General features: G+C 37.9%; 1 protein-coding gene across 1 annotated transcript; it reads left to right on the top strand.

The window, feature by feature from the left end:
* The first annotated feature begins 30,207 nt into the window (after positions 1-30,207).
* On the top strand, positions 30,208-30,606 carry LOC149192516 (uncharacterized). Its single transcript, XM_089406969.1, has one exon. The coding sequence runs from the start codon at positions 30,208-30,210 to the stop codon at positions 30,604-30,606; it is 399 nt and encodes a 132-aa protein (XP_089263095.1).
* Positions 30,607-144,179: the final 113,573 nt, after the last annotated feature.

Below are 144,179 nucleotides of genomic sequence, written 5' to 3'. Positions count from 1 at the left end.
GGTGAAATGCTTTGTTAGGAGGATCCGAAGTTCTTTCAATGCTGGGAGGAGACCTGTAATAAGATACAATACAATACATTATCTTCATACTATTTTCATGATCTAGCTGAGGCGGGAATTCCCATGCTCAGCTTTATAAATTCATTTTCATGTACATAGGACAGACACTCGTCTGATGGTAGACTGATGATTCTGATAGAGCCATCATCCTTTTGGTAGGATGATTATCTGTGCTGCAATGCTGTACATTTCAATGTCTTTATTTTCCTGAATATATATCACAGCCCGGATGGATGAAACTAGATCCGGGGTCTTCAATCTCATCCGATCTTCACTCGAAGTACAAGTCGATCCATGTGAGAAATGTTTTGAAGTCGAACATGGAAAGACATTGCTTGATTACCAGTCAATGATGTAAACTGTTAACAAGCGCGAGAGGAATCGCCGATAATGATAATGACCCTCAAGGTACTGCAGTACAATTCACGTGGTGTGAATAAAGGACTTGGCGTCGAACACCACGCAAAATCTTTCGGTCAAAGGTCATTGATGTAAACCTGTCGCCGGAAGTGAGAAACTTGCCATTGAGGCATGCAAGCTTCAAAGTACTGAATGGGGTGTTCCTAGATCAACTTCTTGGATAATGAGCTGATGTCGACAAGAAGTGATCCGTCACAGGAGGTCCTTAATGAATCCCACATCAATGACACGGAACAGAGCAAATGATTTTGATGGAGGTGAAAACAATCTGATGATATATGGTTCAGGGTGGCGGTCATGAAAGAATGGAGTATAATGTATGGTAGTGGGTGGGACACAGGTGGCCTTTCTGGATGACTTCTCTTGAACATGTCGGCGACACTTATGTGATGGATTGGTAGCATTAACCCCAAATGTGGATGGTATGGTGAGACCATGGCGATGTGACCGGTGAATGAAACAACCCGACCCGACTCGAGCACGGAGCGGAAGTGTCATGTTCAAGAGCGACTTGCTACCAATAAAGATTTCTTTGAGTTTTCTTCCCAATTTTTCCCCAATCATTGCTGACCAGTACCTCTTTATTTTTGTCAAGCTTGAGGAGGATAACATATGCTTGTTCTATAATTTTCCCTTCGGGCAAACCCATCGCTATGTTTTAACGAGCCTAGCGATAGTGAAACTCGTTCTCGTCTAAAGACAAGTTTGTCACTATTAATCTTTTTAACGAGTCTAACGACAAAGATAACTCGGTCCTTTTCATTTTTAGAGAGTCTGAAAAGGTACGTAAAGGTAACTCCAAAATTCCTTTTTCGTCACCTAATCCCTTAAGTCCAAAAAAGTATAAAACAATACAGAAGGGATGAATTTTCGATTAGCTTTAACGAGCCGAAAAAAACAAGCGCTCGATCTTTTTGTGCAATAATCCCTCAGGTCCAAAAAGATTAAAATCTAGAGGAAGGATAGCACTTCCTGTCGCTTTAATGAGCTGGAAGGCTAGAACTCGGCAATCTTTTCATATTTTACGAGTCAGAAAAGAGCTTAAAGAAGACTCGTCTTTTGAGGAACGAGTGATAAAATGGGTAGCAGCTGATTCCAGGTAAGGTTTGGAATTTCCCAATCACGGCAATGTCACAAGGATGGCTAGTGAAATCACTCTTCGCAGCTGTTCCTCAAAATGGGTAAATAATCAAATGGAGGTGAATGATCGGCCAATGGAAAAGTGGAGGTGACGGTGCAAACACGACCAAGGCTTTAATGGCTGAAATGCTACATTCACGGTGGTTATTTACCAGGGGATAGTTCATTTTTTAACGAGCTTAAACGCGGGTGGAAACATTTGCTCAGTGCGGGTTTATTTTTTAACGAGCTTGAACCTTGCGGTAACACTGCTCGAGGCGGGTTTATTTTTTAACGAGCTTGAACCCTGCAGTAACACTGCTCGAGGCGGGTTTATTTTTTAACGAGCTTGAACCCTGCAGTAACACTGCTCGTGATAAGTTTGCATGCCCCCAGCATAATAATGCAAATCGAGGTGCATGCCCCCCAAGCTTCATTGCATTCAACTCAGTGGTTGGAATGAAGGTTTACCTTTGAGATTTGGAAAGGGGATTTGTTTCATTTTTTAATGAGGTTGACACAGTAAAAGAACTATCCTCATGACTCCTTGTTTCATTTTTTAACGAGGTTGACACGAGATAAGAACCGTCCTCGGAATCCAAATCCATTAGATATAGAAGATTTCATATTCCACTGTGGCCACTTCCGCCAGATTACTCGGAGGCGGTAGGGCAAAAGTACCCATTAAGGCAGGGTCTTTTAGGAGACCTACTCCGATATTTTGGAGCGAATGATTGCTTCCATGGATCATTGGAATGCTTCCCGTAACTTGTGAACTGTTGGGGAGAAATGTTTGTTGGTCGACGATTGTAATTCCTCCTTGGAAGGGAAATGCAATCTTCCTGAAGTAGGTCGACACAACTGCGGCCATGGCATATATCCAGGGCCTTCCCAGTAGGATGTTGTAATCAAGGTTTCCGTCGATTACTTCAACATCAATTTCTACTATTTTCCCTCCTAGTTCAACTTTCAAGTTACTTAGGATACCATATGGGGTATATGTCCTTCCGTCGAATGCTTTTAATGTCGTCGAAGATCGCGACAAGGTTGGAGATCCTAAAGTTTTCCAGCAACTCATCGACATAATGCATGTAGATGCTCCCTCATCAATAATTGTTCGGTGAACGGTTTTGTTGAGGGCTTTCACTTGAATAAGGAAAGCTAGTTGAGCTGGTAACTGAGGGTCATATCCTTTATGATCAAAGGCCACAAGATTGGAATCCATTGGGTCAATCCCACCTATTGCTGATAATAAAGCTTGCTCTTGGGAGAGGCAATTTTGCGGTACCTCGAGTGTCGACATAGCGGACGGCGATTGGGCCAGGTCCTCTATTATATTATAATTCTGTGCTATTTTTGCATGAGGATTAAATGTCGATTTGTGTACTACTCCCTTTGGCGATTTTATCATTTGTTCAGGAATGATGGGTGGCACAACTTCGGTCAAAGTTGTCGTCGAACTACTAGTTTGTTCATTAGCCTTGTTATTCGACAGCTGTGGATTCCCGTAATCTTTATTCCTTGTCAAAGCATCATTTTGCTGCTTTGAGATAGACAACATAAGCACTTGGGATCGGGAAGCATTTTGACTAGCAACCAGTTTGGTTCCCGGGTTTGGAAACGGATCAGTCAATACTGCTGAGGTTTTTGAACTCTTAAAGAGTTTCTTAACTTCAGCTTTATGTGGACAATCCCTCGTCCAATGATCCTCATCGCATATGTGACACCCTGTAGGGGGTTTCCTTTGCCCAGAAGGGTTTGTAGAAGGTTTTTCAGGAGATGACTCATCCTGCTTTTTTCTCCCTTTCTTTCTCTTCTTGCCCCCTGGTTGTTTCAGTTGTTTGCCCTTGTTGGTCGACACGGCATTTACTTCCAAGGCAAGAAGTTCCTCATTTGCATTTTGACTAGAAATCTTACGGGCCTTTTCAGATGTAGCCTTTGTCGATTTCGTGTCTGTTGTGCCAATCACGCCATCGCCGGCATGAGAGTCATTGTTTGATTTAGGAGGAGGAGGAATTGAGAATTCCGGTCTAGGGGCGTCAGGTATTTTGTCGTAGAGCGTGCCGGACTGAGTGTAAATCAAGTCCAGATATTGTGCACGAGCGATAACTTGCTCTTCTGTTACGACTCCCCCCTTTGCCACATCTTCCGTGATGGAAGGTAGTAATGACTTGATAAACCATTCAGCTAAGAGCTGATCGAGGACGTACGTTTTTACCATCATACGACGATGTCGCCACTCATGTATATGATCAGATATGTGAGTGGCCGTTGTCTGTTTGAAGTTGGTAAGAAGTTCTGTTCCGTTTCGTACCTTATCGGTAATTGAAAATGGGTTAAAAAGGTTGTGGCTAAGGTACTGAAGTTGTCGAACGAAGCTCTAGGAAATTCAATGTACCATTTTGCCGCCGGACCTGTTAACGTCCTCTGAAAGAGGCGAAGTCTTATCGAATCATCATTTAGGGTGTTTGATGAACACCACAGATGAAAGGTCATCACATGATTCGATGGATCTTCACCCAGATTTCCATTAAATTTAGGAATATCTGACGGAAGTTTATGCGGAATCGCTGGCCACCAAGGGGCATAAGCAATTGGATCATTCGTCAGCCGGTTTAGATCTGGTAATTCTAGAGTTGCTACAAAAGGCAACTGTTGATTCAGGTTAGGCGAAGCATACCCAGGATAAGATGGAATCGCCTGAGCAGTGGGTCTTTGCATACCAGCATAATGTATTTGATGCTGGCAATTTTGACAAGGTTGATGGGCATAACCGTTATGATATGGTTGTTGATAACCGCTTTGGGAATGCGGTTGCCCATTACTTACAAAGACTTGTTGCTCAGGTCCTTGATATGATTGCTGGAATGGCGGTTGTTGAGATTGAATCAGCCATGGTTGTTGGACCATTTGCTGTTGCCCAATACTGGATGATTGACCAAGATGAGAAGTCATAGTACTTGTTTGAGCCTGAGTCACTCCAGATAAGGAGGCACTACCCTGAGGTTGTGATTGAGTCGTTGAGACAAGAGGCTGTTGTATTGCAACCTGAGAAACTTGGGGTCGACATACAACAGGTAGCGCTTGTACTTGCGACGCAGTCACCATAGCAGGTATAGTGGGAATATTCGACACAGGGTGGACTGGTTGCGTTGAATATATAACCCTTGGTTGTTGAGGCAGTATTGGTACCCAACCGCTGGATGTAATTCCAGTTTGACCTGAACTTTGTTGTAAACTCTCATATGGTTGTTCTCTGGGAGGGAACAATGAAAAGGCATATTGCCCTCCATATGGTGGAAATCCAGTACTTAAAGGGTAGATTGGCCTTTGAAGACACATTGGATCAATTTGTTGAGTTTCAACATAAGAAATACCAGATGATAATCTGGATGAAGAAATAGGAACTAACCATGTTGTCGTCCCTGATTGGACTCCGGCTTGTTGTTGATAACTTGCCGGGACAGATGGTATACCGGCGAACATTGTTGGAGTAGCAGCAGGAGGTTCTGCTGCTGCTGTGTCGAATGACACAGTCCTAGATGTCGACGGTTGTTCAGACATATCTAGTCTATCCAAAAGATTTCTTAACGATTCTACAAGAATTTGTGATGAAGGGAGACTAACTTCGAAGATCAACGAGGGAAAGGTGATGATTATTTCGTTTAAAAATAAATTTTAACACGCTTTGACACAACTTGTTTTTTTAGTTTTTAAGAGTCGAGAAAAAACAAAAGATGACTCTAGTCTCCTTCGATTTTTAATGAGCCTGAAGTGACAAGTGCTCAGATGGACCTTTTCCATTAAAGAGTCTGAAAAGGAACGAAAGGGATTGCTCTGGAGGTCTAGGTAGAGGGAGTACCAAACCAATCGCAAAACTGCAGAATACTTTTTACGGTACGGCAGTCAATCTTCCCGAATGCTGTGTTCGGTGCATTGTGATCAGTAGGGCGGCCGACACGGCTTCCTATGGATAAAAGGTTTTAAGCCTATAGGGGTCTCCCAATATATACTCGACGGTACGTGGGAGCACAAGTCCATACTGGCACTTATCGTCTCAAAGTGGAGGAATCACCCAACCATCAGTGAGGACAACAGTTACCAGGCTTTACGACGCCGGAATACGTCTCTAGCCTAGACCTCTAAATGTTGTGCGTTAAGTTCCAAAGAGTTGTTAGGTTCATTGAATTTATTTTAAGTTGATCTTTCTTATGAAGTTTGCCTTTTGGGTTCACCACGAGATGTAGATGTAATTCCTAAAATAAAATCTAAAGATGATAAACAAACTTTTATCTCTTTTCAGCAATGAAAATCCTAGCTACTAGGGGAAAAGAAAGACACAATCTTTTCGCAAAGAGAAAAGAGCACACTGTAAATGCACTTTCCTAAATCAAGCCAAACAGACTGTCAATATGCAAATGCACATGCATGTATTTGTTTTTCACTTTTTTAATATTGATGCCTAAAAAGAAAGTTGTTGTACAAATCTGAATTTGCTTTCAAGCGACAAACACAAACAAGCTTCTTTTCGAAATCAAAAGGTAGAGATGATTACGACACTTTATGATTTTGAAATAAATACTCGTTTCGACACTAGAAAGTCACAAATTCAAACAAAAGGAAAAAGTAAAAACATAATCGACTATCGACAGCAAATAAACTCTTTCCTATGATCAAAGTCGACACTTGCGACAGATCTAAATCAAAGGACGACAGTACGACTATTCTACTTTTGTAATGGAAAACTGTAAACGACTCAACAAACACATAAAAACATCTACAACTCTTTTATACAAATGAGGTGGAATATCAGTAAGGAAAAGGGGTCTGAAACAGTCATATACTGATCACAGGCTGCAAAAATCAGAGACAAAACTGGAAAGAATGAAGCAAAGAACCTCAGCTGCACAAGGCTAGGCTGATCAGCGCACCTGTTACACAGAGAAACTGCATTGCAGCGTAGGTAGCCCTCTTGGGAAGTGTGTTGAAATGCAGAACCTCTTCACAGAGCCTGCGCTGGGGCAGAAACGAGAATTCTATCTGGGTTCTGGGTCACGGTTTGCAGTTTAATATTTGGTTTTTGGCCGAGTAAAAGCAATCAGTAATGCACAATCAAAGATAGATCTAAGGGGGGGTCTAAGAGCTATCACAAGGGTAATCAGTTAGTCTATGAATCAGCTGTTCAAATCATAAACAGATCCAGTGAATGGATTGAAGTAGCAGATGTCTACTTTGCATTTGTTAATGGCAAACGCAGTTCGATTGCTACTTATGAGTTTATGAAATAAACAACAAGAGAAACACAAACAAACTAATTAGACATGATCCCCAACGGAGTCGCCATTTTGTTATCGGGAAAAGTGTCTATTTAGAACTACTCTATCCCACTAAGGTGTGACAGCTACCTTAGAAACAAATAGAGAAAACTACTTTTGTATTCTTCTTTATGAACTATAAACAAAGAGGAATAGGATGAACCAACCTGTGTCTTGCGCTAGTCCTTCGATCCAATATCTCTCCCCTTCGATAGCTTCCAGCTACCTGCTCCCTTACTTGCCAAGCTTCACCAAGTACCTGTAAGATCACAGAAGAGGGAAACTATACAAAGACATGGATTTATATTCATAAATAACTTAGGATCAGGTTTAAGTTAACCATACAAATGTAACAAGCATCAATGATACAAAAGCATGGAGAAGAAACTCAAATAGTTTTTATTGATATACAAGAAGATCCAGGAGGAGTTACAACCGATGATTCCTGACCCAGCATCAACCTCTCAGCAAAGAAGTCCTTCTTCAACCCCAACAAAGCATAGATCACCCAATTCTCTGATATGTATCTCAAAACCAACAACAATTCCTTACAATGTGCAAAATTCCAGCCTCTGGATCTCTGGGATGAGGGATCCATATATAGATGTATGCAAGGAGGATGAGTCAGCTCATGATTTGATTAGTGGCTTCTCTCTGTCAGTTCTTGCTTCCACTTGGAGACTGAAAGCCTCTTACTCATCCTTGGTCGAATTCAGTGAGGCAAGTGTCATTGGGAAAGATTCTGGAAGCTTCCATTGTCTCTCCACCTCGCGGAATGACACTGCCATTTGTCATTTCCCACTCAACGCACCCTGGTAGTGCATTTAGGTGCGTTGCAACGCACCTAGCTAGTGGACTTAGGTGCTATGCAATGCACTTGGCTAGTGGAGCAGCTGAAATGATCCTGATTTGACTTATTCTGAGCAGTTTCTGGTGGAGAACTTCTGGGAGAAGCTGTAATTTGTTGACCTTGTTCCTTTAGGGGTTGGAACAACACTTTTAGGGACTTAGGAGCCCTTGGTTTATGGACATTTCATGCTTAGAGCTGTAAGGCACAAAATTGTCTATAACAGACAAGCACCATCAGAAAATCCAATGTATGTTTGGAGAGGCAATGACATTTGCAATATCAAGAGTAACACCAAGATAAGTAGGAATAATGACGGAAAAACACTCTCTAAGCTAAGCACACTTTTTAAACTAAAACACACTAGCTAGAAAGAAAAAATAATCTAACTAAAAAATCTCCATACCCATTATTTTAAGCATAATACCTCTTCAGGTAAAGACCATTTCTGGGTTTACCTAAAGAGTCCCCGTCAAAGTCTACCAATTCATAGGCCCCTTTTGCTAGCTTTCGCTTGGAAATATAGGGACCATGCCACATAGGAACGAATTTTCCAGCGCCTAATTTATCATTGGCTTGATCATATAATAACACTAGGTCTCCTTCCAAAAAATTTCGAGGGGTCACATCTCGATCATACTGAGCTTTCATACATTTTGCGTGAGTCTCGAACGCCAATGCAGCATCACGTCGATTCTCATCTAATTTAGCTAAGTATAACAAACGCTTTTCCTCTTCGGAAGTGGCTGGAAGTAACTCGATGGCCATTTGCAGTGACGGGATTTCGCATTCAATGGGTAACACAGCTTCCAAACCATAGACTAGTTGGAAAGGAGTGAACCCTGTTGATGTTTTTACTGAAGTTCGGTACGCCCAAAGTGCTAAAAATAGCATGTTGTGCCAATTCGACCGATGAATCCCAATGATTCGTCGAATCATGATAACTAAAACTTTGTTGATGGATTCAACCAGACCATTCGCTTGTGGATAATAAGGGGTTGAACTATCGTGACGTAAACCAAGCTGGCCTGTAAGTTCGGTCATCATAACGTTTCGAAAATGACGCCCATGATCAGTGATTATCGCTTGTGGGACACCAAACCTAGCAATTATATGATTGAACACAAAAATTGCAGTTGTTTTGCCGTCTACCTCGAATGTAGGCATCGCCTCGGCCCACTTAGTAAAATAATCTACCGCAAGGATGATATACGCATGCCCCCCGGCCGAGTGAGGGTTACATGTAATAAAATCGATACCCCATTTGGCAAAAGGACCAATGGCAATTATAGGGTGGAGAGGAGCAGGTGGAGCGCGCATCCTACGATCAAAAATCTGGCAGTTGTGGCATTTTCGGATCGCCGTAATACAATCTTTAAACAAGGATGGCCAGAAATAGCCAGCGCACAATATCTTTTGGGCTGTGGCATACCCAGACATATGACCGCCACACGCTCCAGAGTGACAGTCATTTAGAACCCTTTTAGCCTCTTCGTGAGTTAAGCAACGTCGAAAAATAGAGTTCGCCCCACGGCGATAAAGAGTATCTTCAATAATTTTGAATTGTTGGGACTGGAATCGAATTTTCCGACGTTCCGACCTTGAAATTTCTGGCCGAAAGGATTGGGTCTGGAGATAGATGATGATATCCCCATACCACGGATCTAAAGTGCTGATTAGAAACAAAGATTCGTCCATAATGGGCTCCTATGCCACAGTTTCCGTGTCAGCACACGAGAAGTCACACATTAACTCCGCAAAAACTAAAGATTTTTTAGACTTAGATTTCTCAAACTCCAAGTCGAACTCCTACAGGATAACGATCCATTTAGAGTACTTGCCCCCTAGCAATTGTTTGTTCAAAATATAGATCATAGGGTTGCAATCTGAAATTACCGTAGTTTTACGTATTAAAATGTAGTGACGAAAACGTTGGACAGCTTGAACGGCTGCCAATGCCAATTTCTCCACATGTGAGTATTTTAGCTCAGTTGGATTTAACGTTCGACTAAGATAATATATCACATGTTCCGTTTCGAATTCATCTTCCTGAACTAAGACCATTCCAATGGTGGAATGGGAGGCGGCGAGATACAAGAAGTAATCCCGGTTGTAGTTGGGAGGATGCAACAACGGTGCATGGGTCAACGCGTGTTTGAGTGCATCAAAATATTTCTGAGCTATCTCATCCCAATAGAATTGAGTGTTTTGCTTCAACAACCGGGTAAAACCCTTTGTAACCTCGGTGTAGTTAGGAATGAATCGTCGTAAAAAGTTTGCTTTCCCCTGCAAACTTTGGAGTTGGCGAAGACTCGAAGGAGGAGGCAATTTGATGATAGCTTCGACCTTTGAGGGATCGACGCGAATGCTGGCTTTCGAAACTACAAATCCCAGCAATCGACCCGTTTCTATACAAAAGACACATTTGTGTGGGTTCAACCGAATACGATAATGCCTACACCTCATAAAGATTGCTCGTAAATGGACAAGGTGATCAGCTCGATGTAAAGAGTGAGCAGGCAAATCATCGAGATACGGTTGCACAATGTGTTTGATGTCATGAAACGCATAAGACATCGCCCTTTGAAAAGTTGCTCTGGCATTCTTAAGCCCAAAAGGCAATTTGCAATAAGCAAATGTCCCCCATGGACAAATGAAAGACGTTTTTGGTTGATCGGCAGGTAGAATGTTTATTTGATTGTTTCCGGAAAAACCATCCATAAAGGAAAATATTTCGTTGCCGGCACAATCATCAATGATTTGATCGATATAGGGAGTTGGGTATTTGTCCTTTGGACAGGCTCGATTAATGTCCCTATAATTGATGCATATTCTTATTGTTCCCTGCTTTTTGTTAACCGGAACAATATTCGATACCCAATCCGTTAACGGGATCGGATAAATGAAATCTGCTTTCAACAGTTTTTCAACTTCTGCTTTAATTGCAGTAGCTTTTCGTGGGTGAATCTGACGCAAATGTTGCCGGACGGGTTTAGCGTCCGGGTAAGTCTTGATCTCATGAACAACAATCGTGGGATCAATTCCTGGCATTTTCTCATAGGACCAGGCAAACACGTCGCGGAATTCTTGAAATAGGGCCTTATATAATTGAATTTCGTCATCTGTACACGAGGCACCTATATGAATGTTTTCAACAATTCCGGGCTTAACTGAAATGTCAATAGGAATAGTTCGAGAGATGTTTCCCAAATTTAACTCTGAATCGGGATGTTTCATTGGATTCTGAGGTTCCTTGACATATTCAGTTTTAAAAATTGATGAGAAATCATTTTCAAAACGATCATCCTCAGGTAAAAATGAAGATCTGTGATGGAGATCTTCCCATGGTAAATCATCTACACATAGGATTTCACGAATTTGCTCATCAGAGTGAACAAGTTCAGAAAACGTATTTAAATCCGAGGTTGATGTGAAAAGTGATTCCTCACGGACCACATTCACTAAGTCAATTTCGGTTGAACCCAGGTCGGCAAAAGACTGCACGACTTCATAGGCAATTTCATATGGACTCAAAGGCATGGAATTACCAAATGAGTCTATCTCAGATTCAGAAGGGATGATCCAAGGATCATCATAAATAATGGTGTCTGATGTAATCATATGAATAGTTGCAAATGAAGATGATGCGTTGATTGGAGGAAAAGGAAAAGTTCCCAGTAAACCGGCATCTTTAACTAATCCTACTCCAACATCCTTATATGGGATAGTCGTTTTACCAACATGCTGAATACTCTCCGAAGAGGCTGGGTCGGATGAAAAGTAAGCCAACTGGTCTGTTGTTACGATCTTTCCATTATGTGGAAACTTTATTATTCGAAAGACCGATGAAACGACTGCTGTCATAGTGTAAGACCAACTTCGACCCAAGAGAAGGTTGTAGTCTAGAGGGGCATCAACCACCTCCACATCTAGACTAACGGTTTTTCCTTCAACCCCTATAGGCAAATCCTGTAGAATGCCGAAAGGATGAAACCCACGGCCATCAAAGGCCTTAAGAATTGTTGGGGATTGATTTAGTGAAGGAGAACCAAGCGATCTCCAACACTGTATCGACATAATACACGTTGAGGCTCCCTCATCAATTACAGTCCGATGAATAGGCCTGTTTTTGACTATCACTGGGATCTGGAAAGCCATTTGATGAGGGAGACGCGGTGTACTATTTTCTAGATCGAAAATTATTAGGTTCGGGTCCTGAACGTCAACAGCTCCTATAGCCGACAAAAGTAATTTACGCTGTGCTGGACATGATTGCAGCACTTCCAAAACCGACATTGCTGAGGGTGAAATAGCTAAATCCTCAACAATGTTATAGTTCTGAGCCGCTCTCGCATGTGGATTGAAAGCTGACTTTCGAAGTATACCCTTGGCAGGCGGTTTGATTACCAAGTCCGGGTTAGGTTTCTCGATCTGTAGTGGATCGGAACCGGGAGCTGAGGTTGATGGGTTAGAATGAGAAGATTCTGCTTCTTTACCATCAACAAGACTTTTACTACCATAATCTTGCGATCGAGTCGCAATCCTAACATGGGACATCATTAATATGGGTTCTTCATTGGCACTCGAGGAAGAACCTATCATCTTGCTGTCTTGACTTGGAAATTGATCCTTCAAAACAGCGGGAGTTTGGGAACCTTTGACGATCTTCGCAACCTCTGCACGATGAGGGAAGTCTCTTGTAAAATGTTCATCATCACAAATGAGACATGGATAACAAGGTTTGCGCTTTTCATCATTAGATTCCGCCTTTTCAGGTTTCTCCTTTGAACTTTTGTCCGTTTTATTCTTCTTCTTTCCTTTCTTCTTCCCACTGGATTTTGATTTAGTTGTAGATGACTCTACAACGTGAATATCGGCGGAAATCTCTGCAGAAGAATCTCCTGTTGGGGAATCAGGCAAGGTTATAATAGGAGAAGAATTCTTGGAGGATTTCTTCTTACCTTTAGTGTTAACCGTACCAATCATACCATCAGCAGCATGAGATCCCGAAGGAGCTGCAGCGATTTGATTTGACTTGGGAAGATCGGGGATCTTTTCGTGTAATGTACCTGACTGAGTATAAACCAAGTCAAGGTACTGTGCTTGAGCAATGACTTGCTCCTCAGTAACCACTCCGGCTTTAGCAACATCTTCAGTGATCTTTGGCAACAAAGATTTTACAAACCACTCAGCCAAGATTTGATCCAGAATAAATACCTTCACTAAACGACGTCGATGTCTCCACTCATGAATATGATCTGAAATGTACGTGGATGTCGACTGTTTTAGCGAAGTTAACAATTCCGTGCCATTGTCATATCGGACTGGCAACTGGAAATGAGTTAAAAATGAGGTAGCTAACTGACTAAAATTATAAAAAGTGTCTCGCGGTAACTCAATGTACCACTTGGCCGCGAGACCAATTAGAGTGCGCTGGAAAAGTCTAAGACGGATCGAATCATCTGTGATGGAGTTAGACGCACACCAGAGGCGGTAAGTCATCACATGGTTCGACGGGTCCTCTCTTGATTTACCTTCGAACTTGGGAATGTCACTGGGCAACTTATTCAGCATTGGCGGCCAAAACGGAAGATAACTAATGGGATCGTTCGTTAGGCGCGACAAGTCTGGTAAGTCCAAAGTTTCGATAAACGGTAACTGCCGATTAGGATCCCTAAAACTCTGGGTCATGAGACTAGCCCCAAGAGGAGGATATCCGGGATAACTAGGAATAGGAATCGCGTTCGGGATATTGTATCCTCCCAGAAAACCAGGATTAACCGGACCGTACTGGGGTTGTTGAGGTTGTTGATAAGTGTACCCAGGATACGGTTCATACTGATAAACTGGCTGCTGGACAGCAGGACCGAATTGGTACTGTCCCTGGTACGGTTGATAGGCGAATTGTGGTTGACTTGTGACAACCGCACTTAAACCAGGTTGTCTAGGCACCTAAACCGTAGTTTGAATCGTGGATCCAGATGGTGGTAAAGATGTCTGAGGAGTAGATACAGGAACAGTAGAAACCGGAGCTATCGATACTCCAGAAGTAGGTGGGGTAGATTGAACAGATGTTGCAGCAGTTGCAGCAGTCGTTTGAGATGGAGTACGAGGCGCAGTAGGCCCAGACTGAGAAACTACCGAAGGTACAGAAGTTTGAATGTTAGACTGGACTGGTTTCTGGGGTGTACCAGAAACTAAGGGTTGTCCAATTTGAGATGACAACTGTACACTTGGCTGCAACACATGTTGGGTTTGCGATGGATCCCACACTATGTTCATTCCGAGGTACTGACCCATAACAGGTTGAGAATATTGAGGACCATAATCCGGTTGAGGGCAGGATTGATAATTGAAAGGTATGTTTCCCGTTCCTTGAACATAAGATTGACCTTGGGGTGGTTGGAAACCTTGGTTCGAGTACTGACCCTGGGGTAGATACCCTTGAGGCACGTACTGATACTGGGGTTGACCTTGAGGTATAAATTGATACTGGGGTTGACCTTGGGGTACATATTGAGTCTGGGGTTGACCTTGAGGAATGTACTGTACTGTAGGTACGTACTGTCCTTGAGGTTGCCCCCCAGATGCAAATTGTGTACCTTGAGGTTGCCCCCCAGGCGTTAATTGAGGCTGCCCCCCAGGCGGTAACTGGCCACCCTGAGGATGAGAATTGGGAATAGAACCTGACATCATAAGAATTTCCTCTACGCTCAACAGCTTTGTACCATTGTTTCCAGTTAATAACCCTTGCTCAATGGGTTGAGGAGATGCTTCCGAAAAAGTACCAGAAAGTGACTGATACCAAGAGGGAACAGAAGGACCGCCGTACAAAAAAGATTCAGGCGATTGAGTAAACATGGACGACTGACCTGACATATTTACGGGAGTATAAAAACCTCTAGGATGATAAGGAGCACGAGGTGGTGAAAAACTTAACCCTGGGTTTTCCAAATAATTAGTGAAAGAAAGATACCAAGTAGTACTCCTAGGCGGACTGTAAAAAATTGATTCACGCTCCCTTAGATCAAGAACAGGTTGATTTTCAGGGATAGGGATGCCTACTTCTTCTTCCGGAGCAAGTTCTTCAATAGCAATAAGTCCAGAAGGAAGATCTTGGGTAATTACTCTTTCTACCCTAGGTGAATCAGGACCACTAGAAGTTGGAGAGACAAACCCCGATGTTGGAGTAACAGGTTCAGATATCTCAGGTTCTTCACCTATATCACTAGTAGATGAAAAGCTACCAGCAAGTTCGGAAACTGAAATCGATTGCGGATCGTAACCTGTTACTAGAGTTTGGTAATCAGGATGTACAACCAATGAAGACTCTCCTTCTTCAGGTGACCCAACTTTACTACCACTAGGAGTTACGAGGACTTTCAAGCCTTCAAGCTGGCTCGGGACTTCTTCAGGAGGTTGGCCCCGAAGTCTATGGGACTTCCTCAATAAATCAGCCACGGTTACAAACTCAGGAGACTGGCCCCGAAGTCTATGGGACTGTCTTGGTAATTCAGCCACAGTTAAAAACTTTTAACTACTTCACACGCAAACAAAGTAAAATCTCAATGAAAAAGACCTAAAGCCTCTAAAGAACCAAACAAATTTAAATCACACGCCTAAAGAATCTAGAGATCAAACACACACAAACAGTAACTTTCCGGACCGAAAACACTAGTTGGTGATGAAATCCAACGTCACAGAATTCAATACAGAAATGGCGGTTGGAACAGTTACCCCAGCAACCTGCTTAATGAATAGACTGGACCAAGTTCCTCCACTTAACCGTCTCCAGTGAAGTGAACCCCCCAGAAAATCCAAGTGAGTCTAGCTGACGTCTGCTCCAGGTACAGTGGGATCTTCCCACCACTGTCACCTTAGGAAGAATCCTAAAGAATATGGCCACTAAGGTTACCAACTGAGACAAATACACCTGGGGGAACAGTCTACGATCCGATACAGACGCAAGGGCAGAGTAGCAAGCTCAATCCCCTTGAAGGCTCCTTGACATAATCCAAGGTTTACCAACAAGTGACCCCAGGTTCCTCGATAATGGTTAATCCGAGGTTTACCGTTATTAATACGTGAATATCTGGCGTCGTTCCCAATGAGGAAGGATTGATTCCCACACTGGTTCGGACACGATCTCGTGCTTCTCCTTTAAGAGGAGCTTTCCCAGAGCATAAATGCAACAATTAGATTTCTTCCTACCACAAGATACAACTACTTGTTTGTTTTTACTGTCTTGGAGAGTTAATTACTCTCCTACTCCAAGACACTAGCCTAAGCTCAGTTGGTGTATCAGAGCCCTAGAAATAAAATGTTACTAGGTGAATTTTACTTTAAGCGTTAATTTTAGTGGTTGTTGTTTAAGTCAGGAGATGGCGGAGATGAAACTCATGGTGTAAAGACTTGACTCGAAATCACTAAAAAGATGCACCTAAGATGATTTAAACAATCTTTTCTCTTCGATGAACTTCTAAACTAAGAAAGAGTTTGAGAATGCAAATACTTTGTAAACACAAATCTTTCTCAATTAAACAAATTAAAAGAAGAGCTTTTTCCTTTCCAAAGCACTCAAAACGAGACAACTAGTTATTTCACAAAAATTTCCCTTTTCTTTTCAAAGCACTCAACCACTACAAAAACAAACTTTTTCCAAAAGAGATTTTTTTTTTATATTTTTCATAAGACACTCAAAACTATGAAAATGACTAATCTTGAGTTCTACAAACTAGAAAAACCTATTTGAAGTCAAAGCTTACAAAGTGTCTTTTTGAGGATGTTTTACTTAGCTAAATGTGAGCTAAGGACTAATTTATGCAGAATCACAATTAGTCAAAAAACAACCAATCTTTCGTTTTCTTTTTTTAAAAATGAAAATCCAAACTCTCAAACACAAGTTTTTCGAAGTTTTGAAATGAGAAAATACAAAGCGGATTCCTCAACAAGGGGAGATTTCATAAATGGTCAGACTCCTAAGAAGGCTGGTAGACACCAAGGTAATCTGAGGTCCCTACAGCTTCTAAGCTCAGAGCCACTACAGAACCAAAAATGAAAAACAAGCCCAACAAGCAAAACTCCTAGGAATTCCACCTAAAACCCTAACACTAATGAAATTAAACCAAGGAAAGTTTTTGACAGGGAACAAGCAGGTCTGGGCAATGGCTAAAACCTATAAACAAATTCTAAACTGATAAAAAAGAGAAAAATTTAAAATTTCTCAAATTTTTGACAGGGTACGCAGGCAGCCTGTTTACACAGGTGCGTTCACGCTCTGTGTACAAAGAAAAAGTGCGTACAGGTACGCACTGTGCTTAACTCAGAGGGTGCGTACTTCTCCCAAAACTATGAAAAATAAAAACTGACTCAAAATTAACTAAATTCACCCAATCCCACAATCATCAAGTCAAAAACAGAAACAGAAATACAGTTTCTCAGGTCAAAGTATAAACAAGGAAAACAATCAAGTCCCCAGTATGGTCGCCATTTTGTCGCACGGAATAAGTCGATCTTGCGGACAAGATAGACCTTCCTAGAATCTAAAGAAGACCTAATGACAAGCAAACCAACCAGACACTATCTTTCTCTAAATATGCTTTAATAAACAATAGCAAACAAGTGTTTTTAGGGCCTACCTTTGGTCCAATGCAAGCTTGTGGATGCCCTCGCTCCTTTGATTCCAATGAGCTCCTTTTCGGGAATCTGCAAAGACAAACAAGGCAAACAAATTAAATAGCACCTGAAAAACCAATTGCATAAAACATATTTAACATGAAAGTCAAGGAGTTCATGAAACAAATAATATAAGATACTTGTTGAGAAAAATGAGTTTGATTGTATTAATTCAAAAGAAGAAGAACTTTACAACCTTCGCCTTGACGCTGTACAAGCTCCTCCCAAGGTCCAACAAGAAGTCTCCTCTACTTTGACAAGTTTCACTCACTCCCCAATGAAGCCAAAAAGGTATGTGATCTCTTATCTTAAGCTCAACTAGGAAGTCTTAATTTCACCAGCATTTACCCTCAAAATGTTCAGCTTCTAACCTCCTTAGTCCTCACCCCAATGCCTGTATTTATAGTGCAATGGAGGGAAGTTACTAGGTCCTCCTTCAAAGGGATAAAGCCCTCCTTCAAAGGGATAACTCTTTTAGTCAAGGGATTAGCTCCTTCTCTTTTGGGATGCATGAACCACCTCAGAGTGAACAATCCACGTCAAAATTCCTTCTAGAAAACTCTAGAATTAACCCAAAGTGAGTTTTTTAAGATAAAACTTGCGCCTTTTGACTTTCACAGGGGTCCGCACCTACACCGTTAGGGACAGAGCGGGTAGGTACGCAGCTTTTGTACACATAAGGTGCGGTACTGCAGGTGACCATGAGAGAAAGTGCGGAACCAAAGTTACATTGATTTTTAATGTCTTTCTCCCATTTCCAAAGCTTGATTTGAAGAGCTGAGGTCTTAGACTTGCTTAGGAGGACAGTACAAGTGATGATAGACCCATACTGACTGTAAATAATCATAGTGACGATATTTTTGTGTAACAGCGTCCAAAACCATGTGTGAAAAATCATGCACAAAAACTTAGGTAGGTCCGCCGAACCTAATATAGGGTCCAAAAACAAAATTTTCTGGGGCACTGCCCCAGAGCCCATAGAGTAGAGTTCCCTACACCCCTCAAACCCATTGTGACCCCCCCACTATGCAATCAGTGCAACGCAGGGGGGCTCCACCTCCCTTCTAACCCCCTAGTTAACTACGTGGGCTAGTCGTGGAAAGAATATAATACAACCCAAAATTCTCCCACTTGTTGTTTTCTTTCCACAGTGGGCCACAAGAGAGTTTAGTCATTTATCTAGCCCTGCAACACCCATTGTTTCTCTACACCAAGAGAACTTATTAGAGCTCACAGATTTTGTCAATGCATCTGCAATATTCTTCAAAGTGTCCACCTTTACCAGCAACACCTTTTTGTCTTCTATCATATCCCTCAGAAAGTGATACTGAACATCAGTGTGCTTTGTCTTTGAATGGTAAGCAGGGTTCTTTGCCAAGAAAATTTCACTTTGGCTATCACAGTCTATCCTTATAGCTCCTTGTACTAACCCCATACTTGAACACAATCTTTGCAACCAAACTGCTTCCGTGCTTGCATGAGTGGCTGCCATGTATTTTGCCTCTATAGTTGATAGTGCCACTATAGATTGTTTCTTACTCATCCAATTGACTGTACCTCCAAATAGGTTAAACACATACCCACTTGTAGATCTTCTTTGATCCAGATATCCAACCCAATCTACATTAACAAAGCCACGAATATCTAACACTCTATCCAATCGTGGTCTTCCTTGGTAGCACAAACCATAATCGCTAGTGCCACGCAAATACCTGAAAACCCACTTCACTGTTGTCCAGTGCTCCTTCCCTAGTTTTGACCATCGCATACATTAGGCTACCGACTACACTTGCATATGGAACACGGGACATGTCCTCTTCCTCTTCTTATGTCTTGGGACACTTTTCAACAGATAACTTTACACCTACAGGAATAGGAACCTTCACCGATTTACTATCCTTCGTATTAAACCTCTGCAATATTGTCTCGACATACTTCCTTTCGTTTAACCAGAGCTTCCTCTTTGTTCGATCTCTTTTAATTTCCATGCCCAAAATATAGTTTGTAGCAGCAAGATCCTTCATGTCGAATTTGGAGGACAAATGGGTCTTCAAATCCTAGATAATTTCTTTGTCATTTCCAACCAGCAACATATCATCCACATACAAGACCAGATAAATAACACAGTCATCAATTAATTTAAAATACACACATTGATCTTCTTTGCTTCTGTTGAAGCAAAGTCCCCATATAAACGTATCAAATTTCTAATACCACATCCTTGGTGACTGTTTTAACCAATACAGAGACTTCTTTAACTTGCATACCAGTTCTTTCTTACCCTTCACTGCAAAACCTTCAAGTTGCTTCATGTAGATCTCCTCTTCTAGATCCCTGTGAAGAAATGTTGTCTTCACATCCATCTGTTCTACCTCAAAATCAAAAGAAGCAGCAACAGATAAAAGTAATCTAAGAGAAGTTACCTTGGCAACAGGAGAAAAAATATCACCAAAATAAATTTCTGGCACCTGGGAATAACCTTTTGCTACCAACCTAACTTTTTATTTCTCCACCTTTCCTTTTGCATTGTCTTCTTCTTGAACACCCATTTGCTGCCAATGGGTTTCCTTCCAGCTAGCAACTCCACGAGATCCCAACTCTCATTTTTTTGCATTGATGCCATTTCATCAACCATGGCCTCTTTCCAGATTTTTCCATCCTCTGAATCTACTGCTTCCTTCATAGTTCTAGGATCATCGTCAGTAACACATAAAGCAAAATTTGAATAAAAAGAAGAAGGACTATACCTTTGTGGCTGCCTCCTTTCTCGAACTGATCTTCTCACACCCGAATTTTGTGGCTTTTCATCTTCTGATTCCTCCTCTGTTGTAGAGTCTTATTCTTCCTCCTTTAGCTCAAACTATATCTTCTCAGGTTCCTTTGGTTGGACTTCATGTTTAATAACATATTTCACCTCTCTGAACACCACATCTCGACTATACACAACCTTCCTTGTTATTGGGTTCCAAATTTTATAACCCTTTAAACCATCCTTATACCCAATAAAGATGCACTTTTTAGATTTACTATCCAACTTGGTTCTTTTCTCCTTTGGAACATGTACATATGCATCACATCCAAATACCCTCAGATGTGAAAGAGAAGGTTTCTTACCAGTCCATACCTCTTGTGGGGTCTTATCTTCCAATGCTGATGAAGGTGATTTTTTGACCAATTAACATGCAGTCTCCACCGCCTCTACCCAGAATTCTTGTCCTAACCCGACACCACTAAGCATTCTTCTTGCCTTTTCCATGAACGTCTTGTTCATTCTTTCTACAACTCCATTTTGCTGAGGTGTATATGGAGTAGTCTTCTGCCATGCTATACAACACTTCTTACAGAATTTTTCAATTTCCTTACTGCAAAACTCTCCACCATTATCTGTTCTCAACACCTTTATCTTCTTCTTTGTCTGGTTTTCCACCAGAGCCTTAAATTCTTTAAACTTGTCAAAGACTTAAGATTTCTTCTTAAGGAAATATATCCATGTATTCCTTGAGAGGTCATCTATAAATGATACATAGTACACAGACTTACCCAGTGATGGAACCTTCACAAGTCCAAACACATCATTGTGCACAAGCTCTAATATATTTTTTTCCCTCTTACCACCGGAGGGGAAACTCACTTGATTTTTCTTCCCATATACACAATTTTCACATAAATCAAAATCCAGAGAGTTATTACTCATACCTTTACCATGAAGTATTCGAAGGCCCTTCTCTCCAATATGTCCAAGCCTTTGATGCCACAACACGGTATTCTCTCCAGAGACCACTATATTTTCTACTCCACTTTCAGGAACCAAAGAACTGTTGCACCCATCAATAACATTGCTACCTTACGTCTTGTATAGAGTTCCAGTCCAAACTCCCTGCATCAATACTAGTGCTCCTTGAACAATTTTGCAGGTATCCTTCTCGAACACTATTTTTACACCTGTATCATCCATCTTGGTTACAAAAATCATATTTCTGGCCAATGTAGGAATATGCAGAACACCTGAAAGTGTTCTAACCCTTCCAACTTGCAACTCTAACTTTACTTTTCCGTGACCAATGATTCTAGCCTTCCTGTCATCCCCCAAGAAGAAATCACCATCATCATATTTCTCATAGTCGCAGAACCACTCTCTATGGGGAGTGAAGTGAAAGGATGCACCTGAGTCAATCAACCATGCCTCATGATCTACATGTGTACTTGAAGAAGCCAAGGACACATCCCCACCTTCATCTGAGCTGGTTTTTGCCTCTACAGAAGGAGCATCATAAGATCCATATCCTTTGTCATGAGCTTTAGATTTACAATCCCTTTTGTAGTGCCCTTCCTTTCCCCATTTCTAGCACACCACCTTTATAGGTTTTCCTAGATATTTAGATCTCCCACTCGATGACTTATTTTTGTTTCTGTTCCAGGACTGTCCTCGTACAGACAAGGAATCACCATTCTGGCTCTCCATATTTTTCCATCTCACCTCCTCCATCAACAAGGATGAGACTATTACATAAAACTACAAGGCAGTTGTAATGCTACCTATTGCAATAACCAAACTATCCCACGAATCTGGTAGAGAACACAATAAACTGATGCACTTATCTTCATATGAAATTTTAATATCAACTGATAATAACTGACTTACCACAATATTAAATGCATTCAGATGCTCTGTCACTGAGTCTCCATCTTTCATCCTTAGGTTACATAGCTTTTTCCGCAAGAACATATCATTCACTAGAGACTTAGATTGGTACAAAGTCCCTAACTTGTCCCACAAAGCCTTCGTCGTAGTTTCCCTTGATACATTCAGCAATACTGAATCTAAGACACACAATCGTATTATGCTCTTTTCCTTCTGATCCAACTTCTTCCATTCTTCATTGGACACTCCCATTGGTTTAGCACCTGGATCTGCCACAATCCACTGATCTTTATCCACCAATAGATCCTCCATCTTGAGTTTCCACAACTCAAAACTTTGACCATTAAATTTCTCGATATCTATCTTTCCACTGCTTGCCATCTTCTTTCACCACCAGAATTGATCTTATAGATCTCCCACTGAACAGGTTCTACCACAGGCCTGAGAAAAACTCCTCAATAACAAAGGCGTCCCCTTGAAGCCAAAATAGGTCTGATACCAAATGTAGGTTTTAACCCCATAAAAAAATTACCTGCATATGAATTCTAAAACACAAAAAATAAATAATACGAGAGCATAACACATAAAACACATATACATAGAGATTTTTCCCTGGATCCCAAAACTGGGACTACCAGCTTGATTTTTCATTATGTTCCTTTCATTGTTACAATACATATTTATACATGCTGAAGCATCCAATACCATGGACCAAAAACCATCGCGTTCAAAACCATGGATTGAAAACCATCGCGTCCAAAACCATGTGCAAAAAATCATGCACAAAACCATAGGTAGGTCCACCAACCTAATATAGGGTCCAAAAACAAAATTTTCTGGACCCCATAGAGTGGGATTACCTGCACCCCTCAAACCCCTTATGACCCCCCGCTACGCAATCAACGGAATGAAGGGGGGGCTTCGCCCCCCTTCTAACCCCCCAGTTAACTATGTGGACTAGTCGTGGAAAGAATATAACAAAACCCAACACCCCATTCCTTGGCCTGCACCTAATGTTCAATGTGCACCTCCTTCAGCCATACTTTCTACCATTGCTAGATACATTAGACATTGCAGAACAACGAACACCAACATGTATCATCCAACATTACATGGAACAAACCGCAACTAATCATATTATGGACACATAGAACAAGACCACTCAGCGACACAAGATCCAACTGTATCGGGTTATCAAATATGGACAACTCTTGTACCAAGACAAGTGGCTCACCAGGGACCAAGTTCAATAGATGTTTCCCATCTCATGGAGGTAGTCAACGCAATGGGGAGCATTTCTTCCTAAGGGCGGAGGACTAATCTAGGTGGATATTGGTGTCCACCCACCTATTCCACTTGGATCCCCACCATTGTTTCTTTAAGTTTCCTTAATTGCAGCAAAACTTACTATTTTGGGCATTTTTTCAGGTCCTAAACTTCTAAAGTTGTTTTAAGGGCCTAAAAGAATTTTTGTTGGGAAATCAAAGAGACTGGAAAAGTGTTGGAAATTATTACTAGTTTGGTTTTACTCCTCTTGAAGTTCTTTGAAATTAGGTATTATGATAGTCAAACAAAGATCGTGTTATCACCAAAACAAGAGTTTACTTTTTGCTTTTGCATGGTCTTAGATGAGTGTGTTAAGTCATCTTATGCTTGGTGGGTAGGTTAGGTTAGTGTGTTTAGTTTTTCTTTTGCATCCAAATAAAGTTTAACACCCCTTTTTGATGTTACATGAGTCCCAAAACCCTTTCTAGAAACTCATAGCTCAAGGCAAATTTGAAAATCTTGTGCGCTACAAAAACACTGCTCTTTTCTTAGTGCTTTCTGTAGCGTGCTATGAAAGTGCAGATTCGTAAAGACAGTCTTGTCAAATATTAGCCTGGTAAAAACTTGTTAGAATTTTCATGATTAGGTGCCAATCACAAGTCAGTCCACGAGCATGCCACCACTCCAAACTCATCCTTTTGAATTTAGGGGTCATTATGTATCATAATTTCAAAATTTGAAGAAACTGGCCAGCCTCATCTTCTTAAGTTGCATGCAAGCCCTGAAACTAAGTTGTATTTCGACAATAAACTTTGGGAATCATTCACCTAGGTTTTTCCTCATCCATCATTCAGGCAAGGCTGATCATTATTCAAGCAAGGCCGATCAATTGACTTACAAGACAAACTACTTTTGTTACCGGGACTTAGAAGAAAGGATGAGGGAGGAAAAGAAGTGCCACAATTCTGGACAATGTTTGAGAACCAAGCCAGAAAATACCGAGGTCCTAAGTAGAGACAAAGCGGTTGTGGAGGCTTTGAAGAGAGTAGGGTTCTGGAAGTTTTGTAAAAGATTGCAAGGTGGGCATACCCAAGTAACCAAGGAGTTTGTACATCATTTTGATGGTTTAAAGACAAACGTCAGAATGCTTGATATGTAGGTTTCTCCAGCGGTTATAGCGTTGGTCACCGAAATTCGTAGGGGACAAGAGGCTTGGTTCAAGAATTTTAGATTCAATATGGAACAATGCAAGGTGTTCTTGAAGCCACAGTTTTCAGAAACTGACTTAACCAAAGCAGTTCCCAAAGATTACATCAAGGACAGCTACACCAACCTGCTCTTCAACATCCAGCATTATTTCACCTGTGAAGGCAGATATCAGAAGGTCTATTCATATCATTTCAAACTTCTTTTACATTTTACTGGTATGATTTCTCTAGATTTGCCTTACTTCTTATTTCAAAGTATAGATAAGATGGAAAAAAAAATTCAGCTAAAGTCCCAAGGGTGTGAGACTTCCCTGTTTCATCATGGCCTAATTAAGTTGATAGTGTTAAATGAACTCAAAAGGGTCAAAAAAGATTGGTCCTCGTTTTTGTTTGTATGTGACTTTGGAACAGAAAAGCAAGGTGAAGGTACTAGCTCTGGGGTCAAAGAAGCTTCATCAGCTGAAGCTAGCAGGTCTGCAATGACCAGGGAAAAAAGGTTTGCCAAGTTAAAGCCAAGGAAGCAGGTGAAGGAAAAAGCAAGCAAAACCTCAGTAGTAAACAGTCCAGCAGTCATTCTTGAAACTCCTAAGTCTGCTAAGGGAAAGATGTCTGAGCTTAAAGGAGAAACACCAGAATAGCCATCCAGCAAACCAGTTCAAAGAAGACTTACTAGAAGCCAGATTGCAAAGGAAAAAGGGAAAACAGTGATTTCAGAAGAAGGTTCAAGCTTGAAGGGTAACTTAAGTGACATCTTAAGGGCAATTGACATTACGGAATCCCCTTTGGTGTAGGCAGATGTAACAAAGGTTGATCAAAGGAAGTCGAAGAAGGTGAAGTCCTCCAGAAAACTAGAATTCAAGGATGAGGTTGCAGCTTTTGTGTTCAAACCCAGAAAACCCTTAACCCGGCAGTCCAAGAAATTGCAGGAATCCAATGTTGAATTGGAGAGAACAGAAGAGCCCTTTTTTGTTGTGCAAAAAGAGTTAGAATTACCATCTTCAAGACCTCAAGGAGACAAAAACACGGTTCCTGCTACTCAAATGAAAAAGGCCAGTTATGAAGTCATGGAAACAAGGTTAGAAGCTGCAAACAATGAGATTGCTAAGCTAAGGGCGAGAGAAAGAGAACATGCAGCTGAAAAGACAAACTTCAAAAGGATGAAGGCTCTCTGGGAGGTTGAAAGAGTACCCAAACCAGAAATAGTTAGCAGTGAGCAGCAATTCTTTACCTGCGCTGTCCCTGCAATCAAAGAAGACAAATTTGTGAGAAAAATTAATAATTAGATTAGAGCTACAAACAAGGGTTTGAGGAGAAAAATTGAATATCTAGAAATGCAACTAACCACTCTAGAAAAGAGGTCTACAATAGTGATGAAACAAGGTGTTGAAGAAAGGTAATGAAGGTGAGGTATTGAAATAGTTTTGGCACATAAAAGAATTTTGGCATAGAAAGGAAGAGTAGCTACAAAGAAGAACATCTATGAAGGGATTTCATTTTGATTTTTGGTTAATACATTAGTCTTCTAAAATTTTTGGAAAAAGCTCCCAAACCATTGATTTTTTGCAGGCCGTGTTGAAAAGAACACACATAGCAATTTCATAGCACGCTATGAAACTGTTGAAGGTGATCATTTGGCTCTTATAGATGCATTGTGGAGGAAATTCTAGATTAGTTCCAAGTTTTGAAGTGTTTAATGGATAAAAGTTCATGTGCGAACTCTCACATGTTAGGGATGCAGGTAGCAAAGCTTCAAGGAGTACCTCATAGAAAAAATGAAGACTGTGCTACAAAAACAGAGTATTTTGGTAAGCATGGTCATTTTTTTATCCATATGCTTGAGTTCCTTTTTTTGCACAGATGGAAAACAATGTTTCAACAAATCATTAATGCTTGACACCTGTACACCAGTAGAGAACCATTTGAAGATAAGAACAAAGGGTTAAGGGCCTAAAAAAGAGGAACCCTGTTTCCTGATTTTTAGGGCAATTAAGGCGTTTTGTAGCAGGTTTTTGCAACAACATCATGGTCATCACCAAACTTGAGGATAGGGATGGAAACTGTCAAACAGTGTATTAAAGACTCAGATAAGGGCGTTGAAGACTTGTTTTAGGAGTTCTAGTCCTATTTGTATTAGGAATCTTAAAAGACAGCTAACTGTCAAGTTGTAATTAAATAGTTTGTTTTCTAAATAGATAGGTGTCTAAGTTAGGAATTCGAATTCCTTCAAAGGTGGATGATAGTATCCAATGATGTAAAGTTCTATATTAAGCTTGAAAATTGAATTCCTCGGGGTTGGAAATTTCATTAGTAAAGGAAAGATTGTGTTATCGTAAAGGTTGTGTTTTCCTCATACTTAATACAGTGATTAACTCCTCAAGATTCACAAATAGTTTATATGTTTGATGTTCTTATGGCTTTATAGAATTACTTGTTTGCAGTGGTATGAGCTTGTGATACTCAGAATTCATTGGAAAAATGCTCTAACGTCCTTCACATGCTTGTAAACTGTGTTGTTTCACTATATTACTATTTTCTTCATAAACCTAAACTCTAAGTGCCTTGACTTCCATATCTTGTTGATCATGTTGTTTTGTTGAAGACCATTTTGACTCCATAGCCTAATAGATGTTTTCTAATCATAGTTTCAACCAATCAACAAGTTATACTTCCATTCATTTTGTTCCTAGAGTTAGCCATCTAATCATTAATCAAAACCCTAAACCTAGTGAGAGAGCCCTCTCAGGTTGAGGAGGCTAAGCCTCAACTAAAAGATTGGTTTGAAAGAGTTACTCAGAGTTTTCTTGATCAGTAGCCTATCAAGATCAGATTTTGTGATAACATTTTGGTGCATCTACCGGGAACCTGAAGATTACTCATTCCCAAAATCAAGAAGTTGAACTTTTGAAGGTAGCAAGAGCTCATATAACTTTTCGAGGCTACAATCTACCTTGGTGACTCCATATATTTTCAAAGTTTTAAAGGTGGCTTCGAGAAGGAGATACACATGGAGCAATCCTAATCCCAATCCACCTACCATTGGAGACAACCCTAACACTGCTTCACGAGCCAGTCAAAGATTTTCAGAAATATCAGGTACTCCATCTCATTCAAAATCTTTGCTCTTTGAATTCTCAAGAAGTCCTAAAGACAAAAAAGTTGATGATAAAATTCATGAAGTATTTTTTAGATCAGAAAATGAAGAAGAACTCATTGGTATTATCTTAGACTTGAAAAGAATAGGAATTGATACCTCAGCCCTAGTATCACAAGAAGACAAAGAAGAATTTTGGGAAGTTGTTACCTCTGAGCTACTGTTAGAGAGGGAAGCTTTAGATAAACTGAAAGAACTTGATCCTTTTGAAGTCCTGCTGAAATCTAAAGCTGGTTTACCTCTTCCAAATTGGAGTTCATTTGTTAGTGGTTTACAGAGGCCAAGTAGTCCTCCTCATATCAGTTCCTCATCTTCTATTTCTGCTATTCCTAGTGGCTTTCAGAAACCAAGCAGCCCTCCTCATATTAGTTCTTCATCCTCTGTCCCTTTAATTCTTGTAACTATTGTTCCTCCTTTAATCATGGCTGCACCTGCCAGGTAAGCTCCACTTGTGCTCCCTGCTGTTTTGCATGACTTGCATGGTAAATATGCTTCTAGGATCCCTACTTGGGGTAGTGATGAAAAAATTACAGTCGAGGAACATGTAGATAGGTTCAATGACTTTGTTGACAGAGAAGAAGTCGATGATGAGGATGTGAAATTAAGACTATTTCCACATAGCTTCATTGGTGAAGCTAGAAAATGGTTTAAAGCTCTTACACTAGGAAGCATTCGAAATTGGGTAGGATTTGAAGATAGTTTTCTAAGGAAATGGGGAAATAGAACTAATCCAGTTCAAGCACTTACTGAATATAACAACCTTAGAAGAGCATCCATGAAATTGTCCAAAACTTTTTAAAAATATGCAATAAAGTGTTTAACTCAATTCTGACTCATTTGAAACCTCTAGAGGCCTTAACACAAATGAGATATGTTGAAGCATTTGATTATGAATTTTCTCTTTTGCTAAGAGAAGAGAATATCCTACACTTGTTGATATGCAGAATGATGCAATAAAGGTAGAGGTAAAAATGATAGATGCCAAAAAATCAAAAATGGGAAAAGCTAAATTGAAAGATGAAGAGAAACCTTCCTCTTCAACTCCTGAAGATAAATTAGACTCAATGTTGAAAACCATGGAGAAGTTGATGGATAGGTTAGCTCTTGGAAACACCTCTGCTCCCCCTGTGCAAGAGGAACCTCAATTTAGAAACCCTCAACTTAGGAGACCTCAAAACCAACAAAGACCAAGAGGAAATAGAAATCAACAACCTGATCCTCCAGTAAGACCTCCTTTTTAGCAAAATTTGGTTGATGAAGAAGATGATCCTGAAATTCCTGAAGAATCTATCCATTGTTTGGATGAAGATGTGTCAGGAATTTTCTTAACTGAGGAAGAACATGATGAGTCAGGTTTAACCAATCAAGGGGAAGAACCTTCATATTATTTTAAAGGGTATCAACATGTTATATTTGAGATGCAAAAACAATACAATATTAGAAACAAAAATGTGTCGATTATTGCAAATAAAGCACAGCCCAAGAAATATGCTTCAAAGGTTGCTGAAGCCAAGAAAGATACCACAAAGGTCACTGAAGGCAAGGAAGACTCTCCACTTGGTAAAAAGGACACTCAACTTCCTCCTCCTACCAAAGAAGCTAAATTTGTTTTTTTTGTTTTCAACCTTGAGAATGAAATTTCAAAGATTAAAATATTAGTCCCCTTTAGTGAGATTCTCAAGGTAAATAAATATAGAAGGAAGATTGTAGAGATGTTGAATTCACAACCAGGAGCTAATTATATTTTAAATGTCCAAGAAGATAAGCCTACTATATATTTGGGTCCAAGGTTAGAAGATGATCAAAATGAGGAGTTTCCTCCTTTCTATGTAAGCATTAGTATTCATGATATGACTTTACATAATGCTATGTTGGATTCGGGGGCTTCTCATAATATCATGCCCAAAGTGATTATGGAGAGGTTAGGATTACAAGTAACAAGACCATATAAGGATTTATTCTCTTTTGATTCAAAAAGAGTCCAATGTATTGGTTTAATCAAAGATGTTCTTGTTGGTCTAACACAAATCCCACCAAAGACAATTGTTATGGACATTGTTGTGGATGATATTCTACCAAAGTTTGGGATATTGCTATCAAGATCATGGGCAACAAAAATCAAGGGCACAATGAAGATGGACCTCACTTATGCCACCATTCCTGTTTTTGATGAACAAAGGAGATTGTATCGGGAGACTAGAATGGCTTATATGGTAAGCAGCAAAGATAAACCTTAGAACTTTCCGATTTATTCATTCGATATTGAACTTGGATCTGCCATTATTTTTAATGAGTCAGTTGATAGTGGACCGGAAGAAATGAAAATAGTAAATTAGCACTCAGAAAATTAGCAAGAAAATGATAAAGAAATGAAGGAATGGTGGTCTTTGTACTTTGATGGATCAGCAGGGAAAGAAGGGGCAGGAGCTAGAATTTGGATCACAAGTCCAAGTGATAAGAGTAAGTTTTACTCTTACAAACTGAATTTTGATTGCAAAAATAATATGGCTGAATATGAATCTTTGATTTTGGGTCTAAAAGTTTTGATAAGAATGAAGCCTCAGAATATTTTTGTTTTTGGAGATTCTGAATTGGTTATTAGACAAGTTGAGGGTGTCTATCAAACCAAGGATGTAAGAATGAGAGCATACAAAAATCTAGTTTTAGATATGTTGAAAAATTTTCAAGCATATTCTTTCACTATCAAAACAAGAGACCAAAATTCTATTGCTGTTTCTCTTGCCGTTTCAGCAAGTCTGTTTGTCATTCCTATTCATTCTCCTAAGAAATATGAGATTGAAGTTCGTCATAGACCAGCTATACCAGATAGTATCACCAATTGGCAAGTTTTTGAAGATGATCATCAGGTAAAGAATTTTATTGAGCTGAAAGAAGAAAATTAAAGTACTCAAGTAGATCAAAAAAACATGCTTGTTGAGTCTAAAGAAAATTCTGAAGTCTTGCAATTAAATAATAATTCAATACCAAAGGGTATTATTCCTCTTGAAAATCTTTTTGATCAGAATGATGTGTTCAAATCGCCAAAGATACAAGCTAATGAAGAGGAAATAGAAAGATGCAACTTGGATACATCAACTTTACCTAAGATGATCAAAATTTCAAAGTTTCTTTCAGTTGATATGAAATTCAAGTATATTGAGATGATGAATAGGTTTGTTGATGTTTTTTCCTGGAGTTATGCTGACTTAAAATAGTATGATCCTTCCATTATTCAACATACTATTCCTATTAAAAAAAATGAGAAACCATTCAAACAAAAGTTGAGAAGAATTAATCCTCTTCTCATGCCATTGATTGAAAAGGAGATTAAGAAACACTTTGATGCTAAAATCATTGTCCCAATCAGATTCTCAAATTGGCTTGCAAATTTGGTTCCAGATAGAAAGAAGAGTGGAGAAATTAGAATTTGTATTGATTTCATAAATTTGAATAAGGCTTCATTAAAGGACAACTATCCTCTTCCCAGGATGGATTGAATTTTGCAAAATATTGTTGGTTCATAATGAATTTCTATGTTTGATGGTTTCACAGGGTACAATCATATTCTTGTGCATCCGAATGATCAGGAGAAAACAACCTTCACAACACGATGGGGCACATTCATGTACATCAAGATGCCTTTTGGCCTCCTGAATGCGGGAGATACTTTTCAAAGAGCAATGGGCATTGCTTTTTCTGAAGAAACGGACAAGACAGTTGTTGTTTATCTTGATGACATCACAGTCTTTTCAAAGAAAGAAGAGGATCACCTGAAGCACCTAGAAAAAATTCTGCTGAAATGTAGAAGGTTTGGTATCTCTCTTAATCGTACTAAAAGCATCTTTGCTTTAACTACAGGAAAATTACTTGGTCATATAATTTTTGAATATGGAATTAGGATTGATCCTAATAGAGTTAATTCCATTCAAAGGATAGATTTTCCAAGAAGTAGGAAAGAAATTCAATCATTTCTTGGAAAAGTGAATTTTGTTAGGCGGTTCATTCCTAACTTTGTTGAGATTGTCAAAGATATAACAAGAATGTTAAAGAAAGGAGTTGATATTAAATGGACAACTGAGGCAAGGAATTCTTTTGAACAAATTAAGAAGGCACTCACACAAGCACCAGTACTCATCAGTCTAGATTTCTCAAAGGAATTTCTGGTTTTTACATTTGCCTCCGAAGACACCATTGCTAGAGTTTTGCTTCAAAAGGGAAAACAAGGGACTGAACATCCTATCTCTTTGTTCAGTAGAACATTAGCTAATGCTAAGATGAAATATAATATTCTAGAAAAACAAGCTGTTATGAAACTAGCTCAGAAAAAGATAGAATGGATAGATCAGCGCCTTAGAATTCAACCTCTTTAAGGGGCAACCTCCTTTACATTACATAAATGAACAATTCTTGGATGATTCAAATGACAAAACTTCCTTTCTATATATAGGAGTCTAAGGAGTCACAATATAACCTAGCAGACCTAACAATAATAATATAAAGCCACAAAGATAACAATAGAGGGATTCTATGGGGCACAGTAATAACAATATGGGGACAATAGGGGCACATCAATATTAATAAGAGATACAACTACAATAGTAATGGGGTAATCACTAGTATTATAGGGACCTAACATGACCCTCTCCTTCAAAAAAGTGTTGTCCTCAACGCTTGAGTAGTTCTGGATGCTTCTGTATAAAATTTTCATCCTCCCATGTGGAATCTTCAGCAGATAAGTTCTTCCACTTCATAATATACTCTGAAATTGATCGATTTCGTAGCCGTCGATTTCTTGTTTCTATGATTGCTTCTGGTTCCAATATAATTTTTCCTTCCTCGTCAAGTTCTGGCAATATTGTTTGAACTTGGAGCTTGTCACCTATAACCTTCTTTAAACATGAAACATGGAAAACTGGGTGCAATCGAGAAGTTGCAGGAAACTCCTTCTTAGCTTGCTTGAGGGACATTTGCTTATATGGTTGTAGCTATAGGAAAAACCAATCATCTACATCAAAACTTCTTCGCTGCGATGTTGATCTACCTATTGTCTCATTCTATTATGTTCCAACACGAGGTTATCCCTTTAAGAGTTGGAGGACTTGTTGTTGATGTTCGATGTGATGTTCCACTGCTTGAACCTTAGAATTTTCTCTTAAATATGATGTGATGGATGGTGGCTAATATCCATAAAGTGCCATAAATGGGGTCATTTTTGTTGTTGTATGGAAGGAAGTGTTATACCACCATTCAGCCAGAGGCAACCATTTGACCCATTGCGTTTGTTTATCAGATACAAAGCAAGGAATACATCCTTCCAAACATTTGTTTACTATCTCAGTTTGCCCATCAGATTGAGGACGATAAGATGAGTTATGATCTAACTGAGTACCAAGACAAGAAAATAATTATGTCCAAAAATTTCCAGTGAAAATGGGATCTCTCTCACTTACAATAATCTTTGGGTTTCCATGTAGCTTTTGAATTGTTTCCATAAATGCAGTAGATACTGTACTGGATTTAAATGGATGTGATAATGCACAAAAGTGTGCATACTTGGTAAGTCTGTTAACTACCACCATGATGACACTCTTTCACTCAGACTTGGGTAAACCTGTGATAAAATCCATTGAAACCTCCTCCCAACGTTGGCTTGGAATGGATAAAGGTTGTAATAGACCCAGTGTCTTAATTGTTTCAACTTTATTTTGTTGGCAAACCAAACATTCTGCCACAAACTTTTGAATATCTAATTTAAGGCCATCCCAAAAAAACTCCTTCTTAACCCTATGGTAAGTTTTTAAAAATCCTGAGTGCCCTCCTAAGGGAGAAGTGTGCAATTCCATAAGAATCTTTTGTCTTAGTTGGGAATTCTTATAGAGGTATAAGTGATCTTTGTACTATAACGAATCATTTTTCCAGCTAAATGTATCAGATGTACTGGAATCTTGTTGTAACTTTCGAATAAGTGCCCACACTTATTCATCATTCTTCCATTCCTCCCTTGCTTCGCTTATCCAATCTAGTTGGATAATAGAAATGGCGCACAACAATGCTTCCACATCCTCATCCTTTCTTGAGAGTGCATCTGCCACCACATTTTGCTTCCCTTTTTTGTAGATGATTTCAAAGTCATTACCCAACATCTTTGTGACCCACTTTTGTTTCTCTTTAGAGGATAATCTTTGTTCTAAAAAGTGTTTAAGGCTATCGTGATTCATTTTTACCTTGAAGTGTCTTCCCATTAGGTAGGGTCACCATTTCTTAAGTGCATGGAGTATTGCCAACATTTCCTTCTCATAAATAGCTTTGTGTAAAAACTTTCCGTTGATTGGATGACTTTCAAAAGCAATTGGTCTTTCATCTTGCATTAAAATAGCACCAATTCCATTTCCTGAAGCATCACATTCCACAATAAAGGTTTTTTTGAAGTCCGGTGTAGCTAAGACCGGTGCTTGGCACATTTCCTCTTTAAGATGTTCGAAGGCCTTTGTTTCTTCTAGAGTCCATGAAAATGCATCTTTCTTCAATAATGTTGTTAGAGGTGCTGCTATTCTCCCATAATTCTTAACAAACTTCCGATAATACCCTGTCAACCCGAGAAATCCTCACAAATGCTTTATGGATGTGGGGATTTTCCATTCCTTAATGGCTTTAATTTTGCTAGGGTCTACCTTAACTCCTTCATGAGATACAATATGACCCAGATATTCCACCTCTTGTACTCCAAAGAAGCATTTGGATCTTTTTGCATATAATTGTTTCTCCTCCAATAGTTGTAGCACCTTGTCAACATGTTCAACACGATCCTTCTCAGCACACTTATGACCTTTAGTGTATTTGCTATCACAACTGTAACAAAGCCCTTTTGCTCTTTTTTCTTCCAGTTGTTGTGGTGTCAACCTTATAGGTTGTGGAAGACTAGGGGCAACAACATTTCTATCTTTATAGTTGTGAGTGGTATGCTTCCTGGTTGCCATAATTTTTCTTTCCATTTTTCTTACTAACTTGAATGCCTTCTATAATGAATCAGGTTCCCAAAGGTGAAGATCATGTTGGATATTATCCTTTAAAGTCCCTATGAACACATCAATCCTATGCTCCTCTGGAATAATTTTTACCCTTACGTCCAATTTTTGGAACTCCTCAATGTGCTCCATTATTGAACCCTTTTGTTTAAGACTTATCAATTGGCTAAAAAAAGTGTTGCTTTTCATATCCTCATAAGGTGCTATCAATTCTTCTATAAAAATTACCCGAGTGATAATTTGTTTACGAGAGCAAAGCCATTGATACCATACAAACTGATTTGGTTCCAAATATAAAGTTATAATACGTACCTTTTGTGTGTTTTGCACATTATTGAGATCGAAAAATTGCTCCATTTGTAATATCCATGTTGTGGGATCTTTGCCATAAAACTTCCTCATGTTGATTTTTGGAATATGGTGGGTCTTCGGTCCAACATTAGAGTCTATGAAATCATGATTAACATTTCTTTTGTTCTCATCATGAGTTTCCTTTACTACCCTTTCACCATTAGTAAGCATTTCTTGTAGAAAATTTGTTAAATCTGTCTTCAAATCTGTTTTCAAATATTCCATGCCTGTCTTCAAATGTATCTTCAAATCATCCATATTAGCTTCCATGCCATTCATCTTAGTTTCCATGCCCTTTATCTTAGATTCCACACCATTTATCTTAGCTTATGTTAGCTTTTGTGAGAGTGACATTTGTTGCACTTGGTCTTGTAATTTTGATATATCATGTAGCATTTCTTCCTCTTCTTCATGAGTGATGCTAGGGATTTTAGGTTGCTTACTAGATGTTTGAATTTTCTTTCCTTGGGGCATCAGTTATTGATAATAAATCTCTACTATGCCCTTTGAATTTTTCAAAATAATTTTTCAAACCAAGCTTAAGAAATTTTTTTAAAAAAATCTACATACCTTTTTTCACTTTGTAGGAGCTCGATATTGCCACTAATGTATTTTTGTAATTTCAGATCATCCAGTTCTGAAATTGTGACCTGCAGTATTCCTTTGTGTCCTCTTTCCAATGCCACTATTCTGATCCAAATTGGATTCTCCAAGGAAGAGTTATGCCAAATCTCCCACAGTGACCTGATTATAGACTAGTTCAGTAGAGTTAACTTGTACGATGTTCCACAAGACATTGTTTCGATGTTTTTCTCTGAAAAATATATATAAGAAACTACAGTCTATCCTCTTTCTATACCTTCTTATGAAATTTTAATCCGATGCTCGGAGTGAAAGTTATGACAATTTTCCCCAACTCACCTGTTTTGAATGTAATTTAGGAGTCTACAAAAAGACCAACTTCTTCAGATCATATCTTGGCAAATATCGAAAAGCTCTGAAATGTGGACCCGAAGTTTAGTGCGATTTCTTCTCAAATGGTTTTTTTTTAGCTTTTGAAAAGCTGTAGAAAAAAATTTATAGAAAAAATGCCACGATCACATATTTGGAGCAGCGAAACCCTAGAATCCAAAGCTCTGATACCAAATGTTATGAAACCAGCTCAAAAAAAGATAGAATGGATAGATCAACACCTTAGAATTCAGCCTCTTCGAGGGGGAAACCTCCTTTACATTACATAAATGAACAATTCTTGGATAATTCAAATGACAAAATGTCCTTTCTATATATAGGAGTCTAAGGAGTCACAATATAACCCAGCTGACCTAACAATAATAATATAAAGCCACAAAAATAACAATAGGGGGATTCTATGGGGCACAGTAATAACAATATGGGGACAATAGGGGCACAACAATATTAATAAGGGATACAACTACAATAATGATTGGTAATCACTAGTATTATAGGGACCTAACACAAGCTTATGCTTTGGTGAAGGCTATTAAAGACTTCAGAATTTACATTCTGCATTCTCACATTGTGGCATATGTTCCAAGTACTATGGTGAAAGATATTTTAACTCAGGTAGATCATGATGGAAGAAAGGTTAAATGGATTGTAAAATTGCTGGAATATGATATAGATATCAAACCAACCAAATTGGTGAAGGGACAAGGATTGGCAAAGTTAATGACTCAGTCAAACTTGGATTGTCTTGACATAAATCTGAATGCAGAAATATTAGAAATTTCTAATGATGAGGAAGATATGGTTCAAATTGATGAGAAATATCTTGTTTCAGATTGGTACAAAGATGTGGTATTTGTTTTACAACATCACAAATCTCCCGCTGATGTAACAAAATCTGAAGCAAGGTTTGTTAAGCTGATATCTTTGAGATATTTTATATTTGACAGAAATTTGTTTTGGAAAGATACAGGAGGAATTTTGCTGAATTGTTTACTTGAGGAAGAGGTTGAAAGGGTCACTAAAGAATTCTATAAGGGTGATTGTGGAGTACATCATTATTGGAAGGCTACAATAAATAAAATCCTAAGAGTGGGATATTTTTGGCCAACAATGTTTAGAGACATTTACAAAAGAGTTGTTGCATGTCATGAATGTCAAAGTTTTGAAGGAAGAAGAAAACTTATGCCTATACCTTTGGTTCCTATCTATGTGGAAGCACCTTTTCAGTAGTGGGGGTTAGATTTTATTAGAGAAATACATCCATCATCATCAGAACAGCATCAATGGATTCTCACAGCAACAGACTACTTCACCAAATGGATAGAGGCAATTCCAACAAGGCAAGCTAATGATTTTGTAATTATTTCTTTCCTAGAAAATAATATATTGTCTTGATTCAGCTGCCCCATGAAGATTATGACAGATAATGCTCAAGCTTTCAAGTCTAAGAAAATTATTAATTTCTGTCATCAATATCACATTACTCTTGGACACTCTACAGCCTACTATCCGCAAGGAAATGGTCTTGCTAAATCATCAAACAAGAGCATTGTTAGAATCATCAAAAAGGTATTGCAGGAGAACAAGAAAGCTTGGCACTTAAAGCTGAAGTATGCCTTATGGGCTGACAGGATATGCACAAAGAGGTCAATTGGGACTTCACCGTATGAGTTAGTTTATGGTGCCGAAGCTGTTTTTCCAACATCACTGGGGGTACCAGTCATGAAGTTAATTCAAGGACTTGAAGAAGAGCCAAATGCCATTTAGAGGAGGATAAACCAGTTGATAGCCTTGGAGGAGAAAAGGAATGAAGTCTATGACAATCATCAACATGCTCAAAACAGAATTAAAAGAACATTTGACAGGAAGATTAAAGAAGACAGTTTCCAAATACAAGACAAAGTGCTGAAGTGGGAGGCCAAAATTGAGGAAAAGGGCAAGCATGGTAAGTTTGAGAATTTATGGAAAGGTCCTTTTAAGATTGCTGGTTTTCATGGAAACAACACTTATATATTGCAGGAAATTGATGGAGGATCATATGCTGGAGGGCCTGTCAATGGCAGGTTCTTAAAGCATTATACTTGCTGAAGTTTCATCAGTTACCCATGACATTGTATATATTCCATTTTTATCAGTTTTTATTGCTAATAATGACAAGCTGAAATAGAGAGCTTAAGCCCGGTTGAAGGGCTAATAGTTTGAATAAGATGCTTGTGAAGTGAAATAAAAGTTTTCCTATTTTACCAAAAATGAATAGCACTGGATCTACGAGTTCTTAGTGTGCCACAGGCGTACACTATCCCAAGTGGAGTCACTGTTATCACCAAAATAGGAGTTTACTTTTTGTTTTTCCATGGTCTTAGATGAGTGTGTCAAGTCATCTTATGATTGGTAGGTAGGTGTTAGGTTAGTGTGTTTAGTTTTTCTTTTGTGTCCAAATAAAGTTTAACACCCCTTTTTGATGTTACATGAGTCCCAAAATCCTGTCTAGAAACTCATATCTCAAGGCAAATTTGAAAATCTTGTGCACTATGAAAACACTGCTCTTTTCGTAGCGCTTTCCATAGTGTGCTACGAAAGCGCAGATTTGTAAAGACAATCTTGTCAAATATCAGTCCGGTAAAAACCCGTTAGAATTTTCATGATTAGGTGTCGGTCACAAGTTAGTCCACGAGCATGCCGCCACTCCAAACTCATCATTTTAAATTTAGGAGTCATTATGTATCATAATTTCAAAATTTGAAGATGCTGGTGTTATAGACATTTTTGGGCACTGCAACCCCAATCATAAATGTCCATAAACCAAGGGCTCTTAAGTCCCGAAAAGTGTTGTTGCAACCTCTAAAAGAACAAGGTCAACTGATTACATCTTCTCCCAGAAGTTCTCCATGAAAAACTGCTCAGAACTGGTCAAAACTGGACCATCTCACCTGCTCCATGGTCAAAGTGCACTGCATCCCACCTAAGTACACACAGTAGGTGCGATGCTTCTTGAAAAGCCCTTCTATGGGGTGCGATGGGCGAGAGTGGACAAATGGCAGGGTCAATCTGCAAGGTGGAGGATCATGGAATCTTCTAGAAACTTCTCCTGTGACACTTGCCTCTCTGCATTCGCCCAGGGATGAGTAAGATATCATAAATCTCCAAGTGGAATCAAGAACTATCAGAGAGAGGACACTAATCAACTCTCAAAAGATGACTCACCCCCCTTGCAAACATCTATATATGGATCCCTCATCCCAGAGATTCAAGAGGTTGGAATTTTGTATCTTGTAAGGAAGTGCTGTTGGTTTCTTGGTGCAATATCATAGTGTTGGGTGATCTAAGCTTTTCATGAGGTGAAGAAGGGCTTTCTTGCTGAGAGGATGATGCTGGGTCAGAACAATTGGCTGTAATCCTCTTTGCTCTTTCTTGATCATCAATAAAGCTATTCAAGTTTTCCTCCACATTATTGTATGGTTATATGCATTTGTGCGGTCAATATATATCTGGTCCTATATTGTTTATGATAATAGATCTATGTTCTTGGATAGTGTTATGTTGCTTTGATTCTACAGGTGCTCTTTGAAGCTGGGTATGCAAGGAAGCGAGTAGCAAAGATCTATCAGAAGGGAGAGGAATCGAGCAAGGAACCAAGCGCAAGACAGAGGTTGGTCTCCTTATTCCCCTCTTATCTATTTCTCATAGAGGAAAATGAAAGTAGTTTTAGTTTGTTTGTTTATAAGGTAGCTACCAGCCTTAGTGGGACTAGCAGCTCTGCATAGACACTAGTTTTCCCGATAACAAAATGGCGACTCCACTGGGGAGCGAATAGGTTGTTTTTTTATCTGCATTTTTTACTTTATAAACTTACAGACGGAGCTTGAAGTTAAGCTAGCTAGCCTTTGAACTGCATTTTCTATGCAAGTGCAAAGTAGATCAATGCTACTTCAGTCTATCTCTGGGTTTTGTTTATGAACTGAACAATTGATTTACAAGCTCTCTAATTTCCCTTGTGGTGGCTCTAGTAACCTCTTTAGATCTACCCCTGTGATTGATTTACTGATTACCACTTGCTCGGCCTAAATCCCTGAACTGAGCTGCAAACTATGACCCGGAACCTAGTTAAAGTCTCGTCCCTGGTCCAGCGCACTGTCTCTTCTGTGAATTCTAGATGCATCGCACTTCCTGAGTGTAGTAGGTGCGCTGCATCTCTGGTTCACTGTGTTACAGGTGCGCTGATCAGACAAGGCCTTTCCTGCTCCTAGATTTGGTTTCTGTGTTCACTCTTTTTAGCTCTATTCAAGAGTTTTGCTGCTTGTAGTCAGTACATCTCTGTTGAAACCCCCTTCCTTGCCATTATTCTGCCTCCATTGTGCAAAGGACTGTAAATTTTTTTATGTATTTTGAGCCATTTTCAGTTCTCTTTTACAAAGAAGTAGCGTAATTGTACTGTCGTTTCTTGATTTGAAAGTGTCGCAAGTGTCGTTTTCAGTCATAGAAGGGAATCCGATTGTTCTTGATAGTCAATTACACTGTTACTCTTGTATTTGATTTGAATTAGTAGTTTTTCAAGTGTCGAAAGCAAGTTTTCATTTCCAAATTGCAAAGTGTCGTCATTGTCCTCGTTTTGTCTTGAAAAGAAACTTGTTAGTAACGTCGATTTGAAAAATAATTCAGATTTGTGCTTAGCTTTGTTTTTACCATTCACACATTAAGAAGGCTAAAAACAAATACATGCACGTGCATTTTGCATTTAGACTGTTTGTTGGTTTGATTTAGGACAATGCATATAGTGTGTGCTCTCTACTCTATGTTGAAAGAACGCCATCTCTCTTTCCTTAGTAGCTAGTATTTTCATTGCAAAAAGAAGATTAAATGACTGTTTATCATCTTAGATTGAATTTTAGGAATTGTACATCTACATCATGCGGTGAACCTGAAAGGCAAATTTCTTAAGCAAGATCAACTGTAAAATAAATTTAATGAATATAAAAATGCTTTGGAACCTAACGCACAACATCTAGAAGTCTAAGCTAGAGACGTATTCCGGCGTCGTAAAGCCTGGTAACTGTTGTTTTCATTGTTGGTTGGGTGATTCCTCCACTTTGAGACGATAAGTGCCAGTACGGACTTGTGCTCCCATGTACCGTCGAGTATATATTGGGAGACCACAATAGGATTTATCCTTTATCCATAAGAAGTCGTGTCTGCCGCCCTATCGATCGCAATGCACTGAACACAGCATTCGGGAAGATTGACTGTCGTACCGTAAAAATTATTCTGCAGTTTTGCGATTGGTTTGGTAATCCCTCTGTCTAGATTTCTAGAGCAGTCTCTTTCGTTCCTTTTCAGACTCCTTAAAGGAAAAGTTCCGTCTGAGCACCTGTCACTTCAGGCTCATTAAAAATTGAAGGCGACTAGAGTCATCTTTTGTTTTTTCTCGACTCTTAAAAATTGAAAAAACAAGTTGTGTCAAAGCGTCTAAAATTTATTTTAATCAGAATAAATATCACCTTTCCTACATTGGTCTTAGGTTGAGAAAAATGGAGCCCACCAACCAAGGAGTTCCCCTTCGGGGAAATCCTAGTCCCTTCTCCTCTTGGGGAGATGTTGGTGCGCCCCATATGGCCACATTGTCGCTTCCAGGATTGACAATTGACTTGCCCGTATGGATCTTCTCAACCTCTGTCGTTCAAAACCCCATGATTCCTGAACAATCGAGTCAGCAACTAAACGATACCAAAGCTACCCCCCAACCCTCTACTTCGTCCAATTCTTCCTCTCCTCCTTCCTCTTTGCTTGATGAAGCTGGTAAAGCCAAAAATCAAGTAACCGAGAAGAAGAAGGAGAAGAAGAAGAAGGAGAAGAAGAAGAAAGAGAAGAAGAAGAAGGAGCCAAAGACAAAAAGGGGCAACCAGGCATCGTCTAGCGAAAATCCACACACTGCACCATCCAGGCCTAAATTGCCATGTGTCATTTGCAAAGGAGACCACTATCATCGAGATTGTCCTTGCATTGCTCGGATCTTAAGGGACTGGTCTCCTCGTTTGCACAATCCAATGTCATCAACCTCTGATGGTCATGTTGAAAGTACACCGTCAACTAGTGAAAGTGAATCCCGTGGAAAAAAAGGAAGATGTAAATTTCCTTGTAAATTGTGTGAAGGTGATCACGCCGTCCACTGTTGTCCCTTCTTAGACAAGGCTAAAAGAGTTTTGGATGACCGTCCGGTTTCACAATTACGACTTCCTCCTGGATATAAGAGACTCTTGCCAAGTCCGTCACTAGTTGAAAATCCGGCTGACACGCCCTTGTGGTCATCCGAAGCATCTATCATTCAAGATAAATAATCTGAATCCACACCAAACAAAATTCAAAAGGTCGAGGCAGCAGTTGACACGGTCTTGCCTTCAGAGGATCCATCTTCAGATGATACAGTCACCGAAGAGAACAAGGATGACACTGTCCAAATTCGTTTCGTACGCACAGACTCCGATGAACATGGGGTCAGTTTACCCGTTCCTTTACCGCAGGAAGGAAGTTCGTTAGAGTCATATCCGACCGTCTATTCGGTCCCACCTCCAAGCAACCTAGTTGTTTCCTTCGATTGGAATCTACTAGGCAGACCCCGCTTACCAGCTAGTGTATCATTTCGAATCATTGCTCAAAGATATAGAATGGTCATGGCCAGTACCATCACAGATGAAGGGGCTTCTGTGAGTATCCTTTCCTCAACTGCTTGGAAAGCGCTTGGTTCACCATCGCTTTTGCCTGAGATGAGAAATCTAACAGGCTTTGACAAAGGAACCAGTCGACCATTAGGGATCCTTCCCAATGTGTCGATAACATTGAGAAGGAAAACCGTTCACATGAACGTAATGGTAGTCCAAGGACCCCTGGATTATAATCTAATCCTTGGACGAGACTATATTTATTGCATGGGAGCCATTGTATCCTCACTCTTTAGAGTAATTTGTTCTCCGCACGAAGGAAGAGTGGTCAAGCTCGTAGACCAGCTTTCATTCCCCGGTTCACACATAGCAAATATTCATATACCAACCATGAATGGTCTTTTCTCGCAAGGAATGTCTCATCAATCCCCAGTCCATCCTCCTGATGAGCGCGAGTGATTTGGAGGATATGACTGAAACCCAGGGGGCATGCACCCTGGCCTGTTTCGACAGGAAAACCTTGGGTATAGGGTGGGTTTCCGCGGAGAGTATATGACTGGCCTGACACACCCGTCCATTTTGGAAAATGGGATTAGACCGGAATAAGATACCTCTGTTAAGGTAGGCCTTTCCCAATAAAACAAATGTTTTGTCTGCAAATTGAGGGGTAACCTGAAAAGGTAGGCCTTTCCCGATAAAACAAATGTTTTGTCTACAAATTGAGGGGTAACCTGGAAACTCTACTTCGTTATACCTGGGGGCATGCAAACCTTTTGGCGTGCAAGCGAAGAGAGACCATTTATTTTTTAAATTTATAGGTCCTCTAACCCTTTAAACTCGTAGGATTGGTCGTTTCCTAACTTGCATAAAGAAGGGATGCGGGGCAAAGCTTTGAAAAAATGCCGTTTTATATGATACATCCTTATTATACGACTGGATCGAGCAGTTTTAACGCGGAATTCAAGCTCGATAAAAAATAAACATAAGCAATGAGAAAATGTTCCCCCAGAGTTTAAGCTCATTAAAAAATGAACCATTCTCCGGTAAATAACCATTGTGAATGTATTACCATCAGCCTTTGAAGCCTTGGTCGTGTTATCATCATCACCTCCACTTTAATTTGGCCGATCATTCACCTCCATTTGATTGTTTACCCTTTTGAGGAACAGCTACGAAGAGTGATCCTGTTAGCCATCCTTGTGACACTGCCGTGATTGGAAAATTCCAAACCTTACCTGGAATCAGCTGCTACCCGTATTTATCACTCATTCCTCAAAAAACGATTCTCCTTTAAGCTCTTTTCAACTAACTCGTAAAATATGAAAAGATTGCCGAGCCATTGGCCTCTCCAGCTTGTTAAAGGGATCGGAAGTGCTATCCCTCCTCTAGATTTTAATCTTTTTGGACTTGAGGGATTATTACACAAAATGATCGAGTGCTTGTTTTGTTCGGCTCGTTAAAAGTACCGAAAATTCATCCCTTTTGTATTGTTTTATACCTTTTCAGACTCAAGGGATTATATGACGAAAAAGGATTATTGGAGTTTCCTTTACATCCCTTTCTTAGACTCTCTAAAATTGAAAAGGACCGAGTTATCCTTGTCGTTAAACTCGTTAAAACCGAATAGCGACAAACTTGTCCATACAGACAAGAACGAGTTTCGCTATCGCTAGGCTTGTTAAAACATAGCGATGGGTTTGCTCGAAGGGAAAATTATAGAACATGCATATGTTATCCTCCTCAAGCTTGACAAAAATAAAGAGGTACTGGTTAGCAATGACTAGGGAAAAATTGGGAAGAAAACTTGAAGAAACTTTATCGGTAGCAAGTCGCTCTTGAACATGACACTTTCGCTTCGCATCCGAGTTGGGTTGGGTTGTTCCATTCACTGGTCACATCACCATGGTTCCGCCACACCATCCATATTTGGGGTTAATGCTACCAATTCATCATGTCAGTGTCGCCGATATGTTCAAGAGAAGTCGCTCAGAGAATTCACCTGTGTCTCACCCACTGCAATACATTCACGCTCCATTCTTTCATGACCGCCACCCTAAACCTTATATCACCAGATCGTTTTCACCTCCATTAAAATCATTTGCTCCATTCCGTGTCATTGATGTGGGATTCACTAAGGCCCTCCTATGACGGATCGCTTCTTGTCGACATTAGCTCATTATCCAAAAAGTCGATCTAGGAACAACCCTTTCAGTACTTTGAAGCTTGCATGCCTCAATGGCAAGTTTCTCACTTCCGGTGATAGGTTTACATCAATGGCCTTTGACTGAAAGATTTTGCGTGGTGTTCAATGCCAAGTCTCTTATTCACACCATGTGAATTGTACTGCAGTACCTTGAGGGTCATCATCATTATCGGTGATTCCTCTCGCACCTGTTAACAGCTTACATCATTGGCTGGTAATCAGGCGATGTCTTTCCATGTTCGACTCCAGAACATCTCTCACATGGATCGACTTGTACTTTGAGTGAAGATCGAATGAGATTGAAGACCCCGGATCTAGTTTCATCCATCCAGGCTGTGATATATATTCAGGAAAATAAAGACATCAAATGTACATCATTACTGCACAGATAATCATCCAACCTAAGGGATGATGGCTCTACGAGAATCATCAGTCTACACTCAGACGATTGTCTGTCTTATGTACATGAGAATGAATTTATAAAGCTGAGCATGGGAATGCCTGCCTCAGCTAGATCATGAAAATATTATGAAGATAATGTATTGTATTGTATCTTATTACAGGTCACCTTCTAGCTTGAAAGAACTTCAGATCCTCATGATAAAGCATTTCACCCGACATCCACAGATTAACGACCTCATGCTTTAGGGGGCAACTGTTATAGAGATTTTTGGGCACTACAACCCCAATCATAAATGCCCATAAACCAAGGGATCTTAAGTCCCTAAAAGTTTTGTTCCAACCTCTAAAAGAACAAGGTCAACTGATTACATCTTCTCCCAGAAGTTCTCCATGAAAAACTGCTCAGAACTGGTCAAAACTGGACCATCTCACCTGCTCCATGGTCAAAGTGCGCTGCATCCCACCTAAGTACACACAGTAGGTGCGATGCATCTTGAAAATCCCTTCTATGGGGTGCGATGGGCAAGAGTGGACAAATGGCAGGGTCAATCTGCAAGGTGGAGGATCATGGAATCTTCTAGAAACTTCTCCTGTGACACTTGCCTCTCTGCATTCGCCCAGGGATGAGTAAGAGATCATCAATATCCAAGTGGAATCAAGAACTATTAGAGAGAGGACACTAATCAACTCTCAAAAGCTGACTCACTCCCCTTGCAAACATCTATATATGGATCCCTCATCCCAGAGATCCAAGAGGCTGGGATTTTGTATCTTGTAAGGAAGTGTTGTTGGTTTCTTGGTGCAATATCTTAGTGTTGGGTGATATAAGATTTTCATGAGGTGAAGAAGGGCTTTCTTGTTGACAGGATGATTATGGGTCAGAACAATTGGTTGTAATCCTCTTTGCTCTTTCTTGATTATCAATAAAGCTATTCAAGATTTCCTCCACATTCTTGTATGGTTATATGCATTTGTGTGGTCAATATATATCTGGTCCTATATTGTTTATGATAATAGATCTATGTTCTTGGATAATGTTATGCTGCTTTGATTCTACAGGTGCTCTTTGAAGCTGGGTATGCAAGGAAGCGAGTAGCAAAGATCTATCAGAAGGGAGAGGAATCGAGCAAGGAACCAAGCGCAAGACAGAGGTTGGTCTCCTTATTCCCCTCTTATCTATTTCTCATAAAGGAAAACGAAAGTAGTTTTAGTTTGTTTGTTTCTAAGGTAGCTACCAGCCTTAGTGGGACTAGCAGCTCTGCATAGACACTAGTTTTCCCGATAATAGCTGGCCAGCCTCATCTTCTTAAGTTGCATGCAAGCCCTGAAACCGAGTTGTATTTCGACAGTAAAATTTGGGAATCATTCACCTAGGTTTTTCCACATCCATCATTCAAGTGAAGCTGATCATTATTCAAGTGAGGCTGATTAATTGAATTACAAGACAAGGTTTTGTTACAGGGACTTAGAAGAAAGGATGACGGAGGAAAAGAAGCACCACAGATCTGGACATTGTTTGAGAACCAAACCAGAAAATACTGAGGTCCTAAGCAGAGACAAAGCGGTTGTGGAGGCCTTCAAGAAAGTAGGGTGCTGGAAGTTTTGTAAAAAATTGCAAGGAGGGCATACCCAAGTAACCAAGGATATTTCACTCCATTTTGATGGTTTAAATACAAAGGTCTGAATGCTTGATATGAAGGTTTCTCCAGAGGTTATAGAGTTGGTCACCGAAATTCCTAGAGGACAAGAGGCCTGGTTCAAGAATTTTAGATTCAATATGGAACCCTACAAGGTGTTCTTGAAGCCACAGTTTTCAGAAACTGACTTAACCAAAGCAGTTCCCAAATATTACATCAAGGACAACTACACCAATCTTCTCTTCAACATCCAGCGTTATTTCACCTGTGAAGGTAGATATGAGAAGGTCTGTTCATATCATTTAAAACTTCTTTTACATTTTACTGGTATACTTTCTCTAGATTTGCCTTACTTCTTATTTCGAAGTATAGCTAAGATGGCAGACAAAATTCAGCTAAAGTCCCAAGGGTGTGAGACTTCCCTATTTCATCATGGCCTAATTAAGTTGATAGTGTTAAACGAACTCAAAAGGGTCAAAAAATATTGGTCCTCATTTTAGTTTGTATGTGACTTTGGAACAGAAAAGCAAGGTGAAGGTACTAGCTCTGGGGTCAAAGAAGCTTCATTAGCTGAAGCTAGCAGGTCTGCAATGACCAGGGCAAAAAGGTTTGCCAAGTTAAAGCCAAGGAAGCAGGTGAAGGAAAAAGCAAGCAAAACCTCAGCAGTAAACAATCCAGCAGTCATTCTTGAAACTCCTAAGTATGCTAAGGGAAAGATGTCTGAGCTTAAAGGAGAAACACCAGAACAGCCATCCAGCAAACCAGTTCAAATAAGACTTACTAGAAGCCAGATTGCGAAGAAAAAAGGGAAAACAGTGATTTCATAAGAAGGTTCAAGCTTGAAGGGTAACATAAGTGACATCTTAAGGGCAATTGACATTACAGAATCCCCTTTGGTGCAGGTAGATGTAACAGAGGTTGATCAAAGGAAGTCGAAGAAGGTGAAGTCCTCCAGAAAACTAGAATTCAAGGATGAGGTTGCAACTTTTATGTTTAAACCCAGAAAACCCTTAACCCAGTAGTCCAAGAAATGACAGGAATCCAATGTTGAATTTGAGGGAACAGAAGAGCCCTTTGTTGTTGTGCAAAAAGAGTTAGAATTACCATATTCAAGACCTCAAGGAGACAAAAACACGGTTCCTTCTACTCAAACGAAAAAGGCCAGTTATGAACTCATGGAAACAAGGTTAGAAGCTGCAAACAATGAGATTGCTAAGCTAAGGGTGAGAGAAAGAGAACATGCAGCTGAAAAGACAAACTTCAAAAGGATGAAGGCTCTCTGGGAGGTTGAAAGAGTATCCAAACTAGAAATAGTTAGCAGTGAGCAACAATTCTTTACCTGGACTGTCCCTGCAATCAAAGAAGCCAAATTTGTGAGAAAAATTAATAATCAGCTTAGAGCTACAAACAAGGGTTTGAGGAGGAAAATTGAAGATCTGGAAATGCAACTAACCACTCTGGAAAAGAGGTCTACAACAGTGATGAAACAAGGTGTTGAAGAAAGGCAGTGAAGGAGAGGTATTGAAATAGTTTTGGCACATAAAAGAATTTTGGCATAGAAAGGAAGAGCAGCTGCAAAGAAGAACATCTATGAAGGGATGTCATTTTGATTTTTGGTTAATACATTAGTCTTCTCAAAATTTTGGAAAAATCTCCCAAACCATTGATTTTTTGCAGGCTGTGTTGAAAAGAACACACACAGCAGTTTCGTAGCGCACTACGAAACTGCTGAAGGTGATCATTTGGCTCTTATAGATGCATTGTGGAGGAAATGCTAGATTAGTTCCAAGTTTTGAAGTGTTTAATGGATAAAAGTTCATGTGTGAACTCTCACATGTCAAGGATGCAGGTAGCAAAGCTTCAAGGAGTACTTCATAGACAAAATGAAGACTGTGCTATGAAAACAGAGTATTTTCGTAAGCACAGTCATGTTTTCATCCACATGCTTGAGTTCCCTTTTTTGCACAGATGGAAAACAATGTTTCAACAAATAATTAATGCTTGACACCTATACACCAGCAGAGAACTGTTTGAAGATAAGAACAAAGGGTTAAGGGCCTAAAAAAGAGGAACCCTGTTTCCTGATTTTTAGGGCAGTTAAGGCATTTTGTAGCAGGTTTTTGCAACAGCATCATGGTCATCACCAAACTCGAGGACAGGGATGGAAACTGATCAAACAGTGTATTAAAGACTCAGATAAGGGTGTTGAAGACTTGTTTTAGGAGTTCTAGTCCTATTTGTATTAGGACTCTTAAAAGACAGCTAGCTGTCAAGTTGTAATTAAATAGTTTGTTTTCTAAATAGATAGGTGTCTAAGTTAGGAATTTGAATTCCTTCAAAGGTGGATGATAGTATCCAATGATGTAAAGTTCTATATTAAGCTTGAAAATTGAATTCCTCAGGGTTGGAAATTTCATTAGTAAAGGAAAGATTGTGTTATTGTAAAGACTGTGTTTTTCTCATACTTAATACAGTGATCAGTTTGACTACTCAAGATTCACAAAGAGTTTATATGTTTGATGTTCTTATGGCTTTATAGAATTACTTATTTGTAGTGGTATGAGCTTGTGATACTTAGAATTCATTGGAGAAATGCTCTAACTTCCTTCACATGCTTGTAAACTATGTTGTTTCACTGTGTTACTGTTTTCTTCATAAACCTAAACTCTAAGTGCCTTGACTTCCATATCTTGCTGATCATGTTGTTTTGTTGAAGGCCATTTTGACTCCATCGCCCAATAGATGTTTTCTAATCATAGTTTCAACCAATCAACAAATTATACTTCTATTCATTTTGTTCCTAGAGTTAGCCATCTGATCATTAATCAAAACACTAAACCTAGTGAGAGAGCCCTCTCAGGTTGAGGAGGTTAAGCTTCAACTAAAAGATTGGTTTGAAAGAGTTACTCAGAGTTTGATTGATCAACAGCCTATTGAGATCAAATTTTGTGATAACAGATCGTATGCCAAAGTTACGGCCCTAGGAAGTTGACATTCAAACTAACCCCGAATGGGCCCCACACATTTTTGGCGCTTCATCGCCTATGGTTAGGGTTTTGGATGTTTAGATTTTTCCATGTTTCTTAGTGATAAAAGGGCGTCTAAGCCTAATTATAACATAGTTCGTAAGTGATCTAAAATCTTGGGAAAACTTGTTAATGCTATACAAGCTCCCTCGTCAATTAAAATATGTTTAGGGTCATATCATTTACCAAGTTATGCAAGAGGTTTATGTGTCAAGTTATATGTCTTTTATGTGTCATGTGTGAAAAAAATTATGAATTAATTAGCTGCTTAAATAACATGGACAACAAATGAATGCAGAAAAATATACACACCAAAATCATAAGACAAATCTGATCAAGGAGTTCACCCTCCAGTGTTGGGCTACATCTCCTAGGACCTCCTTCAATGCCTAGTGTTATAGCACCATTTACCACTCTTGGTATTTGTGATGCTTTGTTTATGGCCTAGGGAAATCCCTCCTTCCAAAATTGGTCCAAATGTATAAAAAACAATGTTTTATTCCCTGTATGCTACTTTGCCTTGAGCTAAAATCACGTACACGTGGGTCAGTCAATACCTAACTCACGTATATGTATTAAAACACTTAAAAATATTAAATTTCCTTAATTATGGGCAGAGTTTATGGGTTTTACATGTTGATTACCTCCTATTGCCCATGGCCCAACTGTTTTCCAACTAAAAAACTAATTGGGAGAGGTATAAATAGACCTCTATGAGAAGGCCTTAAGGAGGAGAAGAGATAGAGTTATTATACTGAGATTATCCTTGATTGAGTCTGATGAATTCCTGTGCCTCATGCACTTCCCCAAGCTTCACGAAACCCTTATTTCCTTGATTATATATATCCTTCCTTTTGCTTTAGATATCATGGTGTTGGTGATGGAAGAAGATTGTTGAAGGCTGGGATAGGACGAACCCGAAGGACGGTTCTACTTAGAGCCAGAAAAAGACTCAGGTGAATTCTCTCCATGTTATTTATAGCTTACTACAATAAAACAAATGTTTTCTTATTTCCAAGATTAACTATGTTTATGCATCAATTATGTTTTAATTCATATATGAATGTCGTTTTAATGTATGATCAATCATTTGTTTACATGATATAAAGTCAATTTCATGAATATGCTTTACTTCTATACTTCTATGTATGTTTGAATTGAATGAATTTCGGGTTTGAAGAACATCGGGAGTTATAGAGGGTCTGAACCCTGCAGGACCTACTCAAACGAAGGAAATCCGGGTACGGTAACTCTTACGTAGTTTGTTAATATAAAAATATTGCTTGAACTGTATGAGTATTTCTTGTTGTAGTTTGTTTTTGCTCTGTTGGGGTTCTAACCCAAAACCCTAGGTGCTTCTGACCGAAATAGAATTGGCAACTATGTTGGGGATAACAATCTTGTTATTCTTGTTTTGGGTTGTTCATTATCAATTAGGGCTCAGTCTTTGGTTTTCTTGTTGTTATAGTCTTATTTGGTCTACTAGAGTCCTAGGCCTTAAGTCTCATCTTTTGGATCAGACTTTGCTTTTTACTTTTTTTTCTTGCAAAGCTTTGTATACACTCTTTACTTTGTTTACAATAGCATATACATGCTTGTTTCTATAAAGTGAACTTGTGTATACACGAGTTTCCTGTGTCATAAGAATGTGTGCACACTTCTACGTTTGAGCACAGTCACATATACAAATTTTTGCATTGTTTTTTCAAATATTTCATCCCAGATTGATTTGTTTCCTGGTCTTTTCAGTCTCTATGTGGTCAATTGTTGTCTGAAGAATTTAATTATTCTGCAAGCTTATTGTTTCGAATTGAAAAGATTTGGCCTAGGTTTGCTTCTTTAGCGAGTTTCTAGTTTGTGTTTTGGCACACAAGACTTCGTCCTGAAGTTCTTGATTGTTTTGGTCCTCCAGAACATGAGATTGTTTTCAGTTTCAGTGTGAAGCTCAGATTTCAAATCTACTTGCTTTGCTTGCCTTTGTTTTGCGGCCTCATAAATTTTTTTGCTTTTTGAAAGTCTTTTTGACAAATTTGAAAGTATTTCTTTCTTGGCTTCTTGGTCAGTTTGTCAAGCTCTTTACTGCTATTTGGGTTGTTTTGTAGAAGTTGAAGCCTTTTTGCTAAATTTTTCGTTCATTTTTGAGTTTGTAACTTGCAAAGATTATTTGTGCTCCTTTTCGTGATATTTTGAGTTTTAGTAGCATTTTGGTGATTTCAAAAAGTTGTTTTGGTTACTTCTTTTAAAAATAAAATATCTCAAAAAAAATTGTTTTTGTTTTTCGTTTGCCAATTTTGGTTTTTGGTTTCTTTTTATTCTTGAAAGTGGATTGTGATATTTTACAATTTGTCCTTCTTGTTTGGAGAGAATTTTGTGTTCAAAATTTGTATCCTCTTCAGTACTTGAGTTGGCTCATTGTTATTTATAAACAATTGCTTTTTCTTTTTGAGTGATTTAGGATCTTGCATCTCCATTATACCTTGCATTAGGGTAGTTTGCATTGTTAAAGCATTCATAGTCTTTTATTTTTTGGGTGTGTGAAGTGCGTTTCAAGAAAAGAAGAGAAAAAGTACTTTGCTTTGTAGAAGTTACGTAGAACGCATATAGAGATATCTTTTCATCGAAGAAAAAACGATTACATTCATGTAATTAGTTTTTCATTGATTTTTGTTGTGTCATACAAACATCATTGGTTTCACTCCCATCTATACTCTTGACTTAAAGAACAACCATTAAAATCAAGTGAGTAATTAAAATAAACTAGAACTTTTATGTTGTTATTAGAATACACCAACAAGTTTAGGTTTATTAGAGCCTTGGATTAGGTGAGAGGAGAGTTAACTCTCCAAGGCTACTCAAAATTACAAAACATAGAAGTTTAATTAATGAGAAAAATCCAATAGCATTAGGGAGACCGAGAAAGATCTGTAACTGGGACTAAAGCACGAGGGAGAGTGAAGATAAGGACTAGAGATAGCCCCTCTCTTGCTTGTCGGATCCTACCTCACGACTGTTCTTCCTGGCTTCTAATACAAATTGGTGACCATAGTTGCCTATCCTAGGGACCACACAGGTGGCTACGGAAGGGAATCCCATGGCACTTGAGGTTGACATTATATCACGTTTAGTAGTACTTCTGGAGGGCACCCTTGTGAAGCTTGGGGGCTTGCACCGACAAAGATTGTTGTCTGGCGGTCAGCGTAACTACCTCTGATACCTAGTAGGCCTGGGGCGTAATTACCCCAATCCATTTTCAGAAGACCCTTATTATTAACTTTCTTGTATTTTGGTGTCCGATCCTAATCACCCGGAGTGGAAATACTCAAGAGTTGTTTGATTGTTGATATCTTTAGGGACTTTTCAGTGAGTGTTCTTTGCTCCTAATCGACCTAGCATTATAATTTTTTGAGTCTTTAAGTAGATCTTTTAAATAATTCAAAGTGGTTGACTGACCATCTCGATGGTCTAGGCGACTTCGTGGGTTATCACCTATGAGTCCTTAGCCTTCTCCTAGAAGGCGTAGCAGCGATTCTTCCAGTGGTTTTCAACCAGTGGCAGCAAGCACAACAAGGATTGATCCTCCAGTTGGGGTCATTAATTCACAAGATAGACCTAGCACCAGTAGAGAGTTAGAGAGGAACACACCAGTTCTTTCTCAAGTACTTTTTCAGTTGGAAGATAATATCAAAGTTGAAGAGCTTTCAGAGTCAGTTGTGGCTTCGAATTCTCCTCTTCCTCTTGATCATCTAGACATTCTATTATACGTTGGAACTCCAAATCATAGGCCTTCGAGCCCAGGTTTACATTAATTTATTCCTTCGATGACCACTGCTGGAAGCATCGCATCTACGACGAGTGTCATGAGCATGCAAACTCCCATATCTATACAAGGAGGAGGAACTATTTCCATCCCTTCTATTACTCCCAGCATGACTATATTTGGGTTTGCTTCCATTCCATAAATGAGTGGAAGTTCTCAGGCTACCACGTCTGGTTTTGGATTTATCCCTTTTGGAATGCCATCTCACGGGATTCCTTCAATTTCTTGGAACATACCATCGACCGCCTCCACATCCATGATGATTGGATCAGCTTATTTTAAGGGTTTCCCATTTAGAAATGGTCATATACCACACTCAAATCTAATAGTAGGGTCAACGCCTTTTTCTTTTACAGGTAAAGGTAATAACCCATTCCAGAGTTGGACAAACCCTGTGGTTAGTGGGATAGGAGCTGGGAATCAATTTTTCAGCCAACAAGGAAATGTGTTGTATTCTTCAGTATATTTGTTTCAGAATTTTCCATCCTTTGCTAATGCATGGAATCTTTATCTGGGGTTATCAGCTCCTTTCAACACTTCATTATAGGGTAACTTCACTGGTTATGGAGGATTTTCGGTAGGACTTGGTCAAACTCTGAATTTTGCTGGACCACAAGGAGCACCTTTTGTTTCAGTAGGCTCTACGAATTACTTTAGGCAACCTGGTGTTTTTCAAAATCCAGGTCATTCTTTTTAGACCTTTGGGAACCCCACCCGCACTAGATGGAATTCCCAAGGTCCGCCACGACTCCATTTTCTGGCCACGTTGAACTTGCTAGACTTAACTAAATTGAAAAATGATCCAATTCGATACAATCCATCGTGTCCTTTGGTCCTCACTAAACTTCCCTCAGATATCCCAAAATTTGAAGGGAAGAGTGGTGAAGATCCGAGAGACCACGTAACCACTTTTCACTTATGGTGCTCATCCAACTCCCTGATAGATGATTCGATCAGGTTGAGGTTATTTTAGCGCACCCTAACCAAAAATGTGGCCAAATTGTATATAGATTTGCCATGGGGCACCTTTACTTCTTTCTATGATTTGAATAATTTCTTTTTGAACCATTTTTAGTTACCTTTCTGATATGAAGCCGGAACTAAACTTCTATCTAACTTTGAGCAAGACACCGCAACTCACATTTTGGATCACATCTAGGAATGGAGGAGGAGGAAAAGGCTTATCAAAGCTGCAATCGCACTAGAGTTCCTTCTCAAATGGTTTCTAAAATCATTACAACCTGAGATCTCAAAGGATGTATCTCTTTCCGGCGTTTATTCGGAATAGCGGGCTATTTTCCGAGCCCAGCAATTGGAACTGATATATTCTCAGTCTGGGACTCTTTAGAAAATTCTACCTGATGCTCCTAGATATAGGGTCGATTTAGCCACACCGAAACTAGGTCCCCACACTAATGGTATAGTCAGATCAATTGATATTAATGCGGTGAACCTATTGAATCAATTACAACAGTTGTCTCTACAAACTACTTCTTCTACCCATGCAGCACCGTCTCTACCTACACCTTCCCAACATACCTCTATAAACGTCGTCCAGACCTCTAACCCCAAAGGAAATCAACAATCTAATGGGAAGAGGAAGGGACAAGGTAAGAAGAATAACTAGGAAGGGAAAGGCAATGTAAACAAACCCGACAATGGTGCCAGAGAGGGTAGGAAAGAGTTCAAGAAAAAGGTAAAATTTCCGTGCAAGTTATGCAATGGAGATCACCTGACACACCTCTGCCGCAAGATGCAAGATGCTCAGCACTTGTTAGTACATCAAGGGTCATCTAGCTCTCAAGCTATTCTGACTAAACCTTTTCCCTAAGGGCAGCAATTACTTGCTGGCATGAATTCGAATGCTGGTACCTTCACGGGGGGCAACCAGGAAGGGGAAAATTCGTCAAATGTTTATATGATGAACTCTTATATCGATGTCGCTACACGAGCACATGATTATGGTGAATCAGAAACATCTAAGGCTAAATATGTTCCCGAAACCACATAACCACTTCATATTGAGTGACCCTCTGTTGAGTCTATACCTCGGATATCGAGTCTCCACGAAGCGCTCTACTATTGACCCTAATGCTAGGGAAACCTAGAACTACTCAATTATAGAATATTTGGCTCAAAGTCCTTGTGCTATGTCTACATTGGAGGTACTCCAGTCGTGCCCTGCTCAAATAAGTGCTTTGCTTTCGACAATCGGTGCAGTAGATCCAAAGAATTTTTTTAGTGCTCACTTTTGATACGTTGAATGTCAAAAAGAGACTTCCTCACCATATGGATTTCCAGATAAAGTCCACATATAGAAAGACCAATATTTTTTGGACTATTATAAATGATGGAGCTTCCACATGCGTGATGTCTATGTCATGTTGGAAGGCCATTGGATCACCTTTAGTTGTTCCTTCACTGACTCTTTTGATGGCATTTGATGGACATTCTCATAGTCACACGTGATTATCCGAGCCTTTCCTATCTGTGTTGGGGGAAGGTAGCAAATAATGAGGTAGAAATCATTAATGTGAACCTGGATTATCACCTCCTCTTAGGCAGGAATTGTATTTATGAGATGGATGCCACAGTTTCATCATTATTCTGCATCCTCTGTTTTCCTCATGAGGGGAGGATTGTTTAAGTTGATCAGTTAGACTATTCTCCAAGTGACTCTCACTCAACTTCAGATTCTACTGTTCCATTGGTGGACAATCCCTGTCAACCTATTGAGAATTTAGGAGTTGGAATGTACTCTTCGTTAATGGGTATATTTGACCTCCCTCCTCCTATAGCTAGAATTAATGCGATTTCATCCTCTAAGGGACCTTCTTGGAAAGAGTTCTTTCGAACTCATTATTTTTCAGACCCTTGGCCCTTACCTTCATCTACCACCACATTAGATGGAGGGAAGGTAGGTGGAATGGCGTTTCCCATGTTTGCAGCGGAAATCACTTATCAATCTATTGTTAACTCTGTAGACAACCATCTCACTCCTTTTTCACAAGAGGAGTTAGATGGCAATGTGGCTCCGACTTCGACCCTCGATTTTGCTTTAGCTCTGGATTGCTTGGATATAGCCTTACCATCTAAAGAAGCAATTTTGGAAGAAATGATGGATGTGGATTGACCATGGGAGGATTTACATCATCGATCATATTTTCTCCCTCCATTGTGTGAATTTGAATCTAGGTTGTCCAATTTGTCTAATAGTGATGTTTCTATAGTTTCAAACCGTTTGGCTCCAGCATAATTTTTTTCCGAAGGTAACATGTCAGTTATCTCATGAACTGTACCTGTAAACATCTCTAGGAATCCTAACATAATCGAAAACATCTTCATCGAAGCTGATTGTTCCCCTGAAGAAATTCAAATCTACATCGATCTCTTTAAAGAGTTTTGAGATGTGTTCACTTGGTCTTATAAGGAAATGCCTGGAATTGATCCATCTATAGTCCAGCATGAGATCAAGACATACGAAAACCTTGAACCTATTCATCGAAAACTTCAACCGGTCAATCCTTGGAAAGTAGCAGCTATTAAAGCTGAAGTTGAAAAGCTACTTAAGGTGGGTTTCATATACCCCGTTCCTCTAACTGAGTGGGTTTCCAACCCAGACCCAGTAGATAAGAAGCAAGGAACGATCCGAGGATGTATCGATTTTAAGGATTTAAATAAAGCTTGTCCAAAAGACAATTGCCCCACACATTTTATTGATCAAATTGTTGATGAGTGTGTGGGTAATGAAATTTTTTCATTCATGGATGAATTCTCTGGTTACAATCAAATTACTATCCGTCCAGAGGATCAGCACAAGACAACCTTTATTTGTCCTTGGGGCACGTTTGCATACAATAAGATGCCTTTTGGCCTTAAAAATGCTGGAGCTACCTTTTAGTGGACCATGTCTAATGCTTTCCACGACCTCAAACATGTTATTGAAGCATACTTGGATGACTTAGCTACTCGTTCTCGCAAGAGAATTGATCATCCCAGCCACCTTTAGTTATCTTTGAGAGATGTCGTTTTCATAAAATCTCGTTGAATCCAAATACGTGTATTTTCGCGGTCACATTCGGTTGGCTATTAGGATTCATTGTAGCCACTGAAGGGATTCGAGTTGATCCTTTCAAGGTTGAGGCAATAATTCAGTTTCCTCCCCCGTCTTCCATTCGTCAACTTCAAAGTCTCCAAGGAAAGGAAAATTTATTGAGGAGATTTATAGAAAATTACCCTGAGATTACCAAAGGATTTATGCCTTTCCTTAAGAAAGGAGTTCCGTTTTTATTGGATGATTTCACGCAATGACCTTTTTATGGTTTGAAAAAAGCACTAAACTCCGCTCCATTATTGAGTCCACTAGATTATGGCAGACATTTCCTTTTGTATCTCGTTGCAACATAATCAACCACTGGTATGGTTCTGCATTAGGAGGATGATGTTCTCAGTGAGCATGTAATATACTACTTGAGTCGAGGCTTAGTAGGAACTGAGCTATGTTATTCTCCCATCGAGAAATTGGCCTTGACGGCTGTCCATGCTGTCTAGCGGTTTCATCATTACATTCTTTTGTGCAAAATGTTCATCTTAGTGGCTTCCAATCCTTTTCAGTTTGTCCTCAATAGGCGAGTGATTGGGGGCAAGTATAATTGATGAATTTTTATTTTGCAAGAGTTCGATCTTGAATTCTTGTGAGATAAATCTAAGAAGTCATTAGTTTTTGTGGAATTTATTTCAGAATTGCCTTGTGAGGAAGCTATTGTTTATGAGGAAAAATTTCCTAATGAGAATTTATTCCTCATTTACTCACAAGATCCCTATACCTCTATACTTCGAAGTTTCCACCTACTTTCTCCGAAGATGAGCGTCGAAAGTTACGTCACCTTGCCAAAAAATATGTTATTATTGGTGATACATTATATCACAGAGGGGTTGACTCAATCCTTAGGAATTTCTTAACATTGGAAGAAGCTTAGTCTGTATTTAATGATTTCCATAGTGGAGCTTGTGGCAATCATCTATCAGGGGTTGCAACAACCCAGAAATTTTTTCGAGCAGGCTTCTTTTGGCCTTCAATTTTCAAAGACTGTATTGAAGTGGTCAAATGTTGCCATCCTTGTCAAATTTTTACTCGGAAAATGCGGGCACATCCAACTCCACTTTTTCCTGTTATCAATGTTGGTCCATTTATGAAGTGGGGCATTGATTTTACTACTTGTAATCTGCCTTCAGTAGGGAATCATAATTACATCATTGTGGCCATCGACTACTTTACAAAGTGGGCTGAGTCCATGCGTACTTTCAAAAATGATAGTGAAACAACAGCCTTGTTTCTCTTCAACCAGGTTATTTCACGATTTGGTATCCCAAGAGAGACTGTCACTGACCATGGTAGTCACTTCCAAAATAAATTGATGACCGAATTGGCTCTCATGTTGGTCTTCCGGTAGGAACATTCATCTCCATATTATCCTCAAGCCAATGGGTAGGTTGAAGCCGTGAATAATTCCCTTAAGACCATCCTGCAAAGGACAATTGATAAAGCTCAATCCAATTGGCACATCATGTTGTACCTGATGCTTTGGGCATATCGAACCTTAGTTAAGACTGCCATTGGTTTTACTCCTTTTCAACTAGTTTACAAATTGGAAACTATCTTCCCTATCGGATGTGAAATTTCATCCCTTAAGCTAGCTGTAGAACTTATTCCAGAGACATCTAGTCTTGAAGAATGCCTCGTTCATTTGGAACATCTTTTTGAGCAGCGTCAAGATGTAGCCATAATAAATGAAGCCCATAAGAAGAGGATTAAAACTCAATATGATAAAGTTGTCCATCCTCGGGTTTTTTCTGAAGGCGACCTTGTCTTAGTCTATGACCAAGACAAAGACGCCCTGGGGACAGGCAAGTTCAAATCTATGTGGTATGGTCCCTTTATAGTCAAGCATGTTTTGGGAAAAGGGGCTTATGAATTAATTGATTTTGAAGGGAACAAGTTGGCGGAGCCCAGAAATGGGCTCTACCTTAAGAAGTATTTTTCTTAGGCTTCGGTGAGGAATTGCTTGTTTGTATATATTGTATCTTTGTACATATTCATCTAGCATTTTGTGATATCGACATTTTTTGATCTGATTTGGCATGTATTGATGGATGATTCAATATATTTCAAATTCGTCGATGGTGCAAGTCGGCACACTCGAAATCTTGCTTCCACGGCTTAGGTAATTTATTATCCAGCTGGCTAGTCGATGGTGTCCAGGGGAGTATGTATTGGCCCTGCTTCGAATAACATTGCTGAATATACTGTCGTTCTTAATTTATTATCCGAAGCAATAACGTATGGTATTAATTCATTGGTAGTTTATCTAGACTCACAACTGGTAGTGTCACAGTTAAATAACACTTATTGGGTTCGTGATCCTTATTTATATTGCCAATTTTTTAGAGTGAGAGTGTTGCAACGATCATTTATTTATATCACATATGTTCACATTCCACGATTTGAGAATTCATTAGCATACTCTATTGCTAATCAAGCATTAGATTTGCACTTTAATCATTCATCTAATTAAATAAGATCAAAAAAATCGAATCTGTATATATATCATAAAATCGCCTGTATATAGATGGAGTGTTCAGAAAATAATATACAAAATTGGGATAGGATGCCTTCAATATTTGGGCTTATGCCCATAATCATGTCCAGTCATACATAGATTTATCTATCGACTCGGCTCAGGATGTGAAGCTAAAAATTTAACCACAACGTTGGCTACACGCCGAAGTATCCAGACCTAGTCCTGTGGTAACCCTACCACCCAGCGCTGCATCTCCTCAGGCAGGTACTCTATAGCTATCATAGGTACCTAGTGAGTTAGTCTCACCGAGTTTCTCTGAACAGCATAAATTACTTTCTTTGTCTCAGTTGTTGCCTCTTTGGCCCCTCTTTCACGACGCCTGTGCCTTGGAAATCCATCAAGTCTCATTGGACCCACATTTGGAACACGGTTGTTATATTTTGTCAATATTTTGTCTCATCAAAAATATTTTTTCTAAGTTCATTTCATATTAAAAAATACCAAAAAAAAATCTTTAAAAACTCACAAAAACTTAAAAATTGTTACCTACATCTCCCCATGCTGCATTTGGTGGTAACATTAAGTCTGGATCTCCTCGAAAATCTATGTTGGCATATGGGTAGTCATCGATGGCAATGATCTGTTGATCCCACTAGGTGAAAAACTCATCATCAAAAGTCTTTTTGGGCATGTCACCACCTCCAAGGCACTTCATCAAGTCTGCGCATCTACCCATTCGTGGATCTCTAGGGCTGTTGATGGACACTAATACTTTGGGACATAACCCAGGTACCTTCTCGAAGAAGAATGAACACAAGATGGTTCCATATCCAAAATTCTTCATTTGACCCTTTTGTATAGAGGTCAATTGACTCTTCATGTTAGTTAGAAGAGGCGTGCACCAGTCAAATACTGTGGTAAGACATTCCACTGCCAGACTCATAGATACTCGTGATGCCTGATGCTGGGAAGCTGACCCATTTACCCATGAAATAGTAAATAGTAATATCCTCAAGGATAAACTTTCCACATGTTTGATTGGAATTTGACTTCCAATCTTCTCTGGATGTCCAGGACAATATATATGGACATAGTCTTCCACCGAAAGACTACCTCTTGTCATGCTTGTCGAATGCACAACCTCCCCTCTTCGAGAGAGACCGGTAATAAAATAGATATCTTTGACTTCAATCCGTAGAGGCATCTGGTCGATCATGAAAGCACTGTCCTCTATGCTCCAGTAGTGGATCAAAATTTCTACCAAGAATGTATTGGCTTTCATATTTGGCATTTTGAAGAACTTAAGTAAGCCACAGCCTCTCAGAGCATCCAATGCATTTTGGTCATTCATTACCTCATTATCAATAGTGGTATGCTCTCTTTCCCTCCAAGTGATAGTCATCCTGCAAAAAATTGGAGTTTCAACCATTAGTTTATATGTTAAAACTTTAACTCGCATACATGTGGATTCCCTTTACACATAGTTGCATGTAGGGCCATCATATACATGGATTTCTCACATCAAACCCACATGTACGCAGAGTTGAATTTTTGGGCATAGTTGCCCACGGTCAAAACTTTGAAAAAACTTCTAAAAACTATCATAAAACATTACAAGTAAGATTTGAGGATTACCTAGAGATTTTGGGGTGATTTTAACAGTCTAATTGTTCAGATGAAAGCTTGCTTCATTTTGCTCCACAACTCTTTGCTCCAAATAGAAATGAGAAAACTGTGAGTCCAAAAGTCATTATGTAGCTTTGAAATTGCAAAATATTGTTTCAAAAATGATTTTTGTCTCATGGATTTTTTTACTTGTGGGCTTGGATTGTCGAGAGTGGTTTTTTTTTTACAGGAAATTTTGGAAACTTCTTCGAGATGTTGTTTATGTCCCATGACCACTGACCCGTCATGGCGTGTATCATTCTCTCACTGGAATTTAGGTTAGGGAAAACCATTTTCTGTTGCATCTTGCATACTAGCCTCCATTCAACGATACATTAGCCATAGGGTCGACCCCATCGTATCTTGGTTAGCAAACCATTTTCACTCGCCGATTTTTAAATCATGATGCGATGGTAGAGCCATCCTTTACATGGGCATCGTAGTTAGAAACTCACTGACATTGGTTTCCCATGATGCTATAATGAGTAGACTTAGGATTCCTCTTTAGTACCACCATGACTAATGCGTTGAAGATACATTCTTCTTTCTTCCGCGCAAATTTCTAGCCTTATGCCCTAGACGCTCCTTTGTGTTGAGTTGTACTGCTACATTACATTTTGACTATCTGTACCTTTGGCCTTGAGCCGGCTTCACTTGGACTCGTGTTTAAGCCACTTATTTGACCATGTCTTCTACAAAATTCAACCATGCAATCACTTAACTTCTGCAACTTGACGCATCCTTTTACCTGTGGAAAGAGCATTCTTTCGAGTGTCCTTGACCAGTTTCGCCTCCTTGCATTAAGCATAGGAATGTTCCCCTCCCAAGAACTAGATCATCTGTTTCTCTGACACTCATTCTTTCCACTGTAGTATATCATTCTTTTATTCTTTTTCCAGTGTAAAGGAAAAGAGAAAAAAATTATATATTCCAAAAAGAGCAGGAATGGGATGAAATTTCCATATTTTATTGGTAGCTAGAGTCAGTCGTGTTGCCCTTGAACAAAGTACTCAAAGAAAGTCTCTCCTCCATTTGGGTGGGATATAGTTTTGACTTAGGTATGCCTTAACCTTCTTATTAAGTCAGTAATCCTCTGATTGGTTACCTCTTCCAATCATATGGAGAGTTTTCTTATGCCTCTTGCATGACAAACTTATACAGAGTTATCATATGCTGCCATATAGTCATCATTGAGTCATGCTTTTGTTCAAGGGAAGTAAACCTAAGTCGACCTCTCTGCGGTGTCTCTTGACCTATTTTTCAGTCGGCCATCCTTGGTTGTCAATGTCATGTTTGTCATCACATCAGTTATATTGGTCCTTTGCTCGTGCTGGTTTGAGAAGGTCTCCATTGACTTCTTGCTAGCGGGTCTTGTCCTTATCGACTACGACATACTGCTCTGAGCACAGATCTAGAGCCGCACCTTGGTTCTATTTTCATCATTGATAGGTCACCTTGTGCTCAACATCAATCAATATCATGGGTCTTTGACTAAGTGGTTTCCTTTGTGTTCGATGTTAGCTTTCATTATCACATATTGGGATTCATGCAGTGCCTTGGTTTCGATTTGACCCTATTGTTGGATTCCTCACCTTTGTGTCATCTTTCTTTATTAGTTGGTTTAGAGGGTTTCTATCATGCTTCGGTTGGGTTACTACATCTTTTTCATCTGATTCCTTACACATTATTGGCCTACGGGTTACACTCACACTAGATTGATGAAGGATGCCTTAATTCCTTCCTTCTAGTGGATCTTTTCCTATTGACTACAACTCATTTGCTTTGGGAAAAATATAAAGAGTCCATTTGGTAGTGCCTTGGGGTTTGCAGTCATCAATGGCAGATTCCTTCACTATCGATAGTGGGAAACCATCATTGTCTCCTAATTGATAGATTCTTTCAAGTGTTCAACTTCAAATCATTCATTTTCACTTGTTAGATTGTACTGGGTACCTTGACTCTCATTATTTATCAGTGAGTAGTCTCACGTTTGTTAACAGTATACATCAATGACCGATTACCAAACAATTTCTCACATGGTCGACCTCAGATCATTCATTCCCATTGTGTAGAAATGTACTGCTACATTCGGTGAAGACCTCGGGTTGCATCAACATCTTTTGGTTCACTTGTCAGTTGCTCCTGTTGCTGCTACTTGATACCATCCACCTTATATGTTGGAGTTTTTTACAATTACATATTATATGCTAGCATCCAAGTTGCACTGTAGTATCATTTTATTCCATCATGTTCATTTGGTACTATTGGGATCATTTCTTGACATCAGTGATTAGCTTCATCCTTTAGCATCATTGATTGTCTTCTTATATGTGATATTCAAACATGTACTTTTTTTTATCACGATCAGATGATCTATTATGTACTTTCAGTTCCTTTATACTTGTATACATATTGGATCTTCTTGTACTTGATTTGCGGACATGCTTTACTTTTTCTGACAATGGGTATGCTTGACTCAGACAATAGTTTCTTTCTAATCTCTTTTGATCGCTTGGCAGGCTCAATTCTGGTGAAGTCCTTCTCAGTCTCGGAATGATTCTTTCCATACACTTAATACATTTTGGCCATCATGTACCCCTTTTGACCTCATATATTAAGGGGCATCTATTATAGCACCATTTACCGCTCTTGGTATTTGTGATGCTTTGTTTATGGCCTATGGCAACCCCTCCTTCTAGACTTGGTCCAAATATATAAAAAACAATGTTTTATTCCCTGTATGCTACTTTTCCCTGAGCTAAAAGCGTGTACATGCGGGTCAGTCAATACCCAACCCACGTATATGTATTAAAACACTTAAAAATAAATAAATTTCCTTAATTATGGGTGGAGTTCATGGGTTTTACCTGTTGATTACCTCCTATTGCCCGTGGCCCAACTATTTCCCAACTAAAAAACTAATTGGGAGAGGTATAAATAAACCTCTATGGGAAGGCCTTAAGGAGGAGAAGAGATAGAGTTATTATACTAAGATTATCCCTGACTGAGTCTGATGAATCCCTGTGCCTCATGCACTTCCCCAAGCTTCAGGAAACCCTTGTTTCCTTGATTATAGATATCCTTCCTTTTGCTTGAGATATCATGGTGTTGGTGATGGAAGAAGATTGTTGAAGGCTGGGATAGGATGAATCCGAAGGATGGTTCCGCTTGGAGCCAGAAGAAGACTCAGGTGAATTCTCTCCATGTTATTTATAGCTTACTGCAATAAAAGAAATGTTGTCTTGTTTCCGAAATTAACTATGTTTATGCATCAAATTATGTTTTAATTCATATATGAATGTCATTTTGATGTATGATCAATCATTTTTTTATATGATATAAAGTCAATTTCATGAATATGCTTTACTTCTATACTGCTATGTATGTTCAAATTGAATGATTTTCAGGTTTGAAGAACATTAGATGTTGCAGAGGGTCTGAACCCCGTCGGACCTACTCGAACAAAGGAAATCTGGGTACAATCACTCTTACGTAGTTTTTTCATATAAGAATATTTCCTGAGTTGTATGAGTATTTCTTGTTGTAGTTTGCTTCTTCTCTATTCGAGTTCTAACCCAAAGCCCTATGGTGCTTCCACCCGAAACAGCTAGGCCCTCTTGAAATTATTTGGTCAAATATTTGATCACAAGCTTCTTCTCAACTCCAATGTCTTTGTAGACTATACCATTGGGTTCAGAGGACCCAAAAACTAAAAAATGACTATTAGATCTCTAAAAAATGATTCTGGTTGATCTTGGCATGACCTCCTTCCCTGGTGGCCCTGTGCTTTCCTAAACTTCCCTATAGGAAAATCACCTGTAGAAGTATTCTATTCGCTCTAGAACCTATTCTATTAGCTTCATAACCTACAAATCATACAAAATTGACTATTCATTTTTCAAAATTGGTTGCAATCTCATCAAGTTATGGTATTTTCAAAATTTCCCTAGGAATATCCACCAAATATGGAAAACTTCAGTTAATCCCACTAAAATTGGAGGCGGTTCCAGATTTGGTAGAATCCACCAAAATCTCCACCAACTATAAAGAACATTTAATTAGTGCTTAAGTGCAGTTAATTAGCACTAATCACCGTTTATGGTAAACACTAGTGGTTAAGTGATGTAGTGGTCACATACGCATTAAAATTTTAGTGGTAACCGCTAGTGGTTAACCCCTAAACCTTCAGCGCTTAACCTTTAGTAATATTCACACTCCACCATATGATACTAATGGGTAGCGTAGTTGGTAATGCATGTGGTTAGTGTAGGGGAGGTTGTTGGGTCAAACTCTAGCACCTCCACAAAATTTTGATCAAATGCACATTAGACATTTGACCTTTGGGATGTGCCACATGGTGGCCTTTGGGCTTGACACGTGGCATTCTCTCATTGGTCCACCATTAACCACTCAAATATGCCACATCACCAAGTTGTTAGCCAATCAAACCATGACACTTGACAAACCCTCATTGGGCATTGACCAATGTTTACCCTTGCACAGTCACCTGCCCCGTCACATACCACGTCAGTAGTACGGATTGTTGACTGGGAAATACGTGCAATTTTTTTTGTTTTTTCATGAAACGGTCAGCGAGCTCTAGCTTCCTCATATGAACTCTGGTTTGAACAAAATGAGTTGTGTTGGGATAGTATCACCGAAAATAATGTGGTCATTCAGGTTTCAAATGATTCCGAGCACTTTGAGTTTTGAGCTATTTCTTGCCCGTAATTTAGATTCCAATCACTCTTTCCCAATAATGAGATTTTGGACCTACAAAAGTTGGTTATTTGATGAGAGTTAAGTACTCTTCTCTTTCCCTAGTTCTATCAATTGATTATACTTGAAAACTCTCCATGACAACCACTTAAGTACACTGACATGCCTTGCATTGCAAATGGTTACATCCCTCAACCATTGTTCTCCTTTGGTATTGACCCAATGCAACACTTTTTGGACACTTTCTAGCTGCAAAATACCTTTGTTGTACCACATAAATCCCTCAGTGCTTGGAAAAATAATACAATCTGGTAGCCTTCCCACTGAGAATCTTGGCATCAACACACACAACGGTCTATAATGGCTACAAATTTTTGGCATCTCATCCACTTTCGCTTCTTGCCTCTATCCTCCTCTAGTTCAAAATGCTACTCATGTCATGATTTGAGAATGAAGGCTAAGCATGAGCATTTTTCTCAAGAATGTACCTTCCAGCATCTTGTGACATCTTGTCACAAATACAATTATTAAATGGAAAAACACATTATGCAAGGAATCAAAATCAACGAACTCTTCTTTTGCTCCTTCAAAGCAACAATTGTCACATCATGTAACATTGCCATGTACTCTTGCATCTTGGTGTACAAATAGTTTTGGTGTGTTAGATGGTTTACTAAACAAGTAAAAAAAAAATTATCTTCAAACAACTAACTTGGCTTGAGATCCAAACATAAGCATGTATAGAAACTTGATGATTCTTTGCATAAACAATAAGAATTTCAAATCTCATGCAATAATACGTCAACACATCTCCCTTTCATCCTTGCAGATAAAATCAACTCTTCCAAGTCGATATGACATACATGTGACAACAATCGACACAATTCGACACTCATGCATGTATCAAAACACAATGAAAATTCTCAACTTGTCAATCATACATGTTAACAAAGAAATTGACCAATACAAGTCAATCACTCATGCATGTTTCTAGTTTCATTGTTCGCACGCACACAAACTCTCATGTATGTGTACAATTTTGGAAATCTTCCTCAAGTACAAACACAACTGCAATAAGCCCAAAAACATGTATGGGTACATAAGAGCTGAATTGACAATTTTTTTGCAAATGAATTGAGTAACATACCCCAATTTCACACATCTTCTTGGTGAATATATGCAACACCAAGAATATATTCAAAAGAAATGCATTCACATACAAACTTGTAACCACAATTTGCCTTGTTTGTTGCATTGAAGTGAGTTAAATAGAACTCCACTTTCAACATCTTGCAGCATACAAGTTGCATGATACTTTCAACAAAAATGTAATGCATTCATAAGGAAAAGAAATGAATTTTAAGGCAAAGAATTGAATCTATCAACAAATTAAATGCAATCCTTATTTGGACAATAAATCAAACCACATCTTACCAAACCATTTCAATGGTAATTCTTTCATATGCACATCATCCTGTGAATCATCTTGACCCGTATCAATTATGGAACCTCCTTTTCCATTCTTTCCAAAGTTTCTCTCCACCTTCTCCAAATGTCACGGATGAGTTCTTCAATGCAAAGTCCAACAATTGTCTATTAGATGACCTTGCTTATGGCAATGAGTGCAAAATAGTTGCATCTTCTTTTCAACATGGGTTTCCTTGTCCAATGGACCTTTGTATTTTTGTCTCTTTTTCTTTGAAATTTTCATGTATGTGGCCATTTTCTTCCAACATCTTGAAACATTATGGTTATTCAAACCACAAAAGGAACATGAACTTTTTCTCCAATTCTTACATGAAGATTTACCATGTTTAACATAATCAAAAGAAACTTTATTAAAGGCATATTTATACCTTGAACATTCACCTTTGTGACCTTCTCGAGGAGGTGAATTTGAAGAGGTAGTAGTTCTATTTGGAATACCAAAAATGGTTTCAATGACCTTAGAGGTTTCATCATCCTCTTGTTTTCCATTTCCACTAGATTCATGCTTATGAGAATCTTCTTGAAAAGTGGGTATACAACTTTTGCATTTCTCATGAACACAATCTTCACAATCTTGAGGGTATGAACATGTAATTAAATTCCCTCTTGGAACACTTTCATGTGCCTCGTTGGCTTTGGAGCATTCTCCATCATGTTTTCCATAACCAAGACGCAAATACCTAGGCCATTCCTCAACAACAATAGGATCAACTATGCCTTGTGCATGTGTGCCTTACTCTTTACCCTCATAGCCCATTTTCATCAATAATTTGGACCCTATTCCTCTAGTGTGTCTTTCAAAAGCACTAAAAAATTCATTTTGAGAGGAAAGTGAAGATAAACTTGAATTGCATACCTCATGTTCATGCACATACTTGGCTAGGGTTTCCTTGGCATCATGGAGTAAAATCTCCGTCTCATGCATCTTTCAAGAAGCTCTTGTTTTTCCTCCTTCATGGCCATCAAATCCTCTTGAAGTATAGCATTCTCCTTCCTATCTTCAATCATCTCTTTTACCATATCTCTCATGATGAAAAACTCCTGCAACATCTCTTCATCAAAGAATCTTGCAAAGGAAGAGAGATTATAAACATCACTTGTTGAAGTTGACATCACAAGTGTGATGAATTAAAGAGCTTCAAAATAATTCACAAAGCTTCACAAACTTCTTTACTATGATTTTAGAACCAAGCTCTCAATCTTGAGCTTCTTGTTGCTTCATCTTGTACACACAAAGTTGCACACGGTTAAATGATCCTTGCACAATTTCAAAACCAATAGCTAATTCTGTAGCTAACCTTGGCAAACCATATTAGGGTTCAAATGAGCTGAGAAGTGCTCTAATACCAACCTGATCTGAAATATTGGGCAAACTTTTTAATGCTATGCAAGCTCCCTCATCAGTTAAAATACGATTGTCTCATTTACCCAATTATGCAAGTGGTTTATGCGTCAAGTTATATGTCTTTTATGTCTCATGTGTAAAAAAATTATGAGTTAATTAATTGCTTCAATAACATGGACAGAAAATTAAATGCATACAAATATACATAGCAAAATCATAAGACAAATCTCATCAAGGAGTTCACCATCCAGTGTTGGGCTACATCTCCTAGGACCTCCTTCAATGGCTAGTCCCTCTTGGAATTACTTGGTCAAATGTCTGATTAGAAGCTTATGCTCAACTACAATGGCTTTATAGACTATACCATTGGGTTAAGAGGACCCAAAAACCCCAAAAATGACTATTAGATCTCTGAAAACTAACTCTGGTTGATCTGGGCATGACCTCCTTCTCGGGTGGCCGTAGGCTTCCCTCAACTTCCCTGTGGAAAAATCATATGTAAAAGTCTTCTATTACCTCTGAAACCTATTCTATTAGCTTCAAAACCTACAAATCATCCAAAATTGACTATTCATTTTTAAAAATTGGTCGAAATCTCATCAAGTTATGGTATTTTCAATTTTTCCCTAGGAATCTCCTCCATATATGGAAAACTTCAAGTAATCTCGCTAAAATTGGGGGTGGTTCCAAATTTGGTGGAATCCACCAAAATCTTTGCCAACTTTAAAGCACATTTAATTAGTGATTAAGTGCAGTTAATTAGCGTTAATCACCGTTTATGGTAAACCGCTAGTGGTTAAGTGATGCAGTGGTCACATGCGCATTAAACTGTTAGCAGTAATCGGTAGTGGTTAACCCCTAAACCTTCAGCATTTAACCTTTAACAGTATGCACATTCCACCATATGACAAGAGCTAATGGGTAGCATAGTTGGTAATGCATGTGGTTAGTGGAGGGTTTGTTGCGGGGTCGAACCCCAGCGCCTCCAAATTTTTTTGATCAAACACACATTAGACATTTGAACTTTGGGAGGTACCATGTGGCAGCCTCTGGGCTTGCCACGTGGCATTCTCTCATTGGTACCCCATTAATCACTAAAAACATGTCACATCACCAACCTGTTAGCCAATCGAATCATGACACTTGGCAAGCCCTAATTGGGCGTTGATCGATGTTGACCCTTGCGCAGTCACCTGCCCAATCACTTGCCACGTCAGTAGTACATACTGTTGACTGGGTAGTACCTGCAATTTATTTTGTTGTTTTGTGAAACCCTCAATGGGTTCTAACTTCCTGTTGTGGCCAGCAACAACCACCCTTCTTATTTGGTGTTATTCCTAATACTAAATAAGTGGGGGCCCTTAGTCAAAAAATTAAAATATCAATTAGCGCTTGTATTTCCTTTTTAATAAAACTTACCATCATAAACTTAGGAAAATATCCTTGAAAAGTCAAAAATCCTAAGTTTTATGATAAAGTATAATTATTCTTTCAAAAATATCGCATCGCAAAAAGATAACAAGATACCTCCTTGCAAGCTGAATTCTAAGATTGTGAGATCGCGATGCGAAACTACACATTAAGAAAACATATATCGCATCACATGCCTAAAAAATCACTTACGCTAAAAAACTTTAAATTGCCGATATGCGATGGCACATATCGCAAATCGCTTTTCACAGAAAATAGATTAACGAAAATTTTCATATGTCACACAACTGCGATATTGCGATAATGCACTATAGTGAGCTAGCAACTTTACGATGTTGCGATTATACGCTGGTGTGATCTGCGATGTTGTGATCTGCGATATTGCGAAGCAAATCGCAAAGTTGCTTCATCACAAATCTTTCGGGCTCGTCGTTCAAAAAAGTATTTTCCATAAACCGAGACCTGGTTATGTGCTTTAATGCTAATTAATGAGTTAGTTGCCAGTCATTAATGGAATATGGTTTTGTGCTTATCGAAAAGTCATTTCACATAAGGTGGTATATTTTATACGTCTTTGGCATTTAAAACTTTCCCGTCACCTTTCCTTATCATTATTCTCACTTCACTTGTAAATTGCAGGAGCGAAGAATAGAGAACAATACAAAGTAGTATGCAGGATACCATGGGAAAGAAAGGCAAAGCCCTGAGCTCTGAAGAGAAGGAAATGGCACCCTTATATACAGACACCACCTTTAACAAAGACGCTGGTATTTCTACTTGGGAAGGCATGTATAATCTACTTGAAGAAGAGAATCCCAAGGTGATGGAGGTTATGGCTACTGCAGGCTCACATGGTTCTTCTAAGGCATCTATTACAGAGCTAGCTTGCTCATTCTTACACCAAATAGCGGCGAGGCCCAAAATTCTCCCATACACAGACATGGTTAAATGCATACTGGACAGTGCTGATATCAGAAATAGATAACTTAAGACTCAGGGTTAAGAGCTTACAGAAGCATTATTTTCACAAAATCTGAGCTTTATATCTGCCAAAAGAAAATTCGCAAAGAGCGAAAAACGCACCAAGGAAGCCTGGATCAAGAAACGGAGGCAGTTTTTGATGCGCGATTAGCGCCTAATTGCGCATCGTTGGGAAAAACTTCTTGAAAAGGAAAGCTTCTAATTTCTCAATCACCTGTAAGCCCAAAAATTTGAAAAAAGAATGCTAGAGGTAAAGAAGTAAAACTTGAATCCTAAAACCAGATGGTATTTGCTAGAAATATCTTCAAAATAGTATGTATATATGCACAGCAACTGCAGGCAGGCTGGAGACAGAAAGCTCAAGAAAAGGCAAAATCAATCCAAAGGTTAACTAGGTTGAATTGGGATTATTACTGGATGTACCTGGTAAAACCACACAGCTAGTGCATGACTCTCAAGTGTATAATCAATTCTACCGAGAAGATGGCGCTAGCTCTTGCCGATTCTATTTTCACAGCATAGCTAAAATCGGAAGTCGGCTAGCCGACTCTTCTCAAACAAATGCTGAATGCGTGTGATTTCAAGGAGTAGATACAGAAATAATTAGTTAGTAGTTTTAATTTTAGATTCAGTTTTAGTTTTAATTTTGTTTTATTTTTGCTTGAAATGAGGACGGTCATTTAAACCGTATCCTTCATTTTTGTAATAAGTTATTTTTAGATTTAGTTAGTAGTATTTAAACCCTTCTCATGCATTTAGAGAAGGGTCCTAAAATTTATCAAAAACTTATCCCCAAAACATGCACTTTTGTACCCTCTGAGGAGGTTTTGATGAATGAATGGAACATGATTTATTGATATCTGTATTTAATATCTGCTACTGATGTTGCACTTCTGTACTCTTAGTGGATGTTGGATTAAGAAGAGATAAATCATTATCGCTTGAAGCTCATGAGTAGAACTAGTTATAAATGGTACTTTTATCTCTTAACTATTTCTGCCTTTGTGTTAAAGTGATATTCATGTTCAGTTGTTTATATATTGATGCGTGAATGCTTGAGTTATCATTTGGCACTTTTGTACGGTGATAGCTATTTATTTATGCTTAATGTATGAGTAGCTTATTATGCGATATGTCTTTCACAATTGTTTCGTCTAATTTTTTATACGAAGTGGTTCATCTTTATTGAATTCTTTTCTCATAACAGTTGAATGATCTTTATTACCAATTGTTATTTGAAATCATTTTAGATCACATAACAGAAGGATTACACCCCGGGTTAGTGTAGATTTAGATATTTCTATTTATTAGAATACAATTTGCATGTTATTAGATTAGAGTTAGAATTAGAGCATCTCACTTAGGAACTTTTAGAAAGGAAATATCAATTCTTCACACACACACACACATAAATTGGGAAACTGGTCCCATATCCCCAGTCGGACCCACTATAACAAACGGAAAAGGAGCTGCTAACCAAGGTCCATACTGGGCGGGTATCCCCCTTGTTGTAGACCTGATTTTCGGGGCTTCAACATATTTGGTGCTAGAAGGAGGGCCTCGAATTGTGAATGGCAAGAAAGTCTAAATCCAGATACCATTATGAGAGTAAATCGCCCTCACCATCTCCCCCGGCTTCTCCATTGCATTTAGAATCTTTAAATCTAGAGCCAGAAGTTGTAGGAGCAACAACCACTACTACCAACCCTGACATTTCATAAAAATCTACTATTGAACCTCCTGAAGTTGAATCTTTGATTCACAAACTTCAGCGATTTTCTATATCACCTCAAAGATCTGATAAATCTCAAGGCAGCGTGACTTCACAATATAACCCTGCTCATCCTCTTACCAGATTAAATTGTAAAAAATTTGGTGTACAACCAACTAAGTTACCTCTACTTACAAGGAAGAGAGCAAGGAAATCTCCTAAAGGGTCCGATAGCGAGACTCTTTCATCATCATCATCCATCTCAAACTCTTCACCGCGAAGTCAACCATCCACTCCTCCACTTCAGATCATTGTCCATTAGTCCACTGGTACTCTCGCATCTCCCTCTCAATCATCTGGAGTTATAATATCCTCATCTTCTCAACCGCAGGGATCATTTTCTACACTTTCCTCTGTTAGTAGTTCAGCGATGGCCCAATCTCCATGGAATAACCCAGGGGTAGTCTTAATGCCTGCACCCTTGAGTCAGCTACCTGCCCATCCTGAAAAATGGCTACCTAAGTTTAATCCTGAGGCAGGCATGCTAGCAGAATAACATATAAATAACTTTATGCTATTCATAAATCTCAATGGAGTTACCAACGAAGACACTGTTGTTCGATTGTTTCCTTATACTCTGCAAGGAACAGTTGAATCATGGTATTCTCATTACCGTCTGGATCTATTACTAGTTGGGAGATTTTCCAAGAACAATTCCTAACTAAGTTTGGTGATGATAGGTCTACGGCGACATTGATCAACGACCTGTCTAACCTTAGGGCCGAGTCAAAAGAACCTATCAAAGATTTCAATTTACATTTCAATAAAATCTTAAAAAAAATTCTTACTACTTCCAAGCCTAGCGAAGAAGTGTGAAGCGAATTGTACATTACTGCTTTACCATCAAACATAACAATCTTTGTTGATAGGGCTAACAAAATAACTTTAGCTGAAAATATGAAAGAAGCAATAGCAGTAGAAAAACGTATTATGGCCCTCGAAAAGAAAAACATGATAGAAGAACGAAAATCCAAGAAGGTTACTTTCAATGAAGATCCCAAGAAAAAACAATCAAAAGATCCATTTGATTTAGAAGGATTGCAAAAAGTTTTGAAGACCATGTCTAATGAGATGGTCGACATTAAGAAACAAGTGGCAGAAACTTCTTCTAAAAATTCATACAGACCTTTTAAAAGAAACCCTTCGATCGATTCCAAACCCCCTAACGCTATTACAAGTGTTGAATCCGAAGAAGAAGAAGAGGAAATCACTACTGAAGAACATACCGATGAAGAAGAAGTTGTAGAGTTACAAGGTATGTGGGATTTCATCCTCCCAGACGAAGAGGATCAAGAGGCATCCCCGGTTAGTACTCGCAGTAGAAATCAACTTGACCCTCCTCAACCTACCCCTAAGCCAAAGAGCGCAAGCTCAATGACTAAGGATAAAGTCGCAGCCAAGAAAACTACACCTAAAGCGACTCAAACCAGCCCAGTCCAAACAGACCAATCAACTCCATCTAAAATGCTGATCGTTTCGGATGAAATGTAGTATAATATCATAGAAGACATGAAAAAGACTAGGGCCAATATCACTTTTTATGAATTGAGCAATTTAAAACACTAGCAAAAGATACTTTTGAAAGAATTACACGCTGTGCCAGTTGCACCTTTGCCCACCACTGTAATCTCTCAAGCTTCCCACAACATGGGAAGACCTCCAACTAGTGCGATCACTAAAGTTGATCCAAACGATATCGCCTTAATTGGAAGAAGATCGAGATCCCATACTCCCCCATTTCTTCTTACTTATGAAATTTTCAATAAAAATTTGCATAATTGCTTAGTGGATTTTGGAGCTTCATCGAATATTTTACCAAAGTCAATATGTGAAAAATTGAACGTTCAACCACAAAAATCCACTGTGCACATAGTTCAATTAGATCGATCACAAGTCAAAGTGATTGGCGAATTAAATCAGGTTACCATAAGGTTGTCATCCAACCCAAAGGTATCTCAAGTTATTGACATTTTAGTTGCTAATATTCCGGAATTTTACGGCTTAATTCTTATCAGAGATTGGTCGAAAAAACTTCATGGATACTTTGCAACTGATTGGTCGCACATGTGGCTACCTTACAATGGTAAACCAAATCAAATAAAAGTTGAGCAAGAAAGACATCAGAAATACATAGTAATAGAACTAAAGGGAGAAAGTGAACCAGTAGCATACAACAATAACATCATTGGCAACTACTCAGTAGATTCTTTCCTAGGAAATTTTAATGCTCATACTTCACCTTACTTAGAACATTCTATTTTATCTCAAGTAGAAAATTTCTCTCAAACAGATAGTTCTAAATGTATTAATTTTATAGATAGTACTGTAAATAAATATTCATTTTGGAAATTATTTTTTGACGATTCTAAGTCTAACGAAGGAGCAGGAGCAGGATGTGTGTTAATAAGTCAAGAGGGAGATAAAACTATGCTAACTTGCAGACTCGAATTTCATTGCACCAACAATACCACAGAATATGAGGCTTTAGTCCAAGGGTTATACAAAGCAATCGGATTAGATGTCAAATACCTTCAAGTTTTTAGAGATTCTGAAATTGTAATCAAACAGGTACGTAATACTATACATTGTTTATCAAGTCATTTAAAACATTACCAATCTTTAGTCCAAGATCTGACTGAACACTTTGTAGCATTTAATATTTCATCAATTCCCATACTCCAGAATGCTAGTGCAGACCTCTTAGCTAACGTAGCTTCCAAGCTCATTCCTTCAGAAGATTTTATCCCTGATCGATATTCAATTGAATTAATTTTTAGACCATCTATTCCTGATAACATTACCAATTGGAGGATTTTCAATGACGATCATGATATCATGAGTTTTCTCACATCTGAAGGATCCTACACCAATCAAATAATTGACGAAGACCAACATGACCAACAATTGCAACAAGATAGCACTAACAATGCCATACCTAAGTCAGTAGTCAAGTTAGAAGACCTTTATGATTTGAAAGATCGGTTTAAAAGATCTACTAATTCAAAACTCCAAAGTTCAACTTTGAACTATGAATTAGTAAATCTAGGAACTGATACCAAACCACAGAATATCAATCTAGGCCTTGGTCTAGCTCCTGAAGAAAAATTAGCATATATTCGTCTCTTGAGACAATACAAAAGTGTCTTTGCTTGGAATTACGATGAACTCAAAACGTATGACACCTCCATCATCCAACATACTATTCCAATGATAGACGATGAAAAACCTGTCCAACAAAAGTTGAGAAAGATCCATCCCAATCTAGAAAACCAGATCAAATATGAACTCAATAAGTTATTGAAAGCCAAAATAATTTTTCCCGTTCGACATTCCAAATGGGTTTCCAATATGGTCCCTGTTAGAAAGAAAAACGGAGACATTAGAATCTGCATTGACTTTCGAAATCTTAACAAAGCCTGCCAAAAGGATAATTTTCCTTTGCCTCCCATGGAACAAATACTGTAGGCAGTCGCGGGGTTAGAATTAATGTCATTCTTGGATGGATTCTCAGGATACAATCAAGTGTTGGTACATCTCGATGATCAATTAAAAACCACATTTAGAACTAAATGGGGCACATACGCATATCAAAAGATGCCATTTGGTCTGATTAACGTTGGTGCCACATTTCAGAGAGCCATGGACATCGCATTCAAGGGGTTAGTTAATAAATCAGTGGTAATCTATTTGGATGATATAACTGTATATTCCAAGAAACGAAACAATCATCTTAGAGATTTAAAACAAATCTTCCAACGTTGTCAAAGGTATGGAATTTCACTTAACCCAAAAAAGTCCTTTTTCACATTAAGTGAAGGAAAACTTCTCAGATTCATAGTGTCAAAATATGGAATTCACATTGATCCTGACAGAATCAAGAAGATTTCCACAATACCCCTACCTCACAACAAGAAAGCCATGCAATCTTTCCTTGGCCAGATTAATTTTGTAAAGAGATTTGTTCCAGATTTTTCAAGAATCGTGTCTCCTTTACAAGCTATGATTAAAAAGAACTCAAACTTTAAATGGGGTCAAGATGAACATGAGGCATTCAATCTGATCAAACAAGCAATTGTTAATGCTCCATCTTTAGCAACTCCAAATTTTTCCAATCCTTTTATTTTATATACATTTTCCTCTAATAGATCATATGCTGCGATACTCACTCAAGAAAATCAAGAAAAGGTAGAAGCCCCAATTGCTTTTTTCAGTTCTAATTTACAAGGGGCTGAGTTAAATTATTCAGATGTGGAGAAACAAGCTTATGCTGTTTTCAAAGAAATTAAATATTTCAGACCTTTTTTACTCAAAACACATACAAAAATCATAGTTCTGTTTCTAGTGGTAAGAAATCTTCTAGTATAGAAGGATGTGGGTGAGAAAAGAGCCAATTGGGTTACTCCCTTACAAGAATATGACGTAGAAATCAAACTATCAAGTATTGTAAAAGGTCAAGGCTTTGGCAAAATGCTGGCCGGAGCATCGGTTATGTCCGAAATTCCATCTGCAGAGATACAAATGTACGAGGTAAGCCTAAACGATGTTGATTCATTATACGCTGATATCATTTATTATCTAAAGAATGGATACGCTCCTTCAAACCTCGATCATACCAAGAAAAGAGCTCTAAGGTTGAAAGCCAAACAATATCAGCTTGTGAACGATGTTCTTTTTAGAATAAATTATGATTCTATTTTCCTTAGATGTCTTGAGAAATCCGAAGCTAAAAAAGTCTTGCAGGAACTCCACGATGGACCAACAGGAAGAAACTATGCTGGAAACGCAACTACTCATAAAATCTTACGCGCAGGCTATTACTGGCCCACATTATTCAAGGACTCACATAATTACGTGAGGAAATGTCAAGTCTGTCAAACCGCTGCTAGGAGGCAAAAGAAACCATCCTTGCCACTACAACCAGTTAACATTGAGCAGCGTTTCGATCAGTGGGGATTGGATGTAATAGGTGAGATCATTCCTCACTCCTCTAAACAACATAGATATATCCTTACAACAACATATTACTTTACTAAATGGGTAGAAGTAGTTCCACTCAAGACAGCTAATGTTGAACATATCATCGAGTTCATAGATCAGTTCATAATCTCCAGGTTTGGGTTGCCTTCTGCTTTAATGTTTGATAATGTATCATATTTTTCTGGTAATGCAATGATTGAATTTGCACTCAAAAGGGGTTTCAAGCTTAAATACTTTGCCAATTACTATCCACAGAGGAATGGGTTAGCTGAATCTACAAATAAGAATTTAATCAGAATCATTAAGAGAACCATTAATCAAAATCATAAAAATTAGCACAAGTCTTTAATATATGCTTTATGGGCAGATCGAATAACGCAGAAAGCCTCCATCGGCACTTCCCCCTTCAATTTAGTTTATGGGAAAGAAGTGGTTCTTCCAACTCATTTGGAAATTCCCTCTTTAGCCTTGGTTCAATATATTGATGAAGCCCCAACTTCTTCCTTACAACTAAGGCAGTTGGAAATAATTAAGTTAGAAGAATAGCGAGAACAGGCTAAAATAACTCACGCTCATCATCAAGCATTAGTAAAAGCCTCTTTTGATTCCAACATGATATCTAGAAAAGATTTTCAGATGGGAGATCTAGTTTTAAAATGGGACAAGGCCCATGAGGAGAAAGGGAAACATACGAAATTTCAAAGAATGTGACTTGGCCCTTTTCAAATCGTAGAAGTCATAGGTCCGTCCACTTTTATGTTACAGGATTTAACAGGAAAAAGAGATTCTTTACCTGTTAACAGACAGATCCTTAAATTTTTTTTTTCATAGGAGATCATTCTTCTATTTTGTAGATTAGTTTTAATTTCATAATAAAACCAGTTGTAAATGGTTACATTTGAAATTTATGAAAAAGACACAAATTCTCTTTTAGATTTTGTTTTTCACTTGTATAAATAGAATTATTTTAGAAAATTGATCGTTATTATTGAAAGATACAGTTAAAAACTCTAGGCCTAGAAATGATACTAGTTTCGACTTTCGAAATTTTGATGAAAAGAAACCTTTAGTGGAAAATTGTTTTATATCAGTCCAATGAAAGGTATCAATAACAAAAACGAAGATTCTCTGTAGAAAAGCTCTTTCCAAAAAACTCTACCATTGTCGTCCAAAGCCATCTTAAGGAAACAATGACTTCCTCCCCACCTAGGAAACTATAATGTTTAGAGAATGATCCAAATATACACTTTAACTTAAAGAGTAAGAGGTCTCATCACGAGCTGACTTATCATGACCATAGATATTATAGCTTGTTGACTTTGCCAATACTGCATACCACAACAGGGCAATGACTTAAGATTGTTGTAATCAAAAGACAAGGGGTCTCATCACGAGCCAACTTGTTCAACAAAGCTACAAATCAATGAATGACTGTGTCATAAATTGGCTACCAAACCAAGACATTGTTCTTTAAGGGTAAAAAAGAAAATGAAAGCAATAAGTGTGGATATGGATTTCTCTTTTAAAGTTGTTAATTTCTCTAAGTAGGATACAGGATCATTGCTGGGTAACAGGTAACCCTGTGAAGGCTATAAACGCTTGCTGGCAGCAGAGGCTCTACCTACGACAAATGAGCATATTTAAAACTAAAACTAATTTACAGAAAAGGCTTTGTTTTTATCTTTATAAACCAAGTAATGACTGATGTAGATACAAGGAATAGCTTGAGGGAGTAAATAATCAAAGTTGGAAATAGAAAAACAAAATATCATTGACAGGTAAAAGCATAATGTACTTTGTCTTTCTATAATAAAGCTTAATTTTCTTGAAAATTTTCTGTTTTGGAAGTTTAGAAAATTCAAAAGAAAAACAGAAATAATTGGTTCTTCCAAGTGAATCGCCAATTGTTGTGGCTAGCAACAACCCCCCTTCTTATTTGGTGTTATTCCTAATACTAAATAAGTGGAGGCCCTTAGTCAAAAAATTAAAAAATCAATTAGTGCTTGTATTTCCTTTTTAATAAAACTTACCATCATAAACTTAGGAAAATATCCTTGAAAAATAAAAAAGCCTAAGTTTTATGATAAAGTAGAATTATTCCTTAGGAAATATCGCATCGCAAAAAGATAACAGGATACCTCCTTGCAAGTAGAATTCTAAGATTGTGAGAGCGCGATGCGAAACTACACATTAAGAAAACATATATCGCATCGCATGCCTAAAAAATCACTTACGCTAAAAAAAGTTAAACTGCCGGTATGCAATGGCGCATATCGCAAAACGCATTTCGTAGAAAACAGATTAACGAAAATTGTCATATGTCACACAACTGTGATATTGCGATATTGCGATTTTGCGATAATGAGATAATGCGATAATGCGATATAGCGAGCTAGCAACTTTGCGATTCTACGCTGTTGCGATCTGTGATGTTGCAATCTGCGATGTTGCGATCTGTGATGTTGTGATCTACGATATTTCGAAGCAAATCGCAAAATCGCTTCATCACAAATATTTCAGGCATGTCGTTCAAAAAAGTATTTTCCATAAACCGAGACCTAGTTATGCGCTTTAAAGCTAATTAATGAGTTAGTTGCCAGTCATTAATGGAATATGGTTTTGTGCTTATTGAAAAGTCATTTCACGTAAGGTGGCATATTTTATATGTCTTCGGCATTGAAAACTTTCCTATCACCTTTCCTTATCATTATTCTCACTTCACTTGTAAATTACAGGAACGAAGAATAAAGAACAATACAAAGAAGTACGCAGGATACCATGGGAAAGAAAGGCAAAGCCCCGAGCTCTGAAGAGAAGGAAATGGCGCCCTTATATACAAACACCGCCTGTAACAGAGACGTTGGTATTTCTACTTGGGAAGGCATGTATAATCTACTTGAAGAAGAGAATCCCAAGGTGATGGAGGTTACGGCTACTACAAGCTCACAAGGTTCTTCTGAGGCATCTATTACAGAGCTAGCTTGCTCATTCTTACACCGAATAGCGGCGAGGCCCAAAATTCTCCCATACACAGACATGGTTAAATGGATACTGGACAGCGGTAATATCAGAAACAGACAGTTTAAGACTCAGGGTTAAGAGCTTACAGAAGCATTATTTTCACAAAATTTGAGCTTTATATCTGCCAAAAGAAAATGCGCAAAGAGCGAAAAAACGCACCAAGGAAGCCCGGATCAAGAAACGGAGGCATTTTTCGATGCGCGATTAGCGCGATCGCACATCGCTGGGCAAAACTTCTTGAAAAGGAAAGCTTCTAATTGCTCAGTCACCTGTAAGCCCAGAAATTTGAAAAAAGAACACTAGAGGAAAAGAAGTAAAACTTGAATCCTAAAACCAGGTGGTATTTGCCAGAAATTTTTTCAAAATAGTATGTATATATGCATAGCAACTGCATGCAGGCTGGAGACAGAAAGCTCAAGAAAAGGCAGAATCAATCCAAAGGTTAGCCAGGTTGAATTGGGATTATTACTGGATGTACTTGGTAAAACCACACATCCAGTGCATGACTCTCAAGTGTATCATCAATTCTGCTGAGAAGATGGCGCCAGCTCTTGTCGATTCTGTTTTCATAGCACAGCTAAAATCAGAAGTCGACCAGCCGACTCTTCTCAAACAAATGTTGAACGCGTGCGATTTCAAGGAGCAGATACAGAAATAATTAGTTAGTAGTTTTAATTTTAGATTTAGTTTTAGTTTTATTTTTATTTTATTTTTGCTTGAAATGAGGACGGTCATTTAAACTGTATCCTTCATTTTTGTAATAAGTTATTTTTAGATTTAGTTAGTAGTATTTAAACCCTTCTCATGCATTTAGAGAAGGGTCCTAAAATTTATCAAAAAGTTATCCCCAGAACATGCACTTTTGTACCCTCTGAGGAGGTTTTGATGTATGAATGGAACAGGATTTATTGATATCTGTATTTAATATTTGCTATTGATGTTTCACTTCTGTACTCTTAGTGGATGTTGGATTACGAAGAGATAAATCATTATCACTTGAAGCTCATGAGTAGAACTAGTTATAAATGGTACTTTTATCTCTTAACTATTTCTGCCTTTGTGTTAAAGTGATATTCATGTTTAGTTGTTTATATATTGATGCGTGAATGCTTGAGTTATCATTTGGCACTTTTGTACGGTGATAGCTATTTATTTATGCTTAATGTATGAGTAGCTTATTATGCGATATGTCTTTCACAACTGTTTCGTATAATTTTTTATACGAAGTGGTTCATCTTTATTGAATTCTTTTCTCATAACAGTTGAATGATCTTTATTACCGATTATTATTTGAAATCATTTTAGATCGCATAAAAGAAGGATTACACCCCGGGTTAGTGTAGTTTTATATATTTCTGTTTATTAGAATACAATTTGCATGTTATTAGATTAGAGTTAGAATTAGAGCATCTCACTTAGGAACTTTTAGAAAGGAAATATCAATTCTTCACACACACACACATAAATTGGGAAATTGGTCCCATATCCCCAGTTGGACCCACTATACCAAATGGAAAAGGAGCTGCTAACCAAGGTCAGACCGGGTGGGTATCCCCCTTGTTGTAGACTCGATTTTCGGGGCTTCAACACTTTCTCATACAAACTCAGCTTTGATTGAAATGAGTTAATTTGGGATCGTAACCGAGATGGATGTGGTTGTTCAGGTTTCGCATGATTCTGATTAGTTTGATTTTTTAGTTATTTCTTGCCCCTAATCTAGATTCTGGTTAAGAAGTCATGTAACCACCACAACTCTCCTCAAATATAAGATACCATGGCCTGAACTAGTTTATTTCCATTTTTACATGTAACAATTTTCAATACTTTGTTATTAATGGATTAAAGTTATGTTTTTGTTGTAACTTTGTGTTTCTATTTATATCTGTGGTTCATTTCATTCCTGCATAAATCTAGATCACTTGTGATAATACCCTATCAACCTGAGAAATACTTAAAGACACCTTAAGGTTGTGGGGTTTTCCATTCCATGATAGCTTTAGTTTTGTTAGGGTCTACCTTAACACCTTCATGGAATACAATAAGACCCAAATATTTCACTTCATGTACCCCAAAGAAACATTTGGAGGATTTTGCATCTAGTTATTTCTCCTCCAATAGTTTGAGCACCGCATTGACATATTGAACATGATCTTTCAAAGACTTGTTAGAGATTAGTATATCATCAAAAAATGCTAACAAAAATTATCTAAGGGTTTGAAAGTGGAATTCATCAAACCTTGAAATGTGAAAGGTGCATTAGTAAGGCCAAAAGGCATGACCAACAAATCATAATGACCTTTATGAGTTCTAAATGTTGTTTTCAGATTGTTTTTTGTCTTCATTTTAATTTGATGATATCCTAAACAAAGATCTAGCTTTACGATGTAAATTTCTCCATGCAGTTCATTGAACAATTATTTAGTTTCTGGGATGGGAAACTTGTCTTTAATAGTCAACTATTTTAGCTCTCTATAATATAGAAACATACACCATGATCCATCCTTCTTGTGTGTCAATACTACTTGAGAAGAGAAATAACTTTGGACAGGTTAAATTATACCTTACTGTAGCATTTTTGCAACCATACATTCAATTTCATGCTTTTGTGCATAACGATATCTGTAAGGTATAATGTTTGGAGGAACACTTCCTTAATCATGTTAATAGTATGATCGTGATTGCGAATAGGTGGGAGACCTTTGAGAAACTCGGATAGCTTGGAATTATTTTCAAGGACTCCTTGGAGATCTAGATAAATCGGTGACTTAAACATTTGAACATCTAGTGAACATAATTATGCAATTGCCCCTCATGTTTCTTTCTTCAAAATCTTTTTCATTCCATTAGATATTATTATCTTCCCAGGTATCCCTACAATACCCCTTAATTCAATTTCTTTTTCTTTCAAGAAAAGTTCTTGACAAATAAAAGTTATCATCCCCAAGGATTGTAACCATTCAACTCCTAATACAACATTTTCACTACCCATTGGAATGGAAAGCATTGGAATATTCAATATATATTCCACCATGGTTATATTGATATTATGAAACTTCCCTGAGAAATTTGTAGTTCCTACACTTGGAACCATCACTTGACACTCTGGTGCTGGATATAGAAAGAAATTGAAATCCTTGGCTATATTACAATGAATAAAATTATGAGTTATACCTAAATCAATCATCACTATTACCATTTTCTTCTTGATATATCATTTTATCTTGAGAGTTTCAAGTGAGGTAATTCCCAACAATGCATTAAACGATATGTCAGATTCATCTCTTCATTTTTTGCCCATGGTGTTGGTTCCTACTGTATATCTTCTTATTTTGATGTTTCTTGTTCCTTTTCTTCTTCCACTTCACAATATTTATAAAATAATTTCTTCTGAGAACATTATGACCATAAGTGTATTTGATATCACAACTATAATAAATCCATTTTACTCTTTTTTCTTTAGTTGTTGTGGTGTCAACCTTGTAGGTTGTGGGAAGCTAGGAGAGACAACACTTCCATCTTCATAGTTGTGAGTGGTGACCACCTTTGTTGCCATAATTTTTCTTTCAACTTTTCTTGCCACCCTAAATGCATTATCCAATGACTCAGGTTCCCAAAGTCGAATTTCATGTTTGATGTTATCCTTTAAAGTCCTTATGAAGAGACTAATCAAATTCTCCTCTAGAATATCAGTTACCTTGATATTCCATCTTTGGAAGCCATCAATGTGCTCCCCAATTGAACCCTTGCGTTTGAGATTTATCATATGGCTAAAGAAGTTATTTCTCTTTGTGTCATCATAATGTGCTATTAATTCCACCATAAAAATTGTCCAAGTGACGGTTTCTTCATGATAACTATATTGTTGATACCATACAAATTGATTGGGTTCTAAATACAAATATGAAATTTGTACCTTTTGTGTTTGTTGCACATTGTGTAGTTCAAAGAACTGCTCCTCTATAATATCCATGTTACTAGATCCTTACCATTAAACTTCCTCATATCAATCCTTATAATATGGTTGGTCTTCAGGCCAAAGTTAGAGTATTTAAAATCATGATTCACATTCCTTTTGTTCTCATCATGCATTTCATGGACTACCTTGTCACCATTAGGAAGCCAAGTTTCTTGTAGCATCTTTGTTAAACCTTCCCTCAAACCTTCCATGTCTACTTTTAAACCTTCCATGTCCCCTTTTAAACCATCCATTTCTCTCTTTATTTTTTCTTCTAAACCATCAATCTTAACATTCATCACTCCCAATTCATTTTTGGTTTCTCTTTGTGAGAGGGAAAATTGTTCCCGCAATTTTGATATATCACGTTGCATTTCTTCTTCCTCATACATCATGGTAGAGATTTATGAGGGCTTAATGGGTGATGAGCGCCAGTCTTGCAGCAAGGATGTTGCAACTCCTAGGCTACTTTCTTTACTTATCAAATCGGGGTTCGTACAAACTTGGAGGTGGAAGTGCTATATGCACAAGTAAAAGTGAAGGTCCTGCGTGTTGTCACTATTCATTCGGTGAGAGAGCCCAGGGGTTCCAAGCCAGAATTTTATAGAGTTAGAAGGAACTTGATTCTTTGATGGAAGAAGAGAAAATCTACTCTAAGAGAGCTACTCTACTACAATAATGAAGAAAACAACATGTAATGCTAAATAACACCATATCCTAATTAACCATTTAAACAATGATGCTAAGTAGAATTGCTAAATCAATACTAACCTAATGCTGCTATCTAAACTACAGAAGTAAAGAGCATCAAACCATACTAAATTTTAAGAAAGAAAATTAAACTAAATCTATTTTCACTTTTTTTTGGCTTTTTAGGCAAAATCGAGTATGCAAATTAATTGCTCGTGTGGATGTGACAAGTGGAAGGAAGGTGGTTGAGGATGGATAAAAGGCTTATGGAGTGGTTGGATGGTGTGGAAGGGTCCTAGGAGGATTTTTGTGACTTCCTAGAGGTTCCCCGTCAATTCAGCCTCAAAACAAGCTGTTTCAGAAAAACCTATAGGATGTACTAGAAACCTACAGGATGATGCTGTAGGAATTATAGGAAACCTATAGGATACAACCAAGAGATAATTGTGAGGTGTTGGAGGTGTTGGGAAGCTTGGAAAAGGTGTGTGATTAGTGGGATGGGGTGTTAGAAGGTCTAGGAGCACTCAGGAGTCAATATCCAAGATAAGAGATGGCTATATTCACTCAATGTATCTAGGGGGATTTCAATGAAAAATGACAAAAAAACTAGTGAGGGTGATGGTGGAACAAGAGATAGCTAGGGTGGATGAAGTGGAAGGTGGCTACTGGTGATGAAGTCTAGGTTTCCTCCTGAAGTACCTACTTTTCTTAAAACATGTGTGTTTTCCAAGAACTATGCAACAAGATACATTTTCATAAACTAGAAAAGCATGAATCAATTGCCTATATTATGTATGAAGAAAGTGCTAAAGGGAATGAAAGCATGAGTGAGATCTTATTCCAAAAATGGAGATGGGAAAAGATGATAATGAAATGGACCAAATATCATATCAAAGACAATAAACTCCAAATCTCAATTAAGGACTAGAAATCTGTGTTTTTGGGCCTGCTTAAGGGTTTCTTCCTCAGGTCATGGTTTGGAAGGGAGGAAGTGAGGTCGAGACACCTGCTGAAAACCTTATGGGGATCCTTTTTCTCCTTTCTAACCTTATAATTGAAAGAAGACACAAATGGAAGCAAACTAACATGCAACCAATCTAAGCTACACTATTGTAATGGAAATGCAACTACTAAGAAAATGAACAATGAAACTATGAATCTATGCTAGCATACATGTACAATAAAGAGGAGCCTTGGATGCTAAGGTTGGGACCTAACCTAAGAGCTTCAGCCCTCTGAGTTAACTCAATGCTAGCTAAAAACAAAACTCATTCTTATTATCAAAAAATGGATTACATCAAAAACTTTCACAAGTCTTGCAGCTCGAAAATAGAGTAGAGTTTTACAATAAAAAATGTGAATCCTACTGAGGTCCTAGGCCCCTCTACTTATATATCTGAAGTCTCCAGTGACTTCCTTAAAATTAGGAAGGCTTGGCTCCCAAACTTGAGATAAACTCGTGCTTTGTCTTTCACTTGCTCGACTACCTTCTAGTCCTCATGATTTGGTTGTTTGCACTCCGAACGGATGGAGGAATATTCGAATGGAGGGGTAGTAAATGAGGAGGATTTACCTCCTATAATTCCTCTCTCTTGTCCATTTGAGTTTTGACCAAGATCTTTGTCAAAATTCCTTGCTTTTATCCTTTAATCCTGCATTAAAGGGACATTATACCACAAAGAAAAATATCCAACTCTAACTCATCTCATAAACAAAATAAAATCAAAAGTATGCAATAAGTTACGAGAATAGTTGGTTTGACTAATCTAGGAGGTGAATTAAGGCCCATATAATTACCCAATGATGAGGCTCATCATCACCCCCTACTGAAAGTGTTGCTCATCCTCTAAGCAACTTAGTCAATATCCATGTCCTTCATGGCTCTGGTAGCCTCTCTCACATCCAATACCTCTGGTGTGGTCTCTTCTTCTTGTTCATAGAGGCCTTCTTTCTTTTCTACTTCTTCCCACTATCTCTTTTCTTGTTCTTCTTTTCTCCCTTCTAGCATCCCTGGGAGTAGTAGTGGACTGAGTTTTAGGCCTATCCAATTGACCTTCAACCTTTGCATTGATTGCTTATACATAAGTGTCCTGTTGAGTGCCTCTTCCAACCTTTGAGGGGAGTGATATTCTCTTATCTTCAAGCTGTGTGGCAATGTGTTCCATCTCTTTAGGCAGGCATTTATACCATCATCTCCTAGCAGCCTAAACATATCCTCAAAATTGTTTGGTCAATTTAGTGTCCTAAATTGCTCTACATAAATTATCAATCCAAGTGTCGTAAACTGATGAAGTGTAGTGCACTATTTGTGCTAGATAACCCTTCTTACTTCGTTGTTTTTGTGTTTTATGTTGTTTTGGGGGGTTTTTGGTCTTTTAATTCCTAATGATTTACAATGTAATTATCAAAAACTTAAATCTAACTTTCGTAAAATCTAAAAATGAAAACAGAGCTTAAGAAAGAAATGAAAACAGAGCTAAGAAAGACTTGGAAGCAAAGCTTAAGCAAGAAATGAAAACAAAGTTCCTATTCCTGTTTTACCATTATTTCCAAATCATGACTTTAAAGCTGAAAGTGAAATTTGCAACTGATGTCTAACTAATTATGAAAATAAAACTAAATGAAATACTTAGTTACTCTACCTCTCAATTTTGGGAGAAAGTCTCCTTGGGATGACATTTGAGGAATTATGTACTTCATTAATCTAAGAGAAAACAAATACAGAGATGCAGCAATAACTCATTGCATAAATGAAATGTTCAACCACTTAGTTAAGGATGAATTATCAACTTGAAGGTTTTTTCATAAACATTCATTAACACCATGAGTCAGTAAACTAAAAATAAAATGGCAAAGACAGTAAATGGCACTGATTAGTCTAATTGAGAATTTAAATTAGCAAAATATTGAATGAGGTAACTATTTAGTTCTATCTTCTAAGCTACTGATAAAAACTAAAAAGAGATCAAGCAAATGGAAGCTACTCTAAATTATGAACACTATTAATAAGAAAATGATGGAAGTTGCATTATAAACATTATTAGTAAGAAAATGATTATAAACATTGTGAAAGAAAATGATGAATTTACAGTTAACAATAAGAAGAAAATAAAATGAAACGAAACCTTCTTCAGTGCAGGGGCCCTATGCAACTAATTAGGTTGTGCTTGCTCAATCAACTGCAAGAAAATTCTTTCAGATTTTCATAAAACATGCGGTCTACATATTAAAAACACGGACACAAAATGCCCAGAAATACAGAGTTTAGGACTTCGATTTCATAATAAAACTATCACTATTACCACTAACTTCTTCAGTCCTTTACACAAGTATTTATAAGAAAAATTATATAACTGTTTGTGGAGAAAAACATGCTACAGTCAAACACGTAGAAGACAGACCTGCAAATTTCTTCCTCAGCTACTGGAGACATAAATCCAAGACATGGTGGCTGTTGGATTTGGTTGTATAGGTGGTTGTTTGAGTCAGTAGGTACAAGTAGTTGTTCTAGATAATGCTTCCCATCACTATGAAACGTGTTAATTAACCACGAAACAGAGTCATGTTACCTTCGATTTCTCTGCATTTGACTGATCCATTGACCGTAGTATTAGGCCGTCTTCTTTGTTGACCTGGGCTAAACGAATAGGACAGGGTCCATGCCACGATGATTTCCAAGCTGCCCATGTGGCTAGTTTCTCCTTCTGACACCTGGAACCTGTTAGAGCATGAAGGTAGCTGTGGAACAGCCGATTAGCTATAAAATAGGCTGTGTTCCGTAGCTAATATACAAAAATTTATTCAAATAGCAAAACGTAAAAGCATAACATGTAAATCACTAAATTTCCTCCTCAAGACAGTATATACTGGTCATTGGTGATGAGAATGCATATTTCTTATGGAAAAACAAAGAAAAGGAATGAGAAGAGTTGCTAGGGAAAGAGTAATTTCGAGGCTCAACAAAAATATGAAATTGCATGCTCTTGGGTAGCAAGATATCTAGGTGCCAGTTGAGGATCATTTGCAATCAAATTATGGGTGTTTATTAGGGCCAGGGGATTTGATTGTTTAACTCTAACGAAAAGAGGTTCATTTTTCTCTCTGGCCAATATTCTTTTCATCTCTGCATCTCTTGACTCCTCATGGTTCATCCATGATGCCAAAGCCATTAATTGTATATCTCCTAGCTTGGAATTAGGGTCCCAACATTCATGTCTATGAGGGACATGTTGTGTAAATAAAACTCAGCCATTTTGGCCCTATCCTCTAGTGTAATTTGATCACAAAGATCAATAAACTGCATGTAGTCTTGAAATGGCATGGTGCCCCTTTATGCTAGTGTTTTAATTTGAAACTGCAGCCATTGTTCTATGAGGTAAAGAGCATAGGATTTAGTTGGCATCCTGCATTGGATGGCCTCCAAGGAGAGGCTCGCCATACATGCTAGTCGGTTCTCTCTTTCATGCAACTCTCCCCTCAGCCATGCATTTTCTCTCTCAAGTTGACTTCTCATTATTGCTTCTCTATCCCTTAAGCCACTTATCTCTTTGCCCATTTCTTTTAGTTTTTGTTCCTAAAATTCACCCTATGCATGATCTAACACCTCACCTTGTCCACCATCATCATCCCTGCACCACCATTCAAAACAAAAAAGATCAGTTTCAACAGTTTCTGCCAATCATAGAAAACAAGGAAAACAGAGAGGAGTAAGAGCATCATCCTGTAGATTCTCAAGGGATCCTCTAGGAATACAGTGGATCCTGTAGATTTTCAAGGGACCCTCTAGGAATACAGTGGATCCTGTAGAAAACATAGTCTTCAAATAAATCGAAGCAACGGAGTGGAAAAATGATAAAAATGATGGAGGGATGCATGGTAAGGAGTGGAGGAGATGCCTATGTGTGAGGCAGGGTTCCCTTTGAATCCTCTTTTTTCTCCTTGACTGTCTTTCTCGCCCACCTGAAAATCACAATTATAAAACAACTAGGTTGCCTCAGAGAGATTTCCCCCCTAGCTGTTTGCCCTGGGTGCCTCAAGGAAGGCTTTCACCCAGGGATCTTCTTATTCATTTTTTTTATTTTCTTTTCATCATTGAGCCACCTCACGAGGTTTTCAACCCAAATATGGGACTTAGGCACCTCATGGAGGCTTTCACCTGAGTCCTTATTCTTTTTTCTCTTTTTCTTTTTCAGTGACTTGATGGGCGAGGGGCTGATACTTTCACCACTATCATCACTATTTTATTAATATTGTTAATGAACTCTTGTTTTGATAAAGGTCTCTTGCACATTTTCAATCAGTGCCCATTAACAAGCAATGACATGGTTTCTTCATCTAAAGTTCTGATTTGCACTGAACCATTATCATGGCATCTTTCCACAACATAAGGTCCGAGCCATCTTGTCCTTAGCTTGCCCTTGAAGTCTTTATACCTAGAATCATATAACAATGCCCAATGGCCCTCCGGAAATTTCTTCTCCTTAATATGTTTATCAGGCGAGATATTCCTCTAAAGCTGAACTATCTCTGTATGTAGGAGTGTCTGCATTCTGAATTCATCTAAGCCATTCAATTGGAACAATCTCTCTTATGTGCATGATTGAGATCCAAATCTAGTTGGGCTACGATCCTTAATGTGTTATATTCAAACTCAATGGGTAGCAAGGCATTTTTCCTATAGACCAGTGTTGGAAATAATACTGAGAGGGGGCGGGGAGGGTGGGGGGGTGTGAATCAATATTAACAAGTCAATTATTTTTCATTTCATAATCATATTTGCATACACTACTTCAGTTAGTGAAAACGGTGTATATACGCAACTATAATTAAGGAAACTCGTGCACAACTTGCAGACTTATAATTTAATTTATTCTTCAGATGTTGATCATTAATTTGTGTGTCAGAACCATATAACCAGTAACTAGGAATAGTAAAATAGAACAGACAGTCACACACAAGAACACAAGATATAAGGTGGAAACCTAATGTGGGTGAAAACCACCTGCTGCAATTCGTCACTATCTTCTTTCAATTAAAAACTTCTTTTTACAATGTATCTGTACTGGTGCAGTCTTATACCAGTACGCAGGCTTCTACCTGTAGAAGGCTACAACCTTCTCTCATTTTCCAGCTTCTCCTACAAGGGAGCTACAACCCCCTTAGCTCTTGTACTAGCTGATGTACTAGTATGTAGGTGCTAACCTACAAAAGGCTACGACCTTCTCTTTTCTTCTAGGGACCATGTTTCATAAATTTTCAGACTGGATCCATCAATGACAATAATCAAACATCAAATACATCTGCCTCAATCAATCTCCTTTGCTTCAATCAAAACTGAATCAAACAATTACTTCTCTGAATGCTGTAACCAGACTACATTCACAGTAACCAGAAACCAATCCTAAACCCAGAACATTGCAGCAATAAACAGAAGTAGCTAAAACATATTTCATGGGACGTACGCTAATTTAATATGTATAACTTGTGTACATACGCTTCTGTATTAAGACCAACCAGCGTATACACTGCTTTGACTTACTGAACCAGCGTGTATATGCGCCTCTACTGTGCCGAACTTGCGTACAGATCTATAAAAGATAATTTACCCTTTTCACTTATTCAGACATGAGTTATACCCAGATTATCAGATTTATAGATCAAGTCATACGCCAAATATAACAGATCAAAATCATACAAAGATACTACTATTCAAGCCTTAAGATCTTGACCCAACAATAGAACTTATCCTTCTTCTTGTGCCTAGGTTCCTCCTTGGTTCAGATCTAGCTATGCACCATAACCCAATTCTAGATCTTGCTCTTCATAAGATATTCAATGCTTGAGTGAATTCCTTTGCCTAATGATCTCCTTCCCCTTCTATAGTCTTAGGCCTTACTTAATACCATGGTCCAAAACCATAAAGAATCAATATCATGGACCCAATACCTAGGTTCAACACTTCGAACGAGATACCATGGTCCAAAACCATAGGTCCAAATACCAAGGACTAAATACCATGGACCAAAAAATATGTTTTCCCACATGTAAGTGCTTTTCCTTGCATGGAAGTGTGTGCATATGTATACGTGCCTTATGATCGTCGAACCCGCGTGTATACGCGACTTGGTTAAGAGGAACCTGCGTATATCTCTTTTCTTTCATTCTCAGAGCCTGAATTATGATCTGTCATCTGAGTGAGTTGCCATCAAGGACAACACCTGTGTCATAGTGCTAAACCTATGTCATAATGCCAGCAATCTCCCCCTTTGGACTTGATGGCAACCCCAAGTCACTCAAAGTCATTCTCCCCCTTTGTCATCAAGGGTAAAGGGTTATGCTCCCCCTGAGTACATGTTGAAATCTCTGCTCTGTTGCACTATCCATGCTCCCCCTGACTATAGGCAAGGTCTGCAAAAAGATATTCTACAAGAAGAAACATGACTTTATAGATCATAAATGACCTTCCTATCACCAAAGACTCTATACATACATCCATCTCCTAACCAAGTGGGGATACACCAATATTGAGTCATCCACCCAACCAAGTGGGGATACACCAAAAGTTTACACGTGATAAAACAAGAATATCACATCATTCATCCCAAGCATAGTGGGGAAACCAACATAGGTTGTTACATGACCTTGATAATAAAATAAATACATGACATAGAGACTAAATATTTAAGACAAGACTATGATAGTCATCAGCAACCAACATCAACAACATCTATCAATCATCATCAAAACCAGCAACCATGATCTCCCTCTGCACCTGTTCCACCTGAAAGAAAATGAACCAAAGATATTCTAAGGTAATGCCAACAATGCATTATTAGAAGTATATGCTCCCCCTAAACCTGTGCTAGATGGTCTCTAATAGACCCATAACAGACTCTTTTCATCCTAAGTCTAGCTCCACTATTTGTCTTTAACCTACCATATACGTGACTGTATCCATAGAAATATGCGTATGTACGCGGATACGCTTCATCAAACTTGCGTACAACCCCTGTTCTCTGAAACAAATAATTTCAATAGCAAGATGATGCATCAACTACTACCAGCTTCTGTCTGAGGTATTCAAATGTCTCCCTGGGCAGAGGTTTGGTGAATAAATCAACAACCTGTTCCTTGGAGGGAACATACACCAATTTGACCTTTTGTTCAAGCACTTGTTCCCGGAGAAAATGATATTTGATAGGTATGTGCTTGGTCTTTGAATGCATGACTGGATTCTTTGAAATACTGATTACACTTGTATTATCACAAAAAATGGAGATAGGTGGAGTACAAGTGATTTGAATATCTTGCAATGTTTGCATCATCCAAAGGAGTTGTGTGCCACATATTTTGCTTCAGTTGTGGATAATGCAATTGAACTTTGTTTCTTGCTAAACCAAGATACTAATCTGGAACCCATAAAGAATGCACCACCACTAGTGCTTTTTATGTCATCCACGCTTCCTGCCCAATCTGCATCTGTATATGCATGAAGTGTGAGATCTATATCTCTAGGATACCATAAGCCATAGTTTTGAGTTCCTTGAAGATGCTTGAAAATTATTTTGACTGCCTGAAGATGAGTTTCATTTGGATTTGCCTGAAATCTTCCGACTATTCCAACTACATGCATGATGTCTGGTCGGGTACCTGTTAGATAGAGCAAACTTCCAATCATTGATCTATATCTTGGTTGATGCACTGCTGCTGATTCATCATTTGCACTGAGGCTGCATCCTATTACCATAGGGGTACATACTGGTTTCAAATCCTCCATCCCATATTTCTTCAAGATCTGCTTGAGGTACTTGGTTTGTGATAGAAAAATGTCGTCTTTGTTTTGTTGGACTTGTAAACCACGAAAATATGTGAGCTCACCAAGTAAGGACATTTCAAATTCTTTCTGCATCACCAAAGGGAAGTTTTGACTCATGGCTTCTTCATTGCTACCAAAGATGGCGTCATCAACATACACAACAAGTATTAGCAATTTATCATTATCAATTTTTATATATAGATTGCTATCTGTTGATCCTTTTGAAAAACCTTGTTGATGGAGGTACTTATCTAAACGACAATACCAAGCCCTTGGAGCCTATTTAAGGCCATACAAAGTCTTTTTGAGTCTACATACAAGTTTTGGATCATTCCAAAGATGAATCCATCTGGTTGCTCAATGTACACTTCTTCTTCCAAGTCTCCATTCAGAAAAGCAGATTTTACGTCCATTAGATATACTTTGAACTTCTGAAAGCTAGAAAGAGAAAGAAACATTCTTATCTCTTCAAGTCTGAAAACCGGTGCAAAAGTTTCTTCAAAGTCTATACCTTCTTGTTGAGCATACCCTTTACAAACAAGTCTGGCCTTGTTTCGAATAACATCTCCATTTTCATTCAGCTTGTTTTTGAATATCCATTTTGTCCCTATGACATTCTTGTCATTTGGTCTAGGAACCAACTCCCAAGTGTTATTATTTTCAATCTGCTCAAGTTCTTCATTCATGGCCTTGACCCAGCATTCATCTTTGAATGCTTCACTTACATTTTGTGTTTTAGTGGAGGAGAGCAATGCTAGATAGCTTGAAGCTTCTGAAATAGTTCTTGTTTGTACACCTGCCTCTTTCTGCCCCAAAATTTTAGTTTTTGGATGATTCTTCTGGACATACCTGGATGGAGTCTTTTCTTCTACCCTTATCTGTTCTTCTGGTTCCTCATAGGCGTCTTCTTCATCATTAGTCTGATTTGATGTTGAATGATAGTCCTCATCATCTTCGAAATCTTCGAATTTTACCTGCCTTGGAATGTTTCCTTCTTCATGAACCACTACATCAATACTTTCAACAATTTTTCTAAGTCTATTATTGTAACACTTATATCCTTTTCTTTGGGGAGAGTAACCAAGGAGAATGTCTTTGTCTGCTCTAGGTTCAAACTTGCCAAGGTTTTCATTAGTCCTTTTGATGTAGCATTTGCTTCCAAAAATTTTGAAGTATTTTACCGTAGGAGTCTTACCATACCAGAGTTCATGAGGAGTTTGAGTGTTGTTCACACGAACGTTTGTCTTGTTGAGAATAGTAGCGGTAGCAAATGCAGCTTCACCCCAGAAGGTTGCAGGATTTCCAGACTCATCAAGCATAGCATGAGCCATTTGTTGAATCGTTCGGTTCATCCTTTCTACTACATTTTGCTGAGGAGTTCTTGGAGTAGAGAATTCCCTTCTTATTCCATGTTCTTCACAAAAATCGAAAAATTCATACGAGGTAAATTCCCCTCCTCGATTAGACCTGAGGCATTTGATTTTGTGATCTGATTCATTTTCAACCAAGGCTTTGAATGCTTTGAACTTTTCAAAAGCTTCGTCTTTATGCTTTAGAAGTCCTATCCAACACATCCTAGAAAAGTCGTCAATGAACAATATGAAGTATTCTTCTCCTTGAGGTGACCTTTTCCTGGATGGACCACATACATCTGTATGGACAAGTTCAAGTGGCTTACTTGCTTATCCTTCCTTCTTAGGGAAATTAGTTTTGGTTTGCTTACCAAACTGACATGATTTGCATATAGTATTGTCTGGAATTTTGATGTCAAGGAGATCATGAACTGCCTGATATTTGCATGCTTTTCTTATCTGAGAGAAGCTTAGATGCCCCAATATTTTGTGCCATAGCCAATGTTCATAATTCTTGCCTAGATAGCATTGTTGTTGTCCTCCCTTGAGTATGTATAAATTATTTGGAGTTCTTATGCCTTTGATCACTGTTTCTCTTGTATCAAGCTCACGAACAATACATCCATTTGATCGAAATATTACCTCATTTCCTTGATCACACATTTGACTGACACTTAATAGATTATGTTTTAAGCCATCAACATACATAAGATTTCTAGATTTTACTTTTTCTTTGAAAATAATAGAACCTTTACCTTTTATGAATGCAGGGGTGTCATTTCCAAATGAGACCTTCCTTTCCTTTGCAAAGGTACTATATGACTAAAGTTTTTCTTTATCACCTGTCATATGTTTCGAGCATCTGCTGTCGATGTACCACTAATTTTCCTGTCCTTCCACATATAAGGCTATACCACATCTTTCTAGTTGCGGTTCTTTCTTCCTCCATGTTTTGGGACTCAATGAAGCTTGCTCCTTCTGAGTTGTTTGCCGAATCCTACTCCTGCATTCAGAATCTTCATGAGCGAAGTTGTTACAAATAGAACATTCTATTTCATTTTCAAGAGTAGAAAATTTATTGAAAGATTTCATGCTTCTCTGGTCATGATGGTCTTGTAGGCAACACATTGAGCTGCTTTGTATCCAAAGTTATGACAAGAGAAACATTAGCCATTAATGAAATTCCTACGATTATCAAACCTTCCGTCCAGGTGATTGTAGTTTCCATAGCCATTCGTTCTTGAGGCAAATTGAGAATGATTTACCTGCGGTTGGTTGTAGCTTCTGTTCATCCTTGAAGTAGATGTCTTCGATGTACTTGGTGATCTCTGTTCATCCTTGAGGTAGATTGACCCTGATTTACCTGGTGATCTGCTTTATGCCTTTGCTGTCAATTATCAACCTGTTCACTTCTCCTTGCTGCATCAAGATAACTTTTGGAGGTGGATGGATTCTATGCTTGAGATGCTTCTTCAGTATATCCAAGACCTATCTTTATTAGTGGAGAACGCTGCACTTTGATAATCTCATCTAAAGTTTCAGATCCTTTAGCAAATCTAAGATTAAGAGCTTTTGTTTTCTCAATATCTTTTCTAAGTCCCACAATTTCACATTCTAACTTTTCATTGTGTTTTTCCCTTTCAGCAGGTTGGAATTTCAGAGTATCTATGATCATACTCTTTTCTTCTAAATAGATTTTAAGTTTAGAAATTTCTTCATAGAGATCATTTTCATCTATAGCATCCAAGAAATCATCATCTTCAAAAGCCATCAAAAGTCCATAATCATTACATTGTTCATCTTCATCACTAATTGAAAATCCATCACTATCTTCAAGTGTATAATAGTTCTTCTTACTTACATTTTGTTTTCTGTTCCATCTAACTGGTTCCTTACCTTTATCAAGCTTATCTTTATGAGGACACTTGGCTGCATAGTGACCGACTCTTCCACAAGCAAAGCATTTCAAAGGTAGCTTACCTCTGAATCTTCCATAACCCCATTGAAGGTTCTTGACAAAGTTTGATGCTTCCTCTCCTTCTGACATACGTCTTGACTCATTGTAATCCCCTTTTCCCGAAGCTTTGAATGCAGCTTCTCTCCTGTCTGATGGTCCCCCTTTTCTCATTTCGAAAGCAGTTAGGATTCCGTGCATCTGTGACATGGTAATACTCTGTAGATCCTATTTTTCTTATATGGCAGAGACTTTTGATTCAAACTTAGAAGACAAAGATCTTAGAACCTTTTCAACCAAAGTAACTTCTTTTATCTCTTCACCCAAGTTTTTCATATGATTAACAATCTCATATATACGTAAGAAATAATTAGCCACACTTTCATCATTGTACATTCTGAGATTTTCATATTGAATTCTGAGAGTTTGTAGTTTAGCACGTTTTACCTGATCCTCTCCTTCATAGCTCAGAACGATCTTGTCCCATATTTCCTTTGCGGTTTTGAGCTACATAACCTTGACAAATTCTGATTGAGATAAACTCCCTAATAGAGTATTGATAGCCTTTGCATTTGTTTCATACTGTTTCTTACCAGCCGTATCTGTGGGAGTTGCTGATGGAAATGTGTAACCTGCTTCCACAATATCCCAAACTTCTGTACCAAGAGATTGAAGATAGGTTGTGATTCTTACCTTCCAATACACGAAGTTGCTCCCATCAAAGATTGGTGGCCTGATCAACGCCTCTTTTTCGTAGTTGCTCATGATGATAGATCTTCCTTCAAGCGATCAAGCTTCTTTTGAAGTACCTGGCTCCGATACCAATTGATGGAAATAATACTGAGAGGAGGGGTGAATCAGTATTATCAAGTCAATTATTTTTCATTTCATAATTAGATTTGCATACGCTACTTCAATTAGTGAAAACGGCGTATATACGCAACTACAGTTAATGAAACTCACGGATAACTTGTAGACTTATAATTTAATTTATTCTTCAGATGTTGATCATTAATCTGTGTGTCAAAACCATATAACCAATAACTAGGAACAATAAAACAGAATAGATAGTCACACACAAGAACACAAGATATAAGGCGGAAACCCAATGTGGGTGAAAACCACCTGCTGCAATTTGTCTCTATCTTCTTTCAATTAGAAATTTCTTTTTACAATGGATCTGTACTGGTGCAGTCTTATACCAGTACGCAGGCTTCTACCTGCAGAAGGCTACAACCTTCTCTCGTTTTCCAGCTTCTCCTGGAAGGGAGCTACAACCCCCTTAGCTCTTGTACTAGCTGATGCACTAGTATGTAGGGGCTAACCTACAGAAGGCTACAACCTTCTCTTTTCTTCCAGGGACCATGTTTCATAAATTTTTAGACTGGACCCATCAATGAAAATAATCTAACATCAAATACATCTGCCTCAACCAATCTCCTTTGCTTCAATCAAAACTAAATCAAACAATTACTTCTCTGAATGTTGTAACTAGACTACATTGACAGTAACCAGAAACCAATCCTGAACCCAGAACACTGCAGCAATAAACAGAGGTAGCTAAAACATATTTCATGGGACGTACGCTACTTTAATATGTATAACCCGCGTACATACGCTTCTGTATTAAGACCAACTAGCGTATATGCTGCTTTGACTTACTAAACCAGCGTGTATATGCGCCTCTGTTGTGCCGAACCTGCGTACAGATCTACAAAAGATAATTTACCCTTTTCACTTATTCAGACATGAGTTATACCCTGATTATTAGATTTATAGATCAAGTCATGCGCCAAATATAACAGATCAAAATCACACAAAGATACTACTATTCAAGCCTTAAGATCTTGACACAACAATAGAACTTATCCTTTTTCTTGTGCCCAGGTTCCTCCTTGGTTCATATCCAGCTACGCACCATAACCCAATTCTAGATCCTGCTCTTCATAAGATATTCCATGCTTGAGTGAATGCCTTTGCCCAATGATCTCCTTCCCCTTTTATAGTCTTAGGCCTTACTCAATACCATGGTCCAAAACCATAAACAATCAATAACATGGACCCAATACCTAGGTTCAACACTTCGGACGAGATACCATGGTCCAAAACCATAGGTCCAAATACCAAGGACTAAATACCATGGACCAAAAAATAAGTTTTCCCACATGTACGCGCTTTTCCTTGCATGAAAGTGCATGCAGACGTATACGCGCCTTATGATCGTCAAACTCATGTGTATATGTGACTTGGTTAAAAGGAACCTGCGTATATCTCTTTTCTTTCATTTTGAGAGCCTAAACTATGATCTGTCATCTGAGTGAGTTTCCATTAAGGACAACACCTGTGTCATAGCACCAAACCTATGTCATAATGCCAAAAACCAGCTCATAGGGTGTAAATCCATTGGTGGTCTTCCATGTGGTATTATAGGCCCAGGTGGCCTAAACTAGTCTTTTTGCCCAATCCTTCTTGCTGTTGTTCACTACCTTGGTTAATATGCCCTCCAGTGCCCTATTGGTCACCTCCACTTGCCCATTAGCTTGTGGATGATAGGGAGTGGAGGACCTATGCTTTATTTTGTGATGGCTGAGCAGTTCTTCAATCATGTTGGAGGTAAACTGGCTTCCTTGGTCTATGACTAGCTCTCTAGGGTACCCAAATTTGTAAAATACATTCTCCCTGAGGAACTCAACCACCTTCATTTCTGTTGCTACCTTAATTACCTTCGTTTCAGCCCACTTAGTCAAATAATCAATGCACACAATAATGTATTGTTTTTGCTTTGAAGGAGGGTTGCTAGGCCCAATGAAGTCCATGCCCCACTTGTCAAATGGCTCAAACTTCACTTGAGGCTGTAGGGGCATTTCATCTCTTGGAGTAGGCTTTCCCATCCTCTAGCACCGATCACACTGACTAGTGTACTTTTTCACATCCTGATGAAGAGTAGGCCAATAATAGCCTACTTGTAACACTTTGAATGTTGTCCTATTTGCCGCAAAGTGAACTCCACAAGGCTCATCATGACAGGTTAGAAGGATGTCAAAAACTTCCTCTTCCCTTACACACCTTCTCAAGATTTGATCTGGGCCATGTTTGAAAAGATTGCCCCCAATCCAGGTGAAGGGGGCACTTTTCCTGACTATCTTGCTCTTTTCATTGGAGGGCAAGTTTGGTGGGAATTGTTCTGATACCAAATAGTTTTCTATATCAGCAAACCAAGGAGAGAGAACTGAAATAGAAAACAAGTGCTCGTCTGGTAATTGGACATACGCCATTACTTCTTCACCTACAGGCACATTTAACCTAGATAAAAAATTTGCAACAATATTTTCCTTACCAGGCTTATCAGTAATGGTTAGATCAAATTACTGTAATAAAAGCAACCATCTTTTAATTTGAGCATTCACATCTCGTTTGTTCATTAAATATTTGATTGCAGCATGGTCAGTATGCACAAATGTTTAATAGCTTGTAGTGTAATGTCTGAATTTTTTTAATGAATGCACAATAGCTAGGAGTTCCTTTTTGACCACTGTATAATTTAGCTCAGCCTTTGACAAGTTCTTACTGATAAAATAGATGGCATAAGGTAGTTTTTCCTCTACCTAACCTAAGGCTACTCCTGTGACTTTGTGTGAGGCATCAGCATGAATATGAAAGGGGAGGACCCAGCTTGGGCCTTGGAGAATTTGTGCAGTGTTTAACTTACCCTTTAGAATGTCTAAGGCCTCTTGACAGCTTTTTGACCATATAAACTCAGAATATTTTGCCAACAACCCAAATAAATGAGAGGCGAACTTGCTGAAGTCCTTTATGAACCTTCAGTAGTATCCAGATAACCCTAAGAAACTCCTGACATCTCTCTTCTTTTGAGGAGGTGGGACCCTTTGGATGATGGCTATTTTGTTCAGGTCCACCTGTAGTCCTTGTTGAGATATTGAATGCCCTAGCACGATCCTTTAGGTCATTAAGAATTCACATTTTTCAGGATTGAGAGATAGGTTCATTTCAATGCATTTGTGCAGTACTTTGCCTAGGTTAGTTAGTGCTTCTTGAAAATCACAGTCATAAGGTGTAAAATCATCCATATAAACTTACATCATATCATGACTAATTCGGCGAAAATACTCAAGACTGCTCTATGGAAAGTGGCAAGAGAATTGCATAGGCCAAAAGGAAGGGCCCTATAAGCAAAAGTACCCCAAGGAAAAGTGAATGTGGTCTTATCCTAGTCGTCTGGGCAGATTTGGATTTGGTTGTACCCACTGAATCCATCTAGGAAAGAAAAAAACTTTTTCCCTGCGAGGCCATCTAGCACTTGGTCAATGAAGGGTAGAGGAAAATGATTCTTCTTTGTGGCTTTGTTCAACTCCTTGTAATCAACACAAATCCTCCACTTACCATTGTTCTTGGGAACTAACACTAAAGGGGAGACCCACTCACTGTCGGAAATAGGGTAAAGGAATCCTGGGTCTAACAGTTTTTTCAATTCTTCTTTGACTATATCTTTAAGAGCTGGATTAATCCTCCTTTGTGGTTGCCAGACCGTCTTGCAACCTTCTTTTATGTATATGTGGTGATTACACATTGAGGGGTGCACTCCCTTCATTTCCTTGTAACTCCAAGCGAAGGCTTCTAGGTTTTCTTTTAACATGTTGAGTAGCTTCTCCTATTCGGGAGTAGAAAGGGATGGATTAATTTTCAAGGTTTTCTCTAGGCCGAATTCTATGGTTTTGACACAGAGTGGCTTGGAATCGGCCAAGCATAAGTCAAATGGATGATTTTTCTAGGTTTCCCTTACTTCTTCCTCTAATGGTAATGAACCAAGAGTTGGACTTTGGAGTAGGTGTTCAATCAAGTCATCCTCATCTTGCTATCCTCCTCCCATTGTTGCTTCTAAAGCATAAAGTTGGGCAGAATAAACCTCATCTTCTTCCTCCTCCTCCAACCATAAAGGTAAATCATGCTTTAGATAAGGTTGAGCAGGAGGGTATAGGACTAACTTCTTGGACATATGCCCGTTCTTGATGGTCATATTCCCAACTCTGCGGCTAATGTAAGCATCGGTTGTGGCCAACCATGGCCTCCCAAGGATGAGAGGGTAACCAGTAAGCTTAGCCTTTGGTTGGAGAATTAGAAAATCTGCAGGGTACTCCTAGGAGTTAATGGAGACCATCACATCCTCAACAATTCCCTCATGGGTGACTGTGGAACGGTTTTCAAGTTGCAGAACTGTTGTGGTCTTCCTCAATGACCCTTGGAGGTTGAGCTTGAGCATGGTGTCCTTGTTCATCACATTAATGGCAGCCCCAAGATTGTTCAAAGTGTGTGGGACAATGGTTCCATTGATGTGTACATCTACTACAGGGCTTCCAGGGTCTAAATATTTTGGACATATTACCTGCCCCAACATTAAGTCGGGCAGCTACCCAATGACATTAATGGTAGGGGCATCTATTTTTCTTCTTCATGGAAGCTTGAAGCATTTCTCCTTAATCAACTTATTGTAAATGGGAACATATTTTATTTCTTGGAGAAGGGGATCTTTACACATAGATTTTTCAATTCTCCCAGAAGTTTAGTTTATTCTAAGATAGGCTGGAGTGGTTGGGCTAATCTCTCAGGAAAGGGTGGATTTACTTTAAGGTTACTTTCCTCTCTTTCTTCCTCAACCTCCCTATGTGGAGGGGGATGTTGCTTATCCGAGAGAACTCTCCCAGATCATAGGTTAATCTCCTGGATTTGCACAACATAAGATGGATATGATGTTTATCCACTATATACTTGTTTAATTTACCTATTGTTCGGGTTCAGATTTGGCTGGGAAGGCATCTGGGTTTTCTTTGGTGGAGCAAAGTGTAGGAGTTTTTGTTGGGTAGGTGGTGGAGGCAATAGAGCTGGAGAACTGTTCTATTGGGGCCTCCACCACTAGAGTGGTGTATTCCACTGAGGTCGTGGTGGAGCATAAGGTTGAAATGACTACTTAGCTAGCTAGGAATGATACTGAGATGCATAGGACCAAGGAGGGGGTGTAGACCAAGAAGGATGAGCAGGGGGTCCCCAAGAATGTATAGTTGTGGTTTGGTAGGGTTTGTAATATGCATGGGATTACCCTTGCATTCCCTACTAGTATGGTATAGGCCTAGGAGGTCTCCTTTGGTTGATGTAACAAAGTTTCTCAATGACCCCTTCAGCTCCTTGGTATACAGCTTTGAGTCCGAGTAAAGAAGGGCACTTGTTTATGGAGTGGTTTTCTTCACAAACTGAGGAAATTTCAATACAATTTAATGGACATTCATTCCTACGATGCCTCTTGGTGCATCTAGGACAAAAGATGGCCAAGGCTATCTCTGCTTCCTCCTACTTCCTTTTCATGTTCATGGTGTCCATTTTCAAGGAAAGGGTTTATAGCATCTCAATTTTGTAATCCTCCAGCATATTTCCAATTTCACCCTTGATGGATGAGTTGGAAGATGATGTACTGGCCATAGGTTGACTACCCCTACCCTTTTTCCTCGTTGCCCTAGAATGGTTTCTAAACACAGTCTTGATATCTTCATAAGGTAATTGGTAGATATCTCCTCCTGCCAACAAGTGTATGGTATCCATAAGGTCTTTTCTTACTTCCCTGAGTAGGACCAGCTTTAGTGACTCATGGTCAAGTGTGCACCTAGCCCTTTTGTAACTGTGTTGGAATCTTTCTTCGTAGTCTTCTAAGGATTCATCCTGGCCTATGGTCATATTGAATATTTCTTCTTTAGTATCCTTTGACCTACAGTGATCTCGATATTTGTTGTTAAAATCCTGCTGCGTTTGAGCCCAAGTTGTGATGTTATCTCTAGGTAAGCCCATGAACCAACGCAATTCTGCATCCTTAAGAGTGGATGGAAATAGTTTTAACTTTTTCTCATCATTTGTATAGTCATAGGTTCGGCATATAAAAACAAACTCAAATAGGAAAGTATCGGGGTCCTTTGTGGTCAGACCATGGAAATAAGGTAGGGAAAAGGGACTTATATTCTTCATCTTAGTGTCCCTGTTTATTTCCCTGATGGGGAAGGCACCCTCAACTCTCTCCCTATTCCCTCTGTCATTTCAGTTTTCAGCCATTGGTTCAGTAGGAATGGGTTCCTCTTCTTCTTCTTCCCTCGTAGGTTCTTCAAATATGTCAGGTTTCTCACTTAAAGGTTCCTCTAGTTCACAGACACCGAATAAGAGAGAAGGTTGGTTGTTGGATTCAGTGGGGGTATTTGGAAAAGATTTCCCTAAATTGTCCCTATTCCTATGAGGCATCAAAGGAAATGTTTATGGGTTGGTTTAAATTGGAAAGTACTTGGAGAAATGAAATTGTTGATTGAATGAAAATCACTGACAAAATTGAAATCCTACTTGCAGAATGGAAAGGAAAGAAAATAATGAAAAATGAAAGAAAGGAAACTACTAGATTACTTTTGCAGAAATAAACTAATGGCAGAAAATTGAAGACAAGAAATAGAAGAAAAGAAAGCAGTACTCACATTCTACTCAGACACCTCCTTGACAACAGTGCCAAAAAGTGATGAGTGCCAATATTGCAGCAAGGATGATGCAACTCTTGGGCTACCAGCTTTACTTATCAACCTGGGGTTCGTACAAACATGGAGGTGACAGTGCTATATGCATAAGTAGAAGTGAAGGTCCTGCGTGTTGTCACTATTCATCCGGTGAGAGACTGCAGGGGTTTCAAGCCAAACTTCTATAGAGTCATAAGAAGCTTTATTCTTTGATGGAAGAAGAGCAAATATACTATAAGAGAGCTACTTTACTACAGTAATGAAGAAAACAACATGCAATGCTAAATCACACCATATCCTAATTAACCATTTAAACAACTATGCTAAGCAGAATTGCTAAATCAACACTAACCTAATGCTGCTATCTAAGCTACAGAAGTAAAGAGCATCAAACCATACTAATGTGTAAGAAAGAAAATTAAACTAAATATGTTTTCACTTTTTTTGGTTTTTTAGGCAAAATCAAGTATGCAAATTAATTGTTCTTGTGGATGTGACAGGTGGATGGAAGGTGATTGAGGATGGCTAAAAGGCTTATGGAGTGGTTGGATGGTGTGGAAGGGTCCTAGGAGGCTTTTTGTGACTTCCTAGAGGTTCCCCATCAATTCGGCCTCAAAACAGGTTGTTTCAGGAAAACCTATAGGATGTACTAGAAACCTACAGGATGATCCTGTAGGAATTACAAGAAACCTACAGGATACAACCGAAAGATAATTGTGACATTTTGGAGGTGTTGGGAAGGTTGGAAAAGGTGTGCAATGAGTGGGATGGGGTGTTAGAAGGTCTAGGAGCATTCAGGAGTCAATATCCAAGATAAGAGATGGATAGATTTACTCAATGTATCTAGGGAAATTTCAATGAAAAATGACAAAAAAAAATAGTGAGGGTGATGTTGGAACAAGAGATGGCTAGGGTGGATGAAGTGGAAGGTGGCTATTGGTGTTGAAGTCTGGGTTTCCTCCTGAAGTACCTGCTTTTCTTAAAACATGTGTATTTTCCAAGAACTATGCAACAAGATACATTTTCATAAACTAGAAAAGAATGAATCAATTGCCTATATTATGCATGAAGAAAGTGTTGAAGGGAATGAAAGCATGAGTGAGATCTTATTGTAGAAATGGAGATGGAAAAATATGATAATGAAATGAACCAAATATTGAATCAAAGACAACAAACTCCAAAGCTCATGCAAGAACTAGAAATCTATGTTTTTGGGGCTGCTGAAGGGTCTCTTCCTCAAGTCATGGTCCTAGAGGGAGGAGGTGAGGCCAAGACACCTACTGAAAAACTTATGGTGATCCTTTTTCTCCTTGCTAACCCGCTAATTGAAATCAGGCGCAAATGGAAGCAAACTAACATGCAACTAATCTAATCTACACTGTTGTAATGGAAATGCAGCTACTAAGAAAATGAACAATTAAACTATGAATCTATGCTAGCATACATGTACAATAAAGAGGAGCCTTGGCTGCTAGGGTTGGGCCCAAGAGCTTCAGCCCTCTGAGTTAACTCAGTGCTGGCTCTAAACAAAACTCATTCTTATTATCAAAACAATGGATTACTTCAAAAAAGTCACAAGTCTTGCAGCTCAAAAATAGAGTAGAGTTTAACAATCAAAAATCTGAATTCCACTGAGGTCCTAGGCCTCTCTACTTATACATCTGAAGTCTCCAATGACTGCCTTAAAATTAGGGAGGCTTGGCTCCCAAAATAGAGATAAACCGGTGCTTTATCTTTCACTTGCTCGGCTACCTAGTCCTCATGATTTGGCATTTTTCACTCTGAGATGATGGAGGAATATTCAAATGGAGGGGTAGTAAATGAGGAGGATTTACATCCTATAATTCCTCTCCCTTGTCCATTTGAGCTTCGACCAAGGTCTTTGCCAAAATTCCTTGCTTTTATCCTTTAATCTTGCATTAAATGCACATTAGACCATAAATAAAAATATTCAACTCTAACTCATCTCATAAACAAAATATAATGAAAAGTATGCAATAAGTTATAAGAATAGTTGGTTTGACTAAGCTAGGCGGTGAATTAAGACCCATCTAATTACCCAATGATGACACTCATCAATGGGTGTAGAATTTTTTTGTTTGGGAGGCATTTTAGAACCAATTAATGATATCTATGCTTCACTATGCCCTTTGAATCACTTCAAATTGATTTTTCAAACAAAAATTATGAAAATCTAAAAGTACACACCATTTAGAGATTGATTTTGAGATTTTTGATAAGGTTGAGATTACAACTATTATTTCTATGTGATTTTAGTTTTCCAAGGTCTAAAATTTTGTTCTATGTTAACCCTATGTTTCTTCATTCCAACCCCACCAATTATACTAATGTTGGATTCTTCAAGATAAAGTTATGTCAATTCTCCCAATATGGCCTGATTATAGATTGGTTCAATATATCAAACTTGTACTGGATGTCAAATGTCACTGTTTTAATCATCATCCCTGAAAATGATACACAAGAGACTAAATTTTGTTCACTTTCAGTCACTTCTTATGAAGTTCAAATCCGATGAATGAAGAGAAAGTTATGATGATTTTCCTCGAAACACCTGTTTGAAACATAATTTTGGAGCATGCGAAAACCCTAATATCCTTGGCCATATCTTCAAAAAGATAGTGAAATAGGATATGAAATTTTTACATGAAGTTCACCAAGATTTATACTCCATGTGGTAAAATTTTCTACTTTAGAAGCCTTGTAGAAAAACATTTATAACGAAAATACCATGATGACCTATTTGAAGCAACAAAACCCTAGGATCTAAAGCTTTGATTCCAAGTATTATGTAACCATATCACAGGAACATATGAAATGATAGGTCAACAACTTGAAAATAAGCCTCTTCAATGGGGAAACCTCCTTTTACATCACATAAATGATCAATTCTTGGATGATTCAAATAACGAGACCTCCTTGGTATATATAGGAGTATAAGGGGTCAAAATATAATTAAGGCCTACATAACAGTAATAATATAAGGGAACAACAATAACAATAGTGGGCTTCTATGGGGCACAAAAATAACAATATGAGTGCTACACTAGTATTATAAGGACATAACAATCCCTCTATTTTATTTTCTTTCTTTGTCTCTCCTCCATGTCTTTTCAATTTGCTTATGCCCATAGAGGAGTGGTCTACTACCAGGAATGGCCTAGTTAGGGAAATACATGTATACACCAATGTTTGGCGGAAATTTTCACACAATTCCATGAGCTCATCTTGGGTCCCATCTAGGACGAGCTCACTTGTATTGAGAGAGGAGGAACCTCCCACAAGCACCAACTCTTACATAGAGAGGTTCTTGTTGAGATGGAAAATTGGGTGCCAAATATTGGGCATCCATGTGGATGTTTCAACTACTACATGCACATAGTTGATTTATATTAGCATATCAAATTCCTCATTGGAAAAATCCTAATGGAGGTGTTCGAGCATTACGCAAATGTTCTCCACTCTATGCAGCACTTGCATCATCGCTTGAAGGACCTAGCCCAAATGCTAGATTATATAGAGTAGCACCTTACCACCCCGCCCTCGGCTTGAGGCACCCCAGGAAACAACAAGGATCTCATCTAGGTCGAACCTATGAATTATGATCCCTCCACTTAGTTTCCTAATGTGCTACTAATTCCATGATTTCTTGTTTTTGCTATTTATTTCAAGGAATAATAAGTCCACTTTTCAATCTTTCTATGGTCAATTTTGGTTTTTTAAGTACTTTGATATCATCTGCCTCTCCACAGAGAATAAACTTTTGGTTATGGTTTGTTCTTCCAATAAAATATTGACCTAAAACTTTCGTATATAATCCTATTTAAAAGGAAATACAAAATTTACCTAAAATAATAATAAAAATAAATAAACATCAATTATTACAGTCGCTAAAATACATCTATTTCGAAAATATGAAATTCAAAGCCAACTTAATATTTGTGTAGGTCACAAAAATAATTTTTACCAATATTATAGTAAACCATTAAAATAAGTATATAAATTTATAATATATTTCCAAAATCTGAAATGCAAAAGAAACTTAATATGTGTAGGTTACAAAAATAATATTTACCAATATTATAGTAAACCATTAAAATAAGTATATAAATTTATAATATATTGAACAATTTACATATTTAATTTTATACGGTTTAAAATACGTTTAAAACATTTAAACCTATAAATCTATTTAATTGTTAAAAATAAATTTAAATAAACTAATGTTAAATTAGAAATTTGTATTTTACAGCTCAAGGTCAGATGAAAAATACTAAATAATCTTTAAAATATATATATTTAATATTTTCCTCACCAAAAAAATTAGATTAAAGTAAAAATAATACAACTTATTATAATGTTTAAATTAAATAAATTTTCTTCTCTATTTCCCTTGCTCTCCCCTCTATATATACAAAATAATTTAATAAAATCATAATAATAATAAATTAAATGAGAAATTTTACTAATATATAATTGTTCAATATTTATTACTTAAAAAAATTACATGTTTAAACAAATGGTATGAAACAAATAGGAGGTATAAGTTCAATTAAACAAATATTATGAATTTTTCTTGTATATTTATTTCACTAATTAAGTCGATCGACTTCTTAGGGTGAGGTTCTTACTCACGACACTGTAGTAGATTTGTCGGCCTAAAATGAATATGCTTTCTAGACATGTGTAGGGTGATCAGTGACTGAGCTTGTTGAGTTTTGATAACTTCATTGAGGGTGTTCATCTTTGTCACTTTAGGCATCCAACCAATGGCCTCATAGAGAGTGCACTGAAACAGAGTTTGGCGCCAAATGTGATGACTGTTACAATGTTCTGATCTTCATGGATGTCCACTCGTAGTACCTTGGACATGTCAGTGGTGGTCTGCTTGGCATTTCTCTCAACTAGTGCAGTGAATTGAGTAATATGAAATTTTCATCTGCCAATAGGGAATTCTAAAGATGTGATTATGGTTTCTCCTAAACTTGCTCATGTTAAGAACTTATTGGAAGATTAATTTATTATGGGTTCAAACTCTCCAATGAATATTCCCTGTAGGGTTTCAGGTTCAGGATTCTACTTGCTAGAGGGTGGTGAGTGGTTTGACAAGCATGGATGTGTAGTCTATGTGCCTACTTCATCGCCATTATGGGATGGAAAAGGGAGTAGCTAGGGGAGGAACTCCTCTTTCAAGGATTTTAACCTATAAGGTCTGATTTGAGGATGGATGCTCAGATGTTGGTATGCTTGTATCCTTTGATGATGCCATTAAGGATGGCATCGATCTATTATCTCTTTCTCTCGGCACTCCTTCACACTTTACACCAAATCTATTAACATATGGTATAGCCATCGACGCATTTCATGCGGTGTAGAATAATATTGTGGTTGTTTTCTCTGCTAGTAATGATAGTACTTATTCCCACACAGTAGTCAATAGTGAACCGTGGATCTTGACGATGGCAACAAGCACTATTGAGAGGTTTTTTTATTTCAATGTTGTTTTTGGAAACAACAAAACATTTGATGTAAGTGTGAATTTTCAAAGATGCTCATGAAGTTATTTTCTACTTGCTTGAATGACAGAGTTTGATGGCCCAATATTTCTATAGCTACCAATACCTAACCGATGAATCCTCCTTGAATTCGATCCAATGAATTATGAATCAATCGAAGGGTTGTTTTAATAAATTCCCTGAATAGAAATATATCAACTACCTCAGGATTTCCTTGGAGTTGTAGTAGTTACATTGTTGAAACAAAATCAGAACATAATGCTTCTTCCAGAATTGGTCTTGCAATCTATAATCAGCAATTCAATTAGTGTTTACCAAATAACTCAAATCATAACAAATCATATTGAAAAACTAACCAAAACAGAGTGCAAGACCATAATAGTGGCTTATTTAGAATTGGGGTGAAAACCAAAACTGAACGTGACATATGGGATGCGAATGGCCTATTGGAGGAATTCGACTATCAAAGGATTTGTTCCAATTCACAACCAAAAACCACGATATTTGATGAACATCTAAAAGACTTGAAACCATGATAAAATGGAGCATTGAAACAAATTGGGTTCGAACCCTATCAACTTCCAAGTGCATTTGTTACAAAAATCTAGATAGTTGAATGGATCTGATATTAGGATTAAATGGAATATATGATATATTGGGTCCAGCAATATAGGGTTATCAGGATTTTGGCATGGCAACACGTTTAAAAAATCCAATAGTTGATATGAAATGACACTTGGATTTTGGATCAGATTCAAGTAACATCGTAAGTTTTGGGGTTGCGATAACACTGGTTGGTTCGAAACGCGTCGACAAAAGATTGATTATGTGATTTTGCTGAAGATTTTCTAAACAACATATGAATCATATGATAGTTCAACATTCTGATATGCCCCTTGTATGTTTTATCATATCGTTTGTATGTATATATGTAATACATTTTGGGTTAATATTTTCAAAGGAATTCCAAGGTTTAAAAACCCATTTAATCATATTTTAATTAAAGTCTTCGACTCGAGGATTATGTGATTGATTTATTCAAACGAACAACAAAAATTGAGACAACAAATACATCAACTTGATAACTTTATTGATGTAAATCTTAAAGGAAAAGCTAAAGGATATGACACCCTAGACCCTAATATCAAGTTGAGGCTCCTGAATATTCTTTGTGATTAATTCCTTGGCAGGGGGTATCTAATCCCTACCTTAATTAAATAATTATACATGAATTAGAATTTAATGAAACTATTTACACATTTGTGTACATATACACACAATAAGCACAGAGAAGAATAAATCAATTATAATGGGAAAAACTAAATATTCTGCAATTCAAGAAGGTTTATACGTTTTAGCATTTTCGGGAAACTACTTTGCAGGCTGGCATTGTGGAAACGTATGAAAATCTCCTTCGTTGGAATATTCCGTGACCAAGCATGAGAATTGTTCTTTCTCAAAATGTGTATACAGAGTAGGCAGGAACATATGATTAAGAGAGCTGATAATCTCCCTCTCCATCATTGCCCTCGGCATATTCATTCGGCTGTCCAAAGAACCCCTATCCATCACCTTCATTGCAAAAAAGCATCCTGTCTCCTTCAACTCCACTAAATAAATGCTTCTAATGTCTCCCCTTTTCAACCTATTCAAAAGACTAAAAGTCACATGCCACTTCATAAAACTATCAATTTTTTTTTTAAATATCGGAGTTTTTTTTTAATGCACTGGCATACGAAATTTCTAATACCTCTCTTTTGGATGGACCCGATAACATTTTTCACCACATTTTAAAACCGATATCGGATCTGTTGGCCATTTGAGTTTTTGGTTTCCACGTGTATAATCTGTTCAACTTACCAAAGTCCCAATACTCAGACCTGGTATGCTTTACACTCCGGTTAAATGCAGAATTGACTCCTCCAAACCATCGGTGTTTTTCAAATTGATGTGCTCGTAGTTTTCAATAGGCCTAGACCCGACCCCACTTTAGATCCGCCACATCAGAACTCTTCTTATGACCCTTGTTTAAATATTTGATACTACCCTGGACCCGATTTATTTCAAGACTTTAATTTATTAAGGCTTAAATCCTCCCTCTATGAGATGTTTGAGAATAGGACTCGATTTTTTCTCTTAAACTCTGAATTTGCATTTAATTCTTGAAAATGAGTATTCACATAAACGAATGTTATAATCTTCCTCCTACAGTTCCAAAGGTGGCGCTTCCATGGTTCAGGGAGTCCCTTGAAAATCCATAAGTCCTAATTGGCCTTAGAAGATCTTTTAGGGCATAAGTCCTAATTATCTTCGTAACTTAACTAGAGAGAGGGCATAACATAGTCATTTATGGTGTCTACTTCATTGAAATGGTCCATGTCATTTAGACGATCCAAGGTATATTTCCATTCATTTGGAACCCTTCTTAACCTTGCCGTAGAGGTTGTTATTGACTTCATCACCAAAGTTAATCCTGAGTATTTTTGCACAATATCATGGGCCATGCTAGTAAGTTGTTGATCATCCTCTTACAGTGGACGAGTAGGGAAATTCCCTTGAAAACATAACAATTCCTAGTTGTTACCATGAGACAAATATTTCATATGGTGAGTGTGTTGAGCTCCCATAGCCTCTGCAACTATGTTATCCTGAGTGGTCGTCACAATCTTATTTTTTCTATTCAAAGGAAATTGCAAATTGATCTTTTTGACTTATCCCTTAAATTATCTTATACTCATGACTGCATATCAAGCGTGAGGAATGAAAGGAATGCATATCCAATAATCACATTGCGTGTAACTAGAGAATGTAATCTAGACTCATGACTACGTTCTGCATAATCTGCTTCTAACTATAGGAAATCCCATGATCTCGGCGTATGTAGTTCGTGCATCCTACTGGGGAACACTGAAACAACCCCTAGCATTGATGTCCAATATCAAAAATCATTGATTGCTTTAGTCCCGTAATAGTTATTTCTTTCTAGGAGAGAATGTAAAACTACAAATTGCTTTGAATAAATATAGTTTCATCTTATCAACTACATCTTTATGATAAACCACCTTATTTTTGGGTGAAGACGGATCAAAATTTTAGGGACATGGAATTGGGGAATTCCTGGTAAATTCCAAATAAGAATGGATTGAGAATAAAACCTGTGCTAATTTTGGTCAATTATTTTTGCTAATTATGGTAAAGTTTCACTTGATTACTACTAGACGACAACCTAATAAGCCACCTCGTGCCAAGAAATTCATCACAAAGAATATTCAAGAGCCCTAACTTGATATTACGGTCCAGGGCATCATATGCTTAAGATTTTTCTTTAAGACTTACATCAATAAAGTTATCAAGCTGACATATTTCTTGTCTTAATTTATGTTGTTCATCTGCAAGTATATTTGGAGATGAAGGTTTTATAGAATGAGACTTGTACATGACAAGTCTTTTGAAAACCTGCAGCCACGCATTTTCATCACTGAGCAAATGTGGTATTTCACATGTGTAAAGAAACAATGCGTGGAAAATATTTTAGGTGTCAATCACATAATACCAAAAGGCTTGAAGTACAGATAAAAATAGGTGGTAAGCATTACTTAAGCTCATACTCCAGTTACAAGTGATGTGATTATTGGATATGCATTCCTCACATTCATCACTCTTGATATGCAGTCATGAGTATAAGATCATTTAGGGCGGAAGTCGAAAAGATCGGTTTGCAGTTTTGTTTGAATAGGAAAAAGAAGATTGTGGTGACCACTTAGGACAACATAGTTGTAGAGGTAATGGGAGCTCATCGCACTCACCATATGAAATATTTGTCTCATGATACATCTGGAAATTGTTTTGTTTTCATGCAAATTTCCATACTCATCCACTGCAAGAGGAGGATCAGCGACTCGCCATCATAGCTAGCGATATCATGCAAAAATGTTCAGGATTACCTTGGGCGATCAGGCCAATAGCAGCCTCTATGGAAAGGTTATGAATGATTCCAAATGAATCGAAATTTACCTTGGATTGTCTAAATTAAATGGACCATGTCAATGAAACAAACATAATAAATGATTGTGTTATGCCCTCTCTCTGGTTATATTACCAAGCCAATTAGGAATTATGCCCTAAACAATATTCCAAGGCTAATTAGCAATTATGGGTCTGCAAGGGACTCCCTCGGGCATGGAAGTCACACCTCTACAATTGTGGGAGGAAGATTAGTAGATAATGCAAGTTATTATGGGTTGGAAAAGGGAGTAGCCAGGGGAGGAGCTCCTCTTTTGAGGATTTCAGCCTATCAGGTCATCTCTGAGGATGGATGCTTAGATGTTGATATACTTGTGGTCTTTGATGATTCCATTAAGGATGGTGTCGATGTATTATCTCTTTCTCTCTGTGCTCCTTCAAACTTTACACCAAATATATTAACATATGGTATAGCCATTAGTGCATTTCATGCAGTGTAGAACAATATTGTGGTTGTTTGCTCTGGTGGTAATGATGGGCATTATTCCCATACAATAGTGGACAGTGTGCCATGGATCTTGATGGTGGCAGGAAACATTTTCGATAGGTATTTTTGTTCCAAAGTTGTTATAGGAAACAAAAAAACATTTGATGTAAGTGTGCATTGTAAAAGATGCTCGTGAAGTTGTTTGTGGCTTGCTTCACCGACAAAGTTTGATGATCTAGTATTTCCACACTTACCAATGCCTAACCGACGAATCGTCCCCCGAATTTGGTCCAATGAATTTTGAATCACATGAATGGTTGTTTTAATAAATTCCCTGAATAGCAATCTGTTAACTTCCTCGAGATTTCTTTCGAGATGTACTAGTTACACTGTTGAAACAAAATGCTTCTTCCAGAACCGGCCCTACAATCCATAATTGGAAACTCAATCAGCATTTACCAAATAACTCGAATCATAACAAATCATATTGAAAAACCAATCAAAACAGAGCTCGAGACCATAATAGTGGATTATTTAGAATTGGGGTTAAAATCAAAACTCAACATGACTTATGGGATGTGAATGGCCTATCAGAGGAATTCGACTATCAGAGTATTTGAACCAGTTTGCAACCAAAAACCACGATATCTAATGAACATTTGAAAGATGCATACTTTAAACCATGATAAATTAGAGCTTTGAAACAAATTGGGTCCGGACCCGATCGGAACTTCTAAGAGCATTTGCTACAAAAATCCCGATCGCTGAATGGATCCAATATTAGGATTAATTGGAATGTATGACATATCGAGTCTAGCAGTATTAAGTTATCGAGATTTTGGCATGGCAATACATTTAAAAAATCTCATAGTTGATATGAAATTACACGTGGCTTTTGGATAGCAGTTGAGCAACATTGTAAGTTTTCGTTGCGATAACATATGAATCCTCTCATAGTTCAACATTATGATATGCCCCTTCTATGTTTTATCATATGATTTGTATGTATATATGTAATGCATTTTGGGTTAAGGTTTTCAAAGGAATTCCAAGGTTAAAAAAACCATTTTAGTCATATTTTAATTAAAATCTTGGACTCAGGGGCTATGTGGTTGGTTTATTCAAATGAAATCTAATCAAAGATTTATTACATCAAAGGTTTAAAATAAAGTTTGATCAAAACCATTTTTTTTGTTTTTTAAATAAGTGAAAAATAAAACAAACCTAATTAAGTGAAAATGAATAAATAATGATTAAAAAACCAAAGACAAAATCTAAGTGGGTGCCCATTTATAATGGTGATAATAGTAAAGAGTCTAAATGGGGGTGTTGTGTCTTTTACCACAACAATCTCACTAAAAACAACTTATTTTCTCCTGCTGTAAGTTTTACTCCATCAGGCACAATCACTGTATATACGCATAATCCTATAGATTTGTTACTCTAGTTAATATCTTTCAACTTTTCCTTCATAATAATTTACCTCTCACCAAAAATAAATTCTTGAATTTGAGTGGGATTCAACTCAATGTAATATGAAATCAACATTGAACATGTGTTTCATTTCACAGAATTTGTGAATCTTTTCCCCCTTAAATAAATAAAGTTTTTAGTAACATTTATACGGGGAAATTTTGTAGTGTTAATAACATTTTATTATTAATTATAAATATTATATTTTTATTAAATAGTAAAAATGATATGTGTGTGTGTGTGTGTGGAGGAGAGAAATAATTATCATCTTAGTCATCTAGACAAGGGACATGATGAGTTTTGTTGCAATGAATTCAAGCTTTGTTATTAAGCCTAAACAATTCCTTCTACACTCAATAAAGAGTTGACATGTAACATTTTAAATAATATTAATAACAAAAGTATATCAATTCCTTCTACACTCAATAAAGAGTTGACATGTAACATTTTAAATAATATTAATAACAAATATATATATATATATATATATATATAACATCTTGATATATTTTCTCCCATTTCATATAGGATCATTGGAAGTTAAACCATTAATAAAGGAAATACTTAATTCTGTTAATGGTGAGCATAGAGTTGATGTTTTACAAAATTCATTATCCACTTTAAATAAAATATTTTGACATCAATATTATATAGATATTATATATAGAGAGAGAGAGAGAGTTGACACTTACATTAAAAAAGAAATTCCAGGTCAATTTTAAATAAAATATTTTAATATCCATTTTAAATAAAATATTCTTATATCAACTTGTTCTCTCTTTATAAAGAATAATTAAAGTAAAATGATATTTATAAAAAGAGATGTATACTTTTTTTAACGACATGTTCTAGTTTAAAAAAAATATTTTAATGTCATATATATATATATATATATATATATATATATATATATATATATATATATATATTTATATATATATGCATAGTCTAATTTATAGATTAAATAGTTTTTTGGACTACATTTTTCTTAGTTAAAACCTAAAAGTCACTATTTAGACCTAATTAATATGGCAAGTATTTAGTCTTGTCTAATTTTAAAAGCTTTGATATCCATACCTCCGATACCACTTGTCCTCTTCCACTTATCACCTCCCAATAAACTTTGTTTTACTCAAACATCTGCATATCCTATAGGCATTGCTTTGTGCCTCTTATACAAATGCTAGTATCTTAAAAATTGGAGGCGTTGTCCTCATCCCCCACATCCACAAGCTTTTCAATCAAGTAGTCAAGCAAGGGTTCCCTAAGCTATGGATTGAGAGCCTCATTATCCCTATTTTTAAAAATGGGGATACAAATAACCCCTCTAATTATTGGACAATTATGATCAACCCTCTCTTAGCTAACTTACATGGTAGTATTTTGGAAAAGAAGTTGAGCATATGGCTTGAAAGTGAAGGTACACGGGCTAAAGGCCAAGTTGGTTTTAGAAGGCATCACTCAACAACAGACCACCTTGTTACGCTTAGGATCATTGTGGAGGAACGTTGTAATGATAGATCCTATCGCTTTTGTTGCTTTGTGGACTTTAGAAAGGCTTTCGATATGGTTCCTAGAAACAACCTTTGGAATAGATTAGAAGAGCTAAAGGTTCCTTTTGAGTTGAGAGCTGCCACTATTAGATTAAATGAGAATGTAATTACCAAGCTAAAGATAAATGAGGGGTGGTTGAAAGATATTAAGTGTAATGTCGGAGTTAAACAAGGTTGCCCCCTCTCCCCTACCCTATTTGGAATTTACATTGACAAGCTCGAAGGTTATTTAGAGGAACCAGGATGTGCTGGCACGATATTAGCTAGGATAGTCGTCATCCTTCTTCTCTATGCTGACGATATTGTTCTCCTCACAATGTGTCCATCTGATCTTGATAATCAACTTGGGATTCTTAAGGATTTATGCTCTACCATGGGTATGACTATTAACACTGACAAAACAAAAGTTATGATTATCAAATCCAAGAAGGAAACCTACGCTAATTTTATGTATGACAATAATAACTTGGAGGAAGTGTATTTTTACAAGTACCTAGGAATTGATATTCATCACAAGCTCAACTGTAACTATAGCCTTGAGAAAAGGATTAATGGGGGGTGGAAAGCATACTTTTGATCAGGAGCTCAGGACCAAGTGTCGTAAAATGGTCAAAATTGAAAGTGCTTAGAACTGGTTCAAACTTGAACGACTGGATAGAGCTCATCCTCCTGATTCCGGTGCTGCAAACGGTTCAAAAAACGGTCGCCGTATGAGAAAGTTATGACAAAAACAAAATCGCCCAATAACCCTTAATTTTTGAATTTTTTCAAAAAAATTTAAAAAAGAATATTCCATAGAATATTCGTTGGAATATTCTAGAGAATATTCCTTTTGGACAGAGAATGGCAGGATGCCACGTGGCAGGCCCGGAGGCTGCCACGTGGCCCAAGGTGACGTCAGCATATATGTGTGGCGCATTTCAAAATTTTTGGACGGATGGAGGATCGAACCCGCGACCTCCTTACCACAAGCCAAACGCCTTACCAATGCACCAGCTGGATCAGAGTGGTTATATGGGTGGTGGAAATAATTTATGAAGTTTGAATTTGGTTTGAGCGGGGTCCTAATGGGGCCAACCCCTAACGGCTAACCCCCATTCCATATGCCCTTGCGCCCATAACCACAGGCCTAACTAACCACCAGCACATTGAAATGGTCACCGCAATAGTGTTTGCAACGTGGTCACATAACCATTGAACGCGGAGGTAAACGACAGTTAACCCGGAGTTTGGGGCATGCAATCCTATGCACTAACCTCCGCCCCACAAACCCGCTCACACGTAACAGTTCACGCCCGGTTAATGCACGGTTAGACTGGCAGATTTTTGGCGGAGCGCCAAATTTGGGCGGTCCCGCCATAATTGGCGGAGCTAACTGGCCCCAACTACAGTTAGCTGGAGTTTTTTTAGGCCAAACTGGAGGGAATCTTTAATGAGCCATAACTTTGGCTAGGAAAGTCCTTTTTGGACGATTTTTTATATTATTTTGGGTATCTTCGACCTTCTGAAGCCATTGGCACAGGTTTCATAGCAATTTAAGCTCGTTTGCAGGTGTTTTAGCTTCGTGGAAGTTCCAGGAGCCACCAGGGCCAAATCAGTTTGGGAGCTGCATTGGGAATTGTACAATCAGTGAATGTGGAATGAAGGTCATTCCTGAAGGTTTTCAACATTCCGAATCCATTTCTACAGCTCATTTTGCCTGCTGATGCATTCTTCTCATTGTTTAGCTTTAGGGAAGCTTTCAGGGCCACCAGGGCCATTTCAGTGCTTAAGCTGTTTAGGGGTTATGTTCATCCATTTTTGGTGATTCAAAAGCCTATGTATGCTATCTTAAACCTTCTGAAGCCATTGAAATAGGTTTCATAGCCATCTGAGGTTGTTTACAGGTGATTTTGCTTCGTGGAAGTTCTAGGAGCCACTAGGGCCAAATCAGTTTGGGAGTTGCATTGGGATGTGTGCAGCCGTGAATGTGGAACAAAGGTCATTCCTAAAGTTTTTTAGCTTTATGAATCCATTTCTACAACTCGCTTTGCCTGTTGAGGCATTCTTCTCACTGTTTAGCTTCAGGGAAGCTTTCAGGGCCACTAGGGCCATTTCAGTGCTTGAGCTGTTTGGGGGCTATGTTCATCCATTTTTGGTGATTCAAAAGCCTATGTATGCTATATTTGACCTTTTGATTCTAATGGCAGAGGTTTCTGAACCAATTGAGGTCATATTCACCTCGAAATTCTCCACACAAGTTTAAAGGGCCACTAGGGCCAATTGGGGAAAGTATTGTATAAGGTACAATTTCACTGTTTTGTGTTTGGGAAAGAGCATGTTTAGCTAATTCCTATCTTCTGATTCTGTATTTATAGTCAGATCTGTCTTTCGATACACTCCTATTCTTGTATTAGCCTTTGTAGCATTTTTAATACAAGAGGACAAGCCTAGTTTGAGAGGTTTGGTCCAGTAGATGTAGCCCAGAGGGGGTGAACTGCGTTATCATTTTGATGTCTTTATTTGCTGAAGATGATATGCTAAACAAAACTGATATAAAGTGTTAAACAATAAATATACATAACTTGCATACACACATAATCACCTATTCAGCTGCAGAAAGTTATTTTTCTTATTCCGTAAGACATCAAACTTCAAGTATGTGTATGTCAAAGACTTCTAAGTGTTTACTTTGTTATTTCTTTAGGCAGAGCCTGTAGAGGGCTAGGTAGCCTCTGGAACTCATCCTCTCTTTAGAGGTGACATGTCTGGTGAATGCCCCTACAGTCTATCTCTCTATAAGAAATAAGAAGTTTTCACCTTTTTAGAGGTCACTTGGAGTGTATAACTCACATTTGAAATTATGGAAAATGGATACCTTGCACCCTTAAACAAGTACATTCCATTTTCAGATCAGATGGTATCAGAGTACTAGGTTTGCTTGACTGACATCACTAGCTTGATTGTGTAGCTTGAAAGGTGTCTTAAGAAGTGTTGAAGATTGACTGCTTTATTATTCTGCAAACTACTTGTTGTTGAGTTTGCTGAAGCTCTTTTGCTCATTTTTATAATGACAACTTACATAAGTGAGTTCTCAAAATCGTCCTCCTTCACAAGATTCTTTGATGAAGGCTTGAAGCAAGAATTTTTCATCATGATGAATATGGTGAGAGAAATGTATGAGGATGAAAGAAAGAGCTCTAGACTTCAAGAGCAGTTGAATTCCATGAGGGAAGAGAAGCAGTTGCTTTTTGACCAATTGCAGGAAATGGAAGGCCAACTTCATAGTGCAAACATGAATCTGGAAAGGATGCATGAGTTGGAGACACAACTCCTTGTTGCAAAATAAGTCTTAGCCAAGTATCAGCTTGAAGAAGAGGTAAACAATTCTAGTTTATCTTCAAATTCTTATAAGAATGTTTATGTTGGTTCTTTTGAGAAACATACAAGAGGCATAGGGTCCAAGTTGATGTCCAAAATGGGATATGAAGGAAAATGATTGGGCAAACATGCACAAGGTATAGTTAAGCCAATATGGTTGAGGTAAGGCCTAAGAATTTGAGTCTTGGCTATGGACAATCTTATGGAGAAAGTTCCAAAGTAGCCATGAAGGCAATTGAAACAGTTCCTAGAAGGAGTTTCATTTCAAGTTCTCTATCTCAATGTTGTATCCTTGAGTAATGCAATAGTTTGAAACAGACCTTGCAAGAAGAAGGTGTGCATAAGAATGCACTTGAACAAGAGAATTGTGAAAGCTCTAAAACCATTGAAGGGATTGATGGTGTTCCAAAAGGAGCTTCTTCTTTATTTGATTCACCTCCTCATGAAGGTAATGAAGGTGAAAGAGAAAGGTATAAATCTGATTTCAATCATATTTCCTTTGATCATGTAAAGCATGGAAAATTTCCACATAAGAATTGGAAAAGAAATGCATGTTCTTTTTGTCGTTTGTTTAACCATAGTGTTTCTAGATGTTGGAAAAGAATGGCAACATACAGGAAACTTTTGAAGGAAAGGAGGCAAGAAGCCAAATTTCCATTGAACAATGCAAATCATGTTGTCAAGAAGATGAACATGTGTTGCACTTATTTCCATAAGCATGGACATACTGTTGAAAGGTGTTGGACTCTGAATCCAACAATGCGTCCACAAAAATTGAAGAAATTGGAGAAAGAGTATGGCAAGAATGGGAAGGAAGTTTCCATCATTGATATGTGTCAGGATGATACACATTTTGATATTGAAGTGCAGTTAAAGGAAGCACCTTTGAAATGGATTGGTAAGAAATGGTTAGAATTCTTATCCAATTAAAGTTGCATGTCTTCTGATTGAATGCATTTCTTTGTTAAGGGAATGCAAGTTGCAAGATGGAAAAAGCTGAGTATGAGACTCACTCTATTTCAACTCTTGTCACCCATATGTGTTTTTATTGGGTTGATGTACCTGTTGGTCTTTGCAAAAGAAGAGTTGAAGTTACACCTGTACATAGATGTTGTAGGTGTATTTGTCGAACTGTATATAGTTCATTGTACATGATACATGCATAGGTGTTTGTAAATGTATCTTGTTGTTGGTCGATTTGTGTCGATTGTGGTGCACATGTTTTGTCGACTTGTGTCAGTTGTGTACACACTTTTTATGTTGATGGTTGAGTCCATTGTTAAACATATTTTAAGACAACTTGTTGCTGATGATTCTCTTGTTTCACAAGGTACCTTTGGTGTCATTTGGTGTAGGGAAGGAAATTGGTGCAAAGCAGTGCACAATCCCATGAGCTGGAAAAGCATGCATGCAAAGAGGGCTCAAATTTCAGCATGGGTCTCTACTTATTTTGAGAAGTTTTTGTAGCAAGTATCCCAAAAGTTTGGGATGAGCATTTGTAGTAAATTCAGCATGCTATAGCCGGTAAAATCCTTCTCATTTGGGAGGCAGCTATTGTTCTCGAGCGGAGGTGCCATGGATGGGGATCGTGACAGTTGGCAAGCCCACATGTTCAAAGGAAGATTTCAGCTCATATATCAGCAAGTATCATTGCTGGTTTCTACAAATTTTCAGTTTCTCTGGCGAACAAGCTTGGTCGGGATTGAACAAGTACTTGGCTTATGCAGCAAAAAAGTCGCCATGACGACAGTTGGCAAGGCAGGACATTTTGGCTTCAGTATGCTCTTTTGGCTGAATGGAAGAGAATGTTTCTATTCCTCAAGTGTTGTACAGTTCAGTTCAGAGATTCAGTAAGCTTTTGGGGACCAAAAGCCTTCTCATTTGGGAGGTGTGATCAGGAGCTCAGGACTAAGTGTCGTAAAATGGTAAAAAATGAAAGTGCTCAAAACTAGTTTGAACCTGAACAACCGAATAGAGTTGGGCCTCCTGATTCCTACACCACAAACGGTTCAAAAAACGGTCGCTGTATGAGAAAGTTATGACAAAAACAAAATCACCCAATAAATGTAGTTTTAACCCTGTACAGAAATTACCTGCATACGAATTCTTAAACAAAGAAAATAAACAATGCGAGAGCATAACCCATAAAGCACATATGCACAGAGATTTTTCCCTGGATCCCAAAACTGGGACTACCAGCTTGATTTTTCATTATGTTCCTTTCAATGTTACAATACATATTTATACATGCCGAAGCATCCAACACCATGGACCGAAAACCATCGCGTCCAATACCATGGACCAAAAACCATCGCGTCCAAAAAACATGTGCGAAAATCATGCACAAAACCATAGGTGGGTCCGCCCAACCTAACATATGGTCCAAAACCAAAATTTTCCGGGGCGCTGCCCTGGACCCCATAAAGTGGGGTTACGGGTGCCCTTCAAACCCCCTATTAACTACGTGGAAAGAATATAACACAACCCAACACCCTTAATTTTTGAATTTTAAAAAAAAATAAAAAAAAAAGAATATTCCATAGAATATTCGTTGGAATATTCTAGAGAATATTCCTTTTGGGCAGCGAATGGCAGGATGCCACGTGGCAGGCCCGGAGGCCGCCACGTGGCCCAAGGTGACGTCAGCATATATGTGTGGCGCATTTCAAAAATTTTAGATGGATGGAGGATCAAACCCGTGACCTCCTTACCACAAGCCAAACGCCTTACCAACGCACCACCTGGATCACAGTTGTTATATGGGTGGCGGAAACAATTTATGAAGTTTGAATTTGGTTTGAGCGGGGCCCTAAGGGGGCCAGCCCCTAACGGCCAGCCCCCATTCCATATGCCCTTGCGCCCATAACCACAGGCCTAACTAACCGCCAGCACATTGAAATGGTCACTGCAATAGTGTTTGCAACATGGTCACATAACCATTGAACGCGGAGGTAAAGGGTAGTTAACCCGGAGTTTGGGGCACGCAATCCTATGCACTAACCTCCGCCCCACAAACCCACTCACACGTAATAGTTCATGCCTGGTTAATGCGCGGTTAGATTGGCATATTTTTGGCAGAGCGCCAAATTTGGGCGGTCCCGCCATAATTGGCGGAGCTAACTGGCCCCAACTACAGTTAGCTGGAGTTTTTTTAGGCCAAACTGGAGGGAATCTTTAATGAGCCATAACTTTGGCTAGGAAAGTCTGTTTTGGACAATTTTTTTTTTTGATTTTGGGTCTCTTCAACATTCTGAAGCCATTGGCATAGGTTTCACAGCCATCTAAGGTCATTTGCAGGTGTTTTAGCTTCGTGGAAGTTCCAGGAGTCACTAGGGCCAAATCAGTTTGGGAGCTGCATTGGGAATTGTGCAGTCAGTGAATGTGGAACGAAGGTCATTCTTGAAGGTTTTTAGCATTCTGAATCCATTTCTACAGCTTGTTTTTCCTGCTGAGGCATTCTTCTCACTGTTTAGCTTCAGGGAAGCTTTCAGGGCGACTAGGGCCATTTCAGTGCTTAAGCTGTTTGGGGGCTATGTTCATCCATTTTTGGTGATTCAAAAGCCTATGTCTGCTATCTTCGACCTTCTGAAGACATTGGCATAGGTTTCACAGCCATCTGAGGTCGTTTGTAGGTGATTTTGCTTCGTGGAAGTTCCAGGAGCCACTAGGGCCAAATCAGTTTGGGAGCTGCATTGGGATGTGTGCAGCCAGTGAATGTGGAACGAAGGTCATTCCTGAAGTTTTTCAGCCTTATGAATCCATTTCTACAGCTCGTTTTGCCTGTTGAGGTATTCTTCTCACTGTTTAGCTTCAGGGAAGCTTTCAGGGCCACTAGGGCCATTTCAGTGCTTGAGATGTTTGGGGGCTATGTTCATCCATTTTTGGTGATTCAAAAGCCTATGTATGCTATTTTCGACCTTCTGAGTCTAATGGCAGAGGCTTCGGAACCAATTGAGGTCATCTTCACGTCGAAATTCTCCACGCAAGTTTAAAGGGCCACGAGGGCCAATTGGGGAAAGTACTGTATAAGGTACAATTTCACTGTTTAGTGTTTGGGAAAGAGCATGTTTAGCTAATTCCTATCTTCTGATTCTGTATTTATAGTCAGATCTGTCTTTCGAGACACTCCTATTCTTGTATTAGCCTTTGTAGCATTTTTAATACAAGAGGACAAGCCTAGTTTGAGAGGTTTGGTCCAGCAGATGTAGCCCAGAGAGGGTGAACTGCTTTATCATTTTGATGTCTTTATTTGCTAAAGATGACATGCTAAACAAAACTGATATAAAGTGTTAACAACAAATATACATAACTTGCATACACACATAATCACCTATTCAGCTGCAGAAAGTTATTTGTCTTATTTCGCAAGACATCAAACTTCAAGTATGTGTATGTCAAAGACTTCTAAGTGTTTACTTTGTTATTTCTTTAGGCAGAGCCTGTAGAGGGCCAGGTAGCCTCTGGAACTCATCCTCTCTTTAGAGGTGACATGTCCGGTGAATGCCCCTACAGTCTATCTCTATATAAGAAATAAGAATTTTTCACCTTTTTAGAGGTCACTTGGAGTGTATAACTCACATTTGAAATTATGGAAAATGGATACCTTGCACCCTTAAACAAGTACATTCCATTTTGAGATCAACTTTGGTCTTGAAAATAAGTGTAAAACGACAAACCTCGTAATGTGGGATAAAGAGAAGTTCCTCTTTAAAACTTTAGTCACTCTTGTTATCTTATATGGATGTGAGGTTTTGGGTTGCAACATTTCTAGAGAATCCTGGAGAAAGATTGAGCAAATTCAGAAGCGATTTATAACGTATAACTTGAAAAGTAAAAGCAATACACCCTACCCTATTCTCCTTATAGAAGTAGGTCTTTCCCCCATCGAAAGCCTAGCTATGACTACGCTTTTGTTGTACAAGCACAAGCTCAATAACATAGGAGATCATAGACTTCCCAAGCTAGCTTAAAATTCCAGCCAAAACCAACAAAGGCTCAAACGGGGTGGTATAGAGACACGAGAGCTTGGTTAAACCATTGGGAGATCAACGAGAATGATGCATTGCAAAACATTAATAACATTAAAAATATGTTACTTCTATGTTCAAAGAAAAAATGTGGTGTGAGAAAGACTTAGCGGCTAAAAGAAAATTAAGTTATTATAAGAAGGTCAACAACTCCACCCTAGAAGATCAAAAGTATCTCTCTGTTTTAGCTAGCTCAAAGAAGAAAATTAATATAGCGAAGATTAGAATGAACTCTCATGAGCTCCATAGTAAGACAAGTCGTTGGGCAGTTCCTAAATACCATGGATGGAAAGGATTTGTTATCTTTGTAAGAATAGGAACATTGAGGATGAAAACCACTTCCTCTTAGAGTGCCCCGCATACAACCACATTAGATCTAAGTTTCATAATGTTTGTCACAATACTGACTTTCCTAGCCTTTTATGATGTCAAAATTATAGTGAGCTTGGGAGGCTTCTCTCCAAGTTTTTTGAGCATAGAAATAAAATCTTAAATCAAACTAAATAATTTGTTTCCTTAGGTCCAATAAACCAAAATTTGGTATGACGTGGACATTAACTACCATCATTATCATTGTCATATTTAAATGTGAGGTATCATTAAACTCTTTGATGCCTTTTCTTAAGTTGCCATATATGGAGGCCGACTGTTGCGAATTAGATTCGGTGATAAATTTTAAGAAAGAAGTATCTTTAAGAAGTGAGACAACCGTGATAAAATTGTTGGTTCAAAAATATAAAATTATATGTAGTTTCCAAAAATAAACGTTCGGTATGATAATGGTAAAAATATGTATATTAGGGTATTTAAATATATTTATAATAAATTGTGAAAGTATGTGTATGAAGATATATTTAAAATCCCAAAATTCTATTCTTTTATTAATAAACTACTTTATAATATTAATAATAATTATAAAATTAAATATGATTTATATAATTTATAAAGTATTAAAAGTTCAGATGTATTTTTTAGTTTTAAAATTATATTAATACCTGTTTTCACAATATTTTCTAAAAATATAATTTATTTCTCTTTTTAATTAATGAAATACAATAGGTCTAACATTTTATTCGGGAAATACAATTCCTTTTACTTTGGACCTTACATCTAAGAATGAAACGGTTGATAATAAACTAGCGTTAAACTAATATCTATAAACTATTTTACTCTTATTTATATATTTCATCATTTATGGAACTAAATATATATTTCTTATTAAAACATTAAATTATAAGATTTATTAAAAAAATTTAGCAGTTTTATCTTAATTTGTAAATGCAATTTATTTATTAACATTATGCTAATTAAAATAATTAAATTAATATATATTTTAATGGAACTTTATTTCATAATAAACAAATAAAAATAAATAATTATCATTATTTGGAAACCAAAATATATATCTAAGTTATAAATTACTTAAATATATTATTTAAAAGAATTCAATTGTTATCATATATATATAAATAAATAAAATCTCAATTCAAATAACAAGATTTGTTAAAAACTTTGAGGCTTAGTGTAATTGGTCGAGTACCTATTGCTAAAGCATTTCGTTAGGAGGATTTAGGGGGATTTATCTGGATATTTGCTTGATACTAAAATAATAAGAATAAAATGATTTGCTAAAAACATTAAGCGTGGAGGGTTCTCTCATGCTAATGAAATGAATGTATACTAGCACATGGCTTGTAAATGTTGATAGAAATTAAAACATCTACTTTATAATACTTCAAAATAGATTAAAAAATAGGGTAAAAATTGCTCAATGGGGGAGGGTATCATGAATAGGTGGATCAATTGGCAAGATTATAAAATGATGTGCCATTTGTATTTCATGCTTTGTGTGTGGGTGGTGTGGTGCTGCAATTTTTAGTTTACTTTGGACGTACAACCGACAACAAGGACTATTAAATTCCCCTCATTGGGTGTGAAGGAATGTTGGATCGTCCTCGGCATGGTGCAGATCATTAAATTTTTAATCATGTAAATGTTTTGGCTCAAATATGAAGGGTGGTGTTTCAGTGAGGAGATACCCTTCTCCATCTTTGACTATTTTAACCCATTAGTGTGTCCTGCACTTCATTCCTTCCCTTTTGAGATTGTATTGCAGCGGTTGAATGTTGATTTTTGGTGGTAACGACATAGTGTCTGATCTTTTATTCCTATTTGTATGTTTATCCTGGTTTCTGGGACTGATCAATCTTTGGATCCATTTTCTTCATCCTGTACATTCACAATAGGCATTTGGGGTTCGAATTCAAATTTGTGGTTGCCTTTTTAGATCTTCCTTCACTAGATAATCAATTTCAAGGTATATCTTACCCCTGTCCCATTTTGGTTTCAAGGTGTTGGTATACTAGGTACTTTTCCATGTGGTTTTAGTGTGAAGTCTAGCTATGTTTATATCCTGTGGAAGAAATATGTGCTTCTTAGAATTCCTTCATATCCTTGAGTTTGTCCCTTTGGGTTGGAACCTGGAAGATGACTTGGTGCTTTAGTTCAGCTTGGTGACCATTATTTTTCTCGAGGATCTCTATTAAATTGCTTGTTCTTTCATCTTATTCCCACATCATGGCTCCTAGGTAGCACATAGTGCCACACAAAGGTGGTTCTCATTATGTAGGTGTGGAAAAATCACAACCTTTTGTCTATGATTTAGTGGCTTCCTTGTTTGACATTGTTCCTCTGGAGGTTAGACGTGAGATGCTTATCTTAGAAGCTTATATCAATGGGCAAAGGTTATTGCTCAGACTAAAATATTGCAAGGTTTGGGTTAAAATGGCTCCCTAATTTATGGCAATCTTAGAAGTGGAGACTACGGTTTATTTTCTCTCTTTCTCTATATCAGCAACTCCACACATTTTCATGTCTATTATTCAAGGATAAACAAGATTTTTCTTATAACCCCTTTTCAAGGATTGAGAATATAAATTATATCATGTGCAACCATCATTTTAGCCTCAATAACATTGATGTTACAATGGGACCTACTGAAGTTTTCTCGCTTTTGGATTCTGCTTCGGGAGATTTGACGAACCCCTTATTGATCCTACTCTCCCCATTTATAGTACATGTCACGATGGAACCATTGACTCTTCTGACCCAAAATGAAATCTTAAGGAAAAGTTTTTTTTTTTGGGGATAAAATAAAGCACTCTTAGTTTCCTGCGCTTTATAACAAATTTCTGAATTGCAACTGGATAGTCTTATTCTTGGTCCTTCTGGCTTTTGGACATCGCTGATACAAGGAGTGCATTGAGTGGTGACTCTAATTTGGCATGGCTACATGTTCTCTTTTGGGTTTGATTCGGTTTCTGTTCATCAAGGGAATATTCCTTTACAACGTTTGTTACTTATCGTGTTTATCCTATGCTTTCAAATTTTTAATCGATGGGCAACACACTGTCTAGTTCATGGAAGTCATGTTAGTATATGCCATCCACACTTTTGTTATTGCTTTTTGAACTTCTTATTGGTTCTACTAGCATCTTTCAGCTTCTCTGGTTTACTTCTCATGTCACTATGTAGAGCACATGTTTCTTTCTCCAAGCTTCTATACATGATTTCCCATCTACAGTTTTGTTGGATTCGTCTTGGCAATTGTTTATTTCTATCATTGTTAGTTAACAAGTGGCATATGTTAGTGCTTATGTTCTTCTTTTTTCTTAGGTCATTATTGTCAATGTTCCTTTGTCTTGGTCTGTGTTCTTGTTGTATATGTGGTGTATTGGGGATCCTTTTGAGAAAACAGGGCCTAGTTCTCTAATTTTAGACAAGTGGAGGCTTATGATGTAACATTATGTTAGACACTTGGAGATCCTAATGTAATATTTTTTGATATAGTAATATAGTAATATACATACATACATACATACATACACACATATATATATATATATATATATATATATATATATATATATATATATCTATATATATATATATCTATATATATATATATATATATATATATATATATAGATATATAGATATATATATAGATATATATAGATATATATACATACACACACACACATATATATATATATGAAAGAAAATGTAATAAAAAAATATTGTAAAGTAACAATAAGTAAATGATTTCAATGATATTTGTGGACATGACATTTTTCGCAATTAAATCGAAAAGAAAAAAGGCATAACTATCTTTGAGATAAATTTCTTTTCTCTATCATCACTACCACTAAGAATATTTTGTGGATATTAAGTGAAGGTTAAATTCCCATCATCCACTAATTAATATTGATAATTAAATTAAAATTTTGAAAGCATTATTCCAAAATAAACACATCTATTTACTTAATAACTACTACTAAACATATTTTATTAATATTATATGAAAATTAAATTTCTATCATCCACATAATTAATATTGATAATTAAATTAAACTTGTGAAAACTTCCCAAATAAACGATATTATCCACTTGTTGATGGTGTTGAACCTGCCAACATATCAGTGGATCTCCTCGATACGAAGTCCCAACTAGACCTCAGACCATTGGAGTAGGAGTTCCAACAGTGGGTAGTAAAGTTATGCCTTGACTGCGATAATGCACAGAGGTAAGCAAGGTATCTTTGTCAGAAGCAAGTGTGTGACCTTGCAACAAGTCAAGAGAGATGCATGGGGAGGTTTTAACACACGAAGGGAAAAAAAGGAGTATGCCCCTTAGAAGCCTGTAATAGTACACAACTTGAAAGGAACAAATGAGCTGAATGGCATCACAAGCTTGAAAGCAGAATAGGCAACAATCCAAAGTGATGGTTTAAACCAATGACAAGACTTCAACAAGATTCATACAATCACATACAAAATTGTTCATACATAAATGTGTAATTTAAACAACATACACTGATAAAGTAACCAGAATAGTCAAACTACGATAACAACATATGCATGAAGACGTGTTGGCTCTGTTATATTATATAAAATTGAAATTTCCATCCATACATATAACCATGACAACCACTAGCTCCAATAGTGGAACATTACATTCAACATCGCATGCTCCTACATAGAGATACACTCGTTCTGCATTGTGGAGAAGCCAAGGCTCATCACAATACTCTCAAAGCCGTCTCTAAGAAATGACTAGCAAAAGCTTGGCTCCCAAGAGCTTCCTCTATGAGTTATGAGGTTCTATTTATAACAAAGAGTGGGGTGACCCTTGACATTTCCCTTTGTGACTCTTAGACTACCGTCATGACTCTTCAACTTTATTACATAACTCTTTACATTACATATGACTATTTTCATTCCATTGTTGACACTTGGAATTTCACTTTACATCATGTGTACAAAAATGATACATTTTCCACATATACCCATGTGGGAAAAAAAATAGGCTTGAGTCATCCACATAAGATAAAACTAAGACTTGGACGACTATAGAAAGACCAGGTCATCAACATCTTCTTTGTGATCCTCGGTGACAAACTGATGCCATGCTTGGAAGTGCGCAATGGTGTTTATGTACTCTAGGATGTTGTCTTATTGGAAACGAACTCTTGCCTCCATTGATTCCTGGTATATTGATTTGGAACCTCTGTACAGTTTGTCCTGTAACATGCACAACTTAGTCCTGAGCAAGGTCAGACCAACGATGTACATCCACATGTTATCTGTGTTGACTTACAAATCTACATTGGTGGCCATGAGCATCAAATGATCAAAGTACGTGTCGAGCTCTAATCTTACTTGGTTCTTCTCTATGGCCTCTATGAGCATATGAATCGATGAGGTGCCATACTTTCTCACCATGACATCCAAACTCCTGAACAACCGTGCGTACGAAGCCTCAACACTGGTGATGAGTGGCAGGAGTTCCTCATAGTTTTGGATTAGATTCCAGATGTGTGGTTTGTCCAATTCTACCTAAGGTTTCACCATCTTGTGCAAGTGAAGTGGAACTCCCTTGCATCTCATTGTCCATGTTTATACATGATCAACAATGCCATGCATGCCTATGATTGTTCGCACTATCTTAGTGCAACGCTACTAATGACCATGTAGATGGAAAACTGCCTTGTGCACAGTGATGAACCTGTCATATAGTCTCCACATGACTGCCTCAAGAGCAAAACTTCAAGAAGTATCATTTTCTTCATCTCTACCCTCACGGATCCTTTTTATTGTTCCTGTCTTTACCTGGTTGCTTGCAACTCCTTAGCCATGCACTCATTTTCTCCTATCAATAGCTTCACAATTGAGCACATGGCTTCGGCATAAGCCTTTGTAGCATCGGCCAAGGGAGTTGGATGTCTTGGTATATCTGACAAATCACCTGTTCTTCAAAGTGAATAGGTGATGCATGCTCATTTGGGGTGTGCACTCTACATGCTTGTACAACCTTGTATTGTGACTCATCAAAGGCTATGTTGTACACATCTGTTTTTGGATTATCCTCAAGGACAATGGTATCTCCTTGTTCACCTAGGACTTTCTCTGTTGCTAGAGCTGGTGAAGATTATGGGGTGACCTTAGTTGCTTTTGGCACAAGGTTGGTGTTTTGATCCTATTCTGGCTACTCCATATCCATGTCCATCTTTTTTACTACCATTCCACCATGTGGAACAAGTTCATGTTCCTATGGCTGTTCACTGTGTTCCTCATCTACAGTTGGTTCACAGTCTTCAACTTGTATCGACATGGTTTGCACTGTCTGTGTGCCTTGCACTTCCTCCTGTTCCTTTTTTGTTCCTCTTCATGTTTAAATTCCTTCTCTCTTATGCGTGGCTCTTATTCTTCTTTGAGCTTGTTCTCTACTTCCTGCCACTTCCTCTCTACTTCTTGCAGTATTTTCTTCTCCCTCTTTCTTTGCACTACTCTCTTGTAGCCTCTTTGCATCTATCTCCAAAGTTACTCTTTCCACAAGTGGGTCTTCCTTAAACTTGTATCTTTGCTTTGTCTCTCTGCTTTCAGCATTCCTCCTCTTACCTTTGTCTTGCACATGTTTTCTTCTTGTTGTTGTTATTATTGCTTCTCCCTATGGTGTTATTACCTTGAGTGCTTCCAACCACTATACTTCCATGCTAACCAGTTCATTGAACCTAGAGGAATTATAACAATATCTCAATGGGTCTTCCTCTAGCTAATGAGATGCCCCGTGGATCTAAGAATAGTACACTCTTTCACAATTCTCCCTACATAAGCCATGTGGATCATATGGATTGGAACTCTTCGTGCCCAACTTAAACTTCTTGAAGTCCTCGATCTTGGCATCCGCTTCTTTCAAACTCTAGATTGCGTACAACCCAATTCTCAAGGGAAGCATAGGACATGGTGCCTTGTTCTTCCTGTGAATCACAACTGATAACCCTATTGAGATGTGGTATGAAACCTCCTGCATGACCTGCTTGTCCTTGGAAAACCTCGAAAACACATGCAGAGCTTTCTGTATGTTGTACATCATGATGAAGGTGCCATCATGTGAGGTGTACCAATCTACAATGTTTAGCAACACGTCCATTGCTACCTAGGACATGCAAGTTGGATCTGGTTCAAAGATCATTTTGTATAGAGGGGAAATTAAATGGTCATATAGTCTAGCCATGACTCCTCAGTAACTGCATTATGAGAGAAACTTGAAATATACATTCACAACATTCTATGAAGGTGTCCATGCCCAACCCATGCTAGGAAATTGTTGATGGGCATAGATTTCATCTAGAAGGTAGGAAGACATGAAGAATATTACTTGTTGATCCTTGGGTAGACTCTAGGCATTGGATACATGCACTTTCATCTAGAGATACAACATGTCGAACTAGTTGAAAGGTTTTCCTTCGCTTGTCATCTGATCCAACATAACAACTCAACTCTGCGGGAAGGTCTCTAGACTCCCTTGGCCATAAAAGTGGCATGCAAAGATGACCAAGAATTATTAAGACTTCCTGAGTGTCTTTGTCTTGTAGATATGGTTGGATGTCATCCTGAAATTTGATGGCTCCCTTTCCCAACACTTCAATATGTCTCTTGTATTCATGTTGTTATTGGGAGTATAGAACGGTGCATCCATCGTGTTCACCGACTATGGAAAATGGCACATTTATTGATAATCTTTTTTCTTGAAGGAAGAAAGCTCTACTCCACTAACACTACTCAGTATCATCATCTTAGGATCATTTTGTGAGACAATCCAGTGGATCATGTCTGTGCATAGGAAGGTGGGATACCTGCATGCAACCTTGTACAATCTTGACTTATGAATGCTGGCATAAACCTGTCAGTCCTCTAGATTCTCCTCAAAGTTGCCCGTGAATATAGTGTTGATGTATTACCATGTGATCTTGATGTCTTTATCAAGGAAAGGTGTGTTTCTATGTACATGGGCAAGCTCATAGACCATTTCTCAACCACATCTCTAGTACTGCTTTCAACTGTGTCTTTTGATCTGGCTCTCTTGGAGGCCATGATACCTGTACTACTGAGAAGCTGCTAAAAAACCTATGATACCTAGAGATAGAGAAGACACTCATGGAAAGATAATGTCAGCTAAAAATATAAATCAACTTGAGAATCAATCGATCAAAAAACTAGTGATTGTTGGGCTAGATTTTGGAGCATTGACTCTAGGAGGTTGGGAGACTATCAGCTGGAACTGCATAGTCTCAGCTACTAGTGAGTCTCACAGTGGACTGGAACTATGCATTACACAGTTCTAGTGTGCAAGACTGGGGCACTGCCTCCTAGGATTACACAGAGCATAGTTGCGAGCCAGTGTGGGCAGTCTCTGTGAAATTCCTGGAGGTAAGGTCGAGCCCTCATTGCTAGGAATGTAGAGAGCATGCTAGCAGAAACATGATCTGGGCCAAGATAGCTTGGATCTTCCCAATGGAAACCTGAAAATGTGAAGAACTGAATGTGTGTGAAAATCTAGTGCAGATCTGAGTGAATAGACACGCATGCAATTTAGGCAAGTGCAGAAATCAATCAAATGGAAAAACCATGAAGCTCATGAAGTGAGTAGCCGCAACGATGACTATTAGTACAAAAAAATATTACGCATGCGACACTAAGGAACGGCAATGCAAAACTCGAAAAAACATTGCTACAAGTTGAAATACATTGAAATGCCAATGGTCGTTCAATAAAAAAAGTGAAAAAACACTCATACAAGCTAAAGAATAAAAAGCAACATAAAAAGTCGCAAAAGGCATGAAAAGAAAAACTTACCCGGAAAAGTTGTGCCGATTGTGCTGAAGGTTTCTAAATGCCTCGGGAATTCCAGAGCTCCAAGATTGAATGTGAAGAAAGAGCTTTGAGGCATTGTTTAAATATATTTGGTGAACATAGGGTTTATGATGTGCACTCCACAAATATAGGAAAAGGCAACACTTATTTGGGAGTTTCTAAAATCGACTTTGCATGTAACTCCCACTACTAAAAATAGATCCCTAGAATCTAGGAATGCTTTTTCACTTTTTTCTTTTTTCTTTTTTGGGGAAAATCAACTCGACATGCAAGGAATGATTGCGTAGTTCTAGAGGGAACCTCGCAACCTATCACCACATGCAATGGAAAATCATTGAGCGAAAGCTTCTGCATTGCTTTTGGGTTGAGTAGCCCTATCTGGCTAGCCAGCTCTATGCAATTTTCTAGAGAAGTGTTACTGGACTGCTCTACGCATTTCTGGAGAGAAGTGTTGGCTCGTTTTCTCTGCGCATTTTCCAAAGAAAGGCTGGCTAGCCTACTCTGCATAAATTTTGAGTGTAGGGCAGCTACTAGGCTTCTCTGCACAATTCCTGAGGGGAAGACAAACTGCCCTCTAGGATTGTGCAGTTTTGCTCAACATCCCAATGACCGGATGTGAATCAAGTGCTGGGTCAACTTGTCGTTGGTCAAAGAAACAAGTAAGTGAACATAAGCTATTAGGTGACAGATAAAATCAAATAAACAGAAGTACCTGATTAGTGCAGGATAGATGCTATGATTTCGACGAGGGAGGATCCAAAACAAAGCAAAGGAAAAAATTTTGGAGGGTGGTTGTAGCTGCTACAACACTACATAACAAATTAAGAAAAATATTTTGGCATATGGAAACATGTACGGTGAATGAAAACTTGGTCATCAACATTGATATCAATTTTGCCTAAAATGTTTTAGGATAATTGAAAGGTAGAAATAGGCATAATTGAGTAGAAACAAGTGTTGAAAGTAACAACAAGAAATGTTAAAAATAGAATCCATAAATTCCAATTTAATTTTTCCTTGAATTAAATTGAGAATTAAGATCGAATTATTTTCTCATAACAACTTGTAAATAGTTAATTAAGTTTAATTAAATTAATTAGCTTAGAAATCTCGAGTTGGAAGTATTTCTTGGTCCTGTATATGTTTTGCCTAAGTTTTAGGGATCCAGGATGAGGTTATTTGAGTTGTAATTAGATTAACTTAGTTTATTGAGTTATGGTGGGTAATATTAGTTCTAAGTGTTTGTGGAACTAATAGATGACTAATAGTCAATTGGTGCATTAGGGCATCCGTAAGTGTTACTCCAGTTAACTAAAGATTCACTCATGAGAAACATGTGCATGTCAGTTCACAGAAAGGCCCAGTTGAGACTAGAGTGCAGGGACAGTGTACTATTAGTTGTATGATTTACTGAGTTGTAAATATCATGCATGCAATCAGAGAAGGAGCTATGTTTGGATTGCGCAGTTTTAGAAGCATGACTTCACTTTAAATATGGACAATTCTTCCTATGAATTGCGCAATGAAATAGGGCTTAGAGAGCTGCAGAATAGGGCTATAATTTGTCTTGAGCTACCTTGTCAGCTGAGAGTTGATTATACTTGTGCAGGGATTGTTCTTGTGTGAACAAGCATTGTATTCTCATCTTGGATTTTTGATTAATTCAATGTAGATAGGAGGGGTTTTGAGCTATGGCTTTCCCTGGATACATATTGTGTTATGTGCCATTGAATTTTCTTCTTCTTGTTCATATTGTTTTCATCGATCTTTATGGGCTTCTGCTGTAAAGAGTAAAGAGTAGAGTAGATTCTTGTCTTTTGTTTTACGAAATTATATGAGTTGTGAATCTACAGGAACATATACATGGTATCAGAGCTAAATTCAATATACTAGAGGATATTTATAAGTTTATGAGTTCTAGGTTACAGGTGAAATTCAAATTTGCATTACATACTTCAAGATCAACAAATGTCATTCTATGCTTTGTGGCTCGAGTATGCCTTGGATGGAAACTCAAATTACATAGCCTGGAAGAAAAAGATGGAGGTCGTGTTAGAGGATAATGGCTTGAAGGAATTCATTGATCAAGACATTCCTAAGCCACCAACATCGGATGCAGGAGGTCTAGTCGAATGGAAGAAGTTTGTGGCAAGGGCGAGGCAGATGATCCTTGAGGGATTTCAAGACCACATTGTCTCGATTTTTCATGGGAAGGAGACTCTGTATGCTATGTGGAAATAATTTATAGACCTTTTCTAGAACAATAGTAACCATAGGAAGTTGTCACCAAAGGAAAAACATCAAAAAATCAAGATGGAGGCGAGCGACTTAATTCCAAATTACTTGACAAGGTTCACTCATTGTCGAGATGAGCTTGGAAGTGTTGGAATCATTATTTTCGAGGAAGCTATGCTGAGCCTAGATATTCTATCACTTTCCAAGAGTTTGCATAGTTATTAGGACTCTATCAATGGGAGAGAGAAGCTGTGAAATTGGGAACAACTGTTGTTGGATTTGGTACAAGAGGAGTTTGAATGGAACACTAGGGATGGTACCTCTTCCAAGGAAGTAGAAGAGGAATTTGCTTTATCGAGTAAGGAAAAGAAGGCCAAGGGAAATAAGTCCCAACGTGAGGCAAGAAGAAAGAAGATAGACGTGCAAAAAGTCAAGTGTTTTCACTGTCACAAGCATGGGCACTATGCCTCAAATTTCCCAGAGAAGAATGCAAGAAAGAAGGAACATGCATTAGTTGCAGCAAGTGAAGCTCTAGCTTCAGAATTTTAACTTGATTTCACTCTCATTGTATGCATATCCAACACTATAATCAGAGGTGTGTGGTATCTTGATAGCGGTGCCTCATTCCATATGATGGGGAATAGAGATCTCTTTAGTGATTTTGAGGAGAAAGACCTCAAGGAGAGCATAGAGTTTGGAGATGACGGGAGGTATAGTGCTATAGGGTTTGGTACGATTACCTTTCATAGTGAGTCTAGCTCCCCTCTCAAGATCACATATGTGATGTATGTTCCAGGACTAAAGAAGAATCTTGTTTCAATCACGGTATTGGAAGACTGTGGCTATGCTGTAATTTTTAGTAAGGGAAAATTTTTCCTTAGACACATCGTTATGGGACAGGTGAAATAAATTGGTCCGAGGGTCAATAATTTGTATTCTCTTGAGGTACAAGATACATGCAAGGATTTGAGGAGCAAGGAAAATGTTAGAGATTTGGTGGTTGAGAGGGACAGTAATTTAACTCTCAACATGCAACCCTAGAAGAAGCCTCAGAAGAAATTTTAGGAGATTGTGGAGCAGCCACATTTACGGAATTTGAGAGGAGACCAACTAAAGAGATCCACTCAAGTAGAAAAAAATTAGTCTCATAAGCAATCTCAAACAATTTTGGAGCATCCACAATTGGAGAAGAAGAGAGCAGATCGAGTGCAGGCATCCACTAATGCATAGACCTCGAGTAGGGGGGGAATTTCGATCCTAATTTCCAATAGGGATCACATGCATCCATACCTGTAGGTGTGAGGTGGGGCGATGTGAAGTGATAGTCCCAAGAGGGTTGAAATTTGGAAGGGTCCATTCAGAGGTTTTATCTCATGGATCGTACCTTGCTACAGGAGCCCAAAGTACATATTAGGAGGAGAAACCAGTAGCGGTTGATGCAGTCATAGATTAGAGTGATAGAGGCTAGGAAATTGGATATTGAAGAGCATAGAGAAGAGTTGACAACAGTGTAGAAAGGAAGAGTCTGGAGAAGCACAAAGTTTTCAGTCGATAGGGGTAGTAGCAGTCAGAGACTTTGATGAAAGATGCGTCATACTAATTTAGGTTGGATACTTTTTCAGTTTCAAGAGTTGTTGTAGCAAAAACACTAAAGAGAATTGTTGCATGCAAAACATTCCAAAGTTTTAGTATTGAGATACAATTGAATTCCTTTCTTGTTGAAAGGGAGTGTTGAAAATACCAACAAGAAATGTTAAAAGTAGAATTCAGAAATTCCAATTTAATTTGTCCTTGAATTAAATTGAGAAGTAAAATCAAATTCTTTTCTCATAGCAACTTGTAAATAGTTAATTAAGTTTGATTAACTTACTTAGCTTAGGAATTTCTAGTTGGATGTCTTTTTGTAGTCATGTATATGTTCTCCCTAAGTTTTGGGGGTCCAGAATGAGATTGTTTGATTTTTAGTTAGATTAACTCAGTTTACTGAGTTATGGTAAGTTAATTTAGTTCTAACTATTTATGGATCTAATAGATGTCTAACAGTCAATTGGTGCATTGTTGCATCCACAAGTGTTACTCCATGTAATGAATATTCCCTCATGAGAAATTCATGCATGTTAGTTGAGAGAAAGACCTAGTTGAGACTAGAGTTCAATGATAGTGTACTATCAATTATATGATTTACTGACTTGTAAATATCATTCATGCAATCAGAGAAGTACCTACGTTTGGATTGTGCAGTTTTGGAAGCATGAACTCCCTTTAAATATGGTATATTCATCCTAAGAATTCCACAAGGAAATAGGGGTTTGGAGAGCTGCAAAATAGGCCTAGAATTTGTCTTGAGCTATCTTGTGAATTGAGAATTGATTATACTTGTGCATGGATTGTTCTTGTGAGAACAAGCATTGTATTCTCATCTTGGATTTATGATTAATGCAATATAGATAGGAGGGGTTTTGAGTTGTGGCTTTCCCTGGATACGTATCGTGTTATGTGCCATTAATTTGTCTTCTTCTTGTTCATGTTGTTTTCATCAATTTTTATTGGCTTCCACTATATAAAGTAGAGTAGATTCTTGTCTTTTTCTTTACAAAATTACATGAGCTATGAATCTACAGGAAGATCTACAACAACAATGAAAATAATTATATATTTACATATATAAATTATTAACTTTTTATTTTATAATATTTAAAATTTTGTTTTTAATTTTTATTGTTGAAATTAACTAAAATAGAAGAGGAAAGTAACATTTTATTGATAAACATAAATCATATAAATTAGTAATTGAAATATTAACATAAATATAAACAAGACAAATTAAGAGTTTACATTAACTATAGGTGGGGATCTTTGCTAGATTTACATGCATAGTCTATTTGATTTTATATACTACAGTTTACATCTATATATAAGTTTACATAAAATTTTACTATATAGAAATTGAAAAAGTTAGAGACATAAAAGTTTATTGACACAACAAAATTATTATATGGAAATTGTTCTTCAGATGGGGTGGTGAGAGTTAGGGACATGACACCACTTGTATCATCGAACCACTAAGTTAGGTGTCATTGTGATGTTAATCAATGTTATACATAGGGGCACTAAAGGCAAGGATGTGACCAAAGCTAATAGTATCTAGGCTAAATAGAAGCTCACCAAAAGCACAAAGTGGTAGGGTACTAGGGTGCTAAGAGATGATGGCATCAAGGAGATCATGATAAAATGTTGGACCCTACGTGTGTATTAGGAGATCTAACCCTCTTCTGATTTTGATGAATGATAGCAAAAAAGGGTAGGGTGTGATGAGAGTTTGAAATATTGTTTTGGGATATTTCATAGGAGGTCATTGTGGCCTACCCATAACATAGTGGATAATGAAATAGGGGTCCTATGGCAATACAAGGAGGAATAACAAATTTGGCTAGCTCAAATAATGGACAATAATTTTTTTTCGTCTATGATTTTTGGTTGATGTTTCGCGTCAAGTTATTTAGTTTAAGAGGGAAAATTGATAACGAGTGAACTTCATCTCAAGTTGTCTTCTAGTTAGGTATGCTTGGGAGGGTATTCGTCTCAGGTAATTAAGGTTGGAGTATTAGTGACCCAACATCTGTTTTAGGAAATAGAAACAATAAATCAGTCCTACTTTATTCCTTGGTTTGGTCCCAAGGGCGAATGTACATAAGGATTTGAAAGGTTGACCATCATCTAAGATGAGCACTATGGAGGATAGTTTGAGAAAATTGCAATCCAACAGCTCTATCTTTTACATAGAAAAATATAAAAAGTGACATACTTCCAAAATGAAATGAAGGGTCAGATAGATGTCAAAATAATAGGAGCAAGGCCACTTCTAGGAAGACTTATATCCTTGAGGACTCCAAATATTTTAGGAAAGTTGAAAGGGAAACCTTTTTAGTAGAGATGTTCATCGACTGAAGGATCCTGTGATTCAATAAAGGCCAAAATGGATGAATTGGATAGTAATGTTAAAGAGAAGTGGAGAAAGTTATACATAAAATAAATTTAAGAATAAATGAAGGAGTGGGTTCAAGACCTGGGTCTTTAGGGTTCTACAAAATAAGCTCTTCTACGCCATGATATAAATTTATTGGATGGTGAAAGAGAGGATAACTCAAGTCCTAGAGGAATGCAACATATCACAACAAGACATATTCCGCAAAATCATTTTATTATAAGGTAAATTTTAAGTTGTCTATTAAGGTGTGATTGGGATAGAAATTATGTTTTCTTAACAATACATATTCTGCAAAATCATTTTATTATAAGGTAAATTTTAAGTTGTCTATTAAGGTGTGATTGGGATCAAAATTATGTTTTCTTAGGTTAAAAAGAAAGATGAAATAATAGTACTTAAATAGAGTCATGATGTCTCAATTAACACACAAGATAACAAAATTCAATTTTGATAAAAACCTCTATCCTTTAGCCACAACATATGAAAAAGAAAAGAATCAACCAAATAATAAAGTAACCCTTGAAGACACTGCCTTAATCCCTTTTTTCTAAAATGAATTTGATAATTTATTATATATCTATATTTTCTTTCTTAATTTGATACTTAATTTTATTATATCGATAATTTTAATAACAAATAAAATAATTTAATTATAATTAATAAACTACGTACTATTGCTTAGTTGAAAAGGGATTTATTTTTCTGATATATAATATAAAGCCATAACTTGTATATTAATATTATAGAAGTAAAACATATCCTTATGTTTTTTTAATTTCATTTACTTTTTAAAGATTTAAATTTTAAAATAATATAATTATTTAAAATAATATAATTTACATAAAATAATATGTTTAGGTTATCATATCTAAATCTTAGACTAATATAATATAATTTATGTAACAACTTGATGGGCTCTCATTTGTAAGTATGATATTGCTCACCACCACCAAATCTGTGAAGAGAGTGTGACCATTAAGATGACCATTTAAACATTAGAAAGGTTGGCTATGGATTTTGAAGTTTGTCCATTTTCTTTAGGAAGATTCGGACAATGATATAATATTGTTCGTATCACAATTCTATTGAGTTATTGGTTTCAGGTATTTATACCTTTGGTTCTTAACTTTGTGGGACGATGTATGATTAGTAAAGTTGATAGGGTTTTGACAAGGTCTAATATTGAAAATATAAATAAAGTTTATTTAATGATTAAGGTTAGTTGTTAATAAGATAGTTATACTTCAGTTTCTTAAC

Source organism: Pinus tabuliformis, chromosome 2_2, assembly GCF_031772625.1.
Source record: "Pinus tabuliformis cultivar Carrire ecotype Pingquan chromosome 2_2, CPIR1, whole genome shotgun sequence".
In the NCBI taxonomy this organism is placed as follows: Eukaryota; Viridiplantae; Streptophyta; class Pinopsida; order Pinales; family Pinaceae; genus Pinus; species Pinus tabuliformis.
This window is presented reverse-complemented; position numbering and strand designations above follow the sequence as displayed.

What these genes read in the sequence shown, in the direction of transcription:
- LOC149192516 (XM_089406969.1), top strand. Translation starts at nt 30,208, where the DNA reads ATGGCTGAATATGAATCTTTGATTTTGGGTCTAAAAGTTTTGATAAGA.